Source organism: Mytilus californianus, unplaced genomic scaffold, assembly GCF_021869535.1.
Source record: "Mytilus californianus isolate M0D057914Y unplaced genomic scaffold, xbMytCali1.0.p SCAF_52, whole genome shotgun sequence".
NCBI lineage: Eukaryota > Metazoa > Mollusca > Bivalvia > Mytilida > Mytilidae > Mytilus > Mytilus californianus.
Genome location: NW_026262704.1, coordinates 59,383 through 203,561, shown reverse-complemented (window position 1 = coordinate 203,561; position 144,179 = coordinate 59,383). Strand labels below are relative to the sequence as shown.

The window sequence follows — 144,179 nt, the reverse complement described above, 5'->3', positions numbered from 1 at the left end:
AAGGTTAATATAAGGTTAAAATACAACTAATATAATAGTGATTATTGAACTGGTTACCTGTTGTTTTTTTTTTTCTGCAGATTACTGTAGGTGCCCCTTTGTTAATTTTCCATACACTCTAGGTGCCCTTTTTATAAATGTTTGCGCGCTATAGATGCCCTTTTTCAATTAAGTTACCATGCCCTTTTTGTGTGATAGGGGAAACACTAAGAAGGGTCTCCAAAAATAATTGGTCATTAATTGCTAATTGAATATCTAAATTATCAATACCATGTAAAGCATCCCCTCTATGCACTGGCATTACATATTGCTCAACTGTGTTAGTAATTTGTTGTTTTATTAGTTTTACATATTCAGGATCTTGAAGGAGAGAGTTATTAAACTTCCGAAGGCCCCTGCCTTTTATAAATTCATTTATTTTTAAAGTCAAAATCACTTGTGAATGATCTGACCTGTAGCTATTACCAATGTTTACTTCACAAATGTCATCTATAAGGCTTTCAGAAATCAAAAAGAAATCTAATCTAGATTGTTTAAAAGGGGTTTTCCTTCTCAATGTAAATCGTTTAAGATCAGGGTATAATTCTCTAAATGGGTCGACAATTTTCCTATGTTCTTTAATTTCTAAAATGTTCACTCTATATCTTGGATAGTTTATATTTATATAGTGATGGGTATCAAGGTTGAATTTTTGAACAAGACTAAAGTCCCCACAAATAATACAAAGCTGATTTCCAAAGAAATCTATTATTTCTGTTAATTTGTCATAGAAACAGGGAGTATCAATATTTGGCCCATAAACATTTTTAGAGAAAATCTCTTGTCTTCAATATTAAGATCCAATCCCACCAGATTGCCATCTCCATCTTTTTTAACTTTATGTATTTTATAGTTAAAATTCTTTTTTAAACAGAATAGCAACTCCTCGTTTATTTAAAGCAAATGAATTAAAAACACAATGGCCTTTCCATTTGTTCTTTATCAAAACTTCATCTTGTTCTACAAAGTGTGTATCCTAGAGACAACATATGTTTAAATCATTTGAATAAATATAATCAAAAATTATCTCCCTGTTTTCTCTCATGTGAAGTCCTTGGCAATTATAGGACATTATTTTAATGTTTTTTTCTTCCATCATGATACTTGTTCTTCAACTGTGAAGTATGATATTTGTGAAAAAATAGTTCATGCGAGACATCATGACTGCTTTCCTTTCATAATATTTGACTTCCTGAAAAAATATATCATATATATGCCAAATACCAGAAATCAATGTTTTATAATAAATATATACATAAAATAAACAAACACAAATGAAAATGAAACACATATCGATATTCTTAATATCTTTTTGTAGATGAAGCTTGGATAGGATTACATTCAAAAGATGGTAAACAGTTCGAATGGCCATCTGGAAACACGACAACCTCAAATCTATACGAGAGTTGGGGTAATCAACAAATAAATGATTTGTTTATTGGAAATTGCGTGAGATTAACTAGCGGACAATATTGGATCGATATGTTGGTTTGAATTTGCAATATTTATGAATTTGGATATATATGTGAATTCAGGAAGACTCTTTTTTAACTGATGTATTACTCAATCTTTATTTATCTTGAAATCAATATCAAATAAAGTTTCTGAATAACACTGTCTCGTTTCTTATTGTAAAACCCAAAACTGTAAAACCTGTAATAGCAGATGCTCAATTTACAAGCAATTTAAAATTAAAAAAATCTTACTTTACCAAAAGCTATGATGATCTGAATTGTAAATCATCAAATCTCGTCTTCGGATCATAGTGTAAATTTTGTGAATGTCTTTATGTCGATGAAACAAAAGGAAGGCTTAATAAACGTGTGTGCGGTCATAATTTACCTTTTCTAGGGCTGGCGTGATTCAGATGTGGATACAAAGATCTTTGAGAGTAAATATAATCTAAGACTCTTCCATTTTGTAAGAGTATTAGAAAATTTTACTTTATACACTGTACACAAGTACTACCCATTCTAAAATAAAAGACAAATTGAAAGAGTTGGTCCTGCTCTGTTCCTTAAAAAAGAATGGCTAACGTATCGTGTCAAAGGAAGAGATGATTCGTACTTAATAAAATAACTGCGATTGAAACATTTTTTTTCTCTGAAACTGACATTATCAAGATGCTTGATTTATTCATTAACAACATATGTGTTACGTTTGGGGACGTGTTTTTCAACAAACAATCAGCATTCCCATGGGATCCAGCTGTGATTCTCTTATTGCCGACGTGTTCCTTTATTCATAAGAAGCTGCCTTCATACAAGAGTTTCTTTGTAAGAAAAAAAAGAAGTTAACATTATCCTTTAACTTCACTTTCCGCTATATATATATGATGTTCTCTCACTAAATAATTTAAAGTTTAGTGAATATGTTTAACACATCTATCCCATCAAATTTGAGATAAAGGATACAGGGATGCTGCTTTCAAGGAAGGCATTTTCACAAAGAGTTCCAAGCGGTGATGTTGAAATCATCCCTTCGCAATTTTTTTTTAAAGAAAAGTCATTTCTGTTCGTTTTCGTTGTTGTATATTCATAAATCCCAGGCATGTGTTTTAGTTGATATAAGTCTCTGATGCATGGTTTTTTATTATTAAATGCTTTTTGCTTTTGTTGTTCATAGTACGAGAACAGAAGTGAAAATTTATCGTCATACTAAATATAATCAAAGGTGGTATATATTAAAAATAGTGAGACGAGATATAGCACAAAATAAGTGAACACTGAATAACAAAAATGCATTACAAATTATATATATGGCATGCCTGAACCACTTTTATTAATTAATTTAGATTATCTCAGATAAACTAGGATTATCTCAGATAATCCTGGTTTATCTCAGATAAACTAAGATTATCTCAGCTTAATTCAAATTCGAGAAAATCCTAGTTTATCTCAGAAAATACAGAAAATTCATTATCTGGAGAAAATCCCGGTTTATCTCAAAATATTAAGAAAATCTAGGTTTTTCTGATCGATTTTCAGATAATCCTAATTTATCTCCAGATAATTAATTTTCTCAATTTCAGATAATGAATTATCTCATTTCTCGAGAAAATCTAGGTTTATCTCGGATTCTAAATATACAAAAGAACAATGTAACGAGTGTTTTAATTGGACGACAATCAGGCGTTTAACGTTTTACTTTCTCTTTGAAACCATGATGGTGACGAATTCACTTCCTATTATTGGGTGAACGAGGATATGCCAAAATATGGGTCATAATTTTGCGAGATTTTATATAAAAATTAGCGTCCTTTTTCAGAGGAGGGGTGACATTCAGCATACGGCACGCAATTTTTACTTATATTATTGATCGATCGCTGTGTTATTGTGTCATTTATCACTACTCGTGGTGTGAACATCATCGTTACTGACACCTGGACAAGCGAAATTTGTTGAATCAATTATAAAAACAAGTAATATACAGAAGGGCTGATTATATACAATATACATATACTTTGTACATACATACAAAACAAATTTGGTAGCTATTTCTTTTACACAAACTGACTGTTTATTACCGACGGCTAATTTCGACATCGATAGTCATTGAATTCTCATATTTTAATTCATTCAGTCGGTTTTAATTTTTTAATCGTGACAAAGTTTTGTAAAATATTTGATTTTAACTATTGCATTATTTCGTCATTTGTCAGTAAATAAAATAGATCGCACTAGAAAGAAGGCAATTAAGTAATCCAATACACATAATGCACGATTCAATTATGGAAAAAACAATTATTTCATCATGGTTATTCACTAGACATAATTTTCATTTTGTTTTCAAAATAATTAAATACATAAGAGTTTATATGCCACGAACCTTAAAGCGCCAGTTATTAATTGTAGGATATAAACAATAAATGTACATTGTCTGAATACAAAATGTGTGTGTACTCGCTAACACGGGTGTCATTCGGTTTATCGAGAGAAATGATCGTGAAAAAATATCTAACGGAGGTCAAGTATTGCGAGACGAGCGTGAAAGCTCTGGTACCGGATCGTGAAAGAAATTTAATCGAGAAGACATATGAAATGTCATTAAATAATCTAATTTAATTAATTACACGGACAAATTTACAACAAAATAAAACTGTCTGTCAAAATGGTTGAACATTATGATCAGTATGTGAGAAAATCCAGTTCTAAAAGTACATAGTTTTTACAAAACAACAAAAGGCATATTGCTCCTCGATATTTCAGTGACATCAAAAATGTAAACAAACATGATTTTTTCACAAATTCCAATAAATTAAACTATTTTTCTTCGAAAAAGGGCATTCTATTTGAATGCATCAAATGGTTCTCATAGTTATTTTGTATAATCTGAAACTTGGTAAAAAAAGAAAAATTTACACAAAATTGATATTTCGGATCGTGAAAGATCACGTACCGGTTTTTGAAGATCGTGAAAAGGATCGTGAAAGATCTAATGCTACGAAGACGTTGATATTATTCTTCAATTATATGATAATTAATATTTGTTATTGTATTAAAAAAACTAGATTGGCATGACTGACCCGGGTCTCTTTTGCTGGTGAATAGGACTACAATCGTGCAATTCCATTGGATCTAATATCTTATAATACCACACAGACTTGGTAAATTGTATCAATACCAGTTCATTTGTCCGTCCTTCATAAGTATTGTTTTTTTTTATACATTAAGATGTTTTATTTTGTATTCATAACTTTGAATTCTCATTTTTATGCCCATTATATTTATAAAGCTTACATACCTGTATGCTATAGGGCCACGGTATTTGGTGTATGGTGTACATGTCTGTCTGCATGTTTCATATATGACGTCAATTGTATTTGATATATTGAATGATAGTAAGATGTCTGTGTCTGACTGTCCGTCAGGGTTCATATACTTTCGACCTCATGATCCGAATTAATTGGCCAAACATAACTTTTACATTTGTCAGTTTCTGATTGCATATATACGATCGCTCAATGTGTTCAAGTTGGACTACCAAAGTTGGGCCCTCATTTGTAAAATATATTATAACTCACTGACACTCCATGAATTGAAATGTATTTCATTTAACAGTCAACAAAAATTATTTTAAGGTACGTTTTAAAACCGCTCAGGGCCTCCTGAGTGCACTCAGGACATGTAATAGATATTTTAGTGGGCGTTGAGGGTATGCGTCCGATAAATGATTTATTTTTTTATCTTAATATTTTTGTTTGAATAAAATTAATTGAATATTTCAGAAGTTATTGAAGTGTTTATTAACACGCGCCGTTATTTGGAATATGTCATACATGACCGATGATCATATTCGATACCAATTATCATGTTGATTAGGTCTATACAAATCCTTAATTAGGTCGTCTGATCTTTAGTAATTAGTGAAGGTAATCAACACACACTAGTTAACCAAGCAAGAAAGGTTTTCTTAGAACAAAAATAAAGATAAAAGTTGCAAAAAATGTTAAATAAACGTTTCGTTTTGTTTGTAATAATATTAAAGCCATTTGAGAATTTTAAGAAATCCATTCAGTTTATTTAATTTGAAAACGTTAACAAATATAGATTTAATTCATTGCAAAGTGTGGCGTCCTCCAGGGATCAAAACCCCGTTTTAACAGAGTTTGTTTAAAGGTTAATTATGCATTGGCCACGTGTCGTTAAAAAACAAACTGATTAACAATATAATAGAGTTGTAAGGTCATAAATATTTCAGGTATTGGGCATTTGTCATTATCATGATTAGATTATCTAATTGACAACAAACACTTTATACAACTTACCAACACTACAAAAGTCTAAAAGTCTGAAAAGACCAGTTTTTGTCTTAATTTGCATGAACTTTTACTCGACATTCTCCAAAAGTATGACTTGTGTCTTAATTTTTCTTGACAAATTCTCATTTATATTAAATTTGTATGAAATTTACTCGACATATTCTCGACATTCTGAATATGGTCTTAAAATTTCTTGACAAATTCTTGACATTTGAATACTATCTTGAAATTTCTCGACATATTCTCGACATTCTTATTTTTTTCAGTATGGCTTGACATATTCTGAACATTTTGAATCGTGTCTTAAATTTACTTGACAGTTCTGAGTTTTACAAATCATGACCAATATTCATGATATAACTTTAATCTTTATTTCTCTTTATATAATATACTGTTGTTTCAAGTTACACTTCTTTACAACAAAAATAAAAGTTGGGCATGTAAAATAATTGAAAATTGTGGTATATAAATATTTTTACAAATGCAAATATGGCTATGAAATCTAAAGTATAAAATAATTCAAATGTGGGTGTGTTGATATAAAACAATTTCAATGAGGGTTTTTAAATAAATTACAAATTTTGATTCCTAAATCTTATAGATTAAATTATTCAAACCAATCATACTGTAGACATATTTCATTCTACATTCATAATATTCAATGTTGATATGGTAAATAATTATTATACCAAAATGTGGTTTATATAAATAGCAAATTATGATGATATACAAATCATTCATTTAACAGAAGAAAAATTTGTGGAATGTCATCTGTTGGAATATATTAAGTATTACACATGGACAGGATGTTCCCCATAAAATTAAGGTATTCCACACCCCAGAGTACACGCAACTGTCAAATAGAAGTTATTGCTTTACCTGTAATCAGCCATACAACTTATCAGTTGACCGACCATGCCACTACAATTTAAAAAGTTTGTTGATAGATGAAAATGAAAATCATCATTTTGATGAAAAAAAATTGAATTGAAATGGATTTTCTTCATCAAAATTATGAAGTTAATTATTTTAACATAAAAACAAATTGAATAATTCCCAAAGATTAAAAGAAAATTATTATCTACTCCAGGAATAATAAAAAAAATGTATTTATAATGGGTCCCATCAATGATTTCTATAGAAATCATCGGTCTTATGAAATGGTTCTCAAACAGACATGCATAATATAGATCTAAACATTTTTTTCTTTTCAGGAAGGAGTTATCACAAATATTTATTTTTGATAAAACATTATAAAATTCAACACTCAAATTTGAATAAAAAATGTTTTTGGGTTGTTCTAAAAAATGAATAAGGTTTTTGAATCAAGATGGGAACAAATTCTTTGACCCCCCCCCCCCCCCCCCCCCCCTTTCCATATGACGTAACGGACAAAAATTCAAGGGCGACAATCGCGATTTTTACATAGACGACGACAGTATCGCACCATCTCGGTAATTTGTTTACATCGTGTACGTTTGATTTTTCAAGAATTTTATTATTAAAGACAATTAAACTTGCATCATTTCATCATCAATTAGTTATATAGGTAAGTTTAACAGGTGACCATGCTATTTTTTCTTCTTAGGAGATTTTATTTTACAAGAAACAAACATCTGAAAATGGCAAGTGACTTGTTGTTTTGGAAGATAAAAATATGGCGGGTGTTTTCCCCTTCTGAAAATAACTGACACATTTGCATCCTAATGGCTATTTAAATATAAAATGACCAAAAATAGTATCTATGATGATGGGAGTCCCTAAATATTTGCATAACTACCCATCACTCCGTGTCAAATTGCAACTGAGGCTGCGAAAGGGAAGCACATAAATCGACGCCATTTTTCAACAGATCCACATGAATAGTAGGTTTCTCTGCTCACAAAATTCTAGTAATATTCTTTTAATGGTTAGTAGAAAGATATGAACAATATCCATAACAAAATTTTATTGATCGGATCGGTTTATGCCAAATTATGGCTATATATTTGCCCCTTTTTCGATGCTGAAATTTCCACAGACCACATGTTAATAAACGCCCCTTTCCCAGCGTGAGACTTCAATTTTAAATAAAACTTTAATTTTGGCCTGTCAATGATAGCATTTATATTTTAGTTTAATTATGGTTGTGTAAAGCATTTGTGATCATTTGTTTGATTCTCTCAAATAGTAAAAAGGTTAGTTCAATGAGTGTGTGACAAAAAAAAATAACAGCAGAATAGAGTACTATGGCTAAAAGTATAAAGAATAGAGAAAAATTGACTAAAAAATATAAGGAATAGAGAATAATGTTGTGCTAATTTATTGAGAAAAGAGAATGATGGGCAAAAAGTATAAAGAATAGAGACAAATGACACTAAAAGATTTAATAATATAGAAATGGAGGACACCCCATCCAGACCCTTGTTTATGTGAACAACAGTACCATTTTTTTGTTAAATAATGCATATATGGTCATGAAAAATATTTTGAACAGATTTCAGGTATATGAAATATTAATCAGGAGGAAAGTATCAGTTCTGCCCCTCCTTCCATAATAAAAAAAAAACACACAAATTATATGTGATTGATTGTTGATTTTTAACGCCACAGTATTGGCAAGGTGTTGTGACCAGGTTTTATTGGTGGTGGATGCATGATTGCTCATATACTTTATAGTACAGCCCGAAGAATGCCCTCAGATTTGAGGGAATCTCAAATTTCACAACTGATAAGCTTCACAGTTTGAAGTCCTTGTAATTTATATATCACTCTTCCCAATAAACTGACCACAGATGTTACACATAGGTTATCTGATAAGAAAGTCAACATATCGACATTTTCTGTCTTTACTTGAAATATAAATATAAATATTCTTCATAAGATTATGACAATCTAGTCAGTGTTTTTTTTTTTCATTAATCATGTTCAGATACAGTTAAAGGAATGTAATATGAAGTTATGATTTTTTTTTTATTAATTTTCCATTTTTTTAAATTTAGAATAGACCCATAATCTGTTGTCATTTTGAAGATTAATTTTCATTAGAAATGAATATTCTTAGTAATTTTCACATTTATTTTGATAAAATGTCATTTAATGATAAAAGGAAATTTCCTAAATATTTAAAAGAAATTCTTAATAGAATATTCATTAGGCAAAGACAATTTGGAAAAAGAACCCTCCTTTTTATACGCCCATTTATGAGAGGTATTATGGTATACCATTGTCCATCCGTCTGTCTGTCTGTCCGTCCGTCATAGATAACCACAGACCTTTGATTACAGCAATCCTAGTTCAGATAACTTGCACAAGGAGAGTTTGAATTCTCAACCTGAATGCAGACTTACTTGTGCATTTACTTTATATTTTTGCTCTCATACTGATATTTTGTTTGTAATTATGACGTTTACTTACATTTAATATCATAAAATATATATTAATATCTATTAAAAAGATTGATATGTCATTATAATGATAAATTTAACTTTAACATGTTAAGATACTGAAGGAAATGAATAAATAAATAGAAAAATTTCTTTGAACATATGTTGCTGTATATGTTTATGACCTTTTCTTATCAGACATATCATATAAAGTCATTAAAATAAATTATTCATTTACACCAAAAGTTAAATTTTTTTGTTTATTTTTATTGAAGTTTATATACATACTTTTGATTATTTAAGATTAAAATAAGAATAAATTCAATTTAAAAAAAATAATAACAAGTATCTAAAAACAAACTTAAGTATATACATTATGGGATTTTCTCATGATTGAAGGCTTTAGTGTAGCATAAAATTGCTTATATCCACTCCATTTGATTTTTTGGGGATAGTTGTCTCATTGGCAATTATTTCACATCTGATTAGTTTTACATTAGTGAAATTAGAAACATTCAATTTAAATTAAAACTTGGACCACATAAGAATCAGTAGACAATTTAAATGTAAATCATAATTTCATATGACAACTCTAGAGAAGTTGGGAAATTATTTTCATTTAATATCATATGCATAAATTATATATTTACAGATACATGTAACAATAGAAATAAGGAATAAAGAAGAGCAGGAAACATTTCCATTTTGAGGATTTATGGAACAGAGGACTATTTGACTTGTTTTTACTTTAACTTGGACTTTTTAACAATAATAATGCTTCTTAAATTTTAAAGTTTATTGTTATGTGTTTGTTTTTTTTTTACTTTCAAAAAATCAAAGTATTTAAGTTGTATTAAATTTTGTTTATTTGATTGAAGCTTATTTACTTATAATTATTTAAGATATTATTTACATATGTTTCATTTTAACATTATTTTTATGCATTTGTATTTATTTATCTTTTAAAAAACTTTTTTTTTCTTAACATTTTTATATTTTTATATATACAAAGTGAAACACCATAATCATTTTATATTGATGACATGGGGTAGATGTACATGAGAGAGACAATGCTGCTGCTGCAATACAATAAAACATTCATAGATGCAAAGCAAGCACATTAGCCATATACATGTATGTACTGTAGTATTTGAGACATAAAAAAATATCAAAGATGAAAAAGGTCTACTTTAATGATTTATTAGGTGTGAAGGACTTAAACGGAGTGGTTTTTAGAATCGTTCACTTCTCCCAGAGGTATCCTTGATGTCTCTCTATAGTGGCCTCTCATGACATGACTTTTCACTGTTATATGCTTCCAGGGAGATTTTGAAGTGTGGTGACCCCTGCATCTAAATAAATCATTTTCAGCAGATACATATCTCTGTTTTCAGACTATTTGATGAAAAGTTTAAACTAATATACAAATTAGAAAAATGAAAACTGAGCAACTTGAACCCACAAAATACAGATGATCTCAGGTGCTCTGGAAGAGTAAGCAGATCCTGCTCCATGTGTAGTATTTAGAATGAGATGCCTAGGTGCCCTTTTCCTATATGTAATCACATGATTTTGCAAATTATTGTGTGCTTTTATTATTGCAAATTTGAAGAATGGAATAAAATGTGTAAAAAGTATTGCTTTAGCAGAAAAATCAGCACACAGATATAGGAATGGTATAAATGTATCTGATTTAAGTATAGATCCTGTGTCCAAGCTTTGTTTTCTTGTAATAAGCTTGGACACAGGATTTGCATTTTAATCGGATTAAAAGGTATCAGAATGCAATTTATTATTTAGATACTCACCCACTTACATTATTGCAGTAATAAAAACTTTGCTATCCTTTCTGAATTTACAGTACCTAAAATTTCCATCATGATAGACCTCGAAAAAGATGAGTGTGAAATAAAAGTTGTGGGTCAAAAAATTAATACCAACGCAACAAAACAGGATCACCAAAATCAGAGTGAGACATTCATATGCCATCTTCAAAGCAGACCTCAGAAGCAATATAGCTTTTTTTAATGCTCTTAATGGTCATATAGCTCTCACTTGTATTAAGACTTGTATGTACTAGGCATTGAGCATACCTGATGAAGGTTAATCCAGGAAAGCCCTTGGATGCATTCAATTTAAAATTTTTTTTTTTTCATTTTCAATGAAGGAATAGTGTAATTAATGAATGCTATATTTGAAAAATACCATTGTTAATGTTAATTTCTTCAGCAGCAGCATATCTGGGTTGAACTATTTTTTCAACTTTAGTTTTTCCTTGGGAAAAGTTGTTTTTAAAAGAAACCCATATTGACATGATTGACAATTGATAGAGGATGATAATTATAGGTAACAGTTTTAGCCTTCAACAATTTGCAAACCAATTTATCAAGTATATGGGACCTTATAAAATAGCATGTGATAAAAATTCTAAATCCAGTACTAATGATAAAATAAATACAGCTACTATATGTATATGGAAGAAAAACAAATTTGATGAATGGCCACTAAACTTTTTCAAAACAATTCTTTAAGAACATGCACACACTTTGAAAACACAATGACAAATATTTGTTACCAGAGGGCCCAGACACACTTTTAAAAACATGAATGGTTAGTGTACAACAGGTTCCTTGATAAGGACAGGCAAAAAACAAATGTTTGTGTGTTAACTTCCCACTTGCATAGTAGTTTTATTTATACAATAAGAACAAAGACTAATAATCAAGTGAAAATTATTGACTCATCAGATTTTCATGTCACAGTGGCAGGCAGGCAATATTTGTTGATTGATACTTTTAATATTTTTAAAATTGACAAGTTGACACATTTACAGAAACAAAGAATGACTGTAATCATTAGACTTTAAAAAAAATGGCTTAAAACAGACATAAGCTGAGTGTTTACACTTTGCATTTGTGCAAGCTTTTCATTCAGACAATTTTTTTGCCCAACTGAAATTTCTTGAAAGTAGGAAAAGGGGGGGGGGGGGCTTCCAGACAACTGAAGTCATTTATATGGACAAATTCATTCATAGAATAAACCAGTTTCAATGTACTACATAAATCTGTTATACACTGCAGCATAATTAAACAAATAATTAAATAAATGCAGAAAATTATTGAAACAAGGAGTCTGAGCAACATGAAAAAAATCAACAAATGACGGAGTAAAGCCTTCAACCTATCAACATTTTTATGTAAAACATTAAAAATCCAGGAAACATCATCACACTTCATTGTCTGAATCAATTTCGTGGTTAAAAACTGGTAAAATTGACATCATTTGCTCCATTTTGCAATGAAATAACGCCAAAAACGTTGGAAAAATGTTGAATTTTGACCTCCGGTTGAGGTATTTATTATGTAAACAAGACTCGAAGTGACGGGGAATTCTTTACATAGTCATGTGCCCATGTGTTTCTGGGTCACATTTATTTATATCTCAACCAATGAAAAGCTTTAGGATGCAATTGTGTCAGTTATTTTCAGACGGGGGTACTACCCGCGGTTTTTTGGAAACCAACGGAGGTAGTCTTTTGATTTATCATATTTCAATAACGAAGCACTTATTTTAATATATTTTTGGCAGTCGTGTGACAAAATCTATTCTGATGAAGATTAAACCGCAAATACTGTTGGATGATAAGTCGTTTTGATAAATTTATTGTCTGAATCATATGCTACGTTTTTGTTTACACGCTGATTACAGCGCCACCTCGAAATTTTTAGATTATGTCCCCTTTCCCGCGTGACCACCGGAAAGAACTCTTCAATGTCACTGGCTTTCCCACCGTCTTCAGCAATCAATAGTTTTGTGTTTAGTGTATTGTGAGCTTGTCTGTTTGTTTCGTTTGTTGTACTTTTGCGCAGCATGTATGGTCTCTCGTTATCGACGAATCGTTTTTGATGGCTCTTAAAATGTTTGCTTTTCTTTTTCAAAATAATTTTGGAACGTGATAGTATGTAAATAACGAAAATTAAAAAGCAGAAAAAATAAAAGGTCCGTGCCACTGTTTTTGAGATATGATCAATTGAAAATAGGCGGGAAGTGATTCTTTTTAGACTCTTTTCCAACACTTTTGCGTAACGCTATTTTGAAAAGAAGAAAAACTTACCAGCCATTTGCCGTGATTGACAATAAAATAGGGGACGGAATTCTTTTCCGACGCTTTTTCATAACGCTAAAAATTTAGATTATTTTTATTAGCGAGAACATTACTTGACTCGCATGTACTGTCTGATGCACACGCGACAACAAAAGTATAACACTAAAGAAACAAATATTTTTAAGCGAATAGACATGAAAATGTTACTTATTTCACATGCACGTGTGATAGAAATAATTTACAAGAAAGGATAAACTACACATTTTACGCAAATTTACAGCATAAACAAAAAAAACAGTACAGAAAAAGTACACATGTAGAAGCAAAACGCATCATAGATATTTTTATTCAGGCTGTAAAAATTTCTAGGTAAAAATACGGAAATCTTATTTCTATTGGATTGTTTTCCCCAAAACGGGGGAGAGATCCGATACTGGAGGTACTGAAGTATCAGACCAACTCGCGACAAGAGCGGTGCTAGCACCTTACATCTCACATAGTTGCATAATTCAGTTTAATATCGAACAGACACTTCACGTTTATATTACCAAAAGGTCGAGAAGTGATACTCTAAACTTTCCGATCACGAAAACTTGCTTTCACTAAAAAACCGGACATTGTAAAACGATTTTTGCTTAACAAAATTGTCGTGAAAATAAAAGTAAAAATGCTAATGAAATACGGCAAGTCGGAATAAAAGTGGTAACAATTTAAGGACGTATATCATACGTTTTTTCCTTCTATCATACAAAATAATATTTTTATATCGATTCACACCAGGTCCGATGACCCTAGTTTTCAAGAAATTTCATTGCTCATTGATAAATTCCACGCTTATCACTAATCCCCGGCGCAGAGATCATATCTGTTCCGTTCAATACTTCGTTACACTACACTCAATATGTCATATTAAGTGCAGTATTGCGGAGCATGTATGGAACGGATATGAACTCTGCACCGCAGATTGCAATATCACGCGGACTTTTGGCTGTCTCATTTCATTGACACAAAAATAAATGTACAACTGTGTGAGGGTAATGAGTATTCATTATTTCAAATTAAGGAACTGGTATAATTTAAGCCATCAAAGGTTTTGCCTAGTGAAAAGCTGTATAGAAATAAGAAGATGTGGTATGATCGCAAATGAGAGACCAAATGATGAAGAAGTTATCAACTTAATTTGAATATGTCACCAAACGGCCTTTGTCAATGAACAAAATGCAAACCGCATAGCTATAGCTAAAAATGGCCACGACATGAAATGAAAAAAAAATCACATACAGGATGCGTAGAGGTTAAACATATTTGGGGGCCTGACCTCATCAGATCGACACAAAGCGCACAATTAAAAGACAGTTAACCAACTAGAAGACTAGAAGACACAAAGTACCGACCTGAAAGTACTCACATATAGGTACTGAAAGCAAGGCCAAACCGAAATATGTTTGTAACAAATAAAAATCTCCCAAGACTAAAATTTTAATTAGTAATGAGTTAACAAGTATATTGGATTTACGATAAAGACGTCATACACAGACGTAATAGATGGTGGTAAAGAGGTATTTTCGTGCAACGTTTTTTATTTAACGTTCAACGTGTTTTTACCTTTTTATTTGTGGTTCAGTCGTGCAAGACAGGTACCTCGTTTAACGTGTTTTGCTTATTCATATTTACGTTCTTCATTATTTCCAATTGCGTATTATGCGTGCGTGGTATTTTTCAAATAAAATCCAAACACTCGGCAGGGATCGTCAAGAAAACTAAATAAATTTAAAAAAAAAATTGTTTCGTGACTGTGGGATATTTGTATTGAAGATAATTATATATACTATTTAAAAGCCGTAAACCATGTATATCATAAATCTGTAGAATCGGGAAAATCAAGTAAAACAGAGAGTTTTCATATATTGCAGACATTGAATCAATCACAAAAGGTTCACATCAAAGTCTTTATTTTGCGCAACGTTCATGACAGAAATTGTTTCATGTTTAATGTGAATTTATGTCTTATTTTACGTTTTTTTTACCACCCCTCGTCATACACACAGAAAACAGGATCTTTTGCAATGCCGAATAGAAATAGGTATTGACAAGATGAAAGACGGTCACCGTAAGTGTATAACGTCACATTACCCAAATTGCACCTATTTAGCAAAAAAGCAGGGGAAATAGATAGAAGAAGATATGGTATGAGTGCCAATGAGACAACTCTCAATCCAAGTCACAATTTGTAAAAAGTAAACAATTATAGGTCAAAGTACAGCCTTTAACACATAGCCTTTGCTCACACCGAACAGGTTTTTTTAGAGACTAATTAAACAATTTGTATTTTTTATGATTTGACATTATGCACGTCTTTCAACATAGCTAATTATAATATTCTTTGTTGCAAAAGTACACCAATATAAAGGGTCAAGCAACAAAAACAAACAATGATACAATTCAATACAATACAATATAACATATTTTTAGAAAGAGTTCAATTTACAAATGCATGTAAAAAACACAACCATAAACTTGTCTGACCCGTCTCAGTTCTAAAGACTGCTTAACCCTCTTGCTGCATGCCAGTAGCTTTTTAAGGTTGCATTTCGTGTGCCAGAAAATACGACAGCTCTACGTCGGTGACGTCACATGCCTAACAATGACGTCATTCGATATATGAAATCATGCCCTAATGACCGTTACATTTAGGAGCCATCGAAGAAAAATATTACAATGTTTCATCTTCGGTCTTTTACTTGAAAGAGATACAGCAATGATGCGAAGCTTGCATAAATTAAAACATGGACATATGTGTGACATGTGTCCCTCCGGCACAGTCAGTGTGGACACATGTCTCCTTCTGGCAGCAAAAGGGTTAATGAAGACTTCAATATGATAAAAAAAAGTTCAGGGGTGGGGATTAGAATATGTTTTAGTTTATTAAATGCATCAAGATGTTGAAATAATGGTACATAGTCATTTAGATAAGCAAAAAATAATTGAACGCAATGCTAGTATGTTAATGTCACAGTACAAAAAGAAATGAAATTCGTCATCTAGGACTCCACATTTTTTACATAATCTTTGTGCTCTTGGAATGTTTCTGTATCTACCCAAGTCAATGCCTGGGGAATGATCACCAAGTCTAAATTTTGAGAGTAACTGCCTATATATGTACACTGTAAATATTTCGAACGCCTGACGCGTCCGGACGCGTTCCAATTTTAAACACAATATGTTCTGTTATTATCACTTGTTTTCCACATTGAACGCCAGCGTGTGTTTAGTCTTTTAACGCATAGATTCAAGAACAGCGTTCTGAATTTGAACACTTTAGTGTTCTAATACTGTAATAGAATGAAATAATATTTCATAGCTTTAGAGTTAGACAGACGATGAATAATTAGGAGATAACTATATTGTATTTAAAGCTCCGACGGCATCAATTGGAGATTTGATGGTCGCAAATTAAGTTTACTGGCGACGCGTAAGCGGAGCCAGTAAACGGGTAAACATGGTGTAAAAAATTGGAACACCAATGTTACGATTTAGAACACTGTAACGCGTTTCAGAAGTGTTACAAAAAGGCATTCAAAATATGTAGATCCTTAACACTTTTATTTACAGCGTATAAAATTATTGCAATTTAAAAACATTTTAATTTCCCATAAAGAAAAATATTATAGTTTTTATGAGGAATACAATTTTGAAAGTTTTTTTAAAGCAGTTTTTTTCATAATCTTCTGAAACAAACCTTTAAATATTACATTTTAACACTTTTTTTATCGTTTGAAAGGTACATAAATATTAGAGTGATTTTCTGGGTTTATTTTCATATCTTTAACAATTTTATCTGCAAATGAGTACCAAGAAAAAAATTTTACGGAATGTCAATTTATATTTGTTTGTAGAGATTTTTTAACCAGGGGATTAATATAATTAGAGTTTAATCTATAAAAATACATGATGAGTGTTTGAGTTTTTATATAAGAGTCCAAAGTAAATTCTGATCTAGCACCTATGTTAGTGGCTGTCATTTTTAGTCCTAATACTGCTTTACAAAATTTAGAATGAACCATCTCAAACGGGTCTCACGTCAAGTATACCATTTAAGAGTTTGACCACTACCTCTTGCATTTCATAATTTTATAACATATAGTTTAAAAGGCCATTTTGGAAAATCTTATTAGACCCTATGCATTTTTTAAAGTCAAATACAAAATAATACCGATGTTAAATTGGTGAAAAATCTAGCGAGAATCATTTCCCTTCAAATTTTCAATGATTTATACCCAAAAAACAAGTAAATGGACCTTTCATTTTTTTTCTGCTTATTTTTGGTACTAGTACGTTATCTACAGTTTTTGCATGTATTTATTTACATTGCGGATGAAGATTCGATCTTATTTACAGAACTAAAATATAAAAGGCGTTGTATATTTACATGTTGGGTAGCTCCAATAAAACCTCAAAATACATTACAACCTGATCTACGATCAATTTGCTCTCCTACTGACCCACAGAGGTTTAAATAAAAGCAGTGTTTACAAAAATATATTACGCAGACTAACAGCTCCATTTATTGCTCTAGAGTGAGACCATAATAATGGTCACGGGTGGGTTGGCTGAAATAACGGGTTTATGGCAGACGCGTAGGTTACAGTTAAATTGATCAAGTGTCCTGGCTTCATCACTGTTTCGTTTTAATTATATTTGAGGAAAATTCAGAGAACGCCAAACACAAAAATGAAAAGTTCAGAAACAGACTTACCAATTACGACAATACTAGAGCACATGCCAAATAGTATTGAAAAATACCATGCATCTTTTCAATTTGAATAATTTAGTTTTGGATGTAACACGTCTTCTGATTGGCTGACTGAAGTTTTTTGTCTATGTGCTCATAGACCGTATTTTGTCATGTGACGCTTTTTCATAATTTACTTGGACCGAGTGCGTTGACAGAATTAGCATGACCTGCTCTAGATCTGCATGCAGCACTACCCTCCATGTAAATATAAAATCTTTCAACTTGTCACCATTGGAAATTGGACAATTTTGACCATATTAACTTATTTGTAGATTTTGACTTTTTCGCCTTTTTTACTTATTCAAGTTTCTATCTATCTACCCTTTTCAAGATTTTAGACAAACATGCATAATAAATATTATTTTTATACACATATTCACATTCGCAGTACTACAAATTGTCGATACCTGTATCTTGGCATTGCACAAGGTCAAGTTTTTCTCTAACTGTTAATGACATCTTTACACTAAATCCATTGGATGTTGGAGGTGTACTGATTGATATTGTTGTCTTAGATACGTGATGTTTTTATAAGTCGTTATTGGCTTTGAACTAGCTGTCAGTAACTGCGAGTACTCTCAGATCTATACTTTGTGGTTTGGTTTGGTTTTTTTTTTTTTTTTTTTTTTGGGGGGGGGGGGTGTTTCCAGGGATGTATAAATACCCTGGCAATTCCGATGTGTTTTTCTGCGGTGTATCGATCTGTCAGATGAGGTAAACTCTTTTCAATTGATTTTTATAGTTTGTTCTTATGTTGTACCACTATCCCAGGTAAGGAGGCTTGGCGACTTCAAACATGTTTATATAACCCCGCCACATTATGTATGTGCCTGTCCCAAGTCAGGAGCCTGTACTTATATAGTTGTCGTTGGTTCATGTCTGTCATATTTGTTTTTCGTAAATTGTTTTGCTATAAATTGGATCGTTAGTTTTTTCAATTGAAATATTTTATATTTTTCATGTCGCAGCCTTTTATATCCGACTATACGATATTGGTTTTCTCAGTGTTGAAGGCCGTACGAATGCCTATAATAACTAACAGCCACTTCATTTGAACTTGAGTGGATAATTGTCTCATTGGCAATCATACCACATCTCCTTATTGTTATCTAAATTAAAAAAAGGGTAAAATTCCTCATTTAAGGCCAATAACTCCTATAATATTAGAAGTCTGCTGATTGTTTTGACCCAAATAGACAGTAGATAGAATTCAACATTCTGAACATTTTTGTTCCTGTTAAGATTTTCTCTATTCTCATAGAGGTTTTCAAGATAATAAACAAAAAACGTTTGTTCTATTTTAAGGATGTACATCTCTGACGAGCCAAAAAATTCTAGAATTAAACTTTTCTTCTTAACCTGATTGTTGGGTTTATATGACTGTAAACAAGTAATTAATTGGAGAAAAATCATATGGTGGTGCACTTCTTTTTTTGCTACGGCCATTTGAAAGTACCCCATATTTATGATTTTCCCATTTGTCATCAATTTTTACCCATTTTTGGGCTATTATCACAGTTTCACAATTAAATTTTTTTCCATCCTTACACTAAAGATGGAGTGGACCAATCTGAATAAATTCAACTTAAAAAAAACTATAGGTCGGTGTTAGTGTAAGAAAGTTTTATGAAATTGTGTTGCTTTTTCGAGTCAAATTGACCATGCTGTAAATTTTGTAAATTTGGGATTTTTCTCTTTTTTTTTAGAACAAAAAGCGCATTGTATCAACTTCTTTGTTATGAATGATTGAAAAAATACATATCTAAGAATTTGAAAAGAAAATGTACATATTTTTGTAAAATTATTTCTTTGTACACTTGAACCATTTTCTCAACATTTTGGCTGATGACACTAACCGGATTGCTTATAAAAAATTAAAAATCTTATTACTCAAAAACTACTTATTATAAGTACAATATTTTTTTACATAGTTTAGTTTCATTTATAGTTCCCACTTGTATCACATGTTTTGGAAATAATTCCCGAACAAGATTTCAACGAGACTGAAACATCAGAAGAATAAGCTGGTTCTCGGCTGACTACTATACTTTGTTCATAGACATCCGGTGTAGAATCTGATTAGTCATCCAATCAAATTACGTGTATCATAAAGCACTTCCCATTGTAAACATGAAATTTTATTTTAGACTACTGTACAGTGATTCCAAGAAATGTTATCGCAAATCAACTATTATTATCAACTAATAAAGATTGAAAGCATATTCTATTTTTCAAACCTGCAATTTTAATCCACATTTGACAGATCGTAATAGCCTCAGTCTGTTCAAAAGTATTCATTGGAATAAAAGAAAATTAACTATGTTAGGTAAAATAACTCTTGTTAAATCACTAATCCTACCAAATATCACCTATGTTGCATCAGTAACAGAAATTGGTAAAGAATACCTCGTAAAATTAAAAAAAATAATATATAGTTTTATATGGAATAATAAACCAGAAAAAGTTCAAAGAGCGATAATAAGTAAAAATATCATGCTGGCGGGCTTAAAATCATGGATCTAGATAAATATATAGAATCCATAAATAATAATTGGGTAAAAAGACTAATTGATACTAAATTGATGAAAGCAATACCAAAACAGTGGTTACAAGAGTTGATAAAAGAAGAATCAGTTAAAACAAAAGTCGCTACCGACTCCAAATTTAAATTCCAAGATAGAGAAGGGAAAATGGTACCAATAAAAACATTTTCCTCCAAAGATATCTACATCTCCCTTTTAAATAGATATTATGAGAAAGCGATAGGATTTCAAAAATGGGACAGAATTCTTAATTTAGATAACAATACAAGGAAAAGAGAACAAATGTTGTACTTTATCTTTAACAATATCCAAGATAATAAATTGAGAATGTTAAGATGGAAATTTCTACATTACATTTTACTCTCTTGGAAAATAACTAAAACTCCTTTATGTAATATATGTAATGTCATTGAAGATTATGAACATTACTTTTTGACATGCAAATATCTTAAATCATTTTGGGATCAAATAAAACTAATACTAGACACACTTAAAATAGGACATCATATAATATCACTTGCATCACTTTTGTATGGATACAAGATAAATGATACAAATTATTATAATATTAACGATTTTCTAACAATCATACTTTTTATTATATATAAAGTATATTATATATCCGAGAAGAAAACAAAACAAATCAATGTGTTTGAAATTTTTAAAAATGAACTTCTCCAACATTACGAAATATTGACAAATAAACAAGGCAAATATAAAAACTTCAGTCTACAATTTGGTTGCAGAAAAAAATAATTTATCTTCTAAAACTAAGATTTATAATATAACATATTAATTTCTTTTTATTCTGTTACATATTATTTATTAGCAAAACTGTATATCGTGTACTAACAAGTACTAACCTTATCACTGAAATGATATATACTAACGTTAACGAGGCCGGGATAAGGTACCGGTACTTTATGTATCTCTAACAAATGTACATTTCAAATAAAATTATAAAGAATTTAAAAAAAAAAATAATAATAATAATAATAATAATAATACTGGGAACAATCTGAGGTGTGGTAATTTTATTGTTTATCATGCATGGATCATATAACAAAAAGAGATTATGTTGTTGGGCTAGAAATGCTTTTAATTTTCTTTTGCATTATTGTACTTCTAAGTGTCCAACCTATTACATTTACATCAATTTCATAACAAATATTTTGTCTGTCTTTTTTTAATATGTTCATATTCTTCATTGTTTACATACTTTATAAAACACATTTCATGTATCTGCACATTGTATCATCATTATGTATTCAAACTATCTTTATATAACTGATACCTGGGTTACTACTTGTATATATATATTAATAGTGTGTAATAATATGATGTACATGTATCTCCCACATTTTAGAGTAACAGTTGCACAGACATATCATAGTTCTGATATTATCATAAGACAGCCTCTAAAAATAGCTGGTCCGTTACAGTAAACTCCATGACAAATTATATTCATGTATTGTAACCCCTGGCAATTTTGTAAAAATTCCTGTCAGAATTCTGAACAAAATTTGTCTGACTAGTCGTCATATGATAAGACCTGGTAAAAATTTTCATAGTACATGTACTTCGATCATATCTGTAGATATACATGACTTTTGTATAACTATATTCAAAACATCAAAAAGGTCTAAAGTGCGGTCATGGAATTATTATGATGACTAGTTAATGTAGCTACTAGATAGTATCATGTACTGTACATGTATGTCTTGTCACTTCTAGGATATTAAAGCCAAGAATTGGAATCTAGCTGAAATAAAAACCACCTTAATATCACACAATTTAATGTTAACTTTAGTAATATGATTCTTTCTAGGCTTTAAAGCATTTCAATTACTTTGATTGGCAATTTAAATAGATTCTACCACTGCATCGAGTGTGATACGATATTTCTCCCCTCGAGACAGTTAGATTTTCAATGCGAGGCTGGCCAAGCGTTTTTAATATTTGCAATTTAGATGTAGAGAGTGGAGAAATATCGTATTGCACGAGCTTTGGTGGTAGCTTACCCAACTATATCAGTCCTATTCAGGATCGATAACTCTGTCGATAAATATTGGCGGATATACAATGTTGAAATGTATGCAATGACATATTTGTGTACACAAGTTAAAATTTCAGTATTGATTTTTTGGAATCTGTTTCTCTAATGATTTGTAAAAGATGATATACACTCAAAATTAATCCTAATTTTCCGATGTCCAAACATAAATCGGAATGACAGTAATTAATTATATCATCCTGAATTCCAGGAAGATTTCTTGAAATATCTGATTTGTTAAAATGCAGAGTTGCTTTTGCAGACTGTCCCCTCCTACCTGCACGACCAATTTATTGCAAATAGTTGGTCAAATTTCTTGGAGGTTTGCAATGAATGACATGGGTCACTGAAGGAGGGTCGAATCCCATGCCAACTACACTAGTGGTAAAAATTAATCTAAATCTGGGGCAAATCAGACAGTATACAAGACATTACCTCTTCATCCTGGTTTGAATATAAGCAACCAAATAATGCATTATTAAGGTTGAAAATTTCTCTGCCACCAAAAACAAAATATGCATAGCACATTGCATGTAAAATATATTGCAATGGCATAAACATTAGTGTAACCGGAAATTCTTCTCTGGATTTGTAGAGTTTGTCAACCTGTTCTTTTAATATACTTTCTATTACAGTAAAAGAGTCCCCTTTGTCTTTTCTAAAACAATGCAACAATAAATTTGGTTTGTCAGGGTTTACTGATATATATTCAACATCTGCAAGATGTAAAGATTTTGTCAAACTCTTTATATGTTGTTTGGTCAATGTCCCACTCAGACATGCAAAAGGAGCCTTGGGGAAAAAAGATCTCAGGATGTATAATTCTGCAAAGCTTTTTCTAAAGTCCTTTCCCCTGAAAATAAATAGAAAAAAAGCAAGCTTCAGCATCACAAATTCATTATATTGAAAATACACATAGTAAATGTAGTAATATGTTTATCTAATCAACATTTAAACTGTTTGCTCTAAAAAAATATTTTTTTCACAATCTGTTAGATGTGAAATGTCTAGATACATTTCTAGGTTATAAAACCAAAAGAAATTAATTTATGAAAGCTGAAACATTTAGTTTTAATAATATTTATAAATACAATTTTTATTTATAGTAATACAAAGAGAGACTCCAAATAGCCTGATACCATCAACTGATTCTATGTACATTATCATAATTGTGGACGATACTATAAATCAGGATTTAGAACATTTTTGCTTATCTGAATTGCTGACGATTATTTTGTGTTCTCATTTTATTTGTAGCTAATTAATTGATTTTGTCCAAAATATAAAAGTATCCAGTACAAAATGCAGTAAAAATAGTCAATCTGACTCCTGATGTAGTCAATCATTCTATTAAACAATACTTCTTAATAATTTTGGTTCAAAGGGAAATAACTCAATCATATGAGAATAGTATATTTGGACTTCTAAAAAGATGAAAACTCAAAAATGAGAGTACATCATATCATGAAAAGTGAACTTGACCTTAAGTTTATAGTCCAAGGAAACAGCATATCAAAATTTTTAAAAAAATGAAATTTTCAAAGCCTCTGCATGTAAATGAGCTGACACTGTTTTGCAACCACCCACCCAACATGCATCCTGAAAACAATAACAGATTTTTCATTTGAATTCCGGTTAAAAACAAAAAAATGAATGCAACAAATTAACATTAAGTCATAGAACAAACACACATCTGTTTGAAAAGAAATCAAAAAGTGGAAATTCAAAACATTTTGAATTACAAATCATCTATTTTATGGCACTCATCTACAACTATGGCCCCAATTTTCCCATATAAAGATGTTAGAATCTCAACACCTTTTTCTGCATTTATAACGGCCCCAGGATGGACTAATATAACACTGCTTTTCAACACTGTTTCTGATTCTAAACATATTAAGGTATAAAAAATGCATTAATACAATTCAGTTTTAGGAGGAAGGGCTTCTCCTCTAAAAGGGATTCGATCCCAGGCATCTCGCCACCCTTCAAACTTCTCAATATCTGATTCAATACAAAACTTTAAAGTATGATTATTGAAAAGATTCACTCTTTTTTAATTAAAACCTGAATCAGATCATGAGCATGATGATGTATGAAGAGAATCTCCCAAAACTGACTTTTATAACTGAATATACATTTATTTATCCAAATGTTATCATTCGCATGCATGTAATAAGGTGTAGTAATGTGACAATATGATGGGCTTAAAATATATATATATATTTATATATATATATATATTTATATTTATATTTATGATTATATATTCTCAAAATGTTTATTAAATTGAATAAAATAAATACAGGGGAATATCTATTAAGAAAATCATGACCTTGGGAAAGGTTGTTTTAATTTACCACTACGTTGCATATAACTTTCAAAACATGTTTACATGCAGACCAGATGGTGACATGTTGTAATAACAATTAGTTAAAAGACTGGACATACGTGTATTCTACAACTATCAATTTCCAGCTTGGTCAAAACATGTCAATTAGAGTCAACTTAATAGATATTCATCCATGTACCTTTAGAATTAAAACTATTATTGTCAAATTAATAGAAACTTTGACAAACTGTTATATTCTGTATATATACCTATGTATTTACTGTATGGAACACATCGGCTCATTTGGCGTAAATAAATAAACTGTTAACTAACTATCTTGTTGTGTTACACAGTCTTTGTGGTGTACCGTGCCAGGACGAATTCTAAAGAAAGGTACAGTGAAATTTTATTTGATAATCTTTATTATTATATTCTCAAAAATGGCTGAACAAGAATTTAATGTAGGGTTAGTTTTTCAAAATTTAGCAACACAAGTTCAAAGTCTTACTCAAAAATTAACTGCAAACGGTGTCAATTCGATAGTTGAAGGCTTTGATGGTTCAAATTCAGAAAAATATTCTCAATGGATTCGATCCATAGAAAAATATGCAATGATTACCAATTTAAATCCGAACGATTGTAAAATGGTATGTTATCAAACTTCTGTAGGGCCAGTAAGTGATTTCATTGCTAGGTGGTTAAGAGAAACAGATGCCGGAAATAACAGTTGGGATAATCTAAAAACTCAATTGAATTTTCGTTATGGGCATATTCCTGATGCATCATATGCATTTGAACTTCTGAATAAGGTTCATCAGAAAGTTGGCGAAAATGTTCCCATATTTGGAGAACGAATTTTAACTTTAGCAACAGATGCTTTTAGAGGGCAAGATATCAATCAACCAATTGTTCAACTTCAATTAGTTAACTTTTTCATAAACGGGTTGTATCAAGATTATTTGAGAATGAAAATAATGCGTGAAAATCCACAAACTTTGGCTCAAGCAGTAAACTCGGCAATGGCTGAAACGCAATTAAGACGAAAATTTGACTTGAAAAAAAGTAACGGTAATGAGCGTAATATTACACCAATGGACGTATCACATTACCGAGAAATAGGTGTAAAATGTAACTATTGTAAGCGATTTGGCCATAAGGCAAAATATTGTAGGGATAATAATGCATAATTTCATGTAAACACAGTAAGTTCGCGTGCCGAATTACATGTGCCCCGAAGGAATTTTAATGACAACACGCTAAGTAATAATGTAAATTCATATCCTCCTAGAAGGTTTAATTCTGTCCAAAATAATCCTAACTTAACAGGACAATCAAGAGGAACATTCTTCTGTTGGAATTGTGGTAAACCAGGTCATTATCAAAGAAATTGTAGAGCAAGACCAAATGAACAATTCGGGAAACCAAGAGAAAATTTAAACTAAGACGGTCTCTTTATGCTGAAGCCAATAGGGAGACTTTTAAGGGAATAAGGGGAAATAAGATGTTTGAGAGAAAAATTAATTATGGAAATACAAAACCTGTATATAATATATATGAATCATGGTTAAAAAAATTAAATAACAAATCAACAAACTTTAATAATGCATGTTCTAACAATTTTACCTATCACTGGAATCAAAGTTATTTTAAACATTCTAACGATCGTAATTCAAAACCGGAAGTAAACAAAGTAAAAATGGCGCGAAATTTTAATTCAAAACCGGAAGTAAACAAAGTAAAAATAGCGCGAAATTTTAATTCAAAACCGGAAGTAAACAAAGTACAAATGGCGCGAAATTCAAAATTTAACAGAAATAAAGTAGTTAGAGCGCGAAATTCAAACGTACAAAATAGAAACATTGAACCTTATCATGAACAAATACCTTTGGGTAACATAACCGAAAACATAACTCAAAGTGAAACTGATCAAGTCGAAACTTATGAAATTAATTTGGCGGGAAATCCAAATTCTTGTTTGATTAAAATAGCACATATGAAAGTTAGAAGTTTAATTGACAGTGGAGCTTCAGTATCTTTATTGCATAATAAAATTTACAATTCAATTAAAGGATTACCAAAATTAGAAAAAAGAAAAGTCAATTTACAAGGAGTTAACGGGGCTTCTTTAAATGTTTTGGGAAGTATAAATTTAGACTTTAACATGAAAGGAAACAAAATGAATCATACCTTTTATGTGGTATCTGACATGAACAGAAATGCAATTTTGGGCCGTGATTGGTTAGTTAAATTTGGTGTTAGAGTTTATTTTGATTTGGGGTGTTTAAGGGTAAATAAAACTTATGTACCATTAGTAGAAGATATTCACATAGCTTCAATTGTTAGACTTGCTCGTACCACTGTCTTTAAACCTCAGACTAGCAATATCTGTTATGTAAAAGGTAATAAAAATTATACCTTTTCAAGTTCTAAATCTTTTGAAATTTCACCAATTACTAAGGGGCATTTGAGTTCTCAACCAGGTTTAATGGTTGCTAATTCAGTTGCAAAAATTAATGAAAAACGTCAAATGCCAGTTCTTATAGTTAATACTACGAATAGAACTTATAAATTTAGAAGGGGCATAGCAATAGGCAGGGCTTCACCGGTTTTAGAAGAAAATGTTGTCTCACTTGAATCTACTCAAGAACACTCTGAAATTGAGAATGTTTTTGAAACTGATCTTAATGTTCCTGATGCTTATAGGGGTAGGGTGTTACAAATATTGAACAATAATAGAGATGTTTTTGCTTTTAAGGATACTGAATTAGGTCAAACTGACACTGTAAAAATGAGGATTGACACGGGTGATAACCCCCCGGTTAAATTGAAACCATATCGAACTCCATTACATAAAAGGGAAATAGTCAATAAGGCAATAACTGACATGTTAGAAGCAAACATTATTCGAAGGTCTAACAGTAATTATTCGTCACCAGTAGTATTAGTGGATAAAAAGGATAAAACCACACGTTTCTGCATTGATTTCAGAAATTTAAACTCTAATACATTAGCGATCCGATATCCGTTACCGGTTATCGACGATATATTGACCCTTTTAGGGGCTGCAAAGTTCTACAGCCTAATCGATCTTCGCAGTGGATTTTGGCAAGTCCAGATGGCAGACGAAGATAAATCAAAAACAGCATTTGTGTGTCATCGAGGACTTTTTGAATTTAATGTTATGCCATTTGGGTTACAAAATAGTCCTGCTGTATTTAGTCAATTGATGGAGATAGTCTTACAAGACCTAAAATTTGCTATCTCGTATATAGATGATATTTTGATATTTTCTGAAACTCTAGAAGAACATTTTGATCATATTCAGCAAGTATTTGACAGATTAAGGCAACATAATTTGAAGTTGAAATTAAAGAAATGTCAATTTTTACAGAAAGAAACCAATTATTTAGGATTTAAAATCAATATCGACGGTGTAAAACCGGACGATGGCAAAGTCGAAGCAATAAAAACTTTACCAAACCCTGTTACTGTTAAGGAAGTAAGAAGTTTTATAGGGGCGTGTTCATACTATAGACGATTTATTCCAAATTTTTCAAAAATTTCTATACCTTTAGTTGCTCTAACAAAAAAGTATGCTAAGTTTCAATGGGATGAGGAATGTCAAAAAGCTTTTGATTTTTTAAAATATAGTTTAACTGTGACTCCTTTATTAGCATACCCAGACTTGAAGAAACCTTATGTTTTATATACTGATGCGTCTAATGATACCATAGGTGCATGTCTTACGCAACCTTGCGAGGAGGAAGAAACTCATTTACCATGTTTAAGAAAAGAAAAACCTATTTATTTTTTATCTCATAAATTGTCTGATACACAGTCTAGATGGTCTACTATCGAAAAAGAAGCATTTAGCATTCATTATGCATTACAGAAATTAGATCATTATCTTCATGGGGCTGAATTTATTATCAGAACTGACCACAAACCTTTAAAGTACCTTTTGCTCTCGCCACAATGTAACAAGAAATTACAGCTTTGGGCTTTAGGTATTGCAAGTTATAATTGCAAGATTGAATGGCTTGCGGGAACTGATAACATTATTGCTGACTATCTTTCAAGAAGACCTCCGGGTCAAGAAAACAATCAAAACCAAAATGAAACAATTGAAGTAGATATAAGTGACAAGGCTTTTCAGATCAATACTTTGAACTCAAATCAGTTCAATCCAAAAGATTTTGCAAGTTGTGACTATAAGGAAGATGACCAATTAAGCGTTAAGGAATGCACGATTCCTGGTTATGACATGAAAATTGAACAATCTTTAGACATAGAACTTTCGGAAATTATTAATCAAATTAACACAGGTAAAGCTTCAAGGAGTGTTGATAATAAACATATTATTATCAATGATATACTTTATTACATTTCTCACCCCGATGATGATTTAAAATTAAGGCTTTACATTCCATTACAATTAAGAAATGAGGTCATTAAAAGTTATCATGACAACCTAAGTCATTTGGGCATCGACAAATGTCACGATTCAATTAGGCAAAAATATTTTTGGCCAAAGTTATATAAAGAACTAAATTCATATATTAATTCCTGTGTTATCTGTCAATCTCAAAGTGCAGGTAAAACAAAACCTTTATTACAAATATCTGATATACCACCATTTCCATTTGCTAAGATAGGGGTAGATCTATCTGGACCTTATCCTACATCATTGTCAGGAAATAAGTATATTGTTAGCTTTGTTTGTCATTACAGTGGGTGGCCTTTGGCTTTTCCTGTTCCAAATAAAACTTCGGAAAATGTTGTTCATTTATTAATTGAAGAAATAATTCCAAACTTTTCTGTGCCTTTGGTTATAGTGTCAGACAATGGCGGTGAATTCACCTCCAAAATATTTGAAGAAACTTTAAAAGAATTGAATATAAGTCACATAACAACTTCTTTTTATCATCCACATGGAAACGCGAAAGTAGAAAGATTTCACAGGACGCTTCATGACGTCATGGCAAAGAAATTGCAAAGTGACGCGTCTACTTGGGACGTATGCTTAAATCAAACAATAGCAGCTATTAGGTTTCAAAAAAATGAATCAACAAAATTTTCTCCATTTTTTCTTTTATACAATAGAGATCCTGTTCTTCCAATTGATAATCTGTTAAAACCTAGAAGGAAATATGTAGGTGAAGATCCGCACAAGATTTTGTTAGAACAACAACATAAATCTTTCGTTTTAGTTCATAGAAATTTGAAGAAATCTAAAGAAAAACAAAAACAAAACGCAGATAAAAATAGACAAGAAATAAATTTAGAAATTGGTGATCCAGTATATTACAAAAATCATTTAAGAAAAAGTAAATTAGACACTAAGTGGAAACCTTATTACAGAATAATTGAGAAAACTTCTCCGGTAACTTTTGTCCTTAAAAACCAATTAGATGGGTCTGTCGCTAGAAAAGTCCATTTAGAACACCTTAAAAAAGCTAAGATTGATGAATGGGTTATTCCAACAAATATAGAAGGTAGGCAATTAAGGAAAACAAATTATGTTGTACCTCCCGAGGACAGTGACGGTAGTGAAAGTGAACTTCCGGACGCTAATCCTCGAGAAAGACTCATAAATCGTTACCGACAAGAACGAGAAACATCGTCCGACGAGGACAATATTCCGCTCGCTGAATTAAAACAGAAAATAGCAAACAGAAACCGACGCGAAAAGGAGGATGAAAATTCTTCCGTTACTTCCGGTTCCGGTTATAGAATGTCAGATAATAATAGTTCCGATGGGTATAATTCAGAAAGTAGTCAAAAAATGTCTGTTGATGAAATTAGAATACCAAAGAAAACTAAACGAATTGTTAAAAAGTCTGCAAAGAAAGACGAATTAATTTTAAGTTTTCTCTCAAACATTTCTTGTTATCTTAATAAAATGCACGACTAACACGACGTAGACGTAGGCTTCGTGATGATTGTTTTTAAATAAATATATGTGTATATAAAATAATTTTGTTTTGATTAATCATTCTAATTCTCGCTTCAGATGGATCGCTGAAAAAATGTTGATTGTTTAGAAATCCTATTAATATCAGTAATCTCTGAATCACAGCTTTGTTTATGAAAAAGGAAGGAAAGTGTTGGTTGAATGTCAAACCTTATTCAAACCATTTTCAGTCCTTCCGAGAGAAAAAAATATTTCTTGTTTTTTTTTCCATAAAACTTTAGAGTTTTTTTTTGTTCTATTTAAAATAGATAACACATTGATAATTTCATTTGCCAAATTAAAGCAGTAAGAACTTATTTAAATGCATTAATTTATTTTTTGTTGCTTTCACTATAGGGATTATGTTATATTTATTTTATAAATATCGTCAAAATATTAAGAATAGGTGTTTAGCCAAGAGAATGAATAATAATAAAGAGGTTCAAATAGTCACAAGATACCTTGGTGGCGATCAAGTGGTGTCAACTAATGTTGAGGGCGATGGTACTGCCTCCAGAGATGTTAAAATAGCTTCTGGACCACTATTAGAACCAGCCACTAAGACCCATTATCCAGTACTCAACTTGTCAAACAATGAGTAGTAGCAATCTAGTTAACTGACCACAAGAATGATGATTGGAAAAGAACACTGGATATTGGCTTTGATTTTTGGACACAACGCAGACGTTTAGATGTAAATAAAACTATACGATCACATAACTTTATATTGGTAGAGGGAATCGTTCTACAACATCACAGGTAGATTTGCCTGAATTGTTTCAGCCGGTGATAACTGAGCAACCTAGTCAGGGACCCTGAATCAACAGGGTAGGTAAGCTAGGTCAGTTAGGAGTAATATCAACGAATAATGGTGGATCACGTGGAAGTCGAAGTATATCAACGACTGATGGTGGATCACATGGAGGTCGGAGTATATCAACGACTGATGGTGGATCACATGGAGGTCGGAGTATATCAACGACTGATGGTGGATCACATGGAGGTCGGAGTATATCAACGACTGATGGTGGATCACATGGAGGTCGGAGTATATCAACGACTAATGGTGGATCGTATGGAAGTCGGAGTTATCAACGATAGTCGGAGTAGTTGCAGTACTTCTGAATGACGGGAATTGGCGTTGCAGATAAACAAACGGATTGTTGGAGTTGACAACGACGATCGGAGGAGCAGTTCACCGGAGTCGGGGTTATGAAGACAGTCCGCCGTTGATGGTTGCGCCTTTTTCTAGAATTAAGAAGTTCCGATATTTGATGTTACGAAGAGTGTTATGATAGAACTATAAGAACTTAGTTATTCACACAAGAATTGTATGAACTATACATTGCTGGATATTTAGATGTTGTTGAACTTTTGAAATGATTTTGTTTATGAATATTGTTTTTTTTTGTGGAATTTGTAAGCATTCATATTGTCACCGATTTTAACTAAAATATAAAATTATATTTCTTAAGAAAGGGAGGAATGTGACAATATGATGGGCTTAAAATATATATATATATTTATATATATATATATATTTATATTTATATTTATGATTATATATTCTCAAAATGTTTATTAAATTGAATAAAATAAATACAGGGGAATATCTATTAAGAAAATCATGACCTTGGGAAAGGTTGTTTTAATTGACCACTACGTTGCATATAACTTTAAAAACATGTTTACATGCAGACCAGATGGTGACATGTTGTAATAACAATTAGTTAAAAGACTGGACATACGTGTTTTCTACAACTATCAATTTCCAGCTTGGTCAAAACATGTCAATTAGAGTCAACTTAATAGATATTCATCCATGTACCTTTAGAATTAAAACTATTATTGTCAAATTAATAGAAACTTTGACAAACTGTTATATTCTGTATATATACCTATGTATTTACTGTATGGAACACATCGGCTCATTTGGCGTAAATAAATAAACTGTTAACTAACTATCTTGTTGTGTTACAGTAATTAATATTGTTCACATGAATTGCATACTTTTACAAATGATAATTAGTAGAATTTAAGTATTTAAGGAAAATTATTTAAATGACTTAATCTTATTTAATGAGGACAATCATTGTAATGTATACTCACCATCAGCTTCCTCATCTGTTAACAGAGTACATTTTTGACTCAATGCCACTGATTTAACTCCTATTTTGTCAAGTTTTTCCTTTTGCTCTTTGATGATGGATGTTAGGGGCAATATGACCAGCACTTTGTTTGTTTTTTTATACAGATTCAGTACCCCTATAAAATATATATCTACAACAATCAATTTTTATACACAATTCAGATTTGAATTTTTTCACTTCACAGAGACTTTTGATATACATGATATAAAATGTCCATATTATCGTGTAGCAGTATATGTCTTTGACAATTTAATAAATTAATGAGTACAAAAAATGTTACTCAATATTCAAATATGCTATGACATCATTGAAATATAAAAAGCAAAGGTAATTTCTTTCTTTCTAAAAATGAGTTTTTAATAAGAAATCAGGAAACAAAATGGTATCGTAAAATGTTGTTTTTATATTATTTTAGAATGTAAGATCATAAGATGTAGTTTTTCTTTTAATTTCTGTAGTCTTTATTGATAAAACGCTAACATTTGGGTATACATTCATGTGATCTTTTTTTGTGAAATTGTGGAAAAATATTTTTATGATCTGAAACTGACAATAATATACTCAAAAGTTATTTTCATTAGTAAATATGGGGAATAATTCAACAATAAAATGCTCCGCTGGGCACAGCTTGATACGACGGCAGAGGTTGAACCAGGAACAGTTGGTGCAAGTATGGACACAACATTCAAGCTTGATACAGCTCTGAATTTGGATTGTGATTAAATATTTGACACAGCATAGGTTTCTGACACAGAATTAATGTGGTCTAAGAACTTAATTTTTTTTAATTTACCTACAAATGTATTATGGTCCAATATCTCAAATCTAAATACATGGTTAGATTCAGCATATCAAAGAATACAAAGAATTAAATTTTTGATGAAATCAAACAAAGTTTAATTTTGGACCCTTTTGACCTCAATGTGGACCAATTTGATAACAGGGCCCAAAAATCAAAATACATGGTTAGATTCAGCATATCAAAGAACCCCATATATTCATTTTTTGTTGAAATCAAACAAAGTTTAATTTTGGACCCCAATTTGAACCAACTTGAAAACTGGGCCCATAATCAAAAATATAAACACATGTTTAGATTCAACATATCAAAGAACCCCAAGAATTCAATTTTTAATGAAATCAAACAAAGTTTAATTTTGGACCCTTTTGACCTCAATGTGGATAAATTTAAAAACGAGGCCCAAAATCCAAAAATCTAAATACACGGTTAGATTCAGCATATGAAAGAACCCCACATATTCAATTTTGTTGAAATCAAATCAAGTTTAATTTTGGACCCCAAATTGGACCAACTTGAAAACTGGGCTCATAATCAAAAATCTAACTACATGTTTAGATTCAGCATATCAAAGAACCCAAGAATTCAATTTTTGTTAAAATCAAAATAAGTTTAATTTTTTACCCTTTGGACCTTAATGTAGACCAATTTGAAAACGGGACCTACAATTAAGAATCTAAATACACGGTTAGATTCAGCATATCAAAGAACCCCAATATTTCAATTTTGATCAAACCGTATCATATTTTAACCAACTTAAAAATGGAAAATTTTAAAGAAAAAAAAAGGAAAAAAAATCCCCCACCCCAAATTTTTTGAACCCCCTTATGATTCATCACCCCAAAACTCAATCCCAGCCTTCCCTTTGTGGTATGGTACCTTGCAGTACAATTTCAGAGAGATCCATACACTTGAACACAAGTTATTGTCCGGAAACTTAGAAAAATGTTTGTTTTTGGCCATAAATTCCTAAACGTATAGGGCAATTACCCCCAAATTCAAACCCAGCTTTTTCCCTTTGTGATATGGAACCTTGTAGTACAATTTCAGAAAGATTCATACACTTACACAGAAATTATTGTCCTGAAACTACAAAAATGCTTGTTTTTTGCCCCTTTTTGGCCACTAATTCCTAAAATTTTGAGGCAATTACCCCCAAAATCAATCCCAGCATTCCCTTTGTGGTATGGTACCTTGCAGTACAATTTCAGATAGAATCATACACTTGAACACAAGTTATTGTCTGGAAACTAGAAAAATGCTTATTTTTGGCCCCTTATTCCCAAAACGTTTTGGGCAATTACCCCCAAACTCAATTCCAGCTATCCCTTTGTGATATGGAACCTTGTAGTACAATTTCAGAAAGATCCATACACTTACACACAAGTTATTGTCATGAAACTAGAAAAAATGCTTGTTTTTTGCCCCTTTTTAGCCCCTAATTCCTAAAATTTTGAGGCAATTACCCCCAAAATCAATCCAAGCATTCCCTTTGTGATATGAAACCTTGTGGTACAATGTCAGAGAGATCCATAGACTAACACACAAGTTATTGTCTGGAAGTTACAAAAATGCTTATTTTTGGCCCCTAATTCCTTAACTGTTGGTACCATAACCCCCAAAATCAATCCCAACCTTCCTTTTGTGGTATTGAACCTTATGGTAAAATTTCATAGAGATCCATTCACTTAGATTAAAGTTATGGTGTGAAAACCAATGTGTCTTCGGACGACGACGACGACGCCAACGCCAACGTCATACCAATATACGCGGTCGTATAAAAATATTCAACACTTGAAAACTTAATGATTTTATGTAAATAATTCTGTCATGAACATGATGAATGTAGTATAACTGCTAACAAAAACTTAATAAAAAAATAGTAGCTACATAGGTCCCTTTTCATGGTTTTGCAACATTGTATTGAAATTTCTGAAAGAATATAAATATTTAACAAAGTACTCAAAACATGTGTATCCAATGATGAAATTAATGGTATACTTGAAAATTGTATCATAATGTGATCAAGTTATAAGATTGAACAAACTTTTTTAACTACATTTTAAGGTAGATAGGGTGTCTTCCTCATTCTTGGATTTTGAAATACCAGAAAATAATCGGTCTAGATCTTTAATAAAATGTGCCAATTTTGAGAGTAGTGGGTAATTCATGTGTAAGAATTTTCATATTAATATAGAAAATGACATGTTTTATTATATTTATGGTTGTATTTTACAAAAAAACAGAATACTTTTGTTTGATTCAATTGTTTCCAACTTTGCCACATAAGGGGAGGCAACTCAAATGTAAGGGCAGATAATTCAGATCAAGTTACTTTTACAATAGAATGTGTTAGGAATTTACCTATTTTATTATGTAGCAAGAAAACGGGTCCCGTGACCCCATTTTTTCTTTTTCTTATCTGAAAGTATAATATTAGAGCTATCTTCTCATATTTTATCTCGAAATTCTATGGTGTAGTTTTCGTTTTATGGCAGAAATTGCGTTTTCCATGCATAATCTATACAAAATCTATCAATTTTGCACAACCTGTAGCGTGAAAATAAGCCCCGTGACCCATTCTTTTTATAATTTAAAAAAAAAGCATGATATAAACTACATTTTGACAAATTATTAAAAAATTCTATGGATTATAATTTAGACTTCCCATCTACCTTAAACATAACATTTAATTCATTTTTCGGGATTGTTTGATTAAACTTACTTGCCTTTGATATTTTAGAAGCAAGATAAATTAATATTTTTGTCATATATTAATCTGAAAGAAGTATACTACATGTTCTGGTGTATTCTTATTGCTTTGAGATACAATGTATTAATCAGTTGTATTTTCATTCTTGACATTCAAGATGAGAATAATGCAATATAAAGTTGTTATTTATGGCAGAATATCCCTATATGCAAATTGCAGTTGTGAAGTCCACAGTCCTTAGTGTTTACTCATTGTGAACTTTATTAGCTTCTATACTCTGCCCAATTTATTGCATGCCCGCCCCAGGAAAAGAGAATCTTTTTCAGTGGTTGTCATCGGTTCATGTGTCAATGACAGTGCCATACCTGTTTTTCAATAATTGTGTTCTTATCATGCTTAATCTATGACATATATGACACAAAGTTTCTATAATTTTTATAGTGACAGCTAGTCTTTATAGTTTGAATTTTGTCATGGTGTCAATTAAATCAAAGAGCTTAAGAGCTCTGAGGGAAAAGACGGCCATTGTTTCTATTTTTTGGGGTATCTTTTGATAGTCTTCATACAAAGAATGAGCAAAAGAACAGCTAGAACCTGTAGAAAGGTTGACAATATTGAAATTAATTGTTGCTTAATGTAATTTCATTTCCTTAGTCAAGAATTCATCATGGAGTCTATTTGGACCAATGGAAGAGATCGGCACCTTCTAAATCAAAACATTTGATTAAAGTTGAAAGTTAATTATCTAAAATTCAATTGAATTCTATCATTTAATAACTTCTACAATAGATTTTAATTTTTTTTTGTGTACCACTAAACTGCAGGCTAGGGTCATTCTCCATTTTTTGTGACAGTGCTCTAAGATTTTTAATTGATTACAACTTTCTCAAGAAAGTGAGGACTGAAAAGTCTATTCAGTTTTAAATTTCCATTGATAAAGTTCCCAGTTACAACTCTCATCACAGGGATACATGTACTTACAAAAATCAATCAGATTGATATAAGCTGTGTGCAGCTTGTTTAAAGATCCTACATTTTGATATATGCAAATTTCATGAATAAATATGTTTAAACTACAAAAAGCAACATTTGAAAATTTTATAATTTTTTTACCATTATGCTGGTACACAAAATTTTGTTTAAATGGAAGACTACTTATTATATAATAAATGTCACATTTTAAGTGTTCAGATACATTAACTTTTATTTTGGTGGATAATTACTCATCAATTGAGGTGCTTCTGTATTGGAGGAAGATTCTCAATACAGTTACAGAAAGAATGAAAACTGTCTTTTCTCTCCCTAATCTCATGTATCCCCATTGTTCACCGTGAAAGTTGACCTACAAATTAAAGCATTGATGTTGGAATCAACTATAGCAAACATAATTATGTTTAAAAAAAAAATACCGATTTTAAAATCGTACACGATTTCTGTGAATGATTTTAATAATGAGTAAAGGATATCCCTTCTTCTACGTAGTGTGGAATTCCAACCATGACGTCACTAGGTTGGATATATTTAGAATATTTCGTAATACTGATTTTTCCGGATTGTAAAAGAAACGTAAATAGTGTAAGGGAGAGCTCAAGATACGACAATTTTACGAGACACAGAAGGGAAATGTGTAAAAAAGTGTTTAAAGTCAATCTGTTCATTTTTGTGTCTCCTTCTCATAAAATCAGTATGAAATTTTGAGGTGTTTTCCAAACTATAAAAACAAAATGATTGACGTGAGAAGCTTGGAAGTCTGGCCAACCAAATAGGGAATTGACGGCTTGAAGTCGTCTTTCCCCAAAAAGCTGTACAGTTTGTATTTTGCTCATTGTTGAAGATCGTATGGTTACCTACAATTGGTTACATCCTTCTCATTTGAAATCTGGTTGATAATTGTCTTAGTGGCATTAATTACAGGGTTCTCACTACAAATTTATAGCAAGATAAGTCCAACTGTAACATTAAAGCAATGTCAAAACTATAATTCATTTTATAGATATAGGAAGATGTGGTATGAGTGCCAATGAGACAACTCTCCATCCAAGTTACAATTTATAAAAGTGAACCATTATAGGTCAAGGTACGACCTTCAATACTTCATGACAAAAAGATGAAGGAAATGACATCATATTAGCATTTAACTTAATGTACATGTATAGAATGAAGATCTATGACAATTGGAATCAGCTGATACAACATCGCACAATCCTCATGCATTTTCGACCTATGTAATTGAAAATGTTGACTCAGTTAGTGGGTATATATTAGTTTAGATTGGAATTTAAGCATGAAGGTGGCAGAAGTGCCTTTTTCTAGTTGTTTAAACATTACCATGATTACATGCAGGTGTCAATTATTGCGCTGTAGAAAAAGTGGGATTGCTAGTTTTCTGCTGATTACAGAAATAACACAACTTGCATTCCATTTTGCTCCTATCTGAACAAATGATCAACAACAAATAGGACAGTTGACCTTTAAATCTAATGTTATATTACAAATAATTAATGAGTCGATGTTTTTTATTGGATAACAACACAAAGATGTCAGTATATGTTCAGGAAACTGCCAGGGTATAATTATAACATATAATATAAATCAAACAAAAGATCTGTTCAATCTGATACACAAATTTAATAATACTTTTAGATATTTGGATGATACTTTGGCTCTCAATAATGACGACTTCAGTATGTATACTAAAGAAATTTATCCTGTTGAACTTACTTTAAATAAAGCTAATACTAACAATGACCACTGCCCTTTCCTCGATCTTGATATCTATATCATTAACGGAAAGCTTAATACTAAAATATATGATAAAAGAGATGATTTTTCATTTCCTATCGTTAATTATCCATTTTTAGATGGTGACGTTCCCTTGTCACCATCTTACGGTGTTTATATATCTCAACTTGTACGATTCGCTCGTGTATGTAACAATGTTTTAGATTTTAACGAGAGAAATTTATGTATTACTGAAAAATTATTACACCAGGGTTTTCGATATCACAAACTAGTCAAAACATTTACTAAATTTTATCATCGGTATAAGGACATCATTCGTAAATATAGCTCAACATGCAGACTTCTTATACGTTCAGGTATTTCACATCCAATTTTTTATGGAAATATTCTTTATAAAGCACAAAAATGTCAGTATTCACCTCTGAAACTAACAAAACCTTTAAATAGACTTATTAAGAAGGGATATAGTTACGATACTGTTGTCAGGTCATTAAAGATTGCATATTTTGGCGTTAATATTGATTCACTTATAGGGTCTTTGCATCGGCACTAAACACATTTATTTAAAAACCAGTTGTTGGCATGACACGGGTTATGTTCTTCTCATATATGTTATGATGGTATGATACTAAACCCCTAACGGGAAGGATTGTGCCTGATATTCATATGATGAAGACATAATCTTTCAATCAGTTTAATTGAAGTCTGGAGCTGGCATGTCAGTTAACTGCTAGTAGTCTGTTGTTATTTATGTATTATTGTCATTTTGTTTATTTTCTTTGGTTACATCTTCTGACATCAGACTCGGACTTCTCTTGAACTGAATTTTAATGTGCGTATTGTTATGCGTTTACTTTTCTACATTGGCTAGAGGTATAGGGGGAGGGTTGAGATCTCATAAACATGTTTAACCCCGCCGCATTTTTGCGCCTGTCCCAAGTCAGGAGCCTCTAGCCTTTGTTAGTCTTGTATTATTTTTAATTTTAGTTTCTTGTGTACAATTTGGAGTTTAGTATGGCGTTCATTATCACTGAACTAGTATATATATTTGTTTAGGGGCCAGCTGAAGGACGCCTCCGGGTGCGGAAATTTCTCGCTGCATTGAAGACCTGTTGGTGGCCTTCTGCTGTTGTCTGTTCTGTGGTCGGGTTGTTGTCTCTTTGACACATTCCCCATTTCCATTCTCAATTTTATTGAGGCATGACTGAGTGGAATCTCCTGATCATCATATATAATAAACAATAAATTGTAATTATTTTTATCACTTTTATGGGTGTAAACTATACATATATGCATATTGATTTAAGAACATCAATTGTTGCAGCGATGCCGGTTTCTTTTATAATAGAAGAAAATTATATAGAAGGGAAATCACTGTACAAAGTAATACATGTATCACTATATGAGGCAAAACCTGTTCAATGAGTCTTGAACTGTTATTTAGGTGAATATAATAATAACCTTTTGGCTAATGTGACCATATTCACACCTTAATAGTACATGTATTACACTGGTAATTAAAATTACAAACAAACATTACAAGACTAACAAAGACCAGAAGCTCCTGACTTGGGACAGGCACCAAAAAACCTAAATCTTTACATCTTCATTAATTCATTGAGATTTTTCATCTTTTAACTACATTTGGTATGCATTGGAACAGCGTTGAACTAAATAGGAACAGAATATCGAAAATGGGTTATCAAAGGTACATCAGTGAAAAATCAAATAAATAACAAAATCAGTATGTTTTGCTAGGATGCCTAATTAGTACATGTACATCATCTGATCATACTACATTCTACAATGTACATGGCCGAAACGACAATTTTATTTTATTTTATTTTTTTAATTTAAATGTGCGAACAGTTACAAGATGGATAGAATGAAATAAAGTATTACAGAACTGCCAGTATAAGTCTATATCCTGATATCGTTGAACCGGTATCGTTCCGATCAAATTATCTGCATCTTCGTCGAATTTGGTTTTTCACTTACCTGGAAGAGCATGGAAAATAACACTCTTCCCGAAACCAACAGGAAGGTTAACTACAACATCTTTGTTATTTAATATAGCTGCAATTCAAGTCAGCTGTTCACCTTTAATTGATAAATCTGGGTAAATTTCCCGACACACCTCCTTAATTTTGTCATCCATTTGTACACGGGAATAATCGAGTAGTACGAGTTGAGTCACTACACCCAAAAAAAAAAAAGTTCCAAATACTTCGCGTTATTTCCTTGCTGTATACTTGATTGTTATCAAATTTATTATATATTGTGTAATTGTTTAATAAAATTGACAATTCGAAGAATATCTTAAATCATTTTGTTAATAATTAAGCGCAACCCGAAGAATCTTGTGATTTTGAAAAGGGCTGATGGCAGTGGTGTAAAGAAGCGTAGCCAGATGTCACCACTGTTTCGGAGTTTGGTCTATGAGCTGATAAACAAAATAACGTCAGCCAATTAGAAGACGCGTTACATCCAAAATTAAATTATTTTGTGATGGAATGAATGTGTTGCGTAGTCCTTGTTACTTATATTCTGTACCATGCTGTTTCAATACTTACATCTATATCTTATTCTAACTGAAGAATTTTTTTCTGTCTTATATCACGTAAAACTTTAAAAATCTATTGTTATATTTTCCAGTGTAATTACCCATTGGGAGGTGTAGGTCCCCATAATCATCTGAAGGGCAGATATAATCATCAATTTCAAATAATATCCCTATTTCCCAAAGTTTCCAAAAGTATATAAATATTTGCAATCGTCCATTCAAATAACACAATTCATTATATAGAGCTTTCGTATGTCAAACACGAGATAAACTGTACAATTTGAAACTCCAAAGAGGTGCAGTGCTTATATAGACCATGTTCCTAATGTCGTAACTACAATCCCTTCCCCTTTTCACGAACGTGACCGACCGAATAAGACTTGTTACCGGGTTTGTACTAACGTACGACGGGTGCCACATGTGGAGCAGTATATACTTACCCTTCCGGGAGCACCTAAGATCACCTCCAGTTTTTGGTGGGGTTCGTGTTGCTTAGTCTTTAGTTATCTAAGTTGTGTTTTGTGAACTATTGTTTGTCCGTTTGTCTTTTCTATTTTAGATATAGCGTTGTCAGTTTATTTTCGATTTATGAGTTTGAATGCCCCTCTGGTATCTTTCGCCCGTCTTTTGGGGATCGTACTTACAGCATATTGTACCCTAAGCGAGGATACTTCTAATGAATGAAAGATGCTAATTTATCATACGGAAGACAATTTTTGTATTACACTTACCACGAAAATTAAGAGTGTCCATTCGTAAGAAGTATCTGATATCCTCACAAAACTGCATTTAATCATCATCTTTACCATCTTCACCATTGGTGAAAAATCTGTGTTCATTGAACATGTTGAATTAAATACAAATGTCAAATAATTATTTAATTAATAATATTATCAGGCAGCCTTTCATAAGTTTGAGCTTAGAGTCTTTCAACATTAATGTTCTGGATATAAACCACTTTTAATATTGAATACTAGTATAACCTTTAATATGCGGTTCCAGTGCTTGTTTATTAAGAAACAAGTGTAAGCAAAAATTGCAATACAAACAATTAAATTGGAATATAAGCAATATCATTGCAAAACATAATCATGATTAAGATTCTGCAGTTCTTTAAACATAATACTGAAAAAAAGTGTTGCCTCTGTGTAAAGATGTCCAGTATAAAAAAGGCGCGAAAGATACCAGAGGGACAGTCAAACTCATAGATCGAAAATAAACTGACAACGCCATGGCTAAAAAATAAAAAGACAAACAGACAAATAATAGTGCAAAAGACACAACATAGAAAACTAAAGACTAAGCAACACGAACCCCACCAAAAACTGGGAGTGATCTCAGGTGCTCCGGAAGTGTAAGCAGATCCTGCTCCGCATGTGGCACCCGTCGTGTTGCTCATGTTATTACAAATCCGGTAAACCGTCTAATTAATATGCAAGTGCAAGCAACAAAAAATAAGACCTAAGAACTTTTCTTTTCGTTTCCAACATGGGTGGACTAATCAATGAGAAAGCATTGGTTATAATTAGACAGAACTTCGTCTTTATGTCTAAATTGATGAATGTTAAGCTGAATTATTCCCGCCAAATTTTCAATGGCTAATATCTCGAAAAATAGCACATGGACCCTTCATTTTTTTCTGCTTTTTTAGTTTCTTTATTTATATACTATCAACTTAAAACAGTCTTTTAAAAAGCTTGTTATTTTGAAACAGAGTAGCGAACATCCTTAACTCATCCGTATCCAATATCTGATTGAACTAGGATTTATAATAACAGAAACTGGTGCACAACTTGATTCAATGTGAACGCAAATAAATAAAATAAAAAATGAACCACCAATAAAGACACAATAATAAAAAGGGACATTTGCCATGTTGTTCAGATCAGAAGTACCTGTTTTTGTACTATCAAACTTCCGGGAACCAGTACGCTCTAATATTCAATATATGTGAAATTTTTCAGCACAGGTCAAGATAAGGTATAGTTTTGACATGAAATGACTTCCACTTTATTTGAATTTGAGACAAAGTAGCTATTTATGCTTATAATTGCAGAATTTAATATGGAAAGCAATGGGGCAAGATATAATGGTTTTATACCCAAAGTCTTGTAACATGGGACAGGCACATACTACATCTGTTGTTCAACGTTTCAACACTTAACAAACAAAACCCGGCCATCGATTTTTGGCCCCTATAACGAAATCCCGGCAACCAATTTTTGGCCCCTCTAACAAAATCCCGGCCACCAATTTTTGGCCACTATAACAAAATCCCGGCCACCAATTTTTGGCCACTATTACACTTTTTACCTCTTCTATCATTTGATTTCACCACATATTCCTAATACAATTAGACACTCAAATAGCAAAAAATAACTTTTACAAATAATCTTATTAGCACAATTTAAGTAGATTAGTTATCATTTCAACAAGAACAAATATAGTACTTCTAAAACTTCAGTCACGTGTAGCCCTATATAATTATATATAAGCATGCAAAAGAACCAATTCAATATAAGATCAAATAGAACAAATAAATGAAGCAAATGTCACTAACAATTCCATGTAAATTAGTGTTCTCATTGACACATATTAGCAAAATGTCAAATTTATGCAATATTGTCACAAAAATGTTCTTTCATCTACATCTGTGGTATCCGTGGTTTGGTATTTACATCTATAGTGGCGAGACAATTTTCACACACTATTCACGTTACAAGTGGCGAATCAATATTCACACACTCAGTGTCAGAATTTTGTGGCGAGGCAATTCTCACACACAAGTTTAATTTCTTCAAATAATGTTGACTAGCTGTGGCGAGGCAATTCTCACACACAGATCAGTAACAAACGTATGAAACAATGTTGGTTGTGGCGAAACAATTTTCACACACAAAAATTAAATCACATTATCATCGGAGCAAACGGGTTAAATAATATATACACTTGATCCAATATTAAACAGCTTAGCGGTCATCGTTTTATTCACATTTAGAAATGATTTTGGAACTAATAGATATAATGCAAAATCCGAGAGAGTTTCGTAAACTGGCCTTCATCTAATATGAAAATGAAAATCCATCGTTAAATGTAAAGTGCAGAAATAATAAAGATACATGTCCGTCATACTATTGAAAATCCGATGCTGTATATAGTCCCTAAAAATTCATGGATAGCTAATTATATATATATATATATATCTTTATATGTTTCACTTGTTTAAATCACCGTTATAGTCCTAGTCATAGCACCACCTCCGATATCCAACGAAATGATGTTTATAGATTAGTTCAATTCAACAACTCAATTGGTCTGTTTATTATACAATGTTATATCGATCTGAATACCGCGTTAAATTGTTTTCAATATATCACTTGGCCTTTAGGTTGAGGTAAACAGGACCATTCGACCAATGGGTGTACGCAAATGAACAGAAAAAAAAACAAATCAGATTTCATTTACGATTTACGAGCTCATTAGATAAATAGGTGGCTTGTCAGAACAACTTTTTAATTGATAATACGTATATACTGAACTAAATATTTAATATTCTAATGTTCCAGTGTGCCTCTTCTTGGTGACTTGTTTCTTTATTCATATGGGGATGACTTCATACAAGGGCTTCTTAAGAAAAAAGAAAAGAATTTAGCATTTATCTGAATAATTACATTACATGTATGTTTCATTACAATGCGTTATTCTGATTGGCTAACACCAATCTCGCGTCATTCTGAAATTAACCTTCATTTCAAAATGAAATGTAACATTGTTGATGACACGAGCTCCGAAAATCAAGTGCACATACAAAATAAAAGAAAAACTTGATAGAAATCGTATATTCATGATCCTAGCAAAAACGTCATTATAAGTATTGAATGCTTCTTTTAGTAATGTTATAGGCGCACAATTTTAGAATGAAGCGCGGAAAAAAAATGTTTTGGTCAACGCTTTTATACCCTAATAAATTTACAAAAAGAAGCATTCAATTCTTAATTAATCAGTTTTCTGCTGCAGAGATGATGTTCTCTCATTTAATAAGTCTGGTGGCTTTTTTGAACGCATCTCTCCAATCTTAGTTGATTATTTTTATCGTCTTTTCCTAACGATGTTTTAATTTTCAACCGGTTGCTATTCAAGTTTTCGCACGACTTGGTTTCTCGCCCTCGAATACTTGGTAAACAGCGCTTAGGTATTGCATATTCAACGCTAATTGGAGAGTTTTCGTATTCATCAGGCCGATATAAACCTATCTCCTCTAATTTCATTGAATACTGAAGTATATTCTTTTTATTGCTAAGTGAACCTGATTTGTTACCGACCCCATTTCTATTGTCTGTCCTGTTGTGTTCTGTTGCTAAAGTAAGATACTCCCTAATATTCGGTGGTGACGTTTTAACCACGGACTGATATGGATTTAAGTAATCTTGTTTTGTTTCCGGGCGATCTTCACCAGAAGACGAGGTACTTTATCTATCATTCAAAGAACTACAAATTACTTTGTTTACGAGCATTTTTATCTGATCAGTTGACAATGACTCGAAATTGTTTTCTTGGTTTTCTACATTTTTGCCTTCCCCACTTCCGGTGCTGTTTGATCCGCTTATTACATCGAGGTAATCAGGTGACATTTGAAGTTGTCTTCTGAGAGGTCTGCGTCATCAATAATGTCATACAAACGTTCCTCCGTTTCGATGTTATGACTGTTTTTGAGTCAGCGAAGGGTTTTGTGATTGCGTAATTGTTGCTTTCTTCTTTTTGTTCACTGTCTTGTATTTGTAGAATATAAAGCATAAGACTGATAAATAGAGATACACAATAATTTCTCTTGACAGCAGTCCTGGAAAAGATAATGTTTAAAACAGTCAAAATATTTACTATGCTATTGTTCGCAAAACAAATCAATACTTGATTATATAATGCTGCCAAAGAATGAATAATTTCCCCCGAAATATATCTGTTTATAGACAACTTCACATACATTGTGTCGTAAGCTAGCTATAAAACCAGGTTTAATCCTCCATTTTTTACATAAGGAAATGCTGAACCAAGTCAGGAATATGACAGTTATTTTCCATTCGTTTGACTTAGTTTGACGTGTTTGAGCTTTCGATTTTGCCATTTGATAAGGGACTTTCCGATTTGAATTTTCTTAAAGTTTGGTATGTTTGTTTTTTTTACTTTTTTCGTTAAAATACTGTAAAACACCCTTTTTTAATACATAATTATTGCGCAGAAAAATATTGAAAATTTAACTTCAGAGCAACAACACCTTACACGAACACATGTAAACTGCTAGAAAACATAACAAATTAAAAAGAATGTGGCTTTTTTCGCCAGATTTATAAAAAAACTCTTTTTCCATTGTCAAGTTTTCTGCTCTTTTAAATGCTGGAAATATTTGCCACTGGAGACATAACAAAGGGAAGTAAATTAAGCATTTTCATAAAAAAAAAACAAGAATGTGTCCATAGTACACGGATGCCGCATCCGCACTATCATTTTCTATGATCAGTGGACCGTGAAAATAGGGTAAAAACTATAATTTGGCATTAAAATTAGAAAGATCATATCATAGGGAACATGTGTACTAAGTTTCAAGTTGATTGGACTTCCACTTCATCAAAAACTACCTCGACCAAAAACTTTAACCTAAAACTTTAACCTGAAGCGGGACAGACGGACGAACGGACGGACGAACGGACGCACAGACCAGAAAACATAATGCCCATAAATGGGGCATAGAAAATACTACACAACAAGGGTGGGGGGGATATTTAAAGCAACAAAATGAATGAAAACTCGTTTTTGTGTATGCATTGCTACCATTTATTTGAACTTGGTGTAATAATCCATATATACCTTGAACACTATTGAACGTGCTTTCTCCGTTTGTACTTTGTACTTGCATCGAGGCCCTGGGGTAAAGTTGTTTTATCTGAAAGAAACAAATTTTCTTTCAAAGAGTAATAACTACTGTAACAGTTGTATAAAATAGTCCAAATATAATGTCAATTTGCTCACTGTTTAATACTAAAAAACAATCAGTTTTAAGAAAACTGTGTTTATTTATTAAGTGTATTAATAAAAAAGTTAGTCCCTCCATGTAAATGTAATAACCATTCATTATACATGTATACCATCATAATTGTGTACTTCATTTTAGAATATCTGTATATATTTGTTTACCTCATCTATTGTATATGTATTTATATTGTATGTCTCTCTGTAAACTTGTATATCTATCTATCTATCTATCTACAAAATGTATCTATCTGAATTTTTATGTAAGATATTCACCTTCTAAAATATATGCCGCGAGCCACAATTTGAGTCTTTAAAGAGACTACATTGTGTCGAGCGGCTGAGATCAGCACAGCTATACCATTTATATTTCGAACAAATGTTAAAAAAACTAATAAAATCACTGTTATTGATTCTATGTTCCTTTTTCGAAAATGGGTAATATCAGAATTCTAAGCGATAATAAAACAGATACAGATACCGGGTTTGGAATTTTTCATTATTGACGGATGTACGGTTGGCTATACTTGCTTATATCCACTTCTTTGAACTTTAGTGTCCCATTAGCAATTATACCACATCTCGTAATTTTTATTTTATAAAGATTGTTTTCGGATCTAGACATTCCGACGTGAGAGATTGAAACTTGATCAAATAGAACAAAACGCACGGATGAGGATGACGAAATGAACTATGAATGCACCGTACCAGAAATATTGACTGTCGTATGAGAAAAACTGTCATGTTCCGAATGTGTTGGTGTTCTTTGGGTCCATGGGTATGTTCTGTCATCTATAAAAAAAAACATGGCATTAAAATTACAAAAGTATCTAACGTATTATTGACCTTACATGAGTTATACTGATCGTGTGCACATTTGATTCGCTTTATACAAAATGTGTTTTGGCCAACGCTTTAACATCCAAATAAGTTTACAAAAAGGAGCAGTCAATTCTTAATTTAATTGATAGATAAATTCAAGGTTAAAATATATTATCTTTCTGAAATCTATTATGTGTTACTTACCAGACCTTTTATGTATTGAAGTACCGGTTGTTGTTGGAATTTCAACACATCCTTTAACGTGGTCACAACTGAAATTAAATTTTACTTCATAAAACTACCATTTGGTATACTCTATATTGCACTCAATGAAACATGTATTTTCAACAGGTAGTTTGTGGGATTTGATATATCTTCTCTCACATGTTATAACTGTAATACACGTGTCCGAAATAGAAAGAGCACCGGGAGAAATTATTAAACTATATTTTTTTTATAGTTTATACTCAACGTAACTATAGACAATGCGATTTCCTATAGGAACTCCTTTTACACCTAAGACTGTGCTTCCTTAACTATGAAGTTTCGTAAAAAAATATATCCTGGAAGGAAAGTTCATATTCACTTCTATCTTTTGCAAAGGTCCAAACATAGGGTTTTACGACATATTTTCAACATGCACATGCCTTGAACTACAAAGTCTTTAAAAAACTTATACTAAAATTCTGTACTACCGTCCCCTTACTTTGAGTCTTACTGAGAATTCAATTTGTCTGCTATCAAACAGTATCTATACTGGTAAAATTCCAAAGTCGTGTCTCTATGAGATAACACATCAAATTATATCTAGGAACTAGTAAATGATACGAGGAAATCAGCCCTAATACGGATAAATCAGCATGCTCAATACTGATGAAGTTTCCCTGTCGATATAAAATCTAGAGTTAATATTACTTTTCGGACCGGGCCAATACGGGGGCCAATACGGAAAAAAGCCGTATTAGCCCCATGGGCTAATACGGGACGTTCACTTCCGGTTTCAATTTTCTTAAGCATTACTTAAATTTGAACGTATCGTAATGCCAAAATAAAACCATTTGTTTTATATTTTTTTAACTGAAAATCATAAAAAAAATAGTTTAAATGATGTTCAGTGTTTTGTAACGTCTTGCATTCTTGAAACGAAAATATTTCACAGCCTTTTCGAGTACTGACGACTTTCGATTATTGACACTGGTTCATTTCCGTTGACCAGACCGCAGACGATTCAGAGTAAGAATAGTAAAACTGTCTGATTTATTCTTCCCAAATACTTCTTATATTTGCTACATAAAATGAATATTAATAGCATAACATTGTAGTACTTGGACGAGAAATCAGAAATTAAATCTGACAATGTTGACAAAAAAATCCATGGACGTGAATGCGAAAAGACAAGTTCAGATATGAAATTCTGTATCTTCTTCATGGTAAGTTTCTTAGTTCATGTGCAGTTTATTCTAATTTATTTAGATTAATTAAAATATTATATTAAAATCAAAATAGATAAAAGTGTTATGAACTGGCTGTTTCTGTATTGGCCCTGTTATAGATTCTCGATCAGCTGTATTGGACCTCGACTATTCGAGTCACGGGTCCAATACAGCTAACCTCGAATCTAAAACAGGTCCAATACAGAAACAGCCAGTTAATAACACTATAATATTATCTCCCAAAAACATGTGGTTTGTGATACAAATTGCAACCAATAAAGAATCGAAAGATTTTTTTTCGAATGAGATTATCTCCCTTTTGCCAGAAAATGTCCCATCTCATCTAAAACTCATTCAGGATTATGTTTCCTTATTCATTGTGTACCTCATAGATCCGATAGATAACGTATAACTTATGTCGGTTGTCCGGTACTCTCTTATTAGGTCGTCCTGAACATGCATGAAATATTTGGTACATTGTATCACCATATTTTTGGTTTTGCTTAAAACTAGAATTGCAATTGATTCTAAATATATATTATATATTATACATTTGAAGCACTGAGCAATCACAATCACTGCCACATCGTTCGCCATATGTTTTGTTTGGACATGGTCTGCAGCTTTGGCCTATACTTAATGTGTATCCTTTAGAACAGGCTGTAAGATATAAAATGTATAATGATAGATCCTTTAGTTATGTTTTGCTTATATTTTTAAGAACTGTGGAAGATTTATGGGTTGTTGAGTTGTACTGTAAAATTGGGAAGGTACAGAAACATTCCAAGAGCACAAAGATTATGTAAAAAATGTGGAGTCCTAGATGACGAATTTCATTTTTTTTTGTATTGTGACATTAACATATCATTGCGTTCTAATTTTTTTGCTTATCTAAAAGACTATGTACCATTATTTCAACATCTTGATGCATTTAATAAACTAAAACACATTCTAAATCCCCATCCCTGAACTTGTTTGTCATATTGGAGTCTTTATTAAGCAGTCTTTAGAACTGAGGGGGTCAGACCCATGTCAGACAAGCTTATGATTGTGTTTTTTACATAAATTTATAATTGAACTCTTATAATATGTTCTATTATATTGTATTGTATTACATTGTATTGCATTGTATTTAAAATGTATAATTGTTTGTTTGTATTGCTTGTAATTTTGCAATAAAGATTTAATGTAAAATGATAACCGAAAAGACTAGCCTAATTTCGGAACAATTTAATCCCGAACTAAAAATTTAGTGTTTTCTGTTATCCCTAATATTTTTTTAACAGCTTCAGGGTTTTCTAATTCAATGCAAATTAAACTAAACATTAATAATATTTGGCTTTTCTGTTTTGTTTTTTTTTTGTCCGTTTTGCTTAGACACTAGATCTTTTGAAAATACTAATAAAATTAAATGGAGGTTTGTTACCGCAGAACAATATTCAGGCCGCTGCTTGTTAACGGGGAAATTAGATTTGCAAACTCAAGAGTACGTGTTTCTAGAAATATATCTGTCGTCTGTCGTGTGCACTAAATTGATACTAATATTGTACTTAAAAAAAATTGATAAGGCTGTACATATCTCTCGTCAACTAGTGTGTTTATAAATTTTGTTTTCATTTGGTCGTGTTGATAGGGGAGGGTGGGGGTTAAAACAATTAGCAACAAACAACAGCAAGACGACTGCAGTTTTGCTAATAAATAACAAATCGCATTAAACTATACATATAGACGCCATTTTGCTGCACTTTTCTTTTGCTTATGTATGAGATCAAAGTGGAAGAACAGTAATAAATATTAGTTCTCGTTCTAGAAGGCATGTTTTTACAAAAGCAACCTTAATACTCTGAGATGTGTACCCAAACAGTAGGATTTACTATCAACTCTTTAACAAGATATTCTATCTGATTTTACTCCACAGTTGGCATGTTCTGTTAGTTTTCTCAATTGAATTGTACCATATTTTTTACGTCAGTGTCTTTTATAGCCGACTATACGGTAAAAGTTTTTCTCAGTGTTGAAACCCGTACAATTGACTTTAATGGCTGATGTAAGCCATTAAAGACAATTGTACGGCCTTCATTTGAACTGTTGTGAAAAGTTGCCACATTGGAAATCATACCACATCTCCTTATTTTTATATCTGTATATCCTTTATTTTAATCTAACATCCCTGAAAGCATTTGCATTGCCAGAATGCCTAAGCATGGATATCAATCGTTTGACGTATCAACTTCAAGATAGATAAAAAATAGTTTTCTGACATAATTGGTTGTCAATTATTTAATTTCTGCTTTCTGGAAGTCGGGTGGCAAATATTTGATAGATGTTCAAGAAAATTTAATTTAAGAATTTAAGTAAATGAGAAATATGCAATCATTATTACAGTTAAATCTCGTTCTTATCCGCTTCATCCTATTGCTAGCGTAACAAATAAAAGTAAATTCGGATATTCAAAAAATAAAAATAACGAAAAAGCATTGAAGACGCATTTAATCATTTCAAGTGCTCAAAAATGGTAAGAAGGGTATTTTGAGCTGTTATTTGTGTGTTCCCTTTTTTAGGCTTACGGCTTTTCTTGTCTTGAACGCCGATGGAATACTTGCTATTGGACAAAACCAAACTTCGAACGATCCCACCTCCCTTAAGCAACTAACCCATTTCCATTCTGAATTTTAATCATTATTTTTATTGAATAACTGATAGTGTATAAGCCATGAGTGTCTGCTCGTAGTTTGATATATCGAATACACCATTCATAACACATATTCTTTTAACATGCATAATCATCAGGGGCTTTTTTCTTTAATACTCATACGATAAAACTCGATAACTGACAGTATTTTTCTCTTTTTTTTTTAATAATTATTAGGCGCAGGCCTTCAGTCATAATAAATTCGAGTACAATTATCCGGGCGTACTCACACTCAAAAATCAACCAATCAAAATAGTGGACCTGCGACTCTTTTCACAAAAAAATCTTAAGAGTACAAATACTCGGAAGACATATACATTTCAGTATAACTTATGATCAATTTTAACCATAATATTTTTTGTGAAAAGAGTCGCTGGTTTTTCCAGCACAAATGTTGTACTCCGAGTAATCGGTAAAGTTTTGTTTGAAAGAAACACCAAAATTGCCTATGGATTTTATCTTCACAAATACATGTACATGGAGTTGGTACTTTTTATTTAGAAAATTTATCCTGAATCTTTAAAAATCAAACATAATTGTGAATGCTGCATTTGCAGTTTATGTTTACATAAAATATAAAAAGGGGGGCCTCGGTGTCCGAGTGGTCTAAGTGGTCGAACTACTGTATCACTAGCCAGTCAACACTGAGGTTGCGAGTTCGAATCCTGCATGAGGTAGGTGCACTCGACTCCAATTTAATTGACTAGGATTGTCAGTTTTCCTACCGAAGGTCGGTGGTTCTCTCCGAACACCCCGGCTTACTCCACCAATAAACACTGACCGCCACGAAATAACACAATAGTGTTGAAAGTGGCTTTAAATACCAATCAATCAATCAATAAATCTAAAAAGTCAACTGAACAAAACATGTTCCAAATATTTTGAGGGTCGATAAAGTTAAGCAATTTGACGACAAGTTTTACTTTTATAATAACATTAGATTATATTTAATTATACGCTTTCCCCGAAATAAGACACATTTTGTATACATAGACATTATGATACCTGTTAGTTCTAAGCTTGCATGTTTGACATCCAGAGACTGGAAATAAAGTAAGTAATAAATAAAAACAAATTAATGTTCTCATTATTATGAGAATATCGTTGGAATAAATAAAAAAATAAGGAAATAATTATGAATTTTATCACATATTTTACCGGAAATAATGTATGAATTGTTTTAAACTAAACTCAGGAAATAAATCAGATTGGAATTTTACCTTTTCATTTCATTCGTATAATATCTCCGAATAAAAAAAAGTCAGATTCTGTGAAATGATGCGTCACATGTTTAGACGGTTTTTTGTGTAAGAAAATTTGATAGTCCATAAATTAACGTTTTACAGATAGACAAACACATTTGTCATTTCGAGGTCTTTAATAGCTTCCTATGAGGTATGAAATTTGCTCATTGCTTAAAATTTGTCTATAGTTGCTAGCCTTGATGGTCATTTGGTGTCTGGTGACGAGTTGTCTCATTGCCACATATTCTTATTTTTATATGGAACTTCTTGGATTTTTTTTTTCATTTAATAAAAACTGTAATAGCAAAAATACAGAACTCCAAGGAAAATTCAGAAAGGGGACACCATAAAAATTGACAAAACGAAATGCTCGACTATATCAACCTACGAAAAGACCAATCAAAATATTCTCTTTCTTGTTCCGAACTTCGAGCTTCAACTACAATTATTTTTCAGGTCTTTAGGTGGTCTGTTGCTAGATTAAATTTATGTCCCAAACCAATATCCCCTCATTTTAAAGCAAACAAGTTTGAATTGATTGAAAAGGTAAGCATAAGTTGTGTATAATTATACCCCACGCAACGAAGTTGTGGAGGGTATAATGTTTTTGACCCGTCCGTCCGTCTGTCCGTCCGTCCGTCAGTCTTGTTCTTGTCATCGCAACTCCACTGAAACCACACAACAGAATTTCATGAAACTTTGTAGATAATAAGGACATACAATGTAGATGTGTATATCGACAGGAAATTATGATTCGTTTTTTTCTAGGAGTTATGCCCCTTTGAACTTATTGGCCTCAATATACTACTGCAACAGTTTGTCATCGCAACTCCTCTAAAAACCACACAACAGAACTTCATGAAACTTTGTAGATAATAAGGACATACTATGTAGATGTGCATATCGACAGGAAATTATGATTCATTTTTTTTTCTAGGAGTAATGCCCTTTGAACTTATTGGCCTCACTATACTACTGCAACAGTTTGTCATCGCAACTCCTCTGAAACCACACAACAGAATTTCATGAAACTTTGTAGATGATAAGGACATACTATGTAGATGTGCAAATCGAAAGGAAATTATGGTTCAATTTTTTTTTCTAGGAGTTATGCCCTTTGAACTTATTGGCCTCAATATACTACTGCAACAGTTTGTCATCGCAACTCCTCTGAAACAACACAACAGAATTTCATGAAACTTTGTAGATGATAAGGACATACTATGTAGATGTGCAAATCGAAAGGAAATTATGGTTCAATTTTTTTTTCTAGGAGTTATGCCCCTTTGAACTTATTGGCCTCAATATACTACTACAACAGTTTGTTATCGCAACTCCTCTGAAACCACACAACAGAGTTTCATGAAACTTTGTAGATAATAAGGACATACTAAGTAGATGTGCATATCGACAGGAAATTATGATTCATTTTTTTTCTAGGATTTATGTCCCTTTGAACTTATTGGCCTCAATATACTACTGCAACAGTTTGTCATCGCAACTCCTATGAAACCACACAACAGAATTTCATGAAACTTTGTAAATAATAAAGACATACTATGTAGATGTGCAAATCGACAGGAAATTACGGTTCCATTTTTTTTCCAGGAGTTATGCCCCTTTGAACTTATTGGCCTCAATATACTACTGCAACAGTTTGTCATCGCAACTCCTCTGAAACCACACAACAGAATTTCGTGAAACTTTGTAGTTAATGAGGACATAATGTGTAAATGTGCATATCCACAAGAACATTTTTTATCATTCTTTGAACTTAGGAATCTGGTGAGATTTAGTTTGTCCAGTGACAATTTGGGGCGTGGAGTATGTGAGCGTACTCACAAAGGTTCTTTAATTAAATTATAAATTATGAACACTTTATACAAAAAACATGTAACAAGTTTAAAAAGTTAGTCTGACTTTAGTATTTATAAATTATTTATTATGAGACGTGTGTTACTAGAAGGTAGTCTAAGTTCTGGTTTATTTTTGAACTTCAGTTTGCGGAGTCCTTACATTGGACTTCAGATGGGGTGGTTAATTGAAACGAAAACCAGCATAGAATATGAACTCATGGTACATGTCAATATAATGTGTACCGAATGTTTTTCTTTCCTAATTTATTGATCTTGAATTTAATCTGATACCCTGTAGTCTAACCGTTTGACATATGTTAATGTATTCTTTAATGATTAAACTCCACTTCTATGCATCAAGGTTCAGTCATTGACCATATGAATGCAGAATACAGAAACTGGTCCATGGGAAAGTATTCGAACAATCAAAACGATTTAGTGCAAAAATACCAGACGCAGAGATCTATTACATCTTAACCATGTGGAAAATAGCCTCTTCGACCTAGAGTTAAGCAAAAGTCCTTTATCGATGTTCAAATTTCTATGCAATACATGTAGATGTATGTCAAAAATAAGCTGGATACTGTTAAAACATTAATAAAAATATAAATACGTGGTATGATTGCCAATGAGACAACTCAGTGGCGGATCCAGAGATTTTCATAAGTGGGGGCCCACTGACTGACTAAGAGGGGGCCCGCTCCAGTCATGCTTCAGTGATTCCCTATATAATCAATCAAATTTTTGCCACAAAAGAGGGGGCCCGGGCCCCCTGAAAAACCCTCTAAATCCGCCTCTGCAACTCTCAACCGGAGACCAAATGACATAGAAGTTAACTACTATAGGTCACCGTACGGCCTTCAACAATGTGCAAAACCCATACCACATAGTCAGCTATAATAGGCCCCGAAATCAAATGTAAAACAATTCAAACGAGAAAAATAACGGCCTGATTTATGTACAAAACAATGAACGAAGAAAAAATATGATATTTAGCAACAAACAACTACTATCTATTTTATCTTCCAAAAATATGTAGTTTTTATGGTCACAAGAGCTAGATTAATACCGGTGTTATTTAAAATTCATTTCTTGAAGAATCCATAAGCTAAAAAAAAAATTGGAAACAGTTCCAGTTATTAGAAACTATTGATTTAATCTATCAATTTGAAAGCGTACAATACAATATGATTGGATTGACACACAACTTTGCACGAATTTGCTTGACTCTGTTTTGACTATTTTGTTAATTTGTTTCTGTCAAATTAATCTACATGTACTCTACTGTTTTGTTGTAATAAGCTTTATACCATAGTAAAATTATAATCAAGATAATCTGACTTTTTTACTCACCAAACCTTTTTCAATACTAACTGATGGTTGAAATCACATAATTGGAAATAAAATAAAATCAACCTTTATTAAGAGGAGGGTGCTCGACTCCAATTTTAATTGACTATGATTGACAGTTTCCTACCAAAGGTCGTAGGTTCTCTTCGGGCACTCCGGCTACCTCCACCAATGAAAACTGAACGCCATGAAACAGGTCGGGAACACTACCTTATATGGATATGCATAAATTATAAAATTGAGAATGGAAATGGGGAATGTGTCAAAGAGACAACAACCCGATTAGCATATTTATGTCCTTGCACATGTAATTGTTTATTTACGTATGACGCAATTTTTTTTTTACCTGGGGTTTTTTACCAATCCACTAAATGAGTTACAATGCATGATGGACTACTACGTGTTTACAAGCAACCATGCAAGAACACGTGTTATTTACTGAAATACAACACATTTTTTCATGCATTGCGGGATTGACAATTTCGCTTAGTTTTCATTTTTGGTATCCACATTTATAGTCCGTGATATATAAAGTATTTGTTCCATGCTCAGATTAAGGAAGAGTTGTTTCTATGCGAAGAAACGAGTGTTTGAATTACCCGAAATATAGCCATTAATATGATTGATGATTACACGGAGATTTCAGGTATTCGTCCACAAGACAGCACCAAAAAAAAACAGTGAAAAACCCAATTACCCATAAGACAAACTTTCATTCAGATAGTTAAACAAGGGATCCTTGAATTGTGTGTTCGTAAAAAAGTGGAAGACTTAAGAGTGTATCAAATACCTTTCGGGGTCATCTATTTAAAAAAACCGATATACTTGCATATAAATCCATATACAATGAAACGGTTTTTGAAAAGTGGACCGAACGTTTTGACCATCGAAATTTTGCAATAGAAATACTAGTTATGACCACAAGATTTTAACAGCCAGTGCAGGACTCGCACGAACGTTAGATTTAGTTAGAGGGGCGATATTCTGACGCGTTTTTTAATTCTTGGTCACCCATGTTTAGAAAGAAAGGGGAGAAATCCAAACAATTTCCGACCAATCACAAATGTTGTTGCAAATTTGACCTTATGACGTCAAAGAATTTCCCATAATGCAATTATTGCATATAAATAAAAAAAACTACTATACCAATTGAATAAAAACTATTGCATTTGAATGAAAATTATACCATTTGAATGAAAAATTATACCATTTGAATAAAAAAAATTGCATTTAAATGAAAAATATACCATTCAAATAAAAAAATATTGCATTTAAATGAAGAAATATACCAATTAAATAAGAAATATTGCATTTAAATGAAAAATATCAAATTTTTGCAACCAATACCATGCCATAGTCGTTGGTTCATGTCTGTCATATTTGTTTTTTTCTTAAATTGTTTTGTTATAAATTAGGCCGTTAGTTTTCTCAATTGAATTATTTCATATTTTTTATGTCGGGCCTTTTACAGCCGACTATACTGTATGGGATTTTCTTATTGTTGAAGGCCGTATGGTTGCCTAAAATTGCTTACAACCACTTCATTTGAACTTCAGTGAATAGTTGTTTCATTGACAATCATACCATATCATGATCTCCTCATTGTTATATAAATGAAAATAAAATGGTAAAATTCTTCATTTAAGGGTAATTACTCGAATATAAGAAGTCTGTTGATTGTTTTGACCAAAATAGTTAGAAATCAACATTGTGATAAAATTGAGAATGAAAATGGGGAATGTGTCAAAGAGACAACAACACGACCAATGAGTAAAAAAAAACAGCCAATGGGTGATCAGTAACTTTGAGAATGGAAATGGGGAATATGTCAAAGAGACAACAACCCGACCAAATAGCAGACAACAGCTAAAGGCCACCAATGGGTCTTCAACACAGCAAGAAAATTCCGCACCCGGAGGCGGACTTCAGCTGGTCCCTAAATAAAAATGTGTACTAGTTCAGTGAAAATGGACGTCATACTAAACTCCAAAACATATAAATGAACTAAAATAAAAAAACATACAAGACTAACAAAGGTCAGAGGCTCCCGACTTGGGACAGGCGCAAAAATGCGGCGGGGTTAAACATGTTTTGTGAGATCTCAACACTCCCCTATACCTCTAGCCAATGTAGAACATTCTGAACATTTTTGATCCTGTTAGATTTTCTTTATTCACAGAGGTTTTCAAGATAAAAAACAAAACACGCATTTTACCCCATGTCAGCCATGTTGGTTGGTGGGAGACTTTTGTTAAAAGTTAGGACTAAAGACACCAAATGATGAGCAAAGATCACTTGACCCTTTGGAAATGATAGTTAAAAATGTCCGTTTGGTAGGGTTCATCTGACCTTATTAAACCTCATTTTCATGGTTCATTGGACAATGTACTTTTTTTTTTATTTGGTCCATTTCTTAAACTAATGTAAGTGTAAGCAGTGGGTCACATATCATATGGTCTAATTGAATGATTGTAAGTTGTAAAATTGAGAATGGAAATGGGGAATGTGTCAAAGAGACAACGACCCGACCATAGAGCAGACAACAGCCGAAGGTCACCAATGGGTCTTCAATGCAGCGAGAAACTCACGCACCCGGAGGCGTCCTTCAGCTGGCCCCTAAACAAATATGTATACTAGTTCAGTGATAATGAACGCCATACTAAACTCCAAATTATACACAAGAAACTAAAATTAAAAATGATACAAGACTAACAAAGGCCAGAGGCTCCTGACTTGGGACAGGCGCAAAAATGCGGTGGGGTTAAACATGTTTTTTGAGATCTCAACCCTCCCCCTATACCTCTAGCCAATGTAGAAAAAACAAACGTACAACAGTACGCACAGTAAAACTCAGTTTAAGAGAAGTCCGAGTCCGATGTCAGAATAGGAAACAAATGAAAATAAACAAAATGACAATAATACATAAATAACAACAGACTACTAGCAGTTACTGACATGCCAGCTCCAGACCTCAATTAAACTGATTGAAAGATTATGTCTTCATCATATGAATATCAGGCACAATCCCTCCTGTTAGGGGTTTAGAATTATACCATCATAAAATATATGAGAAGAACATAACCCGTGTCATGCCAACAACTGGTTTTAGAATAAATATGTTTAATTCCGATGCAAAGACCCTATAAGTGAATCAATATTAAAGCTAAAATATGCAATCTTTAATGACCTGACAACAGTATCGTAATTATATCCCTTCTTAATAAGTCTGTAAAGGTTTTGTTAGCTTTTGAGGTGAATACTGACATTTTTGTGCTTTGTAAAGAATATTACCATAAAAGATTGGATGTGAAATACCCGAACGTATAAGATGTCTGCATGTTGAGTTATATTTACGAATGATGTCCTTATACCGATGATAAAATTTAGTAAATGTTTTGACTAGTTTATGATATCGAAAACCCTGGTGTAATAATTTTTCAGTAATACATAAATTTCTTTCGTATATGTTTGTCTGGCGGGGTACATCTGACATTTTCTTGGTTTACTGTTCAACATTGTTTTTGTTGATTTGGGTCTTTTTCTCAGGTTCTAGGAACAAGAGGTCACCTGTTTTGTGTAGGGAATGATTGTAATGTGCACATGTCCGTCTGCCAGGATTGATATGACCTTGACCTGATTTTCATGCATCTTGAAAAATCAAACGAGAGACATCTCAGTGTGTGTGCACTCTTGTATTACAATATTGAATTAGGAAGCTACCATTTGAATTTTGTGGGAGGGGGGGGGGGGGGCTAGGATGAAATTTGAAAAAAGGCAGGACAGGAGTTTTGAGTAAAAAAAAAAAGGCAGGATGAGCAACTTGGCAAAAAAAAAAAAGGCAGGATGACAATTTATGTAAAAAAAGTCAGGATAAACTAATAAAAAAAAATGGCAGGACCGAATTGAGTGAAAAATAAAAAGGCAAGACAGAGATTGCAACTAAAAAAAAATGCAGGACAAAATTTTTCATCCTAGCCCCCCCCCCCCCCCCCCCCCCCCCCCCCCACCGCCCATAAATTTAAAACACATTCTTTAAACACTTCAAGTGCACATGAATTAAGTTTTTGTAGATTTAAATGTTTTTTAATAGCTAGTCATTTAATTGTGTCTTGTGACATTCTTCTATTCATTTGTCTGTTTTCGTCTATGTCTTTTATTCTGCCGCTAAAAAAAGAAGAAAAAAACTTATCATCAAATTGTCTCGTGCATTTATAATTTGATGTACATGTATTATGTTCATTTTAGGATGTACTAAGGTGAAATTTTAAAAAAACCTAGAATTTAAAATTGATACTTTAAGTCGGAAGAGCATTAGTTAAGGAACACAATAGCTGAAAATATTGATAGGTTATAGAGCTCCTTTTCGAGATATTGATTTTTTTTAAAAGGCGGTAAAAGGCTGACTCGGACTTAAAATTGCATTGGTATTATTTGGGTCTCAAATCGAAAGAAAAGAAATCTAGAATATGCTTAAATTTTGGTGAAGTCCTATTATGAGCTATTGAAGTCTTATATAAAAAGAAAAATGGCGGGGGGGGGGGGGGGGGGGGGGGGCAAAATAACCAAGAAGTCCGAGCATTTGACAAAAACTCCTGAACCTCAGCTAAGTAAATCCTTAAAACAAGCATAGAGGTGAATAAACATAATTACAAAAAATCATATCAAAGAACAATGTTTTTCATTTTTTTTTACCATAAAGGAAGACCGTGACAGTTTTATTTTAAGATGTATTGCTTTCAAAAGCATAAAATTGTTTAATGGAAAATATTTTTTCTTACTTTTTTATCAAAAAAGTCTATATGTTCATTTTTTTACCTTTTTGTCTTAACTAAATATTCCTAATATTTGATCATTTCAAACAGTTAGTAACACACTCGTTTTTTTGCTTAGATAATTGTTCATTAATCTTACATTAAAAAAAATGGAATTCGTCATCCTTATAACTTTATAACTTAAGTTTTTATACATATGATTTAAGTTTATATTAGATTTTCAATAAAAAATTCTTTTCTTAATTAATTTTGCATTCAAAAAAAGAAATGAAATTCGTCATCTTTATAACTTACGTTTTTCACATATGATACCCTTAAAGTCTCCTCTTCTGTGCTTGTCGCTACAATCGCTATCATGCCACGCGTTATAGTTGTCATAACTGGACAATGAGAGACAGTCTTGGCCATCTCTTCCATAATCATCTGGTTCATCGCCCCTTCTTCCATCTACACTCTTCCACCAATCTGTGAAAGTGAATGGTTTACCAGATGATGGCCACACCCAGGTTCCTTCTTTAGCTGCGTCCGTACCACCTAACCAAACACCTTATGAAAAAATAAAATTTAGAAAATTATTTGTTTTTTTATTGTCATTTTATAGTGGAAAGCTAACAGAGACAGTTGTTGAACAGTTTTGTTTTAATTCCCATGAGGAATAGACTTTCTTTATTGTGAGACTATGTGCAGGACATCGAAAAATTAGGATTAATTTTGAGTGCATATCATCTTTTACAAATCATTAGAGAAACAGATTCCAAAAAATCAATACTGAAATTTTAACTTGTGTACACAAATATGTCATTGCATACATTTCAACATTGTATATCCGCAAATATTTATCGACAGAGTTATCGATCCTGAATAGGACTGATATAGTTGGGTATGCTACCACCAAAGCTCGTGCAATACGATATTTCTCCACTCTCTACATCTAAACTGCAAATATTAAAAACGCTTGGCCAGCCTCGCATTGAAAATCTAATTGTCTCGAGGGGAGAAATATCGTATCACACAGTGGTAGAATCTATTCAAATTGCCAATCAAAGTTATTGAAATGCTTTAAAGCCTAGAAAGAATCATATTACTAAGTAAACATTAAATTGTGTGATATTAAGGTGTTTTTTTTTTGTTTTTTTTTATTTGTATTTGTTTTTATTTCAGCTAGATTCCAATTCTTGGCTTTAATATCCTAGAAGTGACAAGACATACATGTACAGTACATGATACTATCTAGTAGCTACATTTACTTGTCATCATAATAATTCGATGACCGCACTTTCCTCTTTGATGTTTAGAATATAGTTGTATATCTACAGATATGATCGAAGTACATGTACTATGAAAATTTTTACCAGGTCTTATCATATGACGACTAGTCAGACAAATTTTGGTTCAGAATTCTGACAGGAATTTTTACAAAATTGCCAGGGGTTACAACACATGAATATAGTTTGTCATGGAGTTTACTGTAACGGTCCAGCTCTTTTTAGAGGCTGTCTTACAAAGTTGACTTTAGATGAATTTGGCTATTTGTTTTAGTTATTTTTGTCATATAGCTGTTTCGGTACTTACACATCCCTCGGATTTCAAATGTTTGGCATTGAGCGTTCCTGATGAAGGTAAATCCAGAAAAGCGCTTCGGACGCATGCAATTATTAAACGTGTTGTTTTCAATTTTTTATGATAATATCAGAACTATATGATATGTATGTGCAACTGTTACTATAAAATGTGGGAGATACATTGTACATCGTATTATTACACACTATTAATATATATGTAGGACTCTAAAGTGCGATGGTACTCTAAAGTGCGATGGTCACGCTAAAGTGCGATGGTCTACGCTAAAGTACGATGGTGAATCACGCTAAAGTGCGATGGTTGTTTGTTTGCTAAAGTACGATGGTATGTCACGCTAAAGTGCGATGGATCAATAGGATAAGGTTCGAGGGTTTAAAACGTGAAAGTACATGGATGTTAAAAAATAGTCTCTTTTCACAGGTATAACATATGTGACAGGCTTTAATTTATAATTTACCGGTAAGATTAAGTGATTGTTTCTAAATTTAGAAGACCGACCACGTAATAATTGCTAAAAAGGTAATTCAGGTGTCACAAAATACTTTATTTCCTGTAAATGATTTTTTTAACAATTCTGGCGTATTAAACATGTTAAATACTTGGATAACTGGTATAGCTTGCCGTTCACACAGTCTATCAATAACCTGAACATCTCCCCTTACAGTCGTCTTTGTAAATTACAAATACAAAATTCGATCATTGTCGGAATATCAGTAACATTTATTTGTACAAGCTTTAATCTAATTGCGAGCAAAAGGTGAAATTCGCCGAGCTTTCTTCTTTTTTGTACCGAGTACACATACATGTTACATTTTCCTACAATGTACAAACTATGTTTTAGTCGACAGTTTATAATTTACGCTTGAAAACATGTAACTTTTCAATAAAATCGATAATATTTTAACGGGGACCGCAAAGTAAACTGCAACGTAAACAATGATTTTAATTTTTATCAAATGTATCCGTTCGCTTCCAATAGAAGCAGGATACAGGATACCTATGCGTATACTATTTTGTATCTTTATAGTAAAATTGTCAACTGCAGGACACAAGTCCTTCTTCCAGCACCCGAAAAAAAACAACACACATTTGTTTCAGCACGGTTATGTTTGAAATTATTTAAGTCATGGACATTTGATTTAAAAGTTGTTAATCAAATATTCTTAATTTATCTTCCGGCATAGTCATTTTTGGTTTGTATAAACGACCTGTTAACGTCATAATCCAACTACGTTTCTTACGTCTATACTTTCGCGGACCATCGGACTTTAGCGTATGGAGGCATCGCACTTTAGCGCAGACCATCGCACTTTAGCGTGACCATCGCACTTTACCGTCCCCATCGCACTTTAGAGTCCTACATATATACAAGTACAAAAATGTAGTAACCCAGGTATCAGTTATATAAAGATAGTTTGAATACATAATGATGATACAATGTGCAGATACATGAAATATGTTTTATATTAAAGTATGTAAGCAATGAAGAATATGAACATATTAAAAAAAGACAGACAAAATATTTGTTATGAAATTGATGTAAATGTAATAGGTTGGACACTTAGAAGTACAATAATGCAAAAGAAAATTAAAAGCATTTCTAGCCCAACAACATCATCTCTTTTTGTTATATGATCCATGCATGATAAACAATAAAATTACCACACATCAGATTGTTCCCAGTATTATTATTTTTTTTTTATATAATTTTATTTGAAAAGTACATTTGTTAGAGATACATAAAGTACCGGTACCTTATCCCGGCCTCGTTAACGTTAGTATATAGCATTTCAGTGATAAGGTTAGTACTTGTTAGTACACAATATACAGTTTTGCTAATAAATAATATGTAACAGAATAAAAAGAAATTAATATGATATATTATAAATCTTAGTTTAAGAAGATAAGTTAAACTTAATTTTTTCTGCAACCAAATTGCAGAAGTTTTTATGTGTGCCTTGTTTATTTGTCAATATTTCGTAATGTTGGAGAAGTTCATTTTTAAAAATTTCAAACACATTAATTTGTTTTGTATTCTGCTCGGATATATACTATACTTTATATATAGTAAAAAGTATGATTGTTAGAAAATCGTTTATATTGTAATAATTTGTATCATTTATCTTGTATCCATACAAAAAATGATGCAAGTGATATTATATGATGTCCTATTTTAAGTGTGTCTAGTCTGGGACTATTATGTTAGTATAATAGTCCCAGGTCTAGTATTAGTTTTATTTGATCCCAAAATGATTTCAGATATTTGTATGTCAAAAAGTAATGTTCATAATCTTCAATGACATTACATATATTACATAAAGGAGTTTTAGTTATTTTCCAAGAGAAAAGTAATTGTTTGGTTGGTAAAATGTAATGTAGTAATTTCCATCTTAACATTCTCAATTTATTATCTTGGATATAGTTAAAGATAAAGTACAACATTTGTTCTCTTTTCCTTGTATTGTTATCTAAATTAAGAATTCTGTCCCATTTTTGAAATCCTATTGCTTTCTCATAATATCTATTTAAAAGGGAGATGTAGATATCTTTGGAGGAAAATGTTTTAATTGGTACCATTTTTCCTTCTCTATTTTGGAATTTAAATTTGGAGTCGGTAGCGACTTTTGTTTTAATTGATTCTTCTTTTATTAACTCTTAATTTGTAACCACTGTTTTTGGTATTACTTTCATCAATTTAATATATTCCGAAAACCAATTAGCATGGCAAGATAATTTATCTAAAATCTTATTTTGATTAATTTTTCCTTTGTCATCAATTATGTCATTTACAAATAAAATTTTACTGTTTATCCAATTTTTGAAAATAAGACATTTACCATTTAATTTGATATGCTTATTGCCCCATATAAGTTGCTGTCTTATATGTTTATATGCATGTTAGTCGATCTGATTCTTTTTCAGATTTTGAATTTATCCATGATATGATTATTTTTAAGTAAAATTCTGGAACAATTTCTTTTAGTTTATTAATCAAATTAATATTGTTAAAGTCTATTTTAAATATAAGGAATTCTTGTCCAAATTTGTCTAAGTAAAATTTTGGTAAGACTTTCCAATTGGGTGATGAGTCTTCATTATCAATGAGTCTTTTTACATTAAATTAATATTTATGGATTCTATATATTTATCTAGGTCTATCATTTTAAGCCCGCCAGCATGATAATTTTTACTTATTATCGCTCTTTTAACTTTTTCTGGTTTATTATTCCATATAAAATTATATATTATTTTTTTTAATTTTGCGAGGTATTCTTTATCAATTTCTGTTACTGATGCAACATAGGTGATATTTGGTAGGATTAGTGATTTAACAAGAAATATTTTACCTAACATAGTTAATTTTCTGTTATTCCAATCTTTAATTATTTTTTCCGATTTTTCGTATTGTCTTTGCAAGTTTGATTTTTTACACTCATTTTTATTAAGTCCAAAATATATTCCTAATACTTTAATCGGTTCTTGTGTCCACTTAATGTTTTCAACTTTATCTTTACAGGACTTTAAATTTCCGAGCCATATCCCTTCTGTTTTATTTCGAATAAGCTTCAGGCCTGAAAGTGATCCGAAAATTTCTATAATGTTCAAAGTTAATGAGACTTCTTGTGAGAAATATCGATAGAAATAAAATCGATCAATCAAATAATGATTTAACTATGTTGAATACCAGTATACTTGCTCAAGAAAATATTAATAAAATAGTTGAATCTGTAAATGGTTTAATGCTGGATTCAGCCGAAAAGGTGTTTGGATCTTTTACTTATAAACGACATGAAAAGAAATGTCGAAGAAAGGTTATTAAACCTTGGTTTGACCAAATATGTTGGGAAAAAAGGCGGTGCTTTCGAATAGCAGAAAGAAGATATAAATACAATAAAACAAGTTTAAAAAGGAAGAGATGAAGAATACAGAACATGAATATAAGAGGCAAATGGACATTTCTATTAATAAGCATAAAAAAGCCATGAGAAAAAAGATGAATGTTTTAAAAAATAGTAACTCTAAAGAATTTTGGAAGATATTGAACTCGTATAAAGAAAAAAGAAGGAATAATATTCCTGTTGATATACTTTTTTAATTTTCAAAAATTTAAATTCGTAAGACCCTGGCGCTGGTGAAGAAACTATTATAGATGAGAATAACGAACTTAATTCACTATTAAACAGTCCTATTACGGAAAATGAAATTTTAAAATGCATCAAAAATCTTAAGAATGACAAAGCTTGTGGTGATGACTTCATCATTAATGAATATATTAAGAGCACCACTCAGATTTTCATGCCAATCTATGTAAAACTGTTCAATATTGTATATGATACTGGAAAAGTGCCTGAACTTTGGCTTGTTGGTAATGTTATACCTTTTTATAAAAACAAAGGTGACCAGTCAGATCCTCAAAACTACAGACCAATAACTATATTAAGCTGTATGGGTAAACTTTTTACGTCAATTTTGAATTTAAGACTGAGTTATTTTTTGGAAAAATATTTGTTGTTAAATGAAAACCAGTTTGGTTTCAGAAAGGGCTATTCCACTATAGACAGCATATTTACTCTGGATATTTAATTTGAACTACTGAGACAAAAAAAGAAAAAATCTTTTTTGTGCTTTTATTGATTTTGCTTTAAGCTTTCGATACAGTTTGGAGATCTGGTCTTTGGTCAAAACTCATTTTACATACAGTGAATGGGAAGATGTATAACACTATTTTTGATATGTATAATAAACAGCTGCGCCATGAGCGCATGATACGCCCGTCGTCTTGTGTGTGAATTTTTATGCAATAAGCATAAATAGTTTCTGACATACGGCGTGACATGCGAAAACCCCCTTTTTTTTTTACAAAAAACTCAATATCTCTAAAATAAAATTTTTAATCAAAATCAAAAAGTATACAGATCTTTAGATTAATATAACTAAGAAGTGTGTAAAATTTTAAGCAATAATCATAAATCGTTTTTGAGATACGGCGCGACATGTGAAAACCCCCCTTTTTAAAAAAAAAATCAATATCTCAAAAATAAAATTTTGAATCAAAACCAAAAAGTATACAGATCTTTAGATTAATATAACTAAGAAGTGTGTAAAATTTTAAGCAATAATCATAAATCGTTTTTGAGATACGGCGCGACATGTGAAAACCCCCTTTTTTAAAAAAAAAATCAATATCTCAAAAATAAAATTTTGAATCAAAACCAAAAAGTATACAGATCTTTAGATTAATATAACTAAGAAGTGTGTAAAATTTTAAGCAATAATCATAAATCGTTTTTGAGATACGGCGCGACATGTGAAAACCCCCCTTTTTTAAAAAAAAAATCAATATCTCAAAAATAAAATTTTGAATCAAAACCAAAAAGTATACAGATCTTTAGATTAATATAACTAAGAAGTGTGTAAAATTTTAAGCAATAATCATAAATCGTTTATGAGATACGGCGCGACATGTGAAAACCCCCCTTTTTAAAAAAAAAAATCAATATCTCAAAAATAAAATTTTGAATCAAAACCAAAAAGTATACAGATCTTTAGATTAATATAACTAAGAAGTGTGTAAAATTTTAAGCAATAATCATAAATCGTTTTTGAGATACGGCGCGACATGTGAAAACCCCCCTTTTTAAAAAAAAAAATCAATATCTCAAAAATAAAATTTTGAATCAAAACCAAAAAGTATACAGATCTTTAGATTAATATAACTAAGAAGTGTGTAAAATTTTAAGCAATAATCATAAATCGTTTTTGAGATACGGCGCGACATGTGAAAAACCCCTCCCCCTTTTTTTTAAAAATACTCAATAACTCAAAAATAAAATCTTGAATCATCACCAAAAAGTATACAGATCTTAAGGTTAATATAACTAAGAAGTGTGTAAAGTTTTAAGCAATAATCATAAACTGTTTTTGAGATACGGCGCGACATGTGAAAAACCCCTCCCCCTTTTTTAACAAAATACTCAATATCTCTAAAATAAAATTTTGAATCATCACCAAAAAGTATACAGATCTTAAGATTAATATAACTAAGAAGTGTGTAAAGTTTTAAGCAATAATCATAAATTGTTTTTGAGATACGGCTCGACATGTGAAAAAAACACACACCTGTTTTAGTTACTAAGTCCCGTAACTCAAAAAGTTTTAATCTTATTTTCACCAAAAAGTATACAGATCGTTTGACTATCAAAAGAAACAACTTTGTTAAGTTTCATGAAATTTGGATAAGTCATTCTGAAGTTACGGTGCGACATGTTTACGCCGGACAGACAGACGGACAGACAGACAGACAGACGGACAGACAGACGGACGGACAGACAGACGGACAGACAGACGGACGGACGCCGGACATTTGTATAACATAATACGTCCCGTCAAAAATTTGACGGGCGTATAAAAATGTCAAATCAGGAATTTTCAGTGATGGGGAATATTCAGATTACTTTCCTCGTAATGTAGGTGTAAGACAGGGAGAAAATCTATCTCCCATATTTTTTTCTATTTATTTAAATAATTTAGAAAGCTTTTTTCAAGACAAAAATATAAATGGTTTGAAATCTTTATCAGATCAAATAGAGAACGAGCTAAATATGTATTTAAAACTGTTTGTTGTATTGTACGCAGACGACACTGTACTTATGTCAGAAACACAAGCAGATCTACAATAAACAGCTGCGCCATGAGCGCATGATACGCCCGTTGTCTTGTGTGTGAATTTTTATGCAATAACCATAAATAGTTTCTGACATACGGCGCGACATGCGAAAACCCCCTTTTTTTTACAAAAAACTCAATATCTCTAAAATAAAATTTTGAATGAAAATCAAAAAATATACAGATCTTTAGATTAATATAACTAAGAAGTGTGTAAAATTTTAAGCAATAATCATAAATCGTTTTTGAGATACGCGCGACATGTGAACACCCCCCTTTTAAAAAAAAAATCAATATCTCTAAAATAAAATTTTGAATCAAAACCAAAAAGTATACAGATCTTTAGATTAATATAACTAAGAAGTGTGTAAAATTTTAATCAATAATCATAAATCGTTTTTGAGATACGAAAACCCCTCCCTCTTTTTTTACAAAATACTCAATAACTCAAAAATAAAATTTTGAATCATCACCAAAAAGTATACAGATCTTAAGATTAATATAACTAAGAAGTGTGTAAAGTTTTAAGCAATAATCATAAATTGTTTTTGAGATACGGCGCGACATGTGAAAAAAAACACACACCTGTTTTAGTTACTAAGTCCCGTGACTCAAAAAGTTTGAATCTTATTTTCACCAAAAAGTATACAGATCGTTTGACTATCATAAGAAACAACTATGTTAAGTTTCATGAAATTCGGATAAGTCGTTCTCAAGTTACGGTGCGACATGTTTACGCCGGACAGACAGACGGACAGACTGACAGACGACATTTGTATACCATAATACGTCCCGTCCAAATTTTGACGGGCGTATTAAAACAATTAGACGTTTTAAAGGAATATTGTGATACATGGAAATTAAAAGTCAATGTCCCTAAAAGCAAAATAGTAATATTTTCTAAAGGTAGACCACTACCAAATGTAATTTTTAAATATGCTGATATTGAGTTAGATATTGTTGAAGAATTTACATATCTTGGTGTATTATTTTCTAGAACAGGAAGTTTCACAAAAGCAAAAAAGGCACAAGCTGATAAAGCAACAAGGGCTATGTACGATATTCTAAAAAAGGGGAGATTACATAGTTTAAACATTAAATGTCAACTAGAATTATTTGACAAAGTAGTTAAGCCTATATTATTATACGGGTGTGAAGTCTGGGGAATGGGTAACACCTCTGTTATAGAACGTGTTCATCTAAAATTTTGTAAATTACTGCTTAATCTTAAAAAATCCACTCCTGATTACATGATATATGGGGAACTTGGCCGATTCCCACTGGATATTTTTATTAAATTGCGTACTATTAGTTATTGGGAAAAGCTTGTAACTGGGGAAGATAAGAAACTTCCTGTTATTCTATACAATCTTGTTACTGGTAGTTATAATGGAAATATAGCTTGGTGTAAGAATGTAAAATCTGTGCTTGATAATTGTTGACTATCAAATATATGGAACACTTAATATTTTATAAGTAAAATCTGGTTGTATGATACTGTTGAAATAAGATTAACTGACCAGTTCAGACAGACATTGTATGCTACTCTACAAAATTCTCCAAAAGCTCTAAATTATAAATTATTCAAAAATAGTATAAATTTCGAAACCTACTTTGATATTTTAGATGACAAGAATATTGCTTCTTTTGTAGATTTAGAACTTTGAACACAAAAATTCCTATCGAAATTGGTAGATGGCAAAATATTCAGAGAGAAAATCGTATTTGTACTTTGTGCAATTCCGGTGATATTGGCGACGAGTTCCATTATATTTTAGAATGTTCGGCAATAGTCGAAAGTAGACAAATGCTACTAAAGCATCATTTTGTAAACAGACCAAATATTTTAAAATTTCAAGGTCTAATGAATAGCAACAACCCGTCTGAACTAAACAATCTGTGTAAGTTTATAAGAATTATTATGAAATACCTAGAATCTCCTGGGTACCTCCTTATGTCTCTACTTTACATTTGTATCTAAAATTTATACTATGTATGTTAATTTATTTGTATATGTCTCTGTACCATTGTACTTTGGTTTACGAGAATACAGATATATATATATATATATATGTTTTGAATTTAAAAATAAAGTGGTGTCATCTGCAAGCTGGCTTAACTTTAAAGTATGGGTTTTATTATCTAGTTGGATTTGAAAACCTTTAAAATTTTTATCTTGTCTTAATCTACTGGCTAAAATTTCAACAGCAACAACGAAAATTATAGAGCTCGCGGGACACCCTTGACGGATCCCGCACTCAATGCTGAAGGGTCTTGAAATCCACCCTTTATTTAATATGCAACCCTTTATATCTGTATATAAAGTATTTATCCACTTCAGTTAAGATTTCTGAAAGTCAAATTTCTTTAATGAACAATACATAAATTCCCATTCTAACGAGTCAAATGCCTTTGAAAAATCTAAAAAAAAGGTATGCCCCGTCTACGTTGAATTTTTCTGAATAGTCTATAATATCTTGCATTTGTCTAATATTAAACCCAATATATCTATTTTTAACATACCCGTTTTGATCACTATGAATGATTTTATGCAATACTGGTTTAAGTCTTTGTGCAAGAGAATATGCTATAATTTTGGTATCTACATTGAATAAAGTGATTGGTCTATATGTCTAAATTTAACGGGTCATTTTTCTTGTAAATATGGGTAATTAATCCTAGTTTCTGTGAATTTGTCAATTCTTTTTTCTCATAACAATGATTAAAGACATTTACAGCAAAATATTGTAAGTTGGACCAAAAAGATCTATAAAATTCAATTAGAAGACCATCAATACCCGGTGTTTTGTTAAGTTTCATTTTAAAAACAGAATTTGTACATTCCTCTATTGTCAGCTTTCCTTCAATTTCATTACTTTCGTGTGTAGTTAGTTTGCAGTTTATTTTTGTATTTTCAATATAATTTTCAATTTCTCCTAAATCTGGCTTAGTTGACGTATATAAATTTTCATAATAATTCCTCCCCGTTTCTAATATTTTACCTTGATCCTCAGTTATTTCCCCTTCACTGTTCCTAATAGCAGTAATATTTTTTCTTGTCTGTCTTGATTTCTCTAATTCCAAAAAAAATATTTTGTATTTTTTTCGTCTTCTTCTATCCATTTAACTCTTTACCTTATTTGTGCCCCTTTTATTTTATCAGAATATAGAATTTGTAGCATTTCTTCCGTCGGCATTCTTTATTGAATCTATTATGTTCGGCATTTTTTTTTTCTTTTCATCAAGGTTGTTGTCCTGAATTTCATTCAAAAGTTTTAGTTCTTGTTCTAATTCTTTAATTTCATCTCTTTTATTTTTAGCTTTAATTTTACAATGTTCAATAGTCGTCTCCTTTACCTCTATTTTAAACACGATTGCTAAGCTTATTCGGTTTCTTAATTTTTCATATTTATCTATTAAAGTGTTAATTTTCATTTTGTATGATTCGTCTTTAAGAATACTATTGTTTAATTTGAAATAACCCTTTCCTTTTTCCCCCTGACAATGATTTATCTTAAGTGAAATCGCTTGATGGTCTGTATATTGAATTGTAGCGGGTCTTATATCAGCGTGGAGTACCCTAGGTCTAGCTACTTTTTTTTTTCTTCTCCAGGTATATTGTGTTTTATTTGGTTTATTACTCTCCAAATGTCTATAACTTATAGTTTTCTTGTTAAACTTTTTAACGCATTAGTCTTATTTTTTATTTTTTGTCTATCTTTTCTATTACTTTTTCTATCTTTTATATTAAACGTTTCATTCGGTGTCTTCCTCGAATTCCAACATTTTATATGTTACCTATTCCTTGAATGCCAACCAAAATATTTCAATAGATGTTTATATAATAACAATAGGTGTTTTTATAACTATTTAAATGTTTTTATAAGTATTTTTAAAACTGTTAAAAATAATTAGTAAACCTGCTAAAATTGCAACATTTGATAAATAAAATAGTAGAATTTGGGTTAAAACTATTATGAACTTTAGAGAAATCAATAAATTAAAACATTTTTATTACTTTTTTTTTGTAAAAACATAAGACATATATATAAGAAATACTAAACAAAATTTTAGTAAGATACAATTATTTCAAACTAAAAAAAGAATATTAGAGATTTATTTAATTCCACATAATTTTAAATGTTTTATTAGTTAAAGTGAACTACATGAAATGTTCAATTGAACAACTAATAAAAATTTAAAAATCATAAGAAATAAATGATAAATAATCAAATTTGATAACTTCCAAGCTGGAAACTGGGTGAGCATGAGTATGCGCAAAGCCCAAGCTGACACTGAGTGAGCACATGTCCAAGCCAATGATATGCACATAAAAGGGGAGGATAGGCAAGTCATGTCATTCACTTTTCAAGTATGGCTAATGCACAGTTAAATATACAATTTGTTGATAATCGTCTTGGCAAAGAAAACTTGGTCTACAATAACTACAAGTACAGAGTAAAGACTAAACGGGGAGACAGATGCTACTGGAGGTGTGTAAAGTCTGACTGCACAGCTACCATCAACACACTCAATAGAATACCAGTTAACATCAGAGATCAGCATAATCAGCCAGTTCAACTCAATGTTGATCAAGTACTCAAAAGAATGAAAGAAAGATGTCTTGTTGAAAGCACTCCAGAACCAACAATCTATGAAGACGAATTAGTCAAACTACGCAACAGAGACTGGGACAACGACTCTGAAAGACTAGTCCAGAGTATGTCCACCTTTACAACCTGCAAGACATCACTTTATACCCAGCGCAGTAAGACGATACCTCAACTGCCAATTTCAAGACAGGAGATCAACTTAGAGGGTAAATGGAGAGAGACGACAACTGCTGATAACTTTCTACTCTTTGATGATGGAGACCAAGACCGTATCCTGATATTCAGCACCCACTTCAACTTATGCCACTTGACAGCAGCTTCTACTCTTTATGGTGATCGCACCTTTTACAGTTGTCCTTCTACTTTTTACTAGTTATACTCCCTACACAGCTTTGTTGATGGAGCTATGTATCCACTCGTCTTTGCGTTACTACCAGGAAAAGACCAGGCAACCTACATCCGTTTCTTCCAACTACTTAAAGATTACTATCAACAACACTAACTGCAACTTCAACCAGAGACTATAGTACTTGACTACGAGACAGCAGCACACAATGCAGCATATACAGTGTTTCCTGGCATCACCAAGAAAGGTTGCTTTTTCCACTACACCAAGTGTATCTGGCGCAAAACTCAAGAGTGTGGCCTGCAAGTCTTATTCGAACAACGAGGACATCCACAGACTGGTGAGAAGAGCAGCAGTTCTTCCAATGGTACCAACTGATGAGCTGGAGGACGTCTGGTTTCAATCTCTCCAAGACTTAGAGAATGTAGATACTGATATCAACACCGCAAGATTTACAGACTACTTGACCGAGTATTGGGTAGAATGCAACGTCATCTGTGGAACCATTACAACACTGTAGGACTAAGAACAACCAACAACTTAGAGGTGTGGCACTCAAACATCAAGAAAATCGTTTAGACTCCACACCCAAATATCTACAAGTTGATCGAGCTGTTACAACGCCAGGAAGCTGCTTCCAGATGTCAAATACTGCAGTACGCCGCCCGTGGTAAACGAATCAACAGAAAAAAAAAATACAGAGAAATTGAGACCAGACTCGGTAACCTGAAACAGAGACACGCCAACAGAGAGATGACAACTGTACAGTTTGCAGACTCAGCATCCTATCTTTTACACTTGTAATAAAACTGTTAAATGTGAAAAGTTCTTGTATAAACTATTCAACAATTGTTATCTGATCATATGTAGTGCTTTTGTCAATTTGCTAAATGTTTGCTTTTGCAAGTACAAAAATTATAATGCAATTGTTATAAAATATATCATAACAAATACTATAAGAAAAATATAGAATAGTCACAATTTTGTTACATCGTACTAGTATTTCTTATCAGCTAGGCTATTTCTTAAAACATATAAATCATTAACTCCCTTGACAATAATTTTAGTTACGTCATACTCATTAAATATAAACATAAATGCAAATTTTTCCTCATCAGACATTTTAGTAAAATCTGGAACTATACTCTCTACTTCCTGAAAAAGTTTTTGCCTACATTCGTCTAAAATTTGACATTTTAAAGCAAAATGATATTCATCTTCTACCTCCTTTTTCCAAAGGTAATTTACGGTGTCTACCCTGTTCAATATTTAGATAACTATTACTTATTCTTATTTTTATAAAATTTGATATCATGTATCGATCTAAATCTATTAATAAAAAATTTTCTAATTTGTATTCTTTTTTTAATTTTTCTGTATGTTCTTAATATGTTTCCATTAGGATTATTTTGGACGTTAAAAAGACTGTCTTTCCAGAAATCTGTATACCTTTCAGCTAATTTTTTACCTACAGCATTAATAAGGCATTTTTTTTTGCATTCATCAAATGGCACCAATAGCACTGGCACTATAAAACATTGTAAATAAACCCATCAAAGTCGAAAGACTCTATTGCAGAATGTGCACATATTGACTGTGTGATGTAACACTTTTCAAAGTTCATTTTAAGAAAAATCCATATTTTTCAAGCAGTAACAGTAAAAAATGACTTTCAAAAACTATGACAATTATGAACTAGATTTAGGTACCTGTAATTTACCTATCTGTTAGAGATTATAAAACCAACAGTAATGGATCATCCCCGTCTGTCATTGCAGTTGTCGATGGGCTGAACTCTTGACTGACCTACTGTCATAAAATTTTAGGAATCCCATAAAGATTGTTGATTAACTTTACGCGCTGTAATAAACTCTGTGGGAAATGCTGTTACCTTTCACGTAATTAAGCAGTCGAAAATGTTGTATCGTAAATAAAAAAGATTTTTAACTGGATCAAAAAAATATATATATATTTGGCGTTGGTTGCCATAGGGACATGGGCCTCTGGCAGCCATTATTTAATCTGTAAATACATTATAATCATGAGTTAGATGACATGTCAACGTTCTCTGAGCGTTTAGTATCTAGAATGAAAGCTCTTAGATAGATGTAGATTGTTTAGATTGGTGATTGTCTTTTATAATTTTTTCTTATTTTTGGCAGTAAGAACTAATTGTTTATTTTGAATTTTTTATCACTGGCTTGGATGGGGGATATTGTTACAAGGAAGGCTTTGGGTAACAATATTGTGGCGAATGTAACCCCATCTTTGATGGGATGGGTCAATAAGGTTTTATCATTATAACCATATATGTTGTTTATAGATATGATTTATTGATTTAATTATACATGTTTTTTCATATGTTGCTTCTTCGTCATTTTAATAATTAATGACAGTTTTCAATTCATACATATTTGTTTGTTTGTCATTCCTTCATTCAAACAGAGCAAGCCTGTGTTGACAAAAATAAAGAATTTTGAATCTTGAATTTTGGTAAAATATGAATATTTCTTTGGAATGTTCCCACTGTGTAAAGGACGTCATTAAACAATGACGTAAGATATTAAGCATTATACGGGAAAATGCACGAATGTGAAACTGAATGTCGTCAAAACACAGAAACATAAATAAATGATGCTAAAAAATAGTTGAATGTCAATGGTCATAAATTAAGATAATTATTTAACTTCGTCCAAACTGTCCATGTATGTTATTCTAAATCGTTCAAGCATGTCACTTATAAAGTTTTTCAATCTTTACGTTTTTTATTAAGGGAACAGCACACATTTGCCTTTGCCTAGAGAGCTTCGATCGATAAGAATTGCCGTATTTGTCCTATTAGAATAGAAATAATTCATGGGGCTTGAACTTATACTGATTTTACCACGAGTTTGACCTTTATGTCGATAATTTACCCCTCTCTATCGCTCGTTAAGCATAAAGGACCAACCCGTGGTAAACAGTATGAATTAAAGCCCCCATGAATTATTTCTTAAATTAACAATGGTAAACCAGGTAACCGTTAGGCGCACAAGATTCTAAGACAGTTTGTTGCAAACATGCATCCTCATCCTTTGGTTCCGGTGGATATATCATTTCATTGACAATGATACCAGTGTACATCTCCTTACTTTTATATGACTTCAGATTTTGCATTTAAGGTGGTACCAAACCCCTTCGGCTTGACTAAAATTAATTTGGATTGTTTAATTTTCATAAAATTTTGACAAAATATTTTTTTCTGCCCTCCAAAAAAAATATAAAAATTTAAAGACTTGAACCACACACTTTGTCGGAAAAATTTCATTGGTTATATGGCAGTTTGACAAACACTGATTTTGATCATTAACACTCACTACTGATTTAATTTTTTCCGCGGGTTTCTGTGGTCGAGCAAAATTTGCACGCTCAGATTCCCCAGCATGAAAAACATGTTGCAACTCGAGAACGCAGGCACAGATCGACTAAACAACTGATACAGAAGTTAAAAAGATTGCTCTGTAAAAGATTTTTCTATTCTTTAAAAATTAAAACAAAGAATAATGACTTTACAATGCTTGAAAGCTCGATTTTGTTACCTTGTTAGCTCAATGTTGCCAACATGTCGATATTGTTGTGTACTTGTTTACGTGAAAAATGTGTTTAAAACGGATAATATTCAGCAAATCGTTACGACCGAGTCATCTTATTTGTCTTATTAATCGTTTTTGTCATTTAAACATCGTTTATAGCAAGTCCGAAGCTTTTTATCTCTCATAAATTGACCGTTTGACTTTTCGTTTCCGACCGCCATTTGTATTGATGAAAAGACAACTCTGTCAATCGACGAACGACTACTCGTTTTCAAAGTGCCAAGATATAATATACGTACGGATATCATAGATCCGTTGTTAATTGTAAACGCTGATAAGAGTGTAATTTAACAAATTAGATATGATTTTTTTTTCATTTTCCCTGGTAAAGATTGCAATACTTTGCAAAAAAATAAACAACTCTGCAATAAAAAAATATTTTCAATGCTTGGGTTCAATCAGTCCATGTTGCCTATTTCAGAAGAGTATAGCAGAATATAGCTGATCAGGATTATCTTTTAGAAATACAAAAATTACCAGGATCAACCATTATATACAAGTACATTTGTAGTCAGTAGTTTTTTCTGTCAAAGGTTGGGTCTTTATTCAACTTTCTCTATTATCAATATACAAAAGCTTTGTTCATGGATTTTCTGTTTGTGTATTTTTCAAAGTTTTAAAATCACTGAGTATTAAAATTTATTGAATTATCATTTTCATTATGAAGATACTTTTAAGTTAGTTATCATATATATACATTGTAATCATGCGAAGAATATTTAATTGCAAAATGAATTTATACACTCATTAATTGTGTACACATATGTTTCATCCTTTCTTGATAATTCAGCGCAGTTTCATTTTCCCCATATAAAGTCACAAAACTTGAGATTCTGATAAAAATTTAAGGTGGTACCAAACACCTTGACTAAAATTAACTGGGCTCGTTTAATTTTCATAAAAATTTGACAAAATATTTACTTTGACCCTTTAATAAAAATTTCAAAATTTCAAAAAAACTTGAACCACACACTTTATCAGAAAAATTTCATTGGATATATAGCAGTTTGACAAACTTTGTTCATGCATTTTCTGTCTGTGTATTTTTCAAAGTTTTAAAATCACTGAGTATTAAAATTTATTGAATTACCATTTTCATTATGAAGATATCATATATATACATTGTAATCATGTGAAGAATATTTAATTACAAAATGAATTTATACACTCATTAATTGTGTACACATATGTTTCATCCTTTCTTGATAATTCAGTGCAATTTCATTTTCCCCAAGTCACAAAACTTGAGATTCTGATAAAAATTTAAGGTGGTACCAAACACCTTGACTAAAATTAACTGGGCTCGTTTACGGCCTAGCCACAATCAGATGTACATTTCATTTTAGGTCTATGTTATAGGCTTCTATAGACAAGAAGGTGAATTTAATTTAAGTATTACATCTTTGAACTGAAGGAAAGAATATAGAGCTTCACAATGCATATCAAATATCATGTGTATGTGTGACCATTTTGAAAAAAACCCAATAAAATACACGCTAAAATGGGCAAAATTTCACGTTATGTTGTTTCATTTAAAAATACACTGTTTTTATCAATTGATAGTTAATAAGTGAACCTAATTTGAACTACATTATTGGTTCACTGTAATAGACAATTTATTCATCTTTCTTTTGCTGGTTGTTGCAACGAAAAATCTTCAGTGGTTACAAAGTTATGATAAAAAGTGGAATACTATGCGTTTGTTATGCAATTTTGTATTTTTGTTTTTACCTTGTATAGTGTAGTAATAAAAGAGAAAAATAAATGAAATTTATGCTATTATGTGTTTTGTTTTCCCTTCTTGTATATGAATTATCAACAACTACCTCATATATCTATATTGCAGTACCCTAGCTGGAGATATATGCCATCTAAAATGGATATCCAAATAAAGTGAAAAATGTCTTGTCCGTAGACATGCATTTTCTAGTAAACTGGAAGTGTAATAACGTAAATGTTGCATTGCTAAGTTCCTGCTCTTTTGCAGATATGAAAACACTACAAACATTAATTTCTACCATCTTTTAATAGAGGAAGAATTTGAAAAAAATGTCAGAATGTCTTGTCCGTAGACACATGTCTTGTCCGTAGACATGACTTTATATCAATATTGCTTGGATTTATGGATCTAAATTGTTCCTATGTGTTTTTTAAACTTAGAAATATATTATTTTTGATTAATTAATGGTTATTTAACTGTTCTCATTTTTTGTAAAATTACTTTACAGGAGTGGATTTTAAAAAGTGGCAAATTGTCAGTCATTAAAAGCATACCTTATTTTACTTCAATATTTTTATTCCAGTTGCTTCATAACTTAAAACATAAACTTAATCAAATGAAGAAATAGTATTTCTCTCTCTCTGACTTTATCTTTTGCATTTTAGGATTATCAGCAGATGAGGAAGTGTCTACGGACAAGACACTTGTACATAACAAGTATTAAATTCAAATATATGTCTACTTTGGAACTTAAATCTAATTTATAGGTGATGAAAGTTCTTTGAACACATTAAAACTCAGTATTTTCAACATAAATATAATCACAATTATTTCTAACAGATTGTTTATTCAACTGAAATTGTCTTGTCCGTTGACATTTCCACAATCTATTTGTTTCCAATTTCCTTGAGTTCAGCCTCATTTGATAGATAAAATGTATGTTATTTTTTTCAAGAGAACACATTCAACTTTGTCAAAATTGAGTTTTAATAAAAGTTAAACTGTTAAACAGTCAGACTTATGGATTTCAGTTGAAAGAATGTGTCTTCATTTTTGCTTAATCAATAAAATTTTGAGATATGTAAAGAATCATGGGTACATTTTTATATTTTCCAAAAATTAAAAAACACAGCTTAAAATTAAATGGGTAACTTAAACTTAATTTTAACAATTATCCTTTTAATGCATTTAATTAAATATCAATAAAATGTCTTGTCCGTAGACATTATCACTATGTATTTGTTTCCAATTTCCTCGAGGTTTAGCATCATTTGATAGATAAACATGATAAAATGTATGTTATTTTGTCAAGAGAACATATTCAACTATTTCAAAATTAAGTTTTAATGGTGCATTTAATTAAATATCAATAAAATGTCTAGTCCGTAGACAAAACATATAAATTGTATTGCTAACTTTGATTGTTTATTGTAAGAATATGCATCAAGTTATTTTAATGTTCTATACACCAAAAGAAAGGTTTTTTTTAAAGTTTTGTTATTAATAGATTATTTTAGAAATAGTTTGATCAGATCAGAGTAATGATCAAAGAAAGCTTCTGTTGTTTGAAATAATTGTGAGTTAAACATGTTCTTGTCAATTTTTTTTTTCGATTAAAATGTTTGATATTCAATAATTCTAAACATATTTTGTTGTCTTTGTCATTGGCAAAAAATTTGAAACTGGTGACCATGTATTGAAGGCAACCATTAAAGAAAATTAGACAGTTTTAAAACACCATTTATTTAATAAAAATATTAAATATTTCTTCCCAAAACTGCATTTAATTATATAAATGCTTCAAGTGTTAGCCTAATGACGGCCATTTTTCATAATTTAAACCATTTCTGTACCAAAATATCAAAAGGGTTTTTGCCTGATGTGATCTTCATTTTTGACTTCATGTGAAACACAAAATGTACATCTGATTGTGGCTAGGCCGTTAATTTTCATAAAAAATTGACAAAATATTTACTTTGACCCTTCAATAAAAATATAAAAATTTCAAAATATTTTGAACCACACACTTTATCAGAAAAATTTCATTGGATATATAGCAGTTTGACAAACACTTATTTCGATCATTGAGAAGCTTAATACTTCCTTAACTATAGAACGTGATTAAAACGTTCAGCTGATTTTTACCTAGCTATCTCCCTGTAGTGTTATATACCACCTTAAGCAATGTCTACCCATTTATATAATGTATTACAATTAACTTAGAGAATTTGATAAATAAATTTTGGACTTTCAACAATAAAATTTAAACAAACAACAAGAACAAAATACAGCAGACGTGACACCTCCGATCCCTTTATTGTTCCAGTTTGTAGGCATGTGTCTGAACTAGTCTCTGGTCTGGGGCAAGTAACGGCCTTCCCATGCATACCCCAGCACAATATCTATTTATCAGTCCTTTTACCAGCAAACAGGAAAACCGAAGAAATGTTAGGTTGGATGAATGGTAAATAATATGTAGGCATTACATTTAACCATCCCAAGTAAACTGAAACTTACTTTTTGGAGCCATTGCAAGGTTTTCTGAAGATAACAATAATACTGGATGTATTGCTCAGCTTTGTTAAAGCCATCCATATTTGAAGTGTAGTCAACAATGGCAAAGGGGTAGTTAAACCTCTTATCTTGCGAACTGGCCAACATTTACTACACATTTACATGTTTTAACTTGACCAATACTTTCATTATATATAGTTAAAAAGATTGATACATTTTTATTTTTTTTGTCCTTCCAAATCAACATGTTGTTCACTTTATCAAGGTTCAGTTACATGGTCAGAGAAATGAAGGTACCATAAAATATGGGTATACCAGTCTCTGATCATTGTACAAGAAAATATTAAGGTGACCATTATTGGTACTGTTAACCAATACAACTTAGTAGATGGTAAGCAACTTATTCCCATTTGGTATGTAAGACCAAGAAATGCTTTCATTTCTGATTTATAATGTAGCTCCAAGGCATTTTGTTGTCATTTGGCCTTTGCTGAATGTTGTAGTAAATAAAAAAAAACAAGGTGATGAGGTATGATTGCTAATAAGACAACTTTCCACCAAAGTTCAAATAAAGTGGATGTAAGCAATTATAGGCAACCATATGGCCTTCAGCAATGAGAAAAACCCATACCGTAAAGTCAGCTATAAAAGGCCCGGACATGAAAAATATGAAACAATTCAATTGAGAAAACTTACTGCCTATATATATATAGCTAATTTATAACAAAACAATTATAATAACCAAAAACAAAAATGACAGACATGAACCAACGACAACCAGTCGTTCACATGCTCATGACTGGGGACAGGCACATAAAGAATGTGGCAGTGTTAAACATGTTTGTGAGCGCTCAACCCTTCCCCTTTACATGGGATGGTGGTAATACAGCACAACATAGAAACAAACTGTGAAAATCAGTCGAAAGCATAGTTATCAGTTTTGTTGATTTAGTATGTATTCAAGAAAAGGATTGTCCATATAAAGTTGCCAGAAATCTAAAACCTCCTTTTCAGCACCCATGACATGACTTGGCCCAGTATTACCACAAGGAGCAAATATATGTGGTAGACCCCTTTCAACAATATTATACTCATCATGCCATCCATCACCACCATATCCTCACTCATTGATATTAACCTCCTGCTCCCCTTTGTCATCCTCATTATTTGACTCATAATATAGCCCTCACTGTCATCTATCCCCTGTCCATTCTGACCAATTCTTAATCTTTCTTCAGTAGCTAAGACCTCTTGTTTGGCATTAATTACCAGATTACATCAGTTTCACTGAACCTTCAAATTCGACATCAGATTCGTCTGTTTATTCACACTGCAATACTAGCAGACGAAATTTCACTTCCTAACAACTTTCAATTTCGTGCATTGTTATCCCGTACATTCTCAGCCCTATCCGCTTGTATCACTCTACACTCAATCAAAGTGTATGTTTCACCCGAGAACCAGCTTATCCAAGCCATATCTCTGTTCCCTCGAAATCGAGAATTTTTTTTGTAGTAAAGGAAAGCAAATAACTTACTTTGTCTTGTTCCGATTTGTGAGGAAAAGTTAAAGGCTTTAACAAGATCGCTATCATAATTCTTAAAGATATTGAACCATTTATTTTTATTAGATATCTAAAACTACCTAAAAACTATGAAGGGCTTCATCAAAACACAGAAAACAGCTGTACTTTCACTCCTTGTTACCACGAGGAGCCATTTTTAAACCCCACATGACCTTAGAACGTGTTTCCGGTTCTAATTTTAGAAAATAAAATTTTCCGATTTGATTTATTTACCTGCACGATGTTATTAAAGCTGTTGAAGAACTGAATAATATCTTCAGATATCGTAGATTTTAATTGAAACATTGATTTTAACTGTTAAGAACGGCAAATAGCTAAACTTGCGGCTTTTATTGGGATGATATTTATGTATCCTGAATGATACACTTGCCCTGCGCACCGTGTATCTTTCAAGATACATCCGCCCTGTGCATTGTGTATCCTCAAGGATACACTCGCCGCGAAAGATTAATATTTCTTTAACCCATTCAAGGCGTATGATGCTTCAAGGCATCACCTGGTAACCGCCGTATGATGCCTGAAAGCATCACCTGGTAACGGCCGCGTGATGCCTCAAGGCATCATGGAAAATGAAAAGTGCACTGCCCACTTTCAGTTTAAAAATCAGGTCAATTGCGTAAAGCTGTAAAGCATCCGTTACCATAGTGTGTTTAAAAGGTTTAAGATTTTTATATAATGTATAAATTTTGGCAATAAAAGTAATAGTTATGTCATTTATTCGTACTTTCGATTTGCATTTCTGTGCCGCCATTTTTCGAACTTGTCAGTGACATGTGCAGTCAACGTGATCGCTTTAACAATTGAAAGTTTATAACCTTACACGCGAAATCTTTAAACCATTTACATATCGTTTTTAAAAAAAGTTATACTCTGTACTTAAGAGTTTTTAATAAAAAGAAAAGCCTGAAATTTCTGCCTCTTTTCGTGTTTTCATTTACGCACTGTTGAAGATCGGGAGTTTACGGTTTTCGTCGACTAATAAATTTCCCACGACCTTCAGGTCATCTCCCAAATTAGGAAATCTATATTTTTCTGCAGCCAATCAAAATATTCTAGGCCAAAAGGCGGTCCCGTAGTAAAATTGTAGTAAAACTCGTAGTATTGTCGTCTGGCTGAAAGTTTCAAAATGTCTGAGTCTTTGGATGAAGAGTTTGAAGGATTTTCGCAAAATGAAGTCGATGCTGCTGCACAGCGTTACAATCAGAGGCTTGAGCAAATAGGAATAGGTGAACTAGATGTGATTGAAAGTGAAAATGAACTTTCTGATGATAATTATGACCCCCCTGTTGATGAGGCTGGCGACCGTTTGGCTGAGGCTGATGGGTGGCATGATAATTTTATTTATTATGAAAGGGGTTTACCACATTTATTTCTGCCACGTGGGAATACAGATCCTACAGCAGTTTTGGAGCCAAATAAAGAGCCTGTTGATTTTTTTCATTGCTGTTCACAAATGAAATATTGCAATTCATCATACAGGAGACAGACAGGTATGCTAATAAGCTAATTATTGAGCATCCTGATGAAAATAAATCCCCATGGGTTACACCAACTGCTGAAGAAATGAGAGTATTTCTAGGATTATGTTTTCTAATGGGTATCAATGTCAAACCAGATATAAAATCCTATTGGACTTCTGATGTTATACTTGAGACCCCTTACTTTGGAAAAGTCATGAAAAGGGATCGTTTCGTGCAAATTATGAGATACATTCATTTCTTCAACAGTGATTAAGCTCCTCGGCCAGGTGAACCCAATTATACAGCTTTATACAAAATTGAATCGTTAATGAATATGTTTACTGATTCAATGGTTAGTCAGTACATTCCTAAAAGGCAATTATCAGTTGATGAGGTGATGATTCCCTTCAAAGAACGACTGTATTTCAAACAGTACATGCCAGCCAAGCCTACTAAATGGGACATTAAAATGTGGGCAATAGCTGAAGCTGTCACAGGGTACGTTTCTTTTTGTGAGGTGTACAGTGGAAGGATAAATGGGACAGCTCAAGGTCTAGCAAACCGTGTATTAAAATCATGCATAGGCTAATATGTCACAGGGCAAGGTACCATTTATATATGGACAACTACTTCACTTCTCACACATTATTTACAGACTTATTTCACTGGGGCATGTGGTACTGTAAGATTAAGTAGGAGAGAGCTTCCAAAAGATATCATGAGGAAAAACCCGGACGGCATAACTATTCGTGGGGACATGCAGTTCAGACAGAAGGATGCATTAGCTGCTGTTGTATGGAAGGACAAAAAAAAATGTTAACTTAATTTCAAGTATACATGACTTCTCTGTTGGTGCAGTGCAGAGAAATGTGCAGCAAGCAGATGGTCTTTTCCAAAGACAAGAGATACCATGTCCTCATATGATCTGTGATTACACACAGTACATGGGTGGGGTTGATAGGGCTGACCAGTACATACAGTACTATGTATTTCAACACAAAACCTTGAAATAGCCTAAAAGAATTTTCTTCACGATGTTAGAAATGCTGAAATTTAATGCTTTTAGGCTTTTTCTGCTCTCTCCTTGTCATCAACCAGGACCTGGTAAGAGACCGATAACCTTTCTGTAGTTTTCTAAGGCAGTAGCAGCCGGACTAATAGGTGGATACACAGGGGGGTCAGTTCGTAAGGGGCGTCCATCACTTGTACCAGTTGATGACCGTCTCACACAGAGACACTTGCCAGGTTCCTTTGGAAATAAAAGTTGGTGCCATGTCTGCCACATGAGGTTGAAAAATCATCAGCAAGACACACGTAGACAAACAAGATATGGCTGCCTAGAATGTGGAAAACATCTCTGTCTCCAAGAATGTTTCACTGTGTTCAATTCCGTTCAAAATTACTGTTAGTGTTATCTATGTTGTTAGTTTGAGACATTTTTGGATTTATTGACTTTACCGTTTCAATTTGTGAATTTATTTATTTAAAAACTTTGAGCAAACCTAAAGAATAACTGATGAAAAAGACATAGTAGTATTCATACCAAAATGTAGGAAAATAACCATCCGGAATGGAACACTAAAAAAAAAGACAAAGAAAGAGGCAAGTTACAAAACTTTAATTTATTTGTTTTTGTTGTTTAATAACCTTATAGCAATTTCAAAATTTTCATTCACTTAAGCAGTGATTTTTTAATTATCTAAATATTCATTTAGTTTTTTTATGTATATCTTTATCTGTTAAAATTGCTATCAGGTTGCATGTCTGTTACTTGGTTTGAAATGTTCCTCTATTTGCCAGTAAAGGTACATTTTGTAATCTACTATGACATATAGACAGATTATTTGTTGGCAATCATTGAATAAATACACATTTTTATTGCTCATAGAACGGTAACAAGAATTTCTGAAATACCCCAAGTGACTGAAAATAACCAACAGCAACGTATTAACGAGTTGACGTCCGCCAATTCCAGTTGAGTTGTCTCTCTTTAATTGTTGTTGACATAAACTACGCAATGCAAATGGCGGATTTCAATCGCTGGTACTTCTTAAATTGTCGGTCGTTTATCGGCTTCCCAGTCAGTTAAGATGTTGTCATAGACATTTAATGTTATTCTTTGTAACAAAACGAAACATCGAACGTAAGTATATAACACGAAAAGGGGAACAGTCAGCAGAAACTCGTCCCTTCGCTGTCATTGATTGTGTACACAACCAGTCATTACAAAAAACCCATCCTTCACAAAGCAAAAATGTTACTTGCTTCCTTTTCTTATAGCTATAACTACACCATTATCTCAGAACAAGTAGGGTACGACTTAACCTCAAAATATTTTCACGAAAATCGATACCAAATAGCGGTAATTGTTGTTTGAAGTTTCGAGACGAATTTTCTTCGAGCACATGTCAAATTAATTCCGGCCACGAAATCGCTCGTGCTAAAATATCTCCGGCTATATGAACGCGCCAAAAAATACAATTCTGTACTGAAAGTGTTAAAGGGAAACTTCGCAAAAAAATGAAAAATTGATATTTTGTTCATTACGTATAAAAAAAAACACAAATTCATAAATATTAACGTTTTGTTCTGCTAGATAAGTCTTAGAGATCACCATCGATATAATGTGTATATATGTCTCTGCCTAAATAACTTGATACGGAAAAATGTTAAATAAAAGTTAATGAGTCGGAAAAGTCAGCCGATTGGATATCTTTTTATTTTGTTTTAAATAACTATGGTCTGTCGTTTTTTAATTGTTTTTACTAGGTATATGAAAAACGTAAATATATAGGGGAACTAGTTAAGGGCTATTACGTTTATGGATCAGTGGCGGATCCAGAGGGGGGCGTAGAGGGCGTACGCCCCCCCCCCCCCCCCCCCCCCTTTGCTTGCACTTTTTTTTTTTTTTTTTTGTAAAATGATTAATCAGACTAGACTTCGCGAACTTTGCCATTTCCCGTGTATTCAATTTTTATGCGACAATTCTTTACTTATAAAGATACTTTTCGCTCGTATTTACTGTAATATATTATTGATTATGTCAAAGTCATGTGATTCGCTACGGTGGAGTTGACCAGTACGTCGAAAAAACGTCACTCAGTCATTTTGAAATTCAAATTACAGTAACACATTGCTTAGGCTGAGGATGACAAGCATGACGCCTTCAAAGCGACAAAGTATTGAGCAAGAACGTATTGACTTCTATTTCACAATTCCAACCATCAGAAAGTAATACTCTATTACACTCTCATGAAAAAAAAGTTCCACAGCAATATTATTTACCTACGAAAACATGTTTAACCCCACACGCGCCAGCCCATTAATAACATTGCTGAATAGTGATCCCCAGTCAGTAAGCTCTAAATATAGATTTAAAGTCTAAGGTACGGACCATTTGATTTGAGGGGGCAGTCTGAGATATTTCAGAGAAAAAAATCTGACCCTGATTTTTGCTTTAAACAATAATTCTGGCCGTATCTGGATTTAAAACAATAATCTTGTCCACTTTTCTGCTATTAGAAAAAATATTTTCAACAAAATTATTTAGCATTAAATGAACATGATGAATAAAAAACGGGCGTAATTTTTTATTTTTTTTGGGGGGGGGGGGGGGTTGCATGTGAATCCCATATCTGACCGGAATGTCTGTTTCGCCGAACTGATATACTGAATACTTTTTTCAAGGCCCGACTGCAACCTGCTGCTGGGTGTGGCCTATATGTCTTCATGTGTCGACAGTCATTCACAACTTCATTGTCATTTCCGACTCATTAGTAGCCTTTGGTTGATTTGGAACCCCCTCACTTCCCTTGTTGGTTTAAACATTTCAACCAAACATTTGGATAAAAATTGCTTGTTTGTCTTTCTTCGTGTCGGTCGTATTGTAAATTTCATTGAATAGCCGTATATCTTGTTTACAACAAGAAATCTGTGAGGTTATGCTAACTAACCATGCATACAACAAACGAAATTTTCTATGTCCATTTTTTACTGACAAATCCCACATCAAATAAATTAATTAGTACATAGCTTTGGATCCATCCAATCATTTTATAATAGACAATTAATGGAGAGAATACGGCACCAAAAATGTCCAACCCCTACACTTTAACTATAAAATGCATTTTACACTTATTTTATGTTTTTTAGTCAAAAAAAGGCCCAAAAAAATTTTCGACTCGCTCCACTCGGCAAACTTCATTACTACGCCCCCCCCCCCCCCCCCCCCCCCCCCTTTCCAAAATCCTGGATCCGCCCCTGCTGGATTCTCTCAAAGTACAAAGTTATAATTAAGTCTTCCGTCTAAAATTGTTTCGAAAATCTAATTTGTTCATAATTCTTTTAATTATGTAATAAACTTATTCAAATAAATTCGGACCTTCTCTTATTTGATCACCAGCACGGCCAAGGCAATTATTCCCAGAGGTTTTGTGATGTGACACGTCCAGGTATTCAAGCGATTTCCTGTCGGGCTTCAAAAGTCTTATTACACAATAACATAAAGCAGGTTCATCCATCGCTTCACTTCTGAGCGTATCAGTGTACACGGCCGGTAATTTGTAACTTTCCATTTAAAAACTATCAGGTGTAATATACATCATGTGTATATATTGTTTGTCTTGAGTCCGACAGTGATATACTAGTCATTACTAAACTCTTACGTGTATACACTTGATAATAAATAACATTTCTGGTGTAAAGAATGATATCTATGAAAATCTAAATAATCCCAGCAAAAGTTGGATGATATAGAAATAATTATACTTACATATTTTCCAAGGATAAAATTTGGAAAATTTTATATATATATACTCGTTGTCAATAATTATGGACATTTTGAAACATACAAATATTAATTTCACAAAAATGTACGCATGATCATTCATTTGGTTTATACAGCTAGATAGAGAGTTACGGAACTATATGAATAGACAGTCGCAATTTAAAATATGTACATTGAATATAAGAGAGAAACATCTAGAACCAATCTTATTTAAATTCAGATCATTATCTAAATTGCTTGGGTCGTCGAAGTTATGAACATAGTAAAATCACAGATTTATATTTCAATTAGATTGTTCTCGAACAGTTTAAGAAATTCGTCATCACAATTGTAAGCTATTATGTATAATAATGTGAACATGGTTCTAATAATACCTATTGTCAATTTTCCTGTTCCGACATGCATGTAATATGTGCCACTGGACATACAAAAAGCCTATTTAAAGAAATAAAGAAACTTCACTTCGGATAGACTGATAGTAGTTGTATTAAGTTAACGTCTGATCAGCTAGAGGGTTGATTAATTTATTTGGTTAGCTTGTGTAACCATTCCCAATATTGCACTTATGCATAAAATATTAAATGAGAGAATAAGAAAAATATAAATACTTTTCGCACATCTGGTAGAAAAAGTCTCACCAACTTTAGGATTTCACGTACAATTGTCATTCTTAATCGAAATGACGGACAGAGTCATTTAAATACGTGCATGTACGCTAGTCCTTAGTGGCATCTTATAAGTCCTTAGTGCACTAAGAAGTCCCTAGGTGTGTTTAGACGCACCCGCGATAAGAAGGGGTTATTCAACTCCTTAGAAAAAGTGTTTGTATGCCCCAGTTGCATATAGTATTCATCATAAATCTATTTCAAGTTTATATTTTCCTGTCATTTTTATAAGTTAACGACAATCAATTATTTAGATCATGATTAGAATCTGATGTGACTTACATGTACTGTTCATTTCTTCCTCTTTTAGGTTTTTTTTTGTTTTTTTTTTTGGGGGGGGGGGGGGGGGGGAGGGGAATTGCTTGATTGTAGAGTGGATTTTTTATTCAAACTTTACTAATAAGGCATTCGTCCAATAGGGCATTTGAACAAAAAAGATCACATTTATCGAAAGTTACAAAATAAGAACGTTGTTTTTATGAATTTACAACAATTATTCTGTTCTTGGATGTATTTATTTTTTAAAGTTAAGTGATTTAAATTGAGATAAAAAATCTAGTCCGAATATAAATCGTTCCCCAACGTTACCCAAGACTCCTCTAAATTCATGAATGGTCATGCTTTACAATCATCAGAATTTCTTTGCATTAGTACATTCTGTATTAATATCGGTAGTGATTTATCTTGACATTTCCGGGTATTAGAGCTACATTTATATAACCTGTATGTGATTATGTGACGTCCAATGAGGTCTTACGTATACAGATATAGGAAGATGTGGGTTCACATTTATAAAGGTGTTCAATACATATTTCTGATATAATAAAGTTTTATGACATTCACACTTATGCATGTTCTATATACTAAATTCATATCTTATTTTTAGACCGAATGAGGATGTGAATATTTTCCAGGAAACATATTGAGTATCAAATTAATTTCGGTTTTTTCTTCTTTCTTGGTATTAAATCACAGAAATTTAAAGAATATACCGCTTGTCCGCTTTAGGAATATACGTCTCTGGTTTGTAGTGAGTTTATGAATGAATGATAAGTCTTGCAAAGGTACAAGATATAAAGCACGTTGAAAATCTTATTCCTCCGGTCTGTCTCCATTCCAATAATATAAGGAAAAGAGGGCGTTAAGTTCATTCTGTTAATTTTTTAAACATCTTTGGTCAAATAGCTAAAGTATTTTTACGTTGTGAGATTTAAAATATTTTAATAGAGATGACCAGGATATTGACGAACGAACGTATCTCGACGAACTAACGTAAAAGGAGCGGTATTTGTATGTTTACAAAACGTACTTTAAACTTAACGATGTTACTATTTGGATAGCATGTAATCATGATAATAGATAGAAACGCATAAAATATACCGATGTTAACTAATAAGATATTCATAATATATATGAAAGACGTTTTAAAGTCTCCTCAAGTGTTACATATCTACGATACAATGTGATTATTTTTGTTAAAAGCATGATTAAATATACATCACACATAGGATTATTCGAGTGCACCGACGACTTTCGCAATGCTCAAACAAATATTTATGCAGGATTTGGAAGATTTGAAACAATTTATAAAATTATAAGATTACTTTATTACTGTTTTCGGATTGTATGTTTGCTCAATGTTTTCATTTTGGGGATTCAAGTTTCACCCCCCCCCCCCCCCGCCAAAGGGTGACTGGAGAATAGAAATATAGTCATTGCAGGTCTTCTTCTGATCCGCAGCAAAACCTTTTCCAAAGTGGGGCGTCCGTTTGACAATGCAGGGTGTACTAGTACGCAGCTACGTCCGGATAGAATGGGGATGTTAAATCCTATGCCTCGTGAAGAGAGATTGTTAAATCCTTGCAAAAATTCTGTGAGGGGTCCGTATACATAGGTGGCCTAAATAAGCCGCATTTTGCAATGATAAATTTCTGGCTCTAACCAATATACCCTCGTTTTGCAATGGCAATCTAATCTACCCGACTTACGACTCAGAGAATTACGGGCTCTATTACATTGTATTTATTGTTCATTTGTTCTAGTCCTAAATATGCATAAACTATTTGCCACTGGACTTTTAGCAACCAACAATATATCAATCAATCAATCAAGTTAAAAAAAAACAACTCTCTCAATTCGCCGTTTCTGAATCTAATGCATTCTGGGTAATATTTTCAAAAGTGTACACCAAAACGTCGTGATTGGTTAAAAACGTCCTATAAACAATGGAAATTCAACCAATGACGTGACGTTATTTTCATTTTTGGTACGAACAATGAAATTAACCATAGTCCTTTAGATTCTGAAACGGCCAATTTGCAAAACCCTCTGAGGATGGCAAAACGTATTAGGTGTATAAAAACACTAGTCATGAATAAATAATGTTTTTTAAAGGGGATTTAAATTGACACAAGGGTCCATTAATAACGCACACGAAGACAACTTTAAAGTTTAACAGGCAGTATGCGCATACTTATGGCAGCTTTGACATGTTTTTTGTTGTTGTTTTTTTGCGATTTTTGAAATACGTTTCAATGATTTAAGTATTTCAAGTTACATCGATTTCACAAAATACACGGAAGGCAAATGATATGATCGATTATAAATATCGTTTATATGATGGTACGTCAACTTTTTTTTATTTCGAAATGTTGAGAAATTGCCTTTCAGTTTTGCTGAGGGAGCTACCATTTGATTTTTATGGGGGGCTAGGATGAAAAATTTTGTCCTGCATTTTTTTTTTAGTTGTAATCTCTGTCCTGCCTTTTTATTTTTCACTCTATTCGGTCCTGCCTTTTTTTTTTATTAGTTTATCCTGACTTTTTTTTTTTGCCAAGTTGCTCATCCTGCCTTTTTCTTTACTCAAAACTCCTGTCCTGCCTTTTTTTTTTACTCAAAACTCCTGTCCTGCCTTTTTTTCAAATTTCATCCTAGGCCCCCCTTCCATAAAAATCAAATGGTAGGCTCCCTAAGTTCACGTGGGAAAATAAGGTATTTCTGTCCTCCCAATAATAAACCTATAGGTATTTTTTAGTAACTTTTAAAATGTAGAAACGGTTTCGGCTGGTTGTATACTTGATACAGTGTACGGAAAATAGTTAACATGAAATCACTGACAAATAAGTTTGTTTGTACCTATCAAAAACTAAATCTTTGTCCCAAAAATTTCCACATGAGTAGAGAACAAGCCATAGTAGTTGGAAACGTCACAAAAATTAGTTGCCGTAAGTATGTTTAAATCAAAATTTCAAAATGATATGCTCGTTATATTATCAGATTTAAACATAATGTGATACTCATCAAGGTAAAATGTGCTTTTGATCGATCTGTTCACGTGAGTAGGCTGATCTGGTTCAATTTTCCTAGAGTTATATCAATTTTGACTCAGAAAGTTAGACCCTAACCAGTATGCAACTTATCTGGCGTGGTCTGTTGGATAAATTGAGCGTTTATACATGAGTCTGTTGTTGTTGTGAGTCTGTAAACTCATTGATATCCGTTTAAATTTGCAATCAGAAAATGAAATGAGCATCAAAGATGCAATAGCCGAGTTGCAACTCCAATTTGATTATCAATATATTAAAGGGGCACTAGCTGTCAAATTAATGTTCACCGATTTGACTCAAATTCTCATATTTGATTTATAACCATGTAAAACATTCATCTAAATTATAAAAAGTCTAAAATAAAGAATTTACAGCATGGGTTCGATAAGATACGTAGCTTCGTTTCGTGTGTATTTTAGTCTTGACGCCATCTAATTAACTATCAAGTTGACCTCCGAAGGCCTTCGATGGTCATATATTAAGCAATACAAACATAAAAATAGATATAAATAGAAAACGAACTCGTGGAATTGGATTTTTCTAGGTCTGTTTAATTTCATATTATGTATTAAATATAATATATGTTTATCATAGTTTTTACCGGTATAAGAATAATTTTTAGTGGATCGAATCAGTCAATCAAATGATTTACCTTTGGCTTCGTTTTACTTTCAATGTTGATATTCTTTTCCTTTAAATAACTCAACACGCACAATGCATGCGTTATCCATCTCTAGCTAAGGGGTTAAATTGATGTCTCGTTCACACGTACATTTAATTCGAATCGAATGCGAATCGAATTCGCTAATCGCGTTCACACACTCTTCTTTTTTTAATTCGAATCGAATTCGAATCGGCTTATTCGCATTATCCAATTCGTATTAGAAATGCGTTTTCGTTAGATCTAATGCGAATTAGTTAATTAGTCATTATTTCTAGATTCTTTAAAATAAAAAACGTAAAAATAATAATTCGTGTCCGCGAAAATAACAAAGGCGGAAACCATAATGACGTCATGTTGGTCATGACGTCATATTCATATTGACATCATATGCGTATATGCCGTATATGCCGACAAGTCCGAAATGTCCAACAATAATTTCCAAAGGGATAATACGGAAGCCGATAAAAAAAACATAGCATGTCGTAATTACGACATAGCATGTCGTAATAACGACATAACTATGTCGTAATTTCGACATAGCATGTCGTAAAAACGACATCACTATGTCGTAATAACGACATCGCTATGTCGTAATAACGACATCCTTATGTCGTTATAATGACATCGCTATATATATATAAAATAGTATGTATAATGATTGACAAGAGATTATATGACACAGAAATTAACAACTATAGGACATCATAATGCCTTCAAAAATGAGAAAAGCCCCCACATAGTCAGCTATAAAAGGCCCCGAAATGACAAATGTTAAACAATTTAATTCAAACGAGAAAACTAACGGCTTTATTAATGTACGAAAAATGAAAAAAAAAAACAAATATGTTACACAGCAACAAACGACAACCACTGAATTACTGGCTCCTGATCGCTATGTCATAATTACGACAACCTTAGCGTTGTCACTTTTTGAGGCGATAGAAAATTCAAAATGGTCGTCAGTGAGGGCAAAGTTTGAAGCGTAAACATATTCATCTTTTTTTGGAGAATAATGAACACTAAATGCAATCAAGCTTAATTAAAGCTATTTACTTGCACATACTAGAACTTTATTTTATAATCAAGTCAAATGAGACCTAGTTGCACAGGGGAGCGATTCGGGCTTCTTGGAGCCTCTAGTTATGTTTGGCATGTACAGATTCGTGTAAAATATGACTGCATTTCCATTGCAGATTCTGAAGAAGATGAATTTTAAGCTTTTCCAAATAAAGACTGTTAAACTTTGGACTCCCTAGTCCTCAGACCCATGGACCTCTGTACCTTCATTTGTACACAATGGCCTACTGATGCTTGATGCAAATTATAACTGCATTGCTACTGTTGGTTCTTTATGAGATTCTTACAGCGTCCTCCCCATTGAAGCCTGTATTAAACTTTGGACCCCAAGTTCTTTAAACCAATGTTCCCCAGGACAACTATTCCTACAAACTTAGTGGAGGGTTGGGATCCCGCTAACATGTTTAACCCCGCCACATTCTGTATGTATGTGCCTGTCCCAAGTCAGGAGCCTGTAATTCAGTAGTTGTTGCTTGTTGATGTGTTACATATTTGTTTTTCGTTTATTTTTTGTACAAACTAGGCCGTTAGTTTTCTCGTTTGAACTGTTTTACATTTCTTATTTCGGAGCCTTTTATAGCTGACTATGTGTTATGGGCTTTGCTCATTGTTGAAGGCTGTACGGTGACATATAGTTGTTAATTTCTGTGGTATTTGGTTTCTTGTGGCAATCATACCACATCTTCTTTTTTTATATTTAATCCTCATCATATAAGGATCATCTATTCTCTAAGATTGATCCAATATGGCCTGTAGTTCTTAATGAGAAGATTTTCAAAGCTTTTTCCATTGGAGCCTATGTTAAACTTTAGACCCCTAATAATCGAGCCTAATTGGTCCCCTGATCTTCACCTATCACCTAAGGAACTTGTGTCTCGTACTCGAAGTGGTATGCGAGCGATTGCTATCGTTTGTTGTCCGTCGTCGTCTGTCGTAAGCGTGTTTTAAAAATCTCATTTGAAACTACTGTACAAAATTCTTTAAAAGTTAGTTTGATTTTTCCTTGTTAAATGTTCCCTTCACAAAAGGCGTGCTTTGATTTTTGACTCCTTAAAAACACAGCCGCTGTTATTAACTTGAAAATATAGGACAGAAATACAGATCAAACACACGCAAGACCATATATCACAGAGAAACGCACAAACATATAATATACTACAGTGTAGTAATAGTCGCAAAACATGTAACCTGCAGAACAACAGCGAACATAGTTCATCAACGACAAACACCACAGGATATAAAAAACAGTTAAGCGCTTACGTAACTTACATGCAATCTCGAACTGTATGAAATTATTTCCAAAATACTATACAAAAAGACCACATAGCGAAATAGCAGATTTTTACCTCGCCTGCGATGAACGTCATAAATAGCGAAACTTTAGGAATTGATTTTGCGGCGACGGCGGTTAAATTTTTATCAACATTTTGTGATTTTTGTAATCTTTAATAAAAATTTAACGGTAAATACAGACGACGACGGACGACAAGCGATTGCAATAGCACACATAATCCTTCTGGTACTTAACACATCTTCTTGATGTGATCTACATAAATGCCAAATATAAATATAGAGGCTCCAACAAGCCTGAATCATTCACCATTTCAATGGGTCCCATTAGACTTGATTATGAAATAAAGTTCTATTATGTGCAGACATATAGCGTAACTAACTTTAATATTAATTAAGCTTGATTAAATTCAGTATTTATCATTCTCAAAAATGAATATGTTTACGATAGGGTTTTGATACAAACTTTGCCCTCACTGGCGGCCATTTTTAACTTCGGATCAGCTCAAACGTAAAAACTCTTTTTAAGGACCTGGATACTATTTACAAATTGTATATTTATACTAAGTTTAAGCTCAGTCATTTCAGCGATCTTGAGAAGCAGATTTTGAACATTGATTTTTTCAAAGTCCCTTGGCGGTCATGTGTTTTAACCAATGTGTAACTAAGTAATAACACTTGAATAGGACCTTATAGTGCACACGTATATCAAGTTTGATTCAATTCTGATAAGTAGTTCTTAAAATAAAGATGAAAATGTTGTTTCCCATAGTGTTTCGATGCTCACAAAGTAGCAATGTTAAGGTTGTTGTTATAGATGATATAGATGATATGTCGTAATTACGATATAGCGATGTCGTTATTTCCACATAATATGTCGTTATTACGACATAGCGATGTCATTATTTCCACATTATATGTCGTTATTACGACTTAGCGATGTCGTTATTTCCACATAATATGTCGTTATTACGACATAGCGATGTCGTTATTACGACATAGCGATGTCGTTATTTCCACATAATATGTCGTTATTACGACATACTATGTCGTAATTACGAAATACATTTTTTTTTTGAATGACCCTTATCGGCTTCCGTAGGATAACACTTGGTCGTTAATGGAGACATTCTGTCTTATCAAGTGTTGCGGATGATGCTATTGAGGCTGAGTTATCTGGGACTCACAGAAACCGACACGTTTACGAAAAAAAAAATCGTATAAAATGAAGGAGCATGGATTGTGCAAAATAACAGGAAAAAAATGTTCTTTTAAAAAAAAGAAAAATCCTAGTCCTGTTATTGAAATGAGAAGGAAAAATGATTCCGATAAATGTCATATCAGATCAAGAGAGCAAGTTTGGAGATGTTATTTGCTTTAAAATGGTTGTTTTGTTTTAAATTACAATTAATTAATTGATAATGCGAATTAAAGTTAACTTCGTTCGGACAGGAAAGCGAATTTGACGCGCATTGCAATTCGTATTTGAATTTACGTTCTGACGAAAAACGTTTCGAATGCGAATTAAACTAATTCGAATTAGTTAATGCGAATCGAATTCGAATTACGTGTGAACGCAGCATGAAGCTCACATGAATACGGATTCAATAACGTCGAATTTTTCACTTGCAAGTGAATAATTCATCATCAATGGTTCTTAGCTTTATTTGACAAAATTGAACCATACTGGCTGCTAAAAGCGAATTATTATTTCACTATTTCACCTTCGTTAATGATTGAACCAAAAAGAATCATACTTTAGATTTTTTTTTTTTATATATCTCGTAGAAAGTGCCCCTTTCATATACCAAACTTAAATGTATTTTAAAGTATCAACTTTTTATCACAAAATATTTCGTAAAAAAAACTCTTTTGGCTACACGTTTGTTTTGGCAGATGTTCTCTCTTCTCGATTCAGTGGTCTAGGGGCATAAGCCAACTAAATTTGGTGTAAAAAAACCGATTTGAAATTGATCATCAATCATATCAATATAAAAAGCGTCAATATCTATGCTATCACCCTTGTATTAACTCCGTAACTCATTTAAATCCCTTGTGGAACCTCATTGTTTATCGAATGCACCGTTTTCTATTGTAGAAAACATTTTATTACTATTATCATGCAATTCAACGTGAGGAGTAAGCTACAGAGATATATCTAATGTAAATTTAAGGCAGACGATGCTAATTAGTTAACTTTAACATGCGTTTTTATATTAGATTTATGTTTTTTTTATGTACTATGTATAAACAGCAGCTCCCGTTTCGTACGAGTCGATTCGTCAAGTTACGCCTTCGTACGTTCGTTCGTCAATATCCTGGTCATCTCTAATAAGAGCATTCCCGATTAGGTAAATGCAATACTCTAGTTCAGGGAAAGCTTGTTCGCGACCTAGAATTCTGAGTGGGCCAAGCGTTTAATTAAAATTCATGCGAGAATATGCGAGATTTGGATGAACTGGGGGCAAAGTCATTTGGTACAAATCAATATTCGATGTTAAGGATGTCCGCCGCTTTCCCGTTTACCTGTGAAGTCGTTGAGTGTCATCTGTTTTTTTGTTTATGTTTATGTTTAATAAAGTAAAAAAAATATTGTGTAGAATTTCGAGACCTAGTGTTTGAAAATTAAGGGAGAAAATTGGGAAAGAAATTTGAAGGAAACTTGAAATTTACCTTGCAAATAATCAAAACGAAATGTTTGATAAAAAAGGAACGAGGGCCTATAAGTCCCTGGAAGCTTCCAAGAACTTCGAGGAAGTTTATGTGCAAAAACATCATCTTTGGAGATTGAGAATAATTTCCTGATTCATGCTGACGTAATGGCATTAATTGCTAAAACAGTATATCATTCAACAGTGACACTGCATAATTTATTCTCTTTGGCTTGTGTCGGTCGGATATAGATAAACAATTTAAACCATATGATTGTCATGTAAAACGGAGCTTTTTGAAAAGTTGTTTCTTGTCACAACACAACTTGAAGCTAGTCGATATCATGAATGATATTATGCGAAGTATTCAATAAACTATAACCATGGCTTCATAAATGTTATGTTTTCAATATTGTATAAATAGTCTGATCGTTTAACCTTGGAATAATATATACGTTCCTTGTTCAACCCATAATAAAAAAAGTTCCCTTAAAAACAAACTGCTATGTACAGTTCGTCGTATGGAATTAAACTCTTAGCAAATAAGCCACACCCACTAATAAGCTATACAATGTCTTTACTCGGACTGTTGCATTTTGTACAAACAAGTGAAAAGTCCAGCGCAATGTAGAACAAAACAGTTTCAACATTCATATATCATTATCATGATCTTGACCTGCATGGATATGCATTTAACTTGCAACTGGACGATTAAACAAAACGGTTATTGATGACTGTATGAACAACTTTAACCTTAGACAAAACCTGAATTTAACTGTTAAGGAAAAACGAAGTCCATTTAGAAATAAAATACGGAAAAATGAAAATAAATATTTGCAAAATTTTGTCCTGGATTCTGTATTTTGGTCATAAAGAAGCTTCTGTCCCAATTTCTCGAAATTCCATTATTTTTGACAAAGATTTTGATGTAAAACAAAGCTTTAACCACAGATTGAACCTAAATGCTGACGCAGCCGGCGTTAACGCTGACGACGGAATCTAGGATCGCCAAGTCTCGCTTTCGCGAAATAAATTTCTCAAGCTTGACAAAAAGAAGGATGTATGTCAAAAGATCCAAGTAGGCAGTTATTTCACTCATAAATCTTGAAGATCTCCTTGCTTTCGACAAGACGACAATCATTGGTTTTTTTTTTTGTCTAGGGGGAGGGGGGGGGGGTACTTTTTTCTAAATTAATTGTAATATAACAATATTTTTTTTCACATTTATTATCATTTTTCTACCTATTAACGTGAATTTTCTGACACAAAAATAAATATACAACAGAACTGTTCTTTAAAAGTATGTAATCAAATGCCAAACTAAATATATATATATGTGAAAATTTTCTTTCTGAAGATATAAAAAATATATAAAGTATCTTTTATTCTGTTTAAGATCTTATAAAATCTCATTGAAATTAATTAGATATTCTGCATACTTTATTATGTATGCTTCACGATAAGGGAGCTACCATTTGATTTTTATGGGGGGGCTAGGATGAAAAATTTTGTCCTGCATTTTTTTTTAGTTGTAATCTCTGTCCTGCCTTTTTATTTTTCACTCTATTCGGTCCTGCCTTTTTTTTTTAGTTCATCCTGACTTTTTTTTACATAAATTGTCATCCTGCCTTTTTTTTTACTCAAAACTCCTGTCCTGCCTATTTTTTTTAAATTTCATCCTAGCCCCCTCCCCCCCCCCCCCACCCCCACCCCCACCCCCACCCCCCTCCCCACCCCCCATGAAAATCAAATGATAGCTCCCTAAGACAAGATAAAATGCCGAACGACCCAGATCCCCCTCCTTTCAAAATTGTCAATATCTGATGAATTTGAATTAAGCACGATACCTTTATGTAAATTTAATACACTCATGCAATCAGGGCTAGTATTTTGAACATATGTTTGAACGGTATAACTGTCAGAACATGATTATAATTATTAAGAGTATATTAATTTTGTCCAACTGTCGCCTGGTGAGATACATAGTTTAAAGTAAAACTTCATGATACCATATGGCCTAGGTGTTGATTGACTTTTATTTTTGTGACCTAAGATATGGTAATGAAATAGCACCCGTAACTTGTTGAATATATCTGCTAAGTGAACATCACGTCATGAATCTGTCCATTTTTGCGTGAAGGTGACACGCAAAGTCAGGTGACATATCAAACCGTTTCTTTTGTAATTAAGATTAATTAACATATAACAGTCAACATAGTCTGTTTTAATCTGTCAGTGTAATCAATCACTTTTCATAAATATATATATAATCTGATTACAGTAATAATGATGCCGATCTGATAAATCAATAAACTGATAATGCCCCCAGTTCATCAAATCTCGTATCTAATCAGTCGATAACGCAAAATCACGACCGATCTTGCACATGCGCATTGTTTCCCTGAACTAGAGTATTGATAAATGTCTCTGCACATTTAAATATTCAAGGTTACCGATAATAATTTATAATAGTACATTTTTTGGTTTATACGCTCGTTTTCGGAGGCCATTTTTATTTATAATATTATTCAATTGAAAGTAATTCAGTATTTCATTGTTACAACAAAATATGCACCTAGTATTTATAAGAGATAAAACAAAATATACCACGGCGATTCAGGTATTTGCCACCATATTCCTCCCCCAAATATTTATTTTTCTGTCTCAAACTCTCACTTCTCTTTTATCATCCATACGAGATGTTGTTCACACCTGATACGGTGAACCCTTGCGGTAAAATACACTCCAGTGAAGATCAGAAGATCAGAATTACATAATGCTAATCTTTTGATTATTGTGAATTTAACCACGCCTTTACCAGGTAGTGTGAGAGTTACTGAGTATAATACACATTCAGTGACATTGTATTTACACAGTACTAGCGGGAAATGTTTGCTAGACTGAATTAAAAGTGAGAAAACATCACGGGTAGTAACCTCGTCATATCGAGAAGCGTTTAGTACAGTGATTTTGTCATAGTTTGGTTAAAATGAACATGGTTGTGCTAAGTTTCTTCTCCGAACGATTGCCTCAGTTCTATTCAAACGAGCAAATAAAAAGCAAATAAGATGTTTTAATTTGCATTGTTAGTCAAACGATCTACATTGGAATTGTTGTTTTCTAGAAACTAACGCAGAATAAGCAAACTATCGAAATATCTATGGTTTGGTTAAGTTATGACATGGTTAGGTTAAGTGTCTAGAAATTCGTCATGGTTTTGATCAAGTTTGTCATGGTTTAGATCCAAATTAATATATATCTGTTTCAGCTCAATATTGATAATTTGTTTAAAAACGCTTGTAATTAAACGAAGTTACACAAATTACGAACTGACTAAGAAGAAAAAAAGCCTTTTAAACCAAAATTAGATGCTGTAATTGGCAAAGCGTACATTAAACAATTTAACTGTTCGTGACTTGTCTTTGTATGCAAATCGTACTACTACGAGTGTCTTGTAAAAGAATTAGGAATAAATTAGCACTCATGTAATCCCACATACAAAAACATCATTTGACATTAGGATGAGATTTGGTGATTCAAAGTCCTTAATAACTTCAATGAACATTACTATGGGCAGCAAATCGGAGGACTTACCTTGTTTGTATTGGATACCTAAGCTTCACAAAATTTCATACAAACAGCCGTTTATCGCCAGCTCATCTGCATGTTCGACGAAAGAATTGTCCAATAGATTGACAAAGATTCTTTCCGCAATGAAAGATGGTTTTCAGAAATACCGTGAAACAATTTACTGGCGTAGTGGTATTAACCATGTATGGATTTTAAAAAAAACTTTTAAAGAACTTCTGAATAAATGTAAATATCGATCTATTAGTTCTATCAAAACGTTTAATTTTTCACACCTGTGTACCACCATTCCCTATGTGTAATTGAAAAATCGTCTAAAAGAAATAATTCAAATCAACAATGCTTTTCAACATAAAAATGGTAGCGCACGCTATACATTTATTACTTTTGGATACCATACGGCATATTTTGTTAAGAAGTGAACAAAAAAATAAAACATGCTACACAGAGGAACAAGTGACCAGTATGCTGGAGTTTCTTATTGACAAAATTTTTGTTGAATTTGGAGGTAGACTTTGTCACAAAATTGTCGGTATTTGCGGCAGCGACCTCTTCTTATTTTCATATTAGTCGGAGTTTCTTCAGACATTTGTACAAAACAAGAAGATCAATGAAGCCAGGTCATTTAATTTCACATTCATATATATATTGTTCTTTCCATTAACAATCCTGACTTTTCTGATTGAATTCCATTAATACATCCCCCAGAACTAAATATTAAAGGAACAACAGACACGGCTTCCTCTGCCTCATTTTTAGACTTATACCTCGAATTTGACATGAGCGGTCATCTTTGTACCAGAATCTATGACAAACGAGACGATTTTAATTTTAAAATTATCAGTTTCTCCAACCTTAGTAACAATATACCATTTACTTCTCCTGCATATGGGATATACATTTCCCAACTCATTCGATATTCAAGAGCTTGCAGATGCTACTCGGACTTTGTAAACCGTCAACAGTGTCTGAGCAGAAAGTTGATGAACCAGGGGTATGTCAAAGAACGTCTCGTCCCTTTTCCAAAAAAAGTTCATCGGAAGACCTTGTGGGTAAATATTACTTTTCAACTTCACAAATAATAAAAGATGGTCTTTAAGTATAGATTCTAAGTACTGACATTGTTTGTCACCTTAATGACGTGTTATGGTACTCTTTTATTTGTCGTTGTGAAATACTTTTAACTGTTTAGTCTATTTTTGGCCCAATCCATTTGACGTGGTTCGGTACTTATATATCCCGTCATTGTGTTATTGTGCTATGGTAAATTTTTGCATTCTTGTTTTTCGTTTTTGCTTATGTGCTTTGTCTATATGCCTTTTCGTTTTTCTTTGTTGAAATATTTGTTTTGTTTTTATAGTGACTAAGAGTATAACACAATGATGACTGCTGTACCCTTATGTTTTGACATTTTTATCTATTATGTCTGTTTGTTATGTTCACACATCGTCGTCAATATAATGGAATTTTATGCGACTGTCATACATGTGAGAGGTTAAGCTGGCTATAAAACCAGGTCTAATCCACCATTTTCTACAGAAAAAATTCCTGTACCAAGTCAGGAATATGACAGTTGTTATCCATTCGTTTGATGTGTTTCAGTTTCTGATTTTGCCATTTGATTAGTGGCTTTCCGTTGTAGAATTTTCCTCAAAGTCCCGTATTTTTGTTATTTTGCTTTTATAATTTAGATAGTCACTGCTCTTTTAAACTTTTGAGATAATAATTACAAAAACAGAAAGCGCTGCTTCTGTTTCACATAGATTATTTTCTCCGTATGTCCATGATTGACTCTGTCGATGATATCGTGAGCGGCATCACTTGTAAAATGTGTAAAAACGTCTACTTAAAAGTTGCAAAACGTATCAGCTAGTCAAAAAGTAATTTTTGTTCTACTTTTTTTTTCTACCAAACTATATATCTGTTGTTTTATTTTGAACCAGTCTATGATGAATTAAAGGAGATGTGGGGTTATACGCCCATGCTATAGTATCCCAACTACAAAACTAACCAAACGATATCAAGAGGACACAATAAGTCTTCAACCATCCACGAAACAAAGAGTTAACGCGTGACATGGACAACAGTTAAAAATTATTTGTTTTATAAACTATTAGTAAAATTAAAATACAAAAAAAAATACACACAAGTTCAGAATTTAAATATATGAAAAATCACAATTCCGAATCAGAATGAAGCCGATTAAATGTCCACTTTTATCAATTATTATTACGAACCGAATAAAAATGATTATGTTTTTGTAATATTGTATAATACATTGGTTTTCTCATTTAATTGTTTTTTACATATAATTTTGTCGGAGCCTTTTATAGCTTGCTAAAAGGTATGGATTTTGTTCATTGTTGAAGGCCGTACGACGACATATAGTTGCTTACATCTACGTCATTTTGGTCTCGGGTGGATAGTTATCTCATTGGCAATCAGACCGCATGTATTTAATATATATAATACTACATTGAATGTGCGTATATATGTCCTTTTGTATTCCAAATAAAACGATTTAAAAAAGAGTAATTCAATATATATAATGTCTGTTTATTTTGATCGTTACTCTTCCTTCATTCACGAATAGAATCACATAAGTGAACCATGTTCAACATGAAATAAACCATGACACGAATGAACCAAACTATGACACCGAATATTCTGTAATCTCAAATTGTGTGCACTAGGGGCAGTTTTTCGGGATAATTGACAGCAGTTTTATATCATAACAAAATATGTGATGTAGCAGACAGTTAGCAAACCACTTTTCTTTATGCATTAGAAACAAATCACAACTTTTAAATTTTGACATACGCAAGCATTATTCTGTGTCAAATTTATAACTATATGATACAAATTTTGATGTGCTAACATATTAGCTATAAACAAAGATGCTTACCAGCTTGAATTTGTTGTCATTAGTTCCTTTAACAAACTATTCAAATGTTTATATTTTGACACTGTTTGTCATCAAAAACACAACCATGTTCATCTTAACCAAACTATGACAAAATCACTGTACTAAACGCTTCTCGATATGACGAGTTTACTACCAGTGAACATGCATGCATTTTTATTACATTATCAGTTATATGTGTTTGTTCAACAAAACCGTCGGATAAAACAAACAAGAGGCTGTCAGAGAGAGAGCAAATCGGATTTTCCTGCAGAGGTCAAACCCTGAACAGTTGAGCAAGTATAGACACAACATTTAACCTTAAAACAACTCTGAATTTGAATTGTGATTGAATATTTGAAACAGCATGGGGACGTATTATGGTATACCGTAGTCCGTCCGTCCGTCCATCCGTCCGTCCGTCGTCAACAGGTCGGACATTATCTCAAAAATGCTTCAACCAATTTGCATACAACTTTGGTGAATTGTTTATATCTATTGACGTGTGAGCTCCCTTTTGTTTTTTTATAAATTTTAGATTTTACGTTTCCGAGTTATGGTACACAATTTTTTAATCTTTCAAGAACCGTAACTCAATTTTTTAATCTTTTAAGAACCATAACTCCTGATCGGTAAAAGTGAAAATCGTGAATATCAAACTTGACCTCCATTTTTTCATCAGTAACAACATATTAAAATTAAATAAGCACTAGAACACACCCGCGAAATCGCGGGCATTTAGAGCGTGGTTGAAAGTATGTAAACTGCTGTAGGATGAATTTTTGTAAATGATTTTATTGCTGGAGAATTTCAGGAAAGGTATCAAAAGTATCTTAAACATGAACTGATGTCAATATAACATTTTGAATTTTTCACCAGTTGAAAATATAAGATGTAAATCTAAAGAATGTCAACGCAAAAGTCAACTATTTGTAGTAACATGAACGCACAATTTTTAGGAGGCGAGTTGGTTTGTCACCATGCTTTTTGTTTCGTTATGCAGAAGACAGAATAATCGATATGTTAACCTTTTCAATTTTAGTCACTCGAAACGGATTCAACTAATGAAATCAGATTATTATGTGAAATTTACAAATAAGATTGGAATTATGAATTGAGCCATGAAATCAGATTATTATGTGATATTTACAAATAAGATTGCAATTATGAATAGAGCCATAATAAAATACTCAATAAACAATGCGATTTGTGCACAATTCGTCATATTTTACTGAAATCTGGAAATGGCGTCAGACTTAATAACGTGTTGACTTTTAAGAAAGCTAATTGATTCTAATATGGGGTGCTTATTACGTCAAATGAATAGAGCCATAATAAAATACTCAATAAACCACAACCACTATAAATCGACGACGTCACAATGCGATTTGTAAACAAAAACGCCATATTCTACTGAAATGGCGTCAGAGTTTTCAGTGGGAAACTTTACCAAATTGGAATCAAAATAATTCATGCATTCCATAGAATTGTTTTCATTTTCACATTGCCTGGGTCATTATATTCGTTAATTTTATCCCTTGCTTACGCTAGGAATAAAATTTCAATAAAACGACCCAGGCAAAGTGAAAATTTTCAACAAATCTATGGCTTGCATGAATCATTTCTTTTAAAATGAAACATGATTATATACCGGTTCCAGGGGTCCCAAGAAATTGTATTTTTATCGCTTCCAGTGACCAAAGGAATGTTTGATACCGGTTCCTGTAGCTCAGGTACCCAAAACATTGTATGTGATCAAGTAAGGAATTAAGGGTTGTTTGTAAATTTAATAGTAAATGCAACGACATGACTGGAAACGCCATTTTTCAATCTTTCAAGAATCATAACTCCTGAACAGGAAAAGTGAAAATCGCCATTATTAAACTTGACCTCCATTTTGTCATCAGTAACAACATATTAATATTTTAAAAGCTTTGGTTGAACGGTTCATGAGTAAATGCACGGACAACATTTGGTTGCCACCCGCCCGCCCGCCGTACATCCCCAAATCAATAATCGATATTTTCGTCGAAAATCCAGTTAAAAATCGCAAAAATATTTTATTGTATGATTTACTTTTATTACTATAATCATATCAGGAATCCATAAAATATAAATCGTACATTTCAATTTAAAAAGTTGCACGGCTGATCACTTTAATTTCTTAATTATTAGTTGGTTAATAGCTACGCAAGATAGTCATCGAGGCGCTTTAAATCGCGTTATTAGATGATTAACGAACAAGACTTAAAATGAGATTTATTTCACTCCCGGCATGCAATTAAAAGTACGTCACAGTTGACAGGAAGTTCGACAAAATAAAATTAATAATTTCCAATGTTCTTCTTTTATTAGTGTTCATAATCAGATAAAAATTGGTGAATATGTTTTTTATGTTATTATGAACAAGATAAGATGATAAGTTAAAAATCGCCAATTTTCCCTTTAACAATAGAACGTGATTAAAACGTTCAGCTGATTTTACAAGTTATCTACGTTCATATCCGTAGATATGGATATTTTAACACCCTGAAGTATCCAAGTACACCCCGAGTCTCAGCCGAAGGGTGTACAGTGTACTGAAGGGTGTTAAAATATCCATATCTACGGATATGAACGTAGATAACGAATTTATCCCCGGTCTTAGTCTAAATCTGGCGAATTTTAGAGAAATTCGACCACAAAGTTCAACGTGAAAGCAACGTTTTTTTTTATTTTTTAAATATCTTTTATTAAAATTTTAGAATTTGACATATTTTTAACGGGATGTAGGGTACTACCCTATAGGTAAACAAATATAAGACGTTTTTAATCTAGAGACAGAGAAACTGAAATGGGTCGAATTTGGCGCTCAATGTTGTGAGAGTTACATCATAGACGGGTTGACGTCAACGTGGGTCATTTGCATAGCTAGGTCAGTAGTCCCATTCATTGACAATGTGGCAGCATAGTGATGGATTTACTTAAATAAGTGCAAATAATCGACATAATAAGATAAAATTGTTAGTGGATTAAGTATCTAATTATACAGACATCATGGATAATCTACAGAATTCGATATTTCATAAGGAACGACCATGGAACTAAGAAAAACGCGCGTCAAGTTCCCCGATGTAATGGATAGCAACATCCGGGGATATGGGTTAGCAACACCCAGGGGCTATGGGTTTTGTAACGACGTGCGCTAACCAATCAAAATCATAGAAATATACTAAGCCGGGGATAATTACACACCTCCCTGTAGTGTTGTGAACCACATTAAACTAATGAAAATACTGCTAAAGGACTGACATCAGCTTTTTAAACACTAGTCTTGTATTGATAAAAATGCTTACAATGATTTGGGACCTTCTGTGCCAATTTCTTTACAAAGTCGTTTTCCGCTTTGGTTTCGATTTCTACAAGGTGTGCGTCTTTCCTTTCGCATGCCGCCTGTAAATGAAATGTTGTTCAATTCTATTGCTTTGATGCTGATCTTAAATTTAAATATTTAAAAATAGCAGCTTGTAAACTTAAAGACAAATCCTTCTATTCCGATCTACCAATAAGATATCCTTTAAATTTTCCTTTCGCTTTAGGCTAAGTAAAAGCTATAAAATTGGCTAATGAAAAAAATAGGGTCACCAACCTAGTTTTCAATTTAAAAAAAACGCCATCTTTTCATAGATTGTAATCGGAACTTGTAGTAACTGACAGTTTAATATTTTATAAAAAGTCTGAACCACATAAATTTTTTTTTTTTTGTTAACCTTGTAATAAAAAAATTCCAGTTGCCATTCCCCAGCCTCCTGCAAGTATTCGCTAACTCGCTGCAGACTTGCAGCGAACACAGAGTCTGTATTTGCGCATGTTAATTGTTTGCTGCAAATGTGCTGCAGGTCTGCTGCAAACAGTTTACCAATCCAATGAGTGTTTACTGCATACCTGCTGCAAACATATTTATGCAAATTAATATTTCTCCTGTGTGTTTGCTGCAGACCATCGGCAAACATTTATATGCACATTAATCTTTCTCCTGCGTGTTTGCGGCAAACTTGCAGGAAATACATACATTATACAATTAACCAAAATGAATGTTGTGTACACATGACATTATCTATATTACACAGCCAGTGTGAATTCTGAAAAAGTTAAGTTACAATACATACAATAATTCAAATACTTCATCATTTGAAAAATTATCATAGCATAAGTAAATACCTTTTAAGACATAAGGCAAAAAAAAATACATGTGTAAATGATCAGGTGTTTCCACTAACGTGCTGAAAAAATAGGGTAGGTAGGTTGGCAATATCATTTTATTTTACCAACATTTTTTAGCTGGTTACTACTAAGGAATCAGTCTGACTTTAACAGTGCTTGTTCCAAAATGGCATGAAAAGTGTTAGGGTAGGCACTAAAAATTAGGGTAGGTAGGGTTAGCGGAAACACATCTATTATTTTGTTCGGCTTTGTATTTAAAGTTTTGTTGTTGTTGAACTTGAATCGCTCAAATGAATTGAATATCTAAAGTACAAAAGAAGGGTGTATTTAATTGAAATGCATTTTGTGCATACACTATTACAGCTAGCAAGTATTTGTCTAGGGGACGAATTTCATAAGTTACTAACCCGATTAATTCAGTCCCTCCCCGTAATCGACTTCTCCTACTTGCGAGGTTAATTGAGTAATCGTAGATCGGTGGAATATAACGACTGAATTATTCGGGTTATAAGTTTATAGGATTATGGGGAATTTCTACTTACAAAGACGTTACGCACGATATTGCGTCTCAATTGGTAACGTTCGTCAAAATTTGACGTTTTATGCCAGTAATCGAGGATACTTTGTTCGTTTTGTCGGTAATCTTTTTTGATCGATATGGATACTTCTAAGTCTTGAATATGCATGAAATACTTCCTACTGGAAGTTACGCAAGCTAAAAACAGTACAAAATATGTATTTGGGTGAGATAATAGTGCCTATAGAATGTAATATATACATTGTTCCCCCATTAAATCTGAGCTGAGAACAGGGAGGAGGGAGGCAGCTACTCATTTTGCTTTAATAAAGAAGTCTTGGTGTTTTGTCGTGTTTTTGTTTTTTATTTTATTTGGGGGGGGGGGGGGGGGGGGGGGGGGGGGGGGGGGGGAGGTGGCGGGGGAGTTGATGAAAAGTGAAAGGGTCTTACTAAAAAAGTTAAATATGGAAAAAAAATATTCAACACTACTATTTTTCATAACTGAACAATTCGATTAAGAAAGAAAATAATTGCGTGAAAAAATAATTATATTCATCTGATATGTTTACAAGCTTTGTATAATATCGAGGTGTAACTCTTCAGGTACAACAATTTTACTGTCACTTTCAAGTTCAGCACAAATGAATCGTATTGCACAGGAATAGCAAATCGCAGTTTTACGCTTCACAAGTTTGAAAATTAACGGTTGATTTTTTATCCTCTCGTAATACAGTCCTTTCACAACTTTGGAACCTCGGTTAAACGAACAACCCCAGTCATCTGAAATATTTTTTTTTATAATGTGAGGTCTTTTTGACACTTTTAAAAGATAATACTCATAATCAGTATCGTCTGCCAAAACCGCAATTATCATGTCCTTTTCAACAATGTCTTCAATTATATTATCATTTGTATTGCAATGGTCATCATTTTTTTCGGAATTCGAGTTATCATTTTGAATCATTTTCACTCTTTTGGAATTTCCTATCAATTGCGTTTTCTCACACTCGTTTATTGCTCCATTTAAACAGTTATCACAATTATAACACGATAAGTCGCGGACAAGAAGATCTGTAGAATAATTTGTTGATATGATTTGGTGTATCTTGCGATTTTGATCCACGGGTTTAAAGTTTATATTATGGAGACGAGGAATTTCAGCAATGTATTTGAATAGCCGTTTTTTATATATTCCACTCTGTGGATTCTGGAGATTTTTCTGAGCAAAATCATAAAGGTCACGCGCCGTCTGAATTTTAGTTTTACCCCGGAGCACGGCGGAGTCCGCTTGATTCTTTAGAAAACCACCGGCAGCATCGTGTGGGCCTTTGCCATGCGAGGTTTCAAAATAGTTTCTAATTAAAACGTCGTACCCTAGATCCGATCTATGTGTACAAACATCGCCCATACAGTTTCGGCTTTTATACTGAGCACTGCAACCGTCGGTAAATTCATGCATAATCTTAATTTCAGCAGATATCGATTTCACGTATTTTGAAATGAGAGTTTGGACATATCCAGTATAGTGACGGTCATGATCCAAGTCTGGACTAATGACAAAAAACTGTTCACTAACTATTACCGGTGAATCTAATGTACTGTCGATCCCGTCTACCTCAAGAATAGCATGCCTGCTTAAAATTGTAACGTGTATGCTAACCTCGGTTCTCTGAAAGTATGCTGACTGGATTTCAGTCCGTTCGGAACATCGGTAGTTCTCAGAGAAATCGTGAATACAAACTGCGTGATTGGTTGGAAGATTTTGAACAATATTTCTATACTGTTCACTTTGCCAGTTAGCTCTATTTTGATGAGCTGGAAAAGTTTCGAGTAGTGATTTAAAATGGTTAAACATTTCGCCAGGTTTTGTTTTTTTACTAACTAACATAAGTTTTGTTCTTGTTTTTCTGCCTTTCACGTTTATTTCAGTGTATTCAAATTTTTCCCACTTAATGTCGCGAGCATTTCTAGATATGTCTAGTTCATAGTCGTGGAAGGACAATTTTTCAACTCCACATTCTTTGCAAGACCGATTTAAACACTTTGCGTGCGGTGCAGTCTTATCACATAAAGTGTCAGCACATATGTCATTTAAATGTTCAAAAACTGGTAAGTTCTCTTGGGTCAAGTCCAGATTACTTGCATGCAAATTTTTCCGAAATTCCATACATTTCTTAAAAAGAATTCGAACCTCTATATGCTGCCGACAACAACATGTATTGCGATGTTTTTGTTTGACTGGCATCACGAAAAACGGCTTGTAACTTTCAAACAAACGTTGTGATATTTTAAAATCTGGATATTTCGCTTTGAACTCTAAAAACACTTCAGTTTGCGTTTTTTCGAGCAGGTGTATTTGATGAGAAACATATTCATGAGGCCCTATCCGTGAGCGTTTCACGTCTGTTTTGTTAGAACTTGTGCGCGAAACCATAGGGGATATCCAGAAATCATAAGCCTGTTTTTTTGTTTCATCAGATGTAATGTCAGATCTTGTTTTCCTCTTTGTGAATTCGTAACAAGATTTTTCTGATCTCAAAACAGAAGTGCGAATTCTTTGACCACCAGAAAGTCGCCGCGGCTGCAATCCCAACTTACGCGCTGCTTTGCTTTTTTCTCCTTTTGAAATTTTTTCACCGCTGACAGAAGCCGATATTACATGCATAGCGTTACGTGCATCAGAATTTCTTTTCTGTTTTGTTTCATGTATGAATCCCTTCATATTTTCTAAGACCTTTTCAGAGAGAGATGGACTCTGTCGTTTTAAAGATTGTGTTGCTGTTGGTGAAATACACAGATAGTGTTGTAGTATAGCTTGTTTTTTAATTGGAGATGATGGTAGAGCGTCCTTAAGCCTTTTCAGTGCCCTGCATTTGGCCATCTTATTTTTAAATATTGCATTTCGAATTTCGTCATTTTGATTATTTGTTTGTTTTGCTTTTTGTGTTTTGTCTCGTGATCGACGTTTATATTGATTCTGTTTTACTTTCTTTTCTTTGATTTTCTGCCTTTGATTTCTTTTATATAAAGCGCTTTTGGACACCTCACTTTTCGGACTTCTGATTCGGCTTGCGTTGTATTTGTCTTTATATTTATTGTAACTTTTATTTTTCTGCTCTTTTCTTTTTAGTTTCTTCATCTCTTTATAATATTTAATTCTCTCTGTTCCGGACATAAAATTCTTCTTTTCTGCAATTAATATTTTACCTATTTATTGACAAATTACCATATTTGTTTCATTTTAGGTAATAATTTAATTTCTTTTTGTTAAATACTACTAGTATATATTTTTCCTTTACAGTTGTTATCTTCGTTTCTAACATAGCCGTATAAAGTTATTTCGATACTTGAACAGTTAATAGCGAAATTTATAAGTTTGTTATTCTGTTTTGTCCTCTGATCTTAACATGAAATCGAACCGTACTTGTTACTTGAAAACAATAGATTATCGTTCATATATTATATGATAATACGAAAAGCTTTCAATTTCGATGGCCTAGATGGGTGAGTGGCCTTAGGGGTTCATATAGTGATCACGAGCCTGGCGATTTTAAAATACGCTCGTGGCGAAATTTGTTGGACTCCGATCCTAATTGACAGTTAGTGTCAGTCATCTAACCGAAGGTCGCCTGATGTCCGGCTTCCTCCACCTATTAATAAAGTTCGATAAAAGTCGCTTATAGTGGCGTTCAACACCAAAACACAAAACAAACATTTAGATTTAATTTGAAAACACACATATATATAGCGTCCCGAATCGACAACGTTCAAAACGTAAGAAAATTGTAAAGTGGACAAACTTGCAAGACATTGGATTTGTTAAAAAACGAAGTCGTTTCGACTTAACAACTTATCAAAAATTATGTAACTGTTATGTGGGGTTAAAGTACAATTACGCAAAATCACTATTTTGTATGCTACAAATCGAATATTTTATTAAATGACGTCGAAACTGACAGTTTACTTGTAAAAAGCGGCGAAATTCGACATTGGACATTCTTGCAAGACATTTGTCCAAAGCCAATGCGTTTTTATTTGTGATGTGAGTGCTGTAAAAATCCGGATTTGAAATGGTCTATCTATGTACTTTTGTGGGAATAATTTATGAAAACGAAATTTCATATCAACTTATATTTTAAAAAGCCATAACTTTTGATAACTTACCATTTTCTGAAATCTGACCATCGTGAAGATTATTCATTTTTGAAAAAAATCAGCTTTGACCGTTGCATCAACGCAAAAATCAGCAATGACGTCATAAATTATATATGACGTTTATCATTCATGCGAATTTTCGCGGATTTTACACTCTTTCTAAGACTAAGAGCACAAAAATTCCCGTAAAAGTTATTATGCGTATAATTTGTTACGTCTGACACGCATATTTTTGACGTTTTGACAATATTTGTATCATTATTTTATACTATTATGAAAAGTTATAAAATAATGTTTTATCTTTTTGGAAACAGTAATACCTGCCTAGTCGATGGAAATAAATTTTATAAAGCTTAACTATTTAGATTTCAAAGAAGAGCTGTTTATCCAAGTGCTCTGTCGGATTTCACGGCATTGACGCAATAGCGTGCTTAACGTCAAAGAATAAATATCTTTGAAAACTAAAAATTTAATATCCAACCTAAAATGCCTCCCTGAACATTGATATAGAACATGAATCAAACACAATCAACATAATTCACCACCGAATTTCAAATATTTATCTTCCAAGAAGTTACCAATAGGCATGCTCAGTCATTTTATGTTATTCTAGCTTGCAATGCTCCAAGTCTTGCAAACATATAGAATTGTTACTAGCAATATAGAATATAAGATTTCTGCAATCTAGCTGCAAACATCCCTTATATTCTAATTTTTCCTGTGATCTTGCCGCAAAAAGCTGCAATGTTTGCAGGAGGTTTGCAGCTAACTGCAAACATCTGCAAACATTATAGATCTGCAGCAAACATTTCAGTTCTGTAAGGGTTCAAAACAATTCTTTTGCGATCGTGAAAAGTAGATTTTTTTCTGTGTTTGCATTACAATTAATCAATGTAATAATTATGAGCAGCTGATATTATATAAATAGGGTGATAGATATTACAGTTTTACTTACTTAGACCTGTGCCCATTTAAACAAGATATCTTCAACAGAAATGAAGGAACCCCATCCACACATTCGTACATGTTTGCACGAGAACCGGTAAAAGCATGTGGTTTAAAGTTCTGCTATACTGGTCTATACTTTACTTACCTGGTCTTGTGTCCATTTAAACCAGATATCTACAGTTCTACAGTTTACTAAGTTACTTGGGCTCGTGTCCATTTAAACCAGATATCAAAAGTTCTACAGTTTACTTACCTGGGCTTGTGTCCATTTAAACCAGATATCTTCAGTTCTACAGTTTACTTACCTTGGCTTGTGGATATTTAAACCAGATATCTACAGTTCTACAGTTTACTTACCTTGGCTTGTGGATATTTAAACCAGACATCTTCAACCATACCAGCACTATTACTTCTTATTCGATCGAAGGCTTTCCGCTCACTTTCTGGGAGTTGATTTGAAAAATAGCAAGAGTTTTCAAATTGCACCCAATGTTTCTCACATCCTAGAGCTGAAACTAAAATGTCTGAAAGATTACAAAGAAGTAATAGACTTGCTGATGACTTGCCTACTTTTATAACAGGATTAACAGATGCGGATCCAAAATTTTGAAAAATGGGCATCCCACCAATATGACAACGTAAAGAGTGGGACTTAAAGAAAGTCTATGCAATAACCATGTATTTAGTTCCATAAAGGGGAAGGGAGGCGACTCCTTACTCTAAATCCGCCCCTGATGATAAACTTTGATATCTTTAAATGAATAGTTTAAGTGTCATTTTTAAGCACACCTGGCCTTCTACTTCTTCTAGAGAACCACTGTATGGAATGAAACCAAACATGGCATGTGTGTTCCTTATGAGGTACTGACCAAGTGCTGTTACTTTGTAGCCGATCCATCATCCAAGATGGCCGCCATCGGGGGACATAGTTTAACATAGGACCCTATGGGAAATACATACAAATGTCTTCTTTTAGAGAACCACTGAATGGAATGGAACCAAACATGGCATGAATGTTCCTTATGAGGTGCTGACCAAGTGTTGTTACTTTGCAGTCGGTCCATCATCCAAGATGGCCGCCAGCGGGGGACTTAGTTTAACATAGGACCCTATGGGAAATACATACAAATGTCTTCTTTTAGAGAACCACTGAATGGAATGAAACAAAACATGGCATGAATGTTCCTTATGAGGTGCTGACCAAGTGTTGTTACTTTGCAGTCGGTCCATCATCCAAGATGGCCGACAGCGGGGGACTTAGTTTAACATAGGACCCTATGGGAATTACATACAAATGTCTTCTTTTAGAGAACCAGTGAATGGAATGAAACCAAACATGGCATGAATGTTCCTTATGATGTGCTGACCAAGTGTTGTTACTTTGCAGCCGATCCATCATCCAAGATGGCTGCCAGTGGGTGACTTAGTTTAACAAAGGACCATGTGGGATATACATACAAATGTCTTCTTTTAGAGAACCACTGAATGGAATGAAACCAAACATGGCATGAATGTTCCTTATGAGGTGCTGACCAAATGTTGTTACTTTGCAGTTGGTCCATCATCCAAGATGGCCGCCAGCGGGGGACTTAGTTTAACATAGGACCCTATGGGAAATACATACAAATGTCTTCTTTTAGAGAACCACTGAATAGAATGGAACCAAACATGGCATGAATGTTCCTTATGAGGTGTTGACCAAGTGTTGTTACTTTGCAGTCAATCCATCATCTAAGATGGCCGCAAGCGGGGGACTTAGTTTAACATAGGACCCTATGGGAAATACATACAAATGTCTTCTTTTAGAGAACCACTGAATGGAATGGAACCAAACATGGCATGAATGTTCCTTATGAGGTGTTGACCAAGTGTTGTTTCTTTGCAGCCGATCCATCATCCAAGATGGCCGCTAGCGGGGGACTTAGTTTACCTTAGGACCTTATGTGAAATACATACAAATGTCTTCTTTTATATATATAGATAACAACTGAATTGAATGAAACCAAACATGGCATGAATGTTCCTTATGAGGTGCTGACCAAGTGTTGTTACTTTGCAGTCAGTCCATCACCCAAGATGGCCGCCGGGGGGGGGGGGGGGGGGGGGGGAATGAGTTTAACATAGGACTCTATGGGAAATACATACATTGTCAAATGTCTTCTTTTAGAGTACCACTGAATGGAATGAAACCAAACGTGGCATGAATGTTCCTTATGAGGTGCTGACCAAGTTTTGCTACTTTGTTGCCGATTTACTGTTCAAGATGGCCACCAGGATATTTTATTAAATAACGGGACCAATATTAAACCAAATTTGGCCTCAATCATTATTTGGGTATCTGTTATGACTTTTATCTATCTTTACATGATTTCTAAAACCAAAGTAGAGTCAGGTGAGCGACACTGGCTCTTGAGAGCCTCTAGTTTAGATATAATATGTGAAATTGACACACAAATTTCTTACCGAAAGTACTGTCAGATAGTTATATATTATTTTTATAATAATACTTTTTATTGCAAAATAAGTTAAAAACCTGACAGGTTAAAATGCAAGCATAATAGACATGTACACAAGAAACACAGTCTGTGTCAAACTGTTTTAGGGTTTGTCTGTCCAATAAAGAAATTTGATTTGACTATTATTCTACCATATTTTCAACTAAAAAATCTTTAAAAAAAATTGTCTAGCCGAAAGATTTTTTGTCTGACATTTTGTCGGTTACACAGAGTCGGGGATACATTGGAAACATATAATACACGAAAAAAGTTCGAAACAAGTGAAGTTAAAATTAATAATATATAAATATTTATATATAAAACGTCTGAATAATAGTCAACGATCTTTCCCACGAGGGCGCTGGAAACGTTTATTGACGCAATCGTTCTTATAACATCGTTACTGTCGTCAGGCCACACCAATTTGATTTGTAGTTCTTCGGACAAAAGCTCCAAAAAATATGGGGCGAGCGATATGAGGAAGTAACAATTTATGGAGATAATTTCCATCGGTCAAATTTGAAAAATGTAAGTTTGTACTAATTGTCAATAATTATTGACATTCTAAAACATATAAATATTTATTTCACAAAAAATATACGCACGTGTCGATCGTTGCTTTATACTGATAGAAAGATAGTCACAATTAATAATATGTATTTTGAAAATAAGACAAAAACCTCCAGAACTGATCTGATTTAAATTCAGGGCCCGTATTTATTCCGAACGGACGGATTTTTCTACATGTTCTACGCCTGATAAATTAATACTACGATTGGATATCGATTTATGCATATCAGTCCAGGGGTGGTGTTCTCGAAGCTATCTTAGGATTAGGACGTGTCCTAAGTCCATCTTATGACACGTCTTTGTCCTAAGTCGTGTTCTTGAAGCTCTCTTAACTAACGATATTTCGCATTTTTAGTCCTAACTTTAGGACACCTAATTAGGTGTCATAGCTTAAGATCATCTTATCTTAATCCTAACATAATAAAGTTGTGATTTCACTTTTTACTCATATTTTTACCTGATGAACATGAGATGAAACGCACCGTCGGTTTTAACTCGTATCTAAAGAAATAGTGCATGCTATTAAACTTTAAACTTAGTGTTAACGATAACACTACAAAATCAATCCCCATTCGTTTAAATTACAATCCTTTTTGATATAATTTTATTATTACTTTTAAAATCATGTACTGTATTTAATCATATCCATGTTATTATAAAATACGTTAACAATTTTATTAATTGGTTTCGTCATTAATAAATGTTTTATCAAAAAAAATACTTTGACGATTAAAAATTTTGCACTTAGAATATGTTTAGGATGTCCTAACATAAGATGCGTCTGGGATAGCTTCGAGACACAGCGTAAGAGTGTCCTAAGATGATCCTAAGTCCATGATAAAATTGGTCTTAGGATGTCTCTTAGGACGAATCTTAGGATAATTTCGAGAACACCACCCCAGATCTATATCTAACTTGCTTTGCTTCGTCAAATCACCGATTTATATCAAAATTAAAGAACCTTAGTGAGCATGCTCACATACCCCACGTCCCCACATTGTCATTGGAGAAATTAAATAAGTGTAACAAAAAAAAAATTGTATAAGAAAAAATATTGAATAATAATTTCCTGTCAATATGCACATCTACATAGTATGTCCTTCTTATCTACAAAATTTCATGAAATTCTGTTGTGTGGTTTCAGAAGAGTGGAGATTACAAACTGTTGCAGAAGTACATTGAAGCAAATAAGTTCAAAGGGGCGTAACTCCAAGAAAAAAAAATGAATCGTAATTTCCTGTCGATATGCACATCTACGTAGTATGTTCTTATTATCTACAAAGTTTCATGAAATTCTGTTGTGTGGTTTCAGAGGAGTTGAGATGACAAACTGTTGAAGTAGTACCTTAAAGCAAATAAGTTCAAAGGGGTGTGACTCCTAGAAAAAAAATTGAATCGTAATTTCCTGTCGACATGCACATCTTCATAGTATGTCCTTATTATCTTAAAAGGTTTCATGAAATTCTGTTGTGTAGTTTTAGAGGAGTTGCGATGACAAACTGTTGCAGTAGTACATTAAAGTAAATAAGTTCAAAGGGGCGTAACTCCTAGAAAAAAAATTGAATCGTAATTTCCTGTCTATATGCACATCTACATAGTATGTCCTTATTATCTAAAAAGGTTTCATGAAATTCTGTTGTGTGGTTTCAGAAGAGTTGCGATGACAAACTGTTGCAGTAGTACATTGAAGCAAATAAGTTAAAAGGGGCGTAACTCGGTCTCCTAGAAAAAAAATTGAATCGTAATTTCCTGTCGATATGCACAACTACATAATATGTCCTTTTTATCTAAAAAGGTTTCGTGAAATTCTGTTGTGTGGTTTGAGAGGAGTTGCGATGACAAGAAACAGGACTGACGGACGGATGGACGGACGGACGGACGGACGAACGGACGGACAGACTGACGGACGGACTGACGGACGGACGGGTGAAAAACATTATACCCTCCGCAACTTCGTTGCGTGGGGTATAATTAGAAGGTTCTAGAACAGCAATTCGTCATCACATTTGTTAGTTATATTGTACATGTATAACTATAATGCGAACCGTGTGAAATAGCACGTGAAATTTCAACTAAGCGTGAATACTTTGGAAAAGCGACTGTTCTATTTGTACATATTGTCAATTTCAAGTTCTGTTTCGACATGCATTGTAATAAATGTCACTGGATGTTAAAATTACATCATCAATTTCGTCTACGTCAACTATTGCTGTTGGTTTCTCTTTTTTACATATACGTGTATACACTGCAATTTATTCCTATGTTATTTCATTTAGATATTTAATTCAAAGTGAGTTTTAAAGATGAAAGTCCAATAGGCTGACATAGTTCGATAATGCTTCGAATTAAATATAAACTGAGACTATATATATATATATATAACTGCCATATTCCGAATCCCTGACATTCATTTGTGTTAAAGAAGAAAAGATAAGAATGATCAGTATCTGAGTGAATCTACGTCTCAGTCAAGCTTCATAAATATATTCAAGATTTCAAACTTTTCTTGAATAAAAAGATGTGGGCTATGATTGCCAATGAAATAAACCAATTAGCAGAGACCAAATAAGCCCAATTAATTTTTGTGTATACTATAACAACTGATACGTAAACCGTAATTCCGTTGACTGTAGTGCACGTCTGTCGTTATCTGTTATAACAGGAAGGTGCATGGTAGTCCTTAACCAAAGTGTTGTTGTTTTTTTGTTTCATATGACAAGCTAAATTTTGGATTAAGTGATCATCATGTACGGAGGCTTGGATTTATAATCCGGGTAGTCTGCTGACTTCGTGCAATACCCCCGCTCCGTATACATTATTTTTTACATAAATCATTTAAATTTTAGATCCTTCAGTTTGCATATAAAAATCATATTTAAATCTCGATTTCAAATTTACATAACAGAAACGAATAGTAATGTATGGCTTAGTACAACATGCATAAAATTTTATTTGATGTTGCCAATTGTAAAAATGTAAAATGAAAGAATAACTTACTATACCAATACAGACTTTTGTTAGCTCTACCGAAACCACTACTACATGAGGGGGGTACAAACAAAAATTACAAAATTGTGTTTCAGAGAACCAATGCACCAAATTAATTTTATAGGATTTAGTTTTACATTTAAACCTGTTAAAGGAATGTATTACCGGACAAGAACAATTTAAATGTAGGACAAATTCGGCTTACAACACGAAATTTGTTCAAAGAATAGTACCAAGCATGAGACAAAATGACGGGTATTTAACAGAGGTATCGCAATTGCAGATGGATTGGTGGATAGTTGCCGTTTATTGATAAACGTTCAGTGGCAAGTATTTCATGCATATTCAGGACCAAACTAAGTTAGCCGACGACAAAAGCGAAGTGGTGACAAATTCAATGTTCAAATTTTTTCCCACGTGTTATTTAGGAATTCAAATATATATATATCTATATTATAGAAAGTAAATTTTACTATTATTTATTGAACAAAATAAAAAAAAAAACGCTAGAAGAAAACATACCCGGTGAATGAAAGCTGAAATAAATGAAATGTAAAAAATAATTCATTGGCTCTAAAAAAAAAACACTTTACGAATCGAAAAAAGCAAGTCTGCCCAAAAATGATTTATAGTGTGATCATAGTAAACTTAAACCAGAATGTATAAAAAAGAAGATGTGGTATGATTGCAAATGAGACAACTCTCCACAAGAGACCAAAATGACACAGAAATTAACAACTATAGGTCACCGTACGGCCTTCAACAATGAGCAGAGCCCATACCGCATAGTCAGCTACAAAAGGCCCCGAAATAACAATGTAAAACAATTCAAACGAGAAAACCAACGGCCTGATATATGCACAAAAATGAACGAAAAACAAATATGTAACACATTAATAAACGACAACCACTGAATTACAGGCTCCTGACTTGGGACAGGCACATACATAGAGAATGTGTATAGATGTCTCTGCTTAAAGTAGTCACAAATCACTTCTAAATATTAAAAATCAACGATGTACTATTTTTATCAAAAGTGATCGAGATGCGCTAATTGCGTAGTTCAAATTCTCTGACACTTAATTTTTTTCCAAAACACGTTGGTTATAGTTAGTATCAGACATCAAGGATTTGTATAGTATACAATACTATACAAATCCTTGGAGACATATAATATATGTAGTATATGCCTCTGTAAAAATGTATCCTTCTTTTAAAGTTTTTGTTTTTCTTAAACATTCTAAGACCGTATTTCAGGGGTACTGCTTAAATAATCTTTCAAAAAGCGAATTTAAATTTCCATCTTTAAAACTTGTTTATCAGATAGATTGGCCACATGACAAGAAATACTTCAATAAACATTAGTCACGCACGACATATTCCGATGTACATGTAAGACACGTGCCGTTACGGTTTATTCCCGATTGTCCCACTTTTTACAATTTTAGAGTTCTGATTGTCCCACATGAAAAGTTCTGATTGTCCCACATTATTTTATTATGTAAAATGTTCTTAAAATAAACAAGGTAGTTGTTGTTTGTTTTACTAAATAAACAAGAATTAAAATATGATCTTTTAAATCATCACATTAAAGCACTTTTGATGAAATAATATAAAATTTCTGAGTTATAAAATGTAATGTTACTCTTATTTGTAAAACAAATATCAGTATTGTATTTTTAATTGCATTTTTTTTATTAAAGTTTTTAAATAAATTTAAAAATGATACATGCAATGATTCTAAATGCTCCTTGGGTTCTCCTGTTGAAGATGCCATCCATTACTTTCTAGAATGCCAATTATATCATTACCAAAGAATATCTCTGGTTAATGATCTTATACATATGAACATACACAATGATATTGAAACGCTATTGTTTGGAAAAGATGCATATAATTACGAAACTAACTCTAAAATTTTTGATAAAGTTCGTTATTTCATTTAACAGTCAAAAAGATTTTAACGTTCTAAGTCAGCAGCTTTCTTTTTCCTCTCTGTCCTATTTGCTTTTTTTTGTTGCCAAGCCAATGTGTGACTCCTTCCTTTATAACTGTCGCTATACTATGTATGTGTTTGCTGTCATCATATATGTGTATTGTATATGTAAGGAGAGGACTTAATATAAGTTGTAATAACTTGTGTCCAATCCTATTGCTTGATTAATATAATAAAATATTATTAAATTAAAATTAAATTAAAACGTCAGATTAACCTGAACCCAACAACTTTCTTCATTGATTACGAAGCTGCTGTTCAGATTTCTTCCAGAGCATCCTTTCCAAGAAAAATCTATTGAAGGACATTTTGTTTCACTATACTCAGTGTATTTGGCGAAAAGTGCAGTAAACAAGACTCGTCTCCTAACTATAAAGGAGAACCAGACATTCATCAACTTATACGGTCGGCAGCAGTTCTTCCTCTGGTACCACCTACAGAAAAAGACGACGTCTGGTTCCATACATTTGAAGACCTGGAAAATTTGGACTCAACAGCAAATATCACTTCGTTTACGGATACCGTCACAACATACTGGATTGAAAGCAACAGGCAGCTATGGAACCATTACCAAACCGAAGGACCAAGGACGACAAACCACCTCGATGGATGTCACAGTAGCTTGAAGAAGATGATCTAAGTACCACACCCAAACATAGTATAAAAGCTGCTGAAATATCTTAAAGGCAGGAAACGAAATGACTATCATTCAGTACCAAGATTGGGGAGTAGGACCAACATATAGAACAAAATACAAACAAGTCAACCAATGCCTACAGGAACTCAGACCATCTTCAGAATAGCGAAGTTATTGTGTTTCAGTATGCTGACATTGCTTCTGACTTATTTGTTACATTTTGACTAAGTTTGTTGCAATTATATGATGTGTTGTGATGTTTAAGTTATGAATCATGTGTGCTTTATTGTTGTACCTTATGCATTGTGCGTGCTTAATAGTATCTGCTCTTCGTGTCATGTGTCATGTGTGTGCTTTAATGAATTAATTTGTTTATTGCGTGTACTTTATTGTATTTAGCTGTTTATTATGTGTGCGTAAGTGAAACTCTTTTTATTATATATCAATGTAGAATTGAGAAGTGCTTGATATGTGCTATTTTATGACTAAATATATATTATAGTCTGTGTTTGATGATACTTTGTTGCTAATGTATGCAAAAAAGAAATATGTTAATATTATTATTTGTTCATGTTTATTTCTTATTTTATAAGTTACATTGGTTAGTTACCTTTAATTACCTGCTACACACTATCAAATCAATTTAATTACTATCAAAACAATTCCCAATTGTCCCACATTTAAACTTCCCAATTGTCCCACAAACATCTTCCCGATTGTCCCACAAAATTTCATTACTTTTTTACCTGTAATTTCAAAAAGTGGGACAATCGGGAAGACACCGCCGTTACAATGTCAAATCCAGTTTTACGCATCAGCGCACACAGGTTTGTTGAATAAGCCAGTTGATTGGAGGAAAGTTACATAAAACCACGCCTTCCTTAAACTAATACCAAATCAACCGCCTTTCACAGAAATACAATTCAAACATGGATAAAATAACAGAGATCTGGTTGCGTATTCCATATTTGAAAAAAAAGTTTAGATTCTTTATTCAAACTTAGAAGTATAGAATATGCCTGTAATGCAAGTTTCGCAATTTTACAATAAATTTTACACAACATTTTCACCTACCTAGTGAGGAAAAAAAACCAAATTAAATAAAATTTGCAAATTAAAACTATTTCGAATTGGTCTCTATTCGTACAAAAAAAAAAATCACCAGAAATTATCTTAAATTAAAAAATCAAAATCAAATAGTTCTTTTACCTGTATTCAATCGCAAAAATAAATCATTTGGTCTTTGATCTAGATGCAAAAGAAGACAATGTTCCTTACATCTAAAAGAGTCTACTCCAAATGTCATAGTGTATGCCCGGGAACAGTATATCTAATATATATATATATGTTTCTGGTGTATGCAGAGCTTGGCAGATACCCCAGTACTGTGTCTGTAAAGTTGTAAATGATAAATTTCGGGAGAAGACTTCTTAATGGAAAAGAAAGTAAAATTTGTGTTGTATTATACAAACTTGTGTTTTATATTATAATGATAACGAAATAGAAACTACGCGGATATCATATATAAAAAAAATATTTTTGATAATTGCAGTATGATTATGTTCCATATATGGAATACACACTTTGCTGATAAATGGGTGTCAAAATGTATTAAACAAATTTTTTAAAGCTCAAAGACCAGTTTCAACAAGAATGCTTTGCTTTTGTTGTATAATCGCATAAAACTTTATGTTATCGTTTTTTTTTTAAAGAATTTACAATTTGAAAAAAAATTTTCATTTTTACCCTACAAATTTATTTATACATTATGCAAATATAGATGTGATAGTCACCATTTGCCGATTGAGTCTGGAAGGTTGCAGGGTTTACCGAGAAAAGACATATTCTGCCGTCTGTGAGTCAAACTACATTGGTGACGAGTACCACCAAGTAGAAATAGAGATTTTATGATTTTAAGACAGATTTTAGACGGCTTTTCGCCGATTTTATGTGCTTTCTATACATATGTTCACCGATTTTGAAAGAACTCAATCAGTTATATTTCAATTGATAAATGAGATAAATGCATTATTTTTTCGATTTTCAGTTGTAGTTCAACGAGCCATGGCTGTATGCAAAATTTTAGCAAAATCTACGACATAGCCCATTTACTGTTCCTTGACTCTAGTGTATTTTAAATCCCATAATGAAATTTTGCTGAAAATTTGCATATAGGCTATTTTTTACCTGATTAAATCAAATATGTAATAAAAAATATACCCTAATGTGCTTCTTTTTCAGTAAATTGAGGTTGAAATTTCAGATATTTCGTCAAAATTCCGATTTCTGGATGTATTTTTCCTTTCGACCGAAATACATAACTTTTTTGTTTTAAAAGATAAACACAAGCTGTTTTTTGTTAAATTATTTGTAATTTCTGTTTTAAATAAATGTTCTATAAATTTGTCAATTTTATTTTTACAAATAACTCATATTTCTCGAATTCTTCGTCAATTTATCACTTTCTGCACCCATTGTATTTACAGATCATTCGAAAAGACGGAATAAGTTTGCCTGCATATTGTTTGAAAATCATTAGAGAAACAGATTCCACCACCAAATCTCGTGTAATACGATATTTATCCACTCTCGACAGTCAAATTTTAAATATTTAAAACGCTCGGCGAGCCTCGCGTTTTAAATTTGAAAATTTAACTGTCTCGAGTGGATAAGTATCGTATCACACTCGATGCAGTGGTAGAATCTATATTTCACTAATTCTTCGTCAATTTTATCCCTTTCTGCACCCATTGTATAAAAAAAATATAATCAACGTGTGGTTCGTTTGATCTCAGTTCTTCATTGGTTAAAATCCGATTATGACGTCGAATTTTCTTGCTTTCCTCTAAATTTCCAATTGTGACGGCATGAAAAAAGGCGACCATGCCTGATGACGTCACATAGAAAGAACACATCTTTTTGCAGATCATTCGAAAAGAAGGAATAAATTTGCCTGCGTATTGTTTGAAAATCATCAGAAAGCATTAATATTTTGCAAGGGGTAAGTCAAGGTGCAAAATTATCATCTCTATTGTACAAACGGTATAATAACACCATTCTCAATGCAATATCCACCAGCGATTTAGGCGCAAAGATAGGCAACATACATGTAGGCTCACCAACATGCGCGGACGATATCGCTTTACTGGGAGAACAATCCGATATACAAGCAATGCTAGGCATTATAGAATTTCACCCCAAAGGGACATGGTTAAAATCAACCCAGATAAATCCGAAATTATGTATGTCTCTAAAGGATCAAAACAACAATTCCAAACTTCAACGGAAAAGAAATAAAAAGAGTAGAAAAATTGAAACATCTAGGTATCACTAGAGCTACAAATGGCAAAGTCAACTTGGATGAAAGACTTAAAACAGGGTGACAAACTATATATGCCTTGCTAGGTTCTGGTCTACATGCAAGAACAGGAATGTCATCCATAGTGCTTAAAAAAGTATGGAAAACCTACGCTGTCCCACGTTATCTTTATGGGCTCGAGGTTCAAATATGCACAAAAAAGGATATATCTGAACTGGAAAAATTACAAAGGAAGATATTTAAACAATTCCAATGTCTACCAGAAAGAACAGCATCCGCATCAGTATATATACTAATAGGAGCTGAGCCCATTGAGTCGATTTTAGACAAAAACATGCTAGAACTATTTCTCTCAATCTCTCGCCTGGATAGCTCGATAGAACGTAAAATATTAGAATGGGAATTGGAAATTAGTTCAAATTTTGACAACTCTTTTATTTGTCGTATAAATAAAATTTTGCAAAAATATCAATTGCCAAAAGCAGAAGAAATTATGGAACATCCTCCATCAAAATATATGTGGAAAAAACAATTGAAAACATCAATAAATGAATACTGGTCTTCAATTTGGACAATAGAATGTAACACAAAATCAACACTTAAACATTTATCTCTTCAAAAAAATCCGGTCAATAATCAGGTTAACATTTGGAAATGTGTTAGAAATAACCAATATGACATAAAAAAGGCAGAATTCAAATGTAAGCTAGTAACTGGTACCTACATGCTCCAAAGTACTAGGGCAAAATTTAGTAAAAATGCTATTCAACCAAATTGCAAGCTATGCAATGAATCTGAAGAAACCTTGGAACATTTCCTACTACATTGCTTAAGTCTATCTGATGTTAGGCAGCGATATATGGATAAATTATTCAAAATGCTACGAGAAATAGAAAGGGGTGGTACAACAAATGTTATTAATAATGAACTATTACTCAAAATTATATTAGACTGCTCAGCACTAGACATAATGAGTAATCAACCAATAGACAAGTTGCTAGATATAGAAAGGAAGACACAAGATTTATGCTACCGTTTACACATGAAGCGTACACAACTTTTATGTGATATCAAGTGACATGAAAATATAACAGTAATATTAAATATAGTCTGAACAGTCTGCATGGGATGCCAAGCTAACTGGTTCAGTCTATAAATATCAGCATAAAAGATAATGCTATATAATTTTAACATTTGCCTTGGCAGGGCACCTATTGAATAGAAATCATTAGGTTGTAAAAATTTTTTATTTATTCATATTGGTGAATCAAAGTGCCGTAATTTGTGATGTGTGAATAATATTTTTTTGTTTTTTTGTTTTAATATCTTTTAATATATGATTTTTATATCATCGAAGACATTATAAACTTTTATTTTATTCACTTTAACTAACTAACTTTATTTTAAAATTATATTTTTCATATCGTAAATATAAAAATATCCGCTTTTTCGGTTAAGTATTTAAAATTCTAATACTCATTCGATAAGTGGAGTGCTCCGATAAAACGGAGGAATATACCAGAACAGAACAGAACAGCATTCAAAAATGAAGAAATTTGTCTATCCTGTTACTATGAACAGTAAATTAATTGTTGCTATGATAACAGTAACAGGATAGACAATAGTAGACAGACTTGTCTTTAAAAAGTTTATAATAACTTATAGTTGTACACATAATGAAATGTTTCGTTGTTTGAACTCATCTAAAGGTTATAACGTCTTAATCTTCGCAATTTGGCATTTGCAGGTGCAATACTGCTATCGGTAACAGGATAGACAAAAAGGTAACAGGATAGAACTTAATATAGTGATATATCATTAACGTACGTTCCTGTTACCAATAAAATAAAGACAAAAGTAAACCAACGTCCGAGGGATTTACTTGATAATAAAATTGAGAATGGAAATGGGGAATGTGTCAAAGAGACAACAACCCGACCATAGAACAGACAACAGCAGAAGGTCACCAACAGGTCTTCAATGCAGCGAGAAATTCCCGCACCCGGAGGCGTCCTTCAGCTGGCCCCTAAACAAATATATATACTAGTTCAGTGATAATGAACGACATACTAAACTCCAAATTGTACACAAGAAACTAAAATTAAAAATAATACAAGACTAACAAAGGCTAGAGGCTCCTGACTTGGGACAGGCGCAAAAATGCGGTGGGGTTAAACATGTTTATGAGATCTCAACCCTCCCCCTATACCTCTAGCCAATGTAGAAAAGTAAACGTTGATGTTGGGTTTATTTGAAAGAGAGAAAAATGCTGAACATTATGAATTTCTATCTTAGACTTGCTTTACTGGTGGTTATTTTTATAACCCTTGAAAACCAATTTTTAGAGGCATTTTTCAGTACAACATGGTAAATTGGCAAATCATCTATTATTTCACAGAACGAATATATATAGAAGTTTTTACTCTTGGAAACTATCTTATTGGCTACAAAAAACAAGCTTAAAATTTTATCGAAATGATTTCTAAATAACCGGCCGAAATTTGTTTTGAACATGGAAACAGGAGAGACAAAATATTGCACCACCTTAGTCTTTTTTATCCTATCAAAAAATGTTTCAATATATTCTTGTATGACATTATCAAGATTGCATCTTTTTATATGTTGTTCTATAAGTACTAATAAAATTGAGAATGGGAATGGGGAATGTGTCAAAGAGACAACAACCCGACCAAGGAGCAAAACTGTTTGTTTTTATTTGCTTATGACGAGGGTTGTTTGAATAAGTAACTTTAAATCAATTTTACAATTTAAAAATTCGACATTTTTTTAAAATGACCCATATATCTCTGCTATGTAAGGTCTATTATTTATAATATTCATTATTGCAAAACAAGCAAAAACCAATTTTGGTTATAGCAATACAGAGACAAAACAAACATAAGAAAAATTCAATAACTGCATCATTTATGGTTTAAGGAGAACTTGGGAGGTTTCCACTCGAAATTCGGGTCAAATTGAGGATGATTCTTTTTTTGGAGTAAATTAGTATTAAATGAAAATAAACTTAGCAGTACATTATACAAGTTAATGCTATGTTTAAAAAAAGCAATCATGGAGTGAATTTCAAGTGGATAAGCCACAAAGAATCTATAGTTAATGAGTAAGGCATGAACTTTTTTTTTAAACCAGTTTGCTGTATACGAAAAGGCTTTAGTAAAACAAATTTTGTGTGACCAGTTTATACAAAAATGGTACAGTGACTTGCACACCACATCGCGTGGACAATTTTATTCACTTTACAAAAAGAGTTTTGAAATAGAAAGATATCTTATTAGTTTACCAGAGTCTTTTGAATTTGGATTTCAAAATTTAGAACTGCAAATTTACGATTGCCTATAGAAACTGGTAGATGGTACAATATACCAAAATTAGAAAGAATGTGTAATTTATGCAAAGAGGATATTGGTGATGAATATCATGTATTATTTATTTGTAAAAATGAAGATATAGTAGAATTGAGAAACAGATATTTACTACAATATTATAGAAATAATCCAAACATTGTAAAAATTGAAGGTCTTTTGTCACTTTGCAGTATTGAACTATATAAGAAATTGTCAGTGTTTATCAGAAAACTGTCTTCTCAGATTTAAAATTTATTTGTATTAATATAGTAAATTGAAGTTCAAAGTGAGAAGTTGTACTGTCATATTTATTTGTATTTAATCACATGTTCATATTTGTCATATGACATATCCAATGATGTGTTTAATTGTTATCAATAATGACCTCTTGTTACACTTTGTAATGTATATGTGTCTGAGTGTTTTCCTAATAAATCTTGAAATCTTGAAATCTTCATTTTTGTCTGCTTTGTAAGCTCTATTATTTATTTCAAAACAAACAAAAACCAATTTTAGTTTTTAGCAATACAGAGACAAAACAAACAGCAGAAAAACTCAGTAAGGAAAATATACATGTTAAAAACAGTTATAAGTCTCCTTTCCTCAGTTCTAATGACTCTTTATATACTTTCAGTTTACAACAATCAAAAAACTTGACATTTAAAAAAATATTTGCGAACATATTTAAAACTGAAACAGTGCACAGTATCATACATGTATTATAATTACTAACCTCCAGATAAAAATACGACAAAAAGTGCCACGAACGTCAGCATTGTGTCTTCTTTTGTCGCTGTAAGATAAGTTTATTCATTAATGAAATGCACATTTATACCGCGAAGGGTTGACGGCATAAGGATGAAGATGATGATGAATGGCTGCCTAACGTCCAGCGGCAAATTAATGTGCATATTCAGGACAAGATTAAGAACATGTTTATGTTATGTATACTCCTTATCGCTATTTGGAAATCTGCTCCGGTTGACATGTCGCCTTACTCGGACACATTATTCTAACTCCGAGCCGACCAGTCTTTCAGTTTGCTCTTACTCCTTAATGCCGCGTGCTTAGCAGAGAAGCAGCAAATACCAATTTTCAAGTATTTGGTTTGGCTCGGTAGGTGTTCAAACCCACGACCTCCCGCACTCGAGGCGTGCACGCTACCATGAGCGGACTATGCGGTATAGACTATGGGTTTTACTCATTGTTGAAGGCCGTACCGTGACTTATTAAAGTTGTTATTTTCTGTGTCATTTGGTTTCTTGTGGAATGTTGTCTTGGGACGACCATTTGATTTTCTCGGAGGGGAATGGACAGGAGGATTTTTAAAAAGAGCTGAAAATAAATAACCTTGCACAAGACGGATGGAAATTAATATTCTGCTTCAAAAAATGTAGGAAAACTCCAATACAATTGTGTACAAAAGTGTAAAAAATAAGCATGCGAAGCAACACTCACTAACAGATGAAAATGGTCCGTAAAAAAATATCGTTCCCACCGAGAGAAAAAAAACAAACTTATTACCGAATAAATGTGTTATTATATGAAAAAAAATGAAGATGAATGTTGCGCTGTAAGCCATTGGGTTTGTATTAGCGAGCAGTCTTACAAAACTTACTTTGAAGATATTGTGTTGTGCAAACCCTTTCTATTTGTATCCAAAGTGACGTCACGCTAAGCGTTGTGCAAAAGGGTTATTCCTCTGACGTCACAAGGGTAGTCTTAAAATGGGGCCTCTGCAGTTGGAAAGCAGGTCACGGTTTGACCCCAAGTCTATCAGCAACAATAGAGTCACGTGACCGTGAAAATTCAGTAAAACTACGAATGAGACAAACCCCACTTTTACTCATTAAAATACCATTGTCATGGTAAAAACTTATTGATCAAAATAATCTTGAATATACATAGAAAATTGTCAAGGCTCCTGATCGAAAAATCTAAATATTTTCGAGGAAACTAAAAATGATGGGCTGAATTTAAATTTAATAAAGCATCTCATTAAGGCGAAGTGTACGTAATCAACTACTCCACAGATTTTTTTAAAATTTTACATGTGGATTTTGCTTGTAAAAATACATCAGAAAATAAAATAAAAAAAGGGGGTAACCGTTTTCGTTTTTCAGATACAAGCTGTTGAAATTAACAGCATGATACGCCAAAAATACAAAGGATATATAGGGAAAATCATAAAAATCGGCAGATATTTTTACTTTATCAAGATTTTCTAATTCGTTGGTCCACAGAATTTTTTTAAAAATCGAAATGTGATTCAAAAATGAACGATGAATCCATTGGTGCAAAGAAAGTCCTTAGCAATCGTACTAGTTTTCAAGCTACAAATGTATATCGTCTGGAAGTTTCATTTTTAGCGGAAAAAATAAAAAAAATATTCGGCGACGTTATTGATGTCTACTGTAACGTCGTCATAAATTCTACTCTATAACGCTATTATACCGTACAGTGTCGTAACAAAAATCGTGTGTATAACCCATTTTCCTAATTTTTGCAAATGCTCAAGCGTAATCGAATTGATAAAGAAATAAACTGACTAAATTTTAAGGATATTTCTGCTGCCAAAAAAAAATTAAAATTGGCAAATAAATATACTGCAAGTGAAATAAAATTACTTTATAGGCTCCATCTTTTCTAAATAAGACAGGGTTCCACATCTTTTTGGCAATGTTTGTATTGTTCTAATAATCATGAATCAAATATCGAGTTGGAAATTGTCCCGGTTAGCACAGCATTGACAGAATGATTCAATAGATAGAAAATAAAAGGATAGGGAGTAAATGTACATGGGACAAAATCGCACACAATGTATAGAAAAAAATAAAAGAATTATCATTGAACAGGGCTTTTATTCCTGTTCTACATCTTGGCAGTTGATGTAGGGTCTTCACAATAAACGAATCATTCATACCATACAACAAGGTCAAGACGGCCCCTAACGTCGACTTATGCTTTACTATTGATAAAAATAAACCACAGTTCACCATCTTGCTCCCCACCCGCCTCTGAGTGCCAACTTGTGCGATGCTTGTGTACGACGGTTCTCCAGTCGAAAGCACAAGAGATACAAGAAAAGTGCAGTAATTTTGAAAGACATCGATCGCCGCTAAAATATGCTTTGAAGTTACACATGTCGGGAGCGGTCAATGAATTAAATTATTTATATTTACGGGCGAGGTTTTTCAACTATTTGTCATACATTGCCCAAAAAAAGACCAATATATTCGAAACAAAAAATGATAGACAATACATATAAAACTAAACAACAAATGATAGACAGCACGGGACACATCGAAATATATGTAAGAAAACCTAAAAAAATATATATATATTAAAAAAATCGGTTATAATATTGAGGTCGCGTATAGAAGTCTTTTTTTAAATCTTATTTCTGGATGTTCGTATTTGAAAGAAGTAAATATAATTTTCTGCATCTTTTAATCCTCACCATTTCCGGTGCTATTGAGGTATTGCGTTCAAAACCCATTATTTTTGTCAGGTTCACACACGTGCACGTGACACAACTCTGCAATTTTATTTTAAAAGTTCCTGTCTCAATCGCTTTCCCTTTTTCTTTAACTACACGACAAAGCATGATGTAATGTTTGATGGAGTTTCAGTAACAAAGGAAATAATTTCTTGTCCCTTTTTGTTAAATATCAACATGTACGACTCCCAAAAAATAAGAAAACTGCATCTGAATATTATCTTGAGAATTTGTATGGCTGTAATAAGGTCAAAAGAAGAACCCGCATATGAATTTCACCCAAATAAAACAGATCGGAGTTTTTTTTATATAACTTCCCGTAGCACAGATCATTCCCAATGTTATACCTTAGCATTGTGTATATTGTAATGCAGCTATAGCATTGTATAGTGTAATTCTAAATTTTGTGTATAGTGATATGCTATAAATGTACTGATGTAATGCTATTAATTTACGGATGTAATGCATGTACAAGGGCGATGTTATGAGATGTAATGCAAGGTGATTGTTCATAATGCAATGCTATACGAGTTTAACTTGTGTATAGTGCCATTCAAGTTTTTTTTTATATCATATAAGAATAAGGAGATGTGGTATGATTGCAAAAGAGACAACTATCGGTAAATCAGATGGGTTTTTTTTCTGTGAGTCCGTTCTGGTCATGGTTCAAATTCTCTTTTGTTTTAAAAATATTTTACCAAATATCATTCAATATACAACAAAATACCTAAAACTTGAAATTTAAAGACTGAATCATCGACAAATTTAGTGTCGTAAAGTATATTAAACATATTGTTGGGAATTTTTTCAAGAAAGTAAGGCCCGTGACCCCTATTACTTAAAAGTTTCCCCTATACAAACAAAATGAAATACCCCAAACTTCGTTAATTTCAATGTATTATGACGGAAAAATAAGGTCCGTGATCCCAAGTCTTTATATTGAAATTTGAAATTACATTGACTGAAAAGTCTTTTACAGAAGTTTACGAATAATCTATCGTCGAACATTTAGACACCCCAGCTACCTTACTGAATGAAGTGGATGTAAGCAATTATTAGATAGGCAACCATACAGCCTTCAACAATAAGAAAAATCCATACCGTAGTCTGTTATAAAAGGCCCCGACATTGTAACATTATTTTCTTCGCCCTTCCCCCTTCTTATACTCTATTCTATCATAATCTTCAATTGAGACTTGAGAAGAAAAATTATACTTCAAAATTGTATTCACTTCTTCTGAATGATACCTTAAAGCACAACAAAAGAATACAAATTTTGCAATCCCTTCCAAATTAGAATTTGATAAAGTAAAAACAACATGTTCTATTTTTATCATACATGCGTAGTTTCAGTTTCAACCATGGTTCTAAATTTAGATTCTATTTTCCCCAAAAATTGCGGACGGAATAGAAGACACCTGTTTATTTTCTGCACATTGAGAACTGAGATTTGGATGACATAGATTTTACTTATCCGAGATAAATGTGATAGTGCTCATTTCTAAGTTTCTGTGTAATCTTTTGTGGATGGAATCTGATTGTCTTTTTTGGCTATGTTTTTCGACTTATAAATGTTATAAGGACTTATAAATGTTGCACTATAGTGCCGTAGTGGTCGATAACCCCTTTGTATCTTTTATACTTTTAACATAAATGAAATCATCCTAAAATTTTCAATTTGCATAAAAAACGGGACATGCCAACGTCTTTCTAGTTCAACACACAAATTCACATGCAATATAATTATTCGTTACCTACAATTTTACGCTACACTGTGAATATCATTAAAAACTATTGTTTTTCAAAAAATATTGTGGGGTCAATTTTGGTTTGATTTTAACGAGTTTGATACGACTAGAAGCAGAACTGTCACTGGTTTATTTGGTTATAATTTTGTTGTTTAGGCGTTTTTACTTTCTGTTTAAATAAACACCGAGTCGTATACACCTTATCGCTATTTGTCCGCCATTACTGGACATCACACAGGTTCCCGTAAAATTTTGACGTCACAATACAAAATATCTGACGCCACAATGGAAAAGTAATTGTTGTATGACGTCAAAAGTTCAAGCGGGACAGATTCTCGGGTCAGCCGGGAATAGCGATAAGGTGTATTGTGTACCTGTTCCTGCCTGTCTAAAACAAAAACAGTGGCAATAGAGTCAGAACAAGAGGATACTCAGATTTCTGATTGAAGATGTTGGAGTCATTCTGATAAGTTTTGAGATGGCACAGAAATACTTGTCTTGATTCATGATAGACCACACGAAGTCATTTGTCTTTCATGTGCCCATTTTTCCTTTCTTTGAGTAGGGGAGATAACTCGCGTAACTAACGACGCACGTTGTTTATCCCAAATTCCGCTATAGGCGTGCAATTACGTATACTTCGCCTTAAGACAAACACTCGATATGAATATCTTCAGATAGGCAATACAGTTTTGGATACGCAAACGTCAAGTTATGTTCCACACGAAGCGGTGTTTTTTTTTTTGCCGATTTGTGCAAGTGGTTATCTCCCCTTGATATCACCAGTCAAAAATAAAAACCCACCAAAATGAATAAAAAGGAGTTTATTTTACAAAAATCAAGAAGAAAATAAATGAAAGTCGATTAACAACTATGTTATTATAATATTAAGAAGAGATACTTCCCTACTTTTCAGAGAAGGATTACAGGTAAAAATTAAAAGATAAAAAATTGGTAAAAAATAGATCTAGAAACCTAGCTGAATTGATATGAATTAGCTCTAGCTGATGAAATTTACTTTCAGTTTGTAATTTTTATAATGGGATATGGGATCACTCCTAATGGATTTTTTTTTAATTACTTCTAACAATATTTAATGCAATAAAACATACTGAATACAATTTAAATAATCTTTAATAAAGTGGGACCAAGAGTCACAATTTAATTTCTTCAAAGTAAAAAAGCCTTTAAAGACCAAACAGCCTATTCAGTTCAACCAGTGATTTTTCCTTAAAATTTTGTGTGAATGTATTTCATGATTTGAGGAACAAAATATGATGAAAAAAATTGGGGGTCACCGACTTAGTTTTGTAACTATAGCAACCTCAGTTTTGTGTCTTCCCGAATATTAACATGATATTTGCTTGTTATTTAAACTCTCAAAAATCCCTTTATATCAAACCTACAAGCATAATTCTTGTTTCACGTTTAACAGTAGATTTGTGTCTATCAAATACAGGTTCAAGAGTTTAAGACTCTTGTTGTTTTGATCTTTGAAAATATGGTTTATTTCATTCCCGCCAAAAATAAAACGTAAGAATGAAAAACGTTTCCAGTATTAAAAAATATCTACCAGTGATTTCTTCATAAAAATTTCAAGAAAGAAAGTGCCATGTGCACTCTATAAAATAAAGCAAAACAAAGTATATGTCACCGACCTTTCAAAAAAGTTATGAGTAATTTTCATATGTTTTTTTAGTTCGTTTTGAAGAAAAGAGTTGTCGTTCTTCAGAACATTGAATCTGACGTCATAGTACATGTTTTCCTTGGTGGCGCACTATTTGAAAAGAAATCTCAAATTGGACGTTTGAAACCCACATTTAAATTTTCCAGAATAACAACTATATTCATCTACTTTATTATCTGGTAATACAAGAGATCACATGTATGTATCAGTATCAGATCTCATGATGTTGTTGCCGCACAAAATTAACCTTCAGACAAATCATCCGTCGGAATGAAAAATTGTTCGAAATAACCTTTTACGCTGCGTTTGAAAGGAAAGTATGTTTTTGTCCTCCCCTTCTCATTAGCAAAATCTTTTAAAATAAAAAGAGAAATGAAAGATTACACTGGCTAACTTACAGACTATTTGACTATATTAGACTAGATGTGTGGGCTTTTTCGTCGCGTCAGTTTCAGAAGTTTGCCCAAGCGCACTCCTTTGCCACTGTTGACAGACGGACAGACATAAGCAAGGACGGACTTCTTTATACCATTATGTGTTCCGATTAAGACGAGCGTATACAAATTATTCCATCTAGCTTGTGGATTCATTATTTATGAATATTTAAAATATAAGGACATTAAAATTAAAGGTATACTATATGAATTAAAGTTTTTGATTCTAAAACGTTATACATCCATTTATCATAAAATACGATCACCGTTATTACTATACCTCACGTGTTTTGAATAAACGAGATAGTAAATATAAAATACAAATAAGTTTTTAATTCAAAAAATAATTTAGAATCTAAGAAATTATTTTCCGTTGAAAACTATAAAGTATTTCTCAAAACAGGATGAAATATTATGTATCTAAATTGCCCATTTTGGCAATTAAAACAAAGACCAGACTGTATGTATAAATTGCCCGCATTGGAAATCAAAATTTGTTTTCAATCTTTCCGGTCATTATAGCTTTTTGAAAGTGAGAAATTTAAGGTTGGATCTTATTTTTGAAGCATTTTTTTTTGTCATACAAGATTAGTTTTAAACACCGTAAATTCTGATTTTAATTCACATTCACTCAGTATTAATTTCTTATATTTTTTGCCTTCAGCTTCAGTGAGATCAGGCGAAATCTTTATTATTTCTCCTTAAGACAATTTAAAATTAAATAAATGACAAAAGACGATGAACCTTTATTATTTTTATTTTTACTATAAGATTTTGTCAATTAAGCAGTATAAATAAAATTTAACTTCATTGCAAGATCAGATATTATTTTACAAGAATCATCCAGAAATAAGTTAATCTCTACATACATACGTTGCCAGTATATCGAAATTTCTCTAAAGTATTGTTTATCGGCTAAACCTTCTGAAACTCAATTTTGAAAATCACATTAGTTCAAATTCTAAGCGTAAGTCATTAAAATTTACCAGTGTAAAGTTACACGGACGTACGAAACTTGCGCCGATTAAAAAACAGTTTCGATCTTTAATTTGCGCGGATTTGATTCTTTCATCAGTGCCTATATTATTTTGTTATCCCTAGCGCCGATACTATATTTGCTTTACGATTAAATACATGTACATGCAGTAAACCTAGAATGTATATTGATAATATATGGATATAAACAGTGTTCCCTTATGTTTAAGATCAATTTTGTCATATTTTTCGAGAACTTCGGTTTAATACGAGAAAGAAAAGATGGCAAGTACAACACGTATAGAAAAGATGAAATGACGAGAAAGGAATATATATCATTTGAATTGTTTTACATGACGATGGAAGTTTTTAAAGACCTTGACTGGCTATACAGCCCTTGCACGGTCCGTTGTTTAACATTTGTTATTTCGAGACCTTTTATAACGGACTATGCGGTATGGACTTTGCTCATTGTTGAAGGCCGTACGGTAACCTATAGTTGTTAATTTCTGTGTCATTTGGTCTCTTGTGGAGAATTGTCTCATTGGCAATCATACCACATCTTCTTTTTTATATATCAGATGTGTGGCATATAAAATACTCGGCAAGAACAGATAATAATTAATTCATTGTAATACGTTTTTATTGATTTTATTGTGATGCTTTAAAATGCTGTAAATAGAAATTTACTCCGTGATTTGTATTGATGTAAGCAGAATGCACAGATATCTTTTAAATTGACTTATCCTGCTCGAAATTCTACCCCCACCGCCCCTTTGTGAGCAGGGGACAACAGTTATATACATTATATAGTTGACAATTCATAAATATGTATAGCTGGATAACGGAAGAGGTTTATATGATAAATAAAAAAAAAAAAAAACTTTCACCTATAATTTACCTGTACACAATCGGCGCAAATGAAAGACAAATATAGGCGCAAGTGAAAGAAAAAAGTAAAATGCAGATCGGCGCAAATGAAAAAAGCCGAGTTCAAAATTTATATTTCATTATTTTATCAGTACGGAAGTCACAGATAGTTGATATCTTTTGTGTCCATTCGTGTTTAATTTCCACTAAATATCAGCGCGACGCTTAATTCCACTTTTCTTGGAAGACGTAATTTTAAACGTACACCTGTTGGAATCCGTGAAAAACGCGAAATAGTACGTTATAATTTGACGTTTTTTCATGGCTAGAAACAACGTCATAGAGCTTTTATGTCACTACCAAGTTGCGTTAGTTGATGCGCATAAACAATAGGCTGTTTGGTCTTTAACTCAAGCCTATGTTTCTTAGTTGAACAGTACAGTACTGCCTAGAAAATATCATACAGAAAAAGAAAACGTTTACCAAAAAAAATGACAAAAGTTCTGTAAAAAAATAATGCATAAAATTATAAGTGAAAGTGACATAATTTTGAATTTTAAAATCATGATTATTGTAAAATTCAACTATTAGATTAGCTAGCACAGTAGCCCTTGTCCAATTTCTCAGGGTATTTTATAGATTATGAAGTAAACTTTTTGAAAAAAAAATGGGGCTTCTTCTCTTCAGGTAGTCCAAATAATTATGCCGTCTAGAAAGGCTATTTTTAATTTGCTGTTACGCCGTCCAAATAATTATGCCGTTTTTGTACGGCTTTTTGATAAAATTTTTTGGACGCCTTCCTTCAACGACGTCGTAGGAAGGCGTAACAGCAAAATCAAAAATAGCCTTTCTAGACGGCATAATTATTTGGAAGGCGTCCAAAATTTTTTATCAAAAAGCCGTACAAAAACGGCATAATTATTTGGACTACTCTTCAGGTTGCTGTATCTGCTGCTTTACATATTTATAAACAAAGTATTGTATATTTTACCTGAATAAATGGATATTGATCTCAGAAATGAAAGTTGGTATGACAAATCTTGTGCATTTTACTTTAATAATGATCAATGATGATTAAATTTGACAAGAATTTGCCATTTGAATAAATACACATCTCTATGAATTAATTTCTTGTTTGACTTGAAAAGCTAGTGTTTGCTCTTATTAATGTAGCTTACTTAGTAAAGAGATAATAAGCAAGGTTTTTAACTTATAAAATATAAATATAATTAACTGACCTTCATTTCCTTTTTTCATATGTTTTTTCCTCCAGAAATTTTCTTTGCACAATGCATTTTCTATTGCTATTTTTGTGCATTTGTTTATCCATAGGCCATTATTAATTTGTCATATTTGCTTCCAGTATAAATGAAATTTTCTAATAGACCTATAGTTTCAAACGCCATAAACATGATAAAGAAGAACTTTGTTTGTTGTTTCACTTGTCCAATGTGTAAATTTTCACTATGCACATGACCCTGACACATATTTTGTAAACGTTATATGACGTATGTTGAAAAAGAAAACAATGTCACCGTCAATTTGTGTAGGGGATCAGAAAGGGTTTTAATTACTTTAAAATGGAGGTATCGTATGGAATTGTGAAAAACAACAATTTTTAATCACAATTTCATTCATATCTATAATAAAATCAGTGTTTTAGAGTACTTTGGAAACAGGTACAATGAAAAGAAGTTGAACTTTACTGTTTTGAAGCAGAAACGCAGCCAAAACCATGTACAAATTGACATGACTGGTGGTCACCAAAATTGATGTATAATAGTAAAAAAATGATGGCTTCAAAATTGTGTAGAAATTTGAAATAGTTTAACCGGTTTCATTTAAGATTATTACCGTTCTTTTCCGTATTTGGATACGCAAACGTCAAGTTATGAAAAATCGATGTTTTTGGCGAACAAAAAAGATGGCTGAAATTTTTTAGAACGGACAGGATAAAGAAATAGCAATAACAAGCTATTTTTGATAATGTTTGTATGACGTATTGAAACTATATTGGTCGCAAAACCTACAAATTCTAAAATTCAGTTATAATAAAAGCATGACAAGTTGAAATAAATACTTTAAACGTCAATCTTTTAGTCGATTGATTTGGCGGACTTTTTGACGTCACGGACGACTGTAGCGCCACCTAATTAATTCCCCCTGCTATTGTTGCTGATAGAGCTTGACGACAACGGATGTTTCCCGACTTGCTTTCCAACTGTCTGTGGGGTTTTATCCTGTCCTGTTTTTAAAAATATACACATAAAGCATACCCACTATTTGAATGTACCCTATGGTAAAAATAAAATGAGACAATAGTTTTCATTTTTTTGTCTGACCTTTGACCCAAAGCATCGATCGGATTTTTCTGAAATACAAAGATACAACAACAAAAAATCTGTCGATATTCCAATAATTAATGAATGGCTATTATTTATTTTGAAGTTATTGAACCATAAAATTAATTTTTGACTCTTCACATTGAATAATAAATGTGAAGAGTCAAAAAATAATTTGATGGTTCAATAAATTCAAAATAAATAATAGCCATTCATTATAAATAAATTTCTATCAAAAATAAGGCTCAAAGAGCTTTTT

The 144,179-nt window shown here is 32.5% G+C and overlaps 1 protein-coding gene, 1 long non-coding RNA gene and 1 pseudogene across 2 annotated transcripts; 1 reads left to right on the top strand and 2 right to left on the bottom strand.

The window, feature by feature from the left end:
- Positions 1–7,422: 7,422 nt before the first annotated feature.
- LOC127703824 (uncharacterized) lies at positions 7,423–10,150 on the top strand. The gene is made up of 2 exons (XR_007983063.1): positions 7,423–7,665; positions 9,818–10,150. It is a non-coding gene; the product is annotated as an uncharacterized LOC127703824 (long non-coding RNA).
- A 3,537-nt stretch (positions 10,151–13,687) lies between these two features.
- On the bottom strand, positions 13,688–13,837 carry LOC127703858 (U2 spliceosomal RNA; annotated as a pseudogene).
- A 47,502-nt stretch (positions 13,838–61,339) lies between these two features.
- On the bottom strand, positions 61,340–134,032 carry LOC127703855 (collectin-12-like). The gene is made up of 6 exons (XM_052207934.1): positions 133,984–134,032; positions 133,099–133,158; positions 117,353–117,510; positions 110,508–110,604; positions 62,401–62,652; positions 61,340–61,498 (listed from the first exon to the last, which is right to left on the bottom strand). The coding sequence occupies exons 2-6, from the start codon at positions 133,139–133,141 to the stop codon at positions 61,488–61,490; spliced, it is 561 nt and encodes a 186-aa protein (XP_052063894.1). The 5' UTR covers positions 133,142–133,158; positions 133,984–134,032; the 3' UTR covers positions 61,340–61,487.
- Between the last annotated feature and the right edge of the window lie 10,147 nt (positions 134,033–144,179).

Excerpts from the sequence above, each read along its gene's own strand:
- LOC127703855 (XM_052207934.1), bottom strand. The coding sequence starts at position 133,141 with ATGCTGACGTTCGTGGCACTTTTTGTCGTATTTTTATCTGGAG. Across the intron at positions 117,511-133,098 it reads TGTCGTATTTTTATCTGGAG|TTTCAGCTCTAGGATGTGAG; the intron begins GTTAGTAATTAT and ends CAGACATTTTAG. Across the intron at positions 62,653-110,507 it reads ACAGAAGGTCCCAAATCATT|GTGTTTGGTTAGGTGGTACG; the intron begins GTAAGCATTTTT and ends TTTTTTCATAAG.